Genomic DNA, 144,179 nt, shown 5'->3' on the forward strand with positions numbered 1-144,179 from the left:
ACACACACACACACACACACACACACACACACACACACACACACACACACTTTCCCATCTCTATCCAGGCCTGACCGGCCAGTCTCATCTCTGATCCCCCCTAGTGTCTTTATTGACTGACTGCCCAAGCCCCCAGATCATTGTTCCCTAGATAAACTGTAAGTCTAAATCTATCCCCTTGGAGCGTCTGATTAGTAGCACGTCACAGACCTGGAGGTTTAATCCAGATCTTGGACTAGAATAGAGCCAAGGGGAGGGAGGGGCCAGGGCTGGAGGCAGGTTGGATTTGAAGGCTGAGTGCCACCAGGCATGTACCCCAGGCTAATCCCGCCTTAAATAGCCCCAGGTAGGGATCTAGGGCAGCGCAGTTAACACCATGGGAGCGCTCTGAGCTGGCACACTGTCCAACACACTCCTGGACGTGCCACACACACAGGAGGAGCAGGGAGAGGACTTTTCGGAACTTATCTAGAGTGGATCCTTGGACTATAGCTGGTCCAGGATGAACTTTGCCGCCCAGTTCATCTACGCCAACTACGCCGGTGATGGATCGCCCAGGAGAGTGGGATTCAACGACAGTGAGAATGACCCCTTCTGGCAGAGGTGGGACACTACAGATTCATCCCCCACCCAGTTTACCCTACTAGACACAGAGGGATTCCCTACCTCAGCACCCCCCCCCCGCCCCCCCCTCACCCCGAGGAGCCCCCAAAGCCTCCAGCTGTAGTGACTCCTGTAGTGATTCCTGCTGTGACTCCTGTAGCGCCTCATTCCCCTTCATTCTTCCCCTGCACCGCCTCTTCTCTCTACCCAAGGTCAACCAAGCCCGCCAGTCACAACCTTAACCCTCCACCATCTTCCTTCTCCTTCTTTCCGTGCCTAAAACAAATCTACCAAGTCATCTACATCCACCAGTAAACCACTGCCTCATCATCCAGCATCTCCTGTCCCCAAATCTAAAGCCTCTAAAGCCCTCTCTGATCCCCATCCTTCTCCACTTGAACCAGCCTCTCCACCCCATCGAGCCTCCCCTGCTCCTGCTCCTGCTCTCCCCTGGTCCACAGTACCTGGCGCCACAATGGAAACTTAAAGTGTAGTTCAATTCTACCAGCTGGTTTGAATCATACCATGCAGTCTATCCATTTCAGCAGTGAATATTGTGAGCAAAATCTAGGTCTATTAGGTCTATTACCTAATGGTTAATGTCAGTCTCTCCTCAACATTATAAAGTAAATTATACTGTCAATTTTCTATGACTGCATGCATTAGGTGTTAAAAATGATTCCTACAGTTGTGTCAAGTTTGCTTGACACAACTGGGTGGTGGATCATTCTTGAAACACACAGGAAACGTATGAGTGTGAAAAACGCAGCAGCGTTGCAATTCTTGACACAAACCGGTGAGCCTGGCAGCTACTACCACACCCCGTTCAAAGGCACTTAAATCTTTTGTCTTGCCCATTCACCCTCTAAATGGCGCACCTACACAATACGTCTCAATTGTCTCAAGGCTTAAAAATCCTTCTTTAACCTGTCTCTTCCCCTTCATCTACACTACGCTATATTTTGATAACACTTTACAAGACACCCAGCGTAATAACACGGTCATAACCATGACATTATGTCACAACAGCTGACATTAGTTGTCATAACCTGTCATAATATGGTGATAACACTGTCATGACCCATATATTTAGACCTGTTGTGACATCTATCTACCACCATAGTTATTTTATGGCTGGTTATGACACCTACATAAGAGTGTAAAAACCCACAAAACCGACTACAAAACCGACTACAAGGCAAAACATTCCGAAACACCGTAACCTAAAGTACATGTCAACAGTATGTTTGTTAAGTGTGTGTGTATGTATATATATCTCTTAATTTATTTTTATTTTTATTGACCATATTAAATTAACATTTTAATTGTACACACGTTAATGTCAGACAAGCACCTTCCCTAATGCACTGTTGATGATGCAGGATGAATGCAGGATAAGATTTCAGGAGCAGGAACACCATCTTTGTACGTGATTGGCCTATCTGGCTTATATGATTATGATGGTCATAATGCTTCTTGACAGTGTCATAAAGTGACGTAGGCCTATCTGGCTTATGTGATTATGATGGTCATAATGCTTCTTGACAGTGTCATAAAGTGACGTAGGCCTATCTGGCTTATGTGATTATGATGGTCATAATGCTTCTTGACAGTGTTATAAAGTGACGTAGGCCTATCTGGCTTATGTGATTATGATGGTCATAATGCTTCTTGACAGTGTCATAAAGTGTATTTTCTTAGTCCAAGTAAAGTGACACAGGATGGTCATAATGCTTCTTGACTGTGTTATAAAGTGTGTTTTCTACAAGTTATTTAAAATAGGATGAGAAAAAACATGACTGTAAAGAATTGATTACAACAACAACAAAGGATTTAAGAAACAAACTTTCAAACGAAAATATACTTCTTGGCAGGGAAAAAGTCATTGGAATTAAATGTGAGTTTTGACACTTATGTAGGTGTCATAACCAACCATTCAACCAATCCTTCCAACCATTCCCTAACCTTAGAGCCGTGTGTGTGTGTGTGTGTGTGTGTGTGTGTGTGTGTGTGTGTGTGTGTATGTGTGTGTGTGTGTGTGTGTGTATGAGAGCGGGTGTGCGTGCTTGAATGTGTGTGGTTAATAGGCCAAAACTCTGGTAATCATAAGGGACACCCTGGTGTACCTGGACATTGAAGGATCTGTGTAGATGATCTTCTAGTGTACAAAGAACAAGGTCACTGCCATTCCTCCCAGATAATGTAAAGCAGTGGCTTATTCCCACGTGTTCTCACACACACGTACAAACCTTACTCCCAAAACCTCCCCCCAGTCTATCAGAAGGCAAGGTGAACCGATTACCATATTATTTCCTATTAAATTCTTTCAGAAACAGAAATGATAAGGGTTAGGGCTCAATTTGGAATTTCGAAATTCTCTCCTCCTGCTCACTCTCGTCACTCTACACTATTAGAAAAAAAGGTGCCATCTAGAACCTAAAAGGGTTCTTTGGCTGACCCCATAGTAGAAGAACCCATTTTGGTTCCAGGTAGAACACTTTTGGTTCCAGGTGGAACCCTTGTGGCTTCCATCTGGGACCTTTTCCACAGAGGGTTCTAGATGGAACCAAAAAATGGTCATACCTGGAACCAAAAAGGGTTATCCTACGGGGATAGCCGAAGAACCCTTTTGGAACCCTTTTTTTCTGAGAGATTGCAGCCCATTGCTAAGAGTGTTGACCTGAAATGCATGTGTATAACGGTAAGAGCTTTATCCAACACTACAGAAACCCAACCACTACTCTTCAAGCCCTGTTTCTCTCCCTCTCTCCACCAGCGAGGAGCAGCGTCTTGGGCCAACTAAACAGGGCTGCTCCACCTCCTCCAAGAGTACCTGCAACAAGGACGCCCCCGTCTGTAACGGGGTTGCGGGCTGGCGGCCCACCCTCATCCACCCAGAGCGCCTGAAGGACTTTGGTATTGAGGAGGAGGAGTGCCTCAATGGGGAAGTCAAAACGTTTGAGACCAAGGTGGTGGGCGCCCCTGAGATCCAGCTAATGGACCCACCCAAGACTAACAAGAAGAGAGGCAGCGAGCGCAAAGCAGTCCCACCACCCAAGCCTGAGTACCTCCGCTCCGAGGACATCAGTGCTGCAGCCTTCAAAATCCAGTCAGCGATGCAGAAGACCCCTTGTACGGTATGCCAACTCCAGTTCAGAGCCTTCTGTACACCCTTGGAAATAAGGTACTACCTATAACCATAAAGGGTTCTTTGGAAGTCCCCAGCCTGTAGGAGTCTAGGAGAACCAATTTGTATCCAGGTAAAACCTTTTTACCAAAGGGTTCTTAAAAATGGTTATTTTGTGGAGGGACGGTCAAAGAACCTTTTTATTCTAGGTAGTAGTTTGTTTTCTAAAAGTAAATACTTTAGATGATGGCTCCTGCTTCATGCAGAAGCTTATTCACATTCTGCTTCTTTACATTCTGCTTCTTTGTGTTCCCAGTACTCCAGACTGTCCAAACAGTATGGCATGGAGATCTTCCTAAAGAAGGAGCTCCTCCACTACACAGGCTCCGTAAAGGAGAGAGGCGTTTTATACCTACTCACCTCCCTCAACCAGGTATGAATCCCAATGCATTTCCCAAATCATCCCAGCTGGGGAACAGCTCATTTATCAAAACAAGTAACCGACAAGCTAACAAGTAGCTAACACATAGGGTTGCAAAATTCCTGGAACTTTCAATAAATTACCTGTTTTTCTCAAAATCCCAGTTGGACGAGTCCCGGAATCAGGAGGGAATAGGCAGGAAATCCGGAATTTTCCAAATCCCAATTTCGGAAAAACCGGGGAATTTATTGAAGGTTCCAGGAATTCTGCAACCCTGCTAACAAGAAGCCAACAAGAAGCTAACAAGCAAAATAAATAATAATCACTTGATCAGTTAGCTAACTCCTATCCCTCTCCACAGGAGCAGCAGAAGAAGGGGGTGATCGTAGCTAAAGACTGTAGCTTCTCCATGGCCGTGGCTCACCATGCGGTGGAGTTGAGGATCCCAGTGTTTGTCATCATGCCAGCCAGCTGTGCCCAGCCCCACCTCAGGGTGTACCGAGACTACGGCGCCATGGTCATCTCCTATGGTAGTACCGCCAGGGACTCCCTGAACCACGCCCGCCACCTGGCCAAGGAGAACGGATACCTCTGCCTGGAAGAGTACGTTACCTTGGAGATAGACTGCTTTGGTGGTTACCCCACATAGATGGGTGCCAGTCCCATAGCTCTCCTTTGTCTCAAAACATGTACTCTACAGTGGGGACAATGTGGCCCTGGTACATGGACACATGGTTATATTGTATCTCTCTCTGTCTTTCTATTTTCTCTCTTCCTCTTCTATCTCTCTCAGGGATGATAGTGCTGTGTACTTAGCAGGGCTGGGCACAGTAGGCATGGAGATCTATGAGCAGGTGCCCAAACTAGATGCAGTCATTGTGCCCACAGGTGGGCAGTGTAGTCTACTGGTCAGCACAGCAACAGCCATCAAACACCTCAACTCACGCATCACTGTCATAGTAAGTGTTTCCTCACTCTCAATATTTGTTTAGTGTACTATTGTCACAGTGAGTAAGATGTAGCCATGCTCTCCAAAATCTCCCAAAAGAATATTGGGATTCATGTACCATGTTCTCTTTGACAGGGAGTTGAACCAGAAGGATTCCCGCTGCTACTACAGTCCCTCAAAACAGGCAGCCCAGTGGCTAGTGAACTTTACAACTTCCCCAACAGGAAGCTTTATGGAGGTACTGTGCCCTTGTACCCCTGTAGGCTATCTGAAACCAAACCTACTCCCTGAGATATGGTCTTTCTTTTTCTTGAATAGATCTCAATTGTCATGGCACAACTCACTGAACGCAACTCACTAACGCCTACATCCTGCTCTCTATCCCCAGATCTATTTGAGCACTCACTGGGGACCCACACCTTCCAGCTGGCTAAGAAATATGTGGACAAAGTCGTTACTGTCAGGTACTACATCTCTATGGAAGCGGCGGGTATCTCTCGCCACACATTTGCCATAGTCATAGTTTTCTACATATATGGACATAGACGTACCTCAGTTCCCCAGGGTCGTGAGTGTTTCCAGGACTCTAAATTGGTAGCACTAATGCACCCAACTTTAAAAAGGTTAGAAGCACCAAAGTTTTTAGGAACACCAGAAAAGTGATTAGGCCCATATGAATCCTATCTTGGAGGAGCTATCAAAGATCCCCTTTCCTTTCTTTCAGGGCCATCTTACTGGGCAAGTTACCAGGTTGTTAGCCAGCTAGGTAACATGGGTTAGCGGCCCGCTTGACAGGGTTTATGAAATTATCAAATGTGACCTGAGAATCTGCAGTAGACAGGGAAAAAATGTAGCTCCTGTCATATGAGTTCTACATTTTGAACGGTTTGGGCCAGAGACGAGCAGCTCTATGCGTTGCAAAGGTTCTCACAGGTGGGGTTCTCACAGGTGGGGTTCTCACAGGTGGGGTGCAAAGGGAAGTGAACACTGCCGCTACCTCGCTCTCCAATCAAAGTGCTTGAACTGAGGTGCAAACAGTGTTGAAAAGCAAAAATGTGTCTCTGCCTTAGCCTTTTACAGATAGAAAAGAAGGAAGCTTTTGTATATTTCTACATGGTCTCTAATGGGTTCAGGGACTAATCTCAATGGGAATAAAATGCAAAATATGTGATTAGTCGCAATAATCCAACCAATAGCCGGTCATTTTTAAATATTTAAAAGTCTCCTTTATTTTTGTCTGTAAGACCTAGAAAATATATAAGGGCCGATGTTGGTTAAACGTCTAGTAATAAACAAGCACTTAAGAGTAGCTGAATTTCCTCTCACTCTCACAGATGAGGTGAAATAAAACAATCTATTGACTTTGCTCGCTGCAATATGATACAAATGTAACAACAGCCAGAGCGTAGTGGACAAGAAACACAAATGTAACAACTTAAAAAAAATATATATATATATATATATATATATATATATTTAACCTTTATTTAACTAGGCAAGTCAGTTAAGAACAAATTCTTATTTACAATGACGGCCTAACTTAGCTTGTTGCGCCTAACGACACAAATATAATTTTGCCATTCAATGTATTATCTGGGTAAATATGTTTCCAGACCCACTTCCAGCTCATACAGCTAAATATTTAGGAGCATGTGGGAGCAGGATGGTCTCAAATTAGAGCCCAGAGTGCAGTAGAGTGTTTTGATAATATTATTGTCCTTTAGCACTGTTGTTGTTCTCTCTCTCTCTCTCTCTGAGACTCCCTGACCTCTATCTCTTCTCCTCAGAGAAGAGGACTCTCTGGTAGCCATGCTGAGGTTTCAGGAGTTTGAACGCTCCACAGTGGACACAGAGGGAGCCATGGGACTAGCGGCCATCTTGGCTGGGCAACTACCAGAGCTAAAGGGCAAAAGGTGGGTTTACACACTGTCAGGGTGTTTTTACTGTACTAAACATAGGAGTGAATCCTAAGACTTTGCCTCCCATTGACATACTGTAAATGCATGACTTAATGAAAATTGGACTTAAGTGGAAACTAGGATTCACACCATAGTGTCCAAAATGTAACCTGTTGATATTCCGATGAACTGATTCTGCATCTATCTCCTTGTCTGCCCGCTGCAGGGTAGCTGTGGTGGTTAGCAGTGCTAACATGGAGTTGGACCTGATCAGACAGTGTGTTGACCGTGCCCTGGTTCTGGATGACCGCGTCAGCAAGTTTACAGTGCAGCTGGGGAACTTTCCGGGGGACATGGCCAAGCTACTGGACATGCTGGCAAGAGAGGACATCAAGTGAGCTAAACACTAACAAAATAACAGATAGTTATGACCTATACTGTACATTTGAATATAAATACCCTATTGTATAAGAGGTTGATTTACTCTCTATTTATCTGGAACACACACACACACGTCACACATATCAGTGTTTGGTCATACAGACTGACAATAACCCAGTACTGCCAGAGCTTATTGATCAACAAATTCCTGATATCTGTGCTACATATGGATGGAGATGAGTGTGTATAGTTAGATTACGGTGCGCATATTTAGACAACTCTCTCTTAGTGACCAATCTGTCCATGTGACCCTGTTCCCCCACATCCAATCACGTCAGAATAAGCCACAGGACAGGGGTAGGCTTTAACTGGCAGGATGATCAGTCTGGACATACAAATCCTCTAACACAAAGAACAATGTGAATTTAGTCTGCTCCTCTCTTCCTTCTCATCCACTGTTTCTTTCTCTTGTTGTTTTCATCCTCCATCTCACTATCTCTCTCTCTCTCAGGCTGTTGGATATTTGCCACCGGAGGCACAGTGACAAAGGCGATCTCTTCAAGGCCCAGGTACGACAGCATTAGCCTTCATCCCACCTCCCTCACCTCTTCCCCCCGACATCCACTCAACTGCTTCTCCAATTTTTTATTTATTTTTTATTTTACCTTTATTTAACCAGGTAGGCAAGTTGAGAACAAGTTCTCATTTACAATTGCGACCTGGCCGGGCAATGACTGTACATATGACTGTACATATTGCGACCTGACCTGGCAATGACTGTACATATGAAGCGTTTCTCACACTGCCGCTGCAAATGAAACCCTGGCTCGTTGCCGCTGTGTTGGCAGTGCAGGGTGGTGTGAGAAAAGAGGTGGATTCCGGGTACAGTGCTGCTAGACAATGTGTCAATATGTGATTGATTTGGAAGTGGTTTATGACTCAGAATTTCTGATTGAGACGTTGCCTACTAATGTCATGCCTAATATAAAGTTCTAGATGTGTGATGTCAACTGACTGTAAAGTTGGTAGCTGTAAAATAATTTATGTAAAGGTAAAGGTAGAATACTATGTTACCATAATGTAGCAGATTAAGGATAGTCATAGAATTCAGACAGACTGGAGTCAATTGGGATTTCAGGTGTGTTGGGAGCGTGTTGGGTTGCAGGTTGACATAAAGTCCAGTCAACTTTGTTCTAAGGGCAGAAAGAATCTGATAGGTTTAGGGCAGCACAAATCTATTTCTTGAACTATATTGTTGGTTAATGAGCATTTCACGGTAAGGTCTTCCCCTGTTTTATTCGGCGCATGTGACAAATAAAAATTGATTTGATTTATGTCATCAAAAAAAGCATAACCTTCATAATTTATAAAGGTCATGTTAACTGACTGATATTATCTCATAGAATTTATAAGATCTCCTAAGCCTGTTACCTCAGACCTTATTTTTGGCATTTATCCCAAAAACGCTATTCTTTCCCCATTTATTTTCCCTGTAGGAATGGTTGAAAGAACCATTCATTTTTTAGGACTACAAGCTGGTGGGCTCTAACATTTGATGGGGAATATTTAAACAATGCTATGTAACCTAATGTCTAGAAGTAAAACAATATTCAAAATTCTAAAGGTTGACCTAACTCTAAAGATATGGGTGGAGTTTAACAGATGCACAACTTTTGAAAACATGGCGCAGGTTAGAACTCAGAATCTTGTAAATAAAACTTTCATTTACATGTTGAATTGATTTGAAATCATTATTGTGCTACAGTAGTCAGACAAATGTGACAATATCTCTACGGTACAAATCAAATCAAATGTATTTATATAGCCCTTCGTACATCAGCTGATATCTCAAAGTGCTGTACAGAAACCCAGCCTAAAACCCCAAACAGCAAGCAATGCAGGTGTAGAAGCACGGTGGCTAGGAAAAACTCCCTAGAAAGGCCAAAACCTAGGAAGAAACCTAGAGAGGAACCAGGCTATGTGGGGTGGCCAGTCCTCTTCTGGCTGTGCCGGGTGGAGCTTATAACAGAACATGGTCAAGATGTTCAAATGTTCATAAATGACCAGCATGGTCAAATAATAATAATCACAGGCAGAACAGTTGAAACTGGAGCAGCAGCACGACCAGGTGGACTGGGGACAGCAAGGAGTCATCATGCCAGGTAGTCCTGAGGCATGGTCCTAGGGCTCAGGTCCTCTGAGAGAGAGAAAGAAAGAGAAAATTAGAGAGAGCATACTTAAATTCACACAGGACACCGGATAGGACAGGAGAACTACTCCAGATATAACAAACTGACCCTAGCCTGAAGTCTGTCCTTATGGCCTATAAGTAGTTTGACCCAAACTAACATTTCTGCCCCAATGGCAGCATAAACTGTAACTTGCTAGCTATTTCTATTTTATGATTCAACATTAGTAGGAGATAGCATTTTACGTTTCTGCCCCCAGGGAAGCATAACTGTCCATTCACATTTTTCAGTTTAAATGGCTTATTCAGTTAAATATTTTGATAAAGTGTGATCTGATTAACTAGTATATTTGAGACCTAGCTAGTTATATTATATGACTCAACATTAGTAAGAGATAGCTAGCCAACTAACACTGTTTAGCCTAGATATATTTACTCGGCTGCCCCCGGGGCAGCATCAAATCAAAACAAATTTTATTTGTCACATACACATGGTTAGCAGATGTTAATAATGCGAGTGTAGCGAAATGCTTGTGCTTCTAGTTCCAACAATGCAGTAATTTCCAACGAGTAATCTAGCTAACAATTCCAAAACTACTACCTTATACACACAAGTGTAAAGGGTTTTTTAAAGGTTATATAGCTTATTCAATAAAGCAAATGTTAGCTGACTTACTATATATATTAGCTAGCGCTATCTATTTAATCAGCATGAGTAGTTAAAAAGGTTAGCTAGCAAGCGTGCTCTGATTAGTTTAGCATGTTGCTGCTATCTTGCTACATTTGTGTTTGCCTCAAGTCAGGAGACAAGTTGAATTTTATAGATATTGTCACGTCTGACTACTGTAATACAATAATGATTTCAAAATGTTATTAAAGTTGCATTTACAAGATTCTGAGTTCTAACCTGCGCTATACGGGCACAAGGCGAGACCCAAATGCAGACACAGGAGGCAGATGGTAGAGCTTCGATATTTATTATAACAAAGGGAGTAGGCAAAGGCAGGTGGGGGACAGGCGAGAGTTCATATACCAGGTCAGGCAGGTGGGTTCAGAGTCAGGACAGGCAAAGGTCGAAACCAGGAGGACGAGAAACAAACTGACTGGGGAAAAATAGGAGCAAGGAAAAACGCTGGTTGACTTGGCAAACAAGACGAACTCGCGAGAGTTCAGGAAACAGGGATATATAATAAGCGACACTGGGAGGGGGTAGAGACAATCACAAGGACAGGTGAACCAGATCAGGGTGTGACACTAACCCATTGACCTTTTAGAAACCAATCAGATTATTTCTGCCCTTAGAAATAAATTGACTACATATTATGTCAATCTGCTGTTGGCAGGACAGATGCTACAACCACATAGCAATGGTACGTTCTAAACATGTATGAGAGGGTCAATGTATAATTAGTTTAGACACTCCATTGTTTGTATACAGTTGACGGAGAGTCTGTGTATGTAGCACTATCAGTGAAAGATTATTAGGATTAAATCTGTGTTGTGTGCCCACAGGTGGAGTGTGTAGTGGAGACCAGGGATAAGACACAGAGCACTCAGCTCCGCAGGATACTTTCTGAGCGCTACCCAACACTACACTGGCTGTACCGGTGATCAACACTTGTCATGGCTCTCAATCTGACCATCCACACACACACATGTACAGTACCAGACAAAAGTTTGGACACACCTACTCATTCAAGGGTTTTTATTTATTTGTACTATTTTCTACATTGTAGAATAATAGTGAATACATCAAAACTATGAAATAACACATGGAATCATGTAGTAACCAAAAAAGTGTTGTGTTGAATGCCAAGAGTGTGCAAAGCTGTCAAGGCAAAGGGTGTTTACTTAAATAAATCAAAATACATTTTAGATTTTTCAAACACTTTTTTGGTTACTACATGATTCCAAGTGTTATTTCATAGTTTTGATGTCTTCACTATTATTCTACAATGTAGAAAATAGTAAAAATAAAGAATAACCCTTGAATGAATAGGTGTGTCCAAACTTTTGACTGGTACTGTATGTACGCACATGCACGTCACACCCACACTGAAACAGAAACTTTGTGAATATGTATCCAAACTAACACATAATACATGCATTGAAATCTTTGCTGCAGAGAGGAGATAAAATTAAATATGGAAATACATGGCATTTACTGCATATTCTGTTATTAGGGAGCTCATGTGGTACTTTTAGGCCAGTATCACGGACACAGATTAAGCTCAGCTAGTCCTGGACTAAAAATCTATTTCAATGGAGATTCTCCATTGAGCATACTTTTTAGTCTGGAACTAGGCTTAATCTGTGCCTCAAACAGGCCCGTTGAGTGTGATAATGATTAACATTGACATTCCAGTGGGTCACGCCAGTGCATAAGCTACTGTCCGACAGTCTACTCATGGTTAGCCCCTAGTTAGGAGCTAGCGTTTTAATGTGGTTTCTCCTTACAAACCACTACTGTTCCATTGACAGAAATAATAACACATTAAGTATATAGTATTTTCAATACACATTGTTTTTGAATTGTTGTACATATCTATATAACAACAGGGGCAGTGTCAATCATCACAATTATGTTCTGGAAATAAAAGATGATGATAATGATGTATTCAACAATTTGTCTTCGTAATTTTAATATCCAGTAAAGATGAGATAGGATCAGGTAAGGTCAGCCAATAGGATCAACTGCACAACACGTTATTCATAGCTGTGTTAGAGCATCTGCTTACCATCTACCCATCAATGAATTAGATTGTGGGAACTAAAGAAAGTCGGCCAACGGTTCCTTGTATAGAATCAGACCTGATCCTCTTACTCCCACTCCCTGTTGAGAGAGAGGATGAGAGAGAGAGATCTTGAAATTAAAGTTACCTCATAGTTCAGAAGATGACATCTCGTTGATTTAATGATTGGAGACAGCGCCAGAGGAGAGATGGGACGATTAAGAAAGGCTAATTCCTAAATTCGTTAGCAGAGAACATTCTGACCCCGCCGTGCTACTTTGGCCTGGTCAGTACTAAGAAACTTTGGCCTGGTCAGTACTAAGAAACAGTTTTTCACACACGACAGTGTCCAGGGTTTATCTAGAAAGGTGCAACAAACAGAAAACATCCAGTAGTAGTGGCAGTCCTGTGGGCGAAAACAGCTCGTTGATGAGAGGTCGAAGGAGAATGGTAAGAATCGTGCTAGCTAACAGGCGGGCCACAAATAGGCAAATAACAGCGCATTACAACAGTGGTGTGCAGAACGACATCTCGGAATGCAGAACTCGTCAGTCCTTGTCACAGATGGGCTGTTGCAGCTGATGAACACACCGGGTTCCACTCCTATCGGCGGAAAAACAAGAAGCCGTCAGGGATTTTAGAACTACTTCAGATAAGGTCTGTGTTTTGTGTAGGCTTACCCTGGCATGACATTTTGATAACCGTGCAAATCTCTCTTGGACAAGGTAACTTTTATCAATATGAACAGGTTCTGTAATTATCCCCCCTAAAATGAAATGCTCATTAGCCACTAATGTGGCTATCATACAGAACTACACATCCTGTTGCAAGCTCTGATGTCATCCCTAAAGGTACATTTCTCCATGCAAACTCTTATTGGCAAGTAGCAAGTAAACTAGCAAGTAGATATTATAGCCTTTTTAGTTTCTCGTGTAAATAACTTCAATAGTGTACTTCTCATGTGTATTCATGTTTAGCATTTTTCAAATTACCTAGCTAGCTACCTTGGCATTTTTTTATTACTATAATTGTTTTAATTACCCTCTGGCCTTTGTAGTGAACTAGCTAACCTTAGGTATCTCCGATCACAAGCAAGGATGGTTCTGTGCTATGTACCAGATTGTAACCACTACTCCGATAAGCACACAAGTGCATTTTATTGTTTTCCGACCTCTGTAATCGAGAGGTGTCGCTGGAGCTGTGTGATAAGGTAAGCCCTGTTTACTAGCTGCTAACAAGCTATTATGGTTAGGTCAAATATCTGTGGGTAGCTAGGTACTTATCAAATCAAATTTAAATTAATCACATACACATGGTTAGCAGATGTTAATGCGAGAGTAACGAAATGCTTGTGCTTCTAGTTCCGATCATGCAGTAATATCTAACAAGTAATATAACCTAACAATTTTACAACTACCTTATACACACACAAGTGTAAAGGAATGAATACAAATATGTACATAAAAAATATATGAAGAAGTGATGCCCGAACGGCATAGGCAAGATGCAGTTGATGGTATAGAGTACAGTATATCCATATGTGATGAGTAATGTAGGGTATGAAAACATTATATATAAAGTGGCATTGTTTAAAGTGGCTAGTGACACATTTAATTACATCAAGATGGCAAGATGCAGTAGATGGTATAGCGTACAATATATACATATGATATGAGTAATGTAGGGTATGTAAACATGATATAAAGTGGATAGTGATAAATTGATTACATCAATTTTTCCATTATTAAAGTGGCTAGAGTTGAGTCAGTATGATGGCAGCAGCCACTCAATGTTAGTGATGGCTGTTTAACAGTCTGATGGCCTTGAGATAGAAGCTGTTTTTCAGTCTTTTGGTCCCCGCTTTGATGCCCCTGTACTGACCTCGCCTTCTGGATGATAGCAGGGTGAAGAGGTAGTGGCTCGGGTGGTTGTTGTCCTTGATGATCTTTTTGGCCTTCCTGTGACATCGGGTGGTGTAGGTGTCCTGGAGGGCAGGTAGTTTTCCCCCGGTGATGCGTTGTGCAGACCTCACTACCCTCTGGAGAGCCTTACGATTGTGGGCGGGTCAGTTGTCGTACCAGGCAGTGATACAGGATGCTCTCGATTGTGCATCTGTAAAAGTTTGAGAGTGTTTTTGGTGACAAGCCGAATTTCTTCAGTCTCCTGTACAACACATTACCTTCCTTACAAGTAAAAAGAAAAGCAGCATAGGACAGCATAATGACTGTTGGGACCTTTTTATTGACAAGTCTTTAGTGAGGTAGCCAGCTAGGTAACATTAGCTCCCGGTTTGTGTAGTCATACTTTTTCACGTGGTGGCATGCTAGATAGTGTTGGCCCACCAGGGAAGGGATATTTTGTAAATATTAGCTAGCTAACGTTACCTTTTGTGCACAGACTTGCTAGCTAACGTTAGGCCGGCACCATGGCAAGGATAGTTGTTAGATAGCATGTTACCACACACAAATTCTGACTACACGAACGGTGAGCTAATGTTAACTAGCTAAATACTGCCTGGTGGGCTAACTAGTTAAGCACCTTGGTTGGCTAGTTAGCTACATTAGCTCAAGTTGGCTAGCCATCTCACAAAGGACTTGTGGGCTCAATGTTTTCCCCACACAATGCATCTGTTGTACATGACTAATCAAATTACTTGTGAAGTCAGTTATACATGTCAGCAGGGATGGAAATTAAGCTAGCCCGAGACTAGTACTTTTCAGACTGGGCTAGTAGACAATGTGACAAACTAGCCTGACAGCAGTAAAAATAACCAGCATTTGGACAAGCCCTTTGTGAACAAGCCATCTAGTTAATGTTAGCTCACGGTTTGTGTAGTCATACTTTCTCACGTGGTGACATGCTAACTTACGTTAGCCCACCAGGGCAGGGATTTAGCTAGTTAAATCTTGCCTGGTGGGCTAACTAGTTAGGCACATTGGTTGGCTACATTAGCTAACGTTGCATAGTATCTCACCGTGGTGTAGTCTGACTTTCCCGAAAGGCCTAATGTGAGAATGTGCCTGTTGTTAAGGGTTACGTCAATCATATATGGTATCAGATTAAATATGACATTGAGTCACCGATTGTATACTATGTACTTTTTATTAGCTAAGCAATAAGTGGTAAATGCAATTTTCGTATATACGGGTTCGCTGTAACACCATGCAGGGTAGAACAGAGAACTGACTTGTTCCTGACAAAGTTATTATAATATATTCTGACAGAAGTAGTTCCTGCTTCTGAGCCGGTATGTCACAGAGTAGAGACTGGGCGGGGTTTAAACTCACTCAGCCTATCGTTGATTGTTGGCGCCAGAGCTGGTCCCAGCCCCCTAGGTGCTTCAGCGGTCAGTCGTTGTAGTTGTGTAGAATATCCATGCGCCCATGCTCGATACAGTTATCACACACCTGGCTCCTGTTATCTAACAAAAGACTGTTTGTTCTCGCAACACTACGTTCTGAATGTGCCCCCACAACTCATTGCACAGTTCCTGTCTTCATGTTATTCTGTATTTTTCCATCATGAGAAAGGCCCATGGCCCTGAAACTGTTAACAATGTCTCAAGTCAGCTATGTTGCATAACACATACACCCACACAAGCCAACAGTTTAAATTTTGCAGACGATCCCCCTTATCACTGTCGGACCTTCTCAGTGAACTCACGGCTGAGGGTTTTAACTTACCTCTTGAGAATTAAAATCACAAGTCCAGTAGTATAGCTAATCGCAATACATCCTCTTCTTGCAAATAGTATCCTAGACTATCCTAATCATCTAGTTGAGCATTCCAGATAATTCCTTCATCCCTGCCAAAATGTCCCATCCACATAGTAGGATTTTGGATGTGTAGATAGACCAAAGCCCAGTCTATTTTACCATTAATACAGTCAAGTCTATTAATTAATATTTAACCTTTATTTAACTATGGGTTGTGGTATTTTAATATACATTTTACCAATTTAGTAATCAATTTAACTTGCTAGTAAAAAAAAAAAAATGTGTCTTTCAGATGGGCGGACTGGAAAACCAGTGACAACTTTCGGCTCTGCAGCTACCATTTTCCGGTGGGAAAGAAAAATGTACCTGTATTTACAAGAAAAGCTATCTATCTCATCCACCATGGCAGAATAAGAAGTTCCAGACTGTTGATTGGGAAACAAGAACAAATTATGAGCCATGAGGATTGGGTGTTGAGCGACCACTTGTCACATTGTCCAAGGTGGATGGAAATGGACATCCTGTGCCAGTGTGATCTGAACGCAAGCGTCCTGGTGTCCCTTTTATTTGATTTATTTTATCTTTATTTAACTATTCAAGTCAGTTAAGAACAAATTCTTATTTACAATGTGGGCCTAACAAAAGGCATCCTGTGGGGACTGGGGCCTGGGATTAAATAAATATAACAAAAATATAATATTTTATAAACTTTTCACGAGGACAAGTTTGATAACTTGGGATTTTATCACTTGACATATTTTTATTTATTTTTTATTTCACCTTTATTTAACCAGGTAGGCAAGTTTACACATTTACAATTGCGACCTGGCCAAGATAAAGCAAAGCAGTTCGACACATACAACAACACAGAGTTACACATGGAGTAAAACAAACATACAGTCAATAATACAGTAGAAAAATAAGTCTATATACAATGTGAGAAAATGAGGTGAGATAAGGGAGGTAAAGGCAAAACAAAGGCCATGGTGGTGAAGTAAATACAATATAGCAAGTAAAACACTAGAATGGTAGATTTGCAGTGGAAGAATGTGCAAAGTAGAAATAAAAATACCTAGGTATTTGTAGTTGTCCATGTATTCTAAGTCAGAGCCGTCCAGAGTAGTGATGTTGGACAGGCGGGCAGGTGCAGGCAGCGATCGGTTGAAGAGCATGCATTTAGTTTTACTTGTATTTAAGAGCAATTGGAGACCACGGAAGGAGAGTTGTATGGCATTGAAGCTTGCCTGGAGGGTTGTTAACACAGTGTCCAAAGAAGGGCCAGAAGTATACAGAATGGTGTCGTCTGCATAGAGGTGGATCAGAGACTCACCAGCAGCAAGCGCGACATCATTGATGTATACAGAGAAGAGAGTCGGTGGCAACAATTTCGGCAGATCATTTTAGAAAGAAAGGGTCCATATTGTCTAGCCCGGCTGATTTGTAGGGGTCCAGATTTTGCAGCTCTTTCAGAACATCAGCTGACTGGATTTGGGAGAGGGAGAAATGGGGAAGGCTTGGGCGAGTTGCTGGGGGGGGCACTCCGAATAAATACTGTGCCTTTGAAGATCCGCCTCTGGTCATGAAACTACAGTACAGGCTGGATGTCTAAACAAAGTCAATTCTTAAGATCAATAGATTTTTAGATTCATTCTCATCAATGACAACATTCTAGAACTGAGTTATCACTCACCTAAGTCTGGTATCCAGGGTAATCTGGTTAATGATTATATAATTGATTAAGTGGCTCTTTCCTTGTAGAATGTTGACAGCCGTATAGAACATATTGTATTGCTAAGATGCTCAAACTTAACTTAATAGCTACTCACCGACACAGGATGACCTTTATCCCTTATACTGACCAAACCAGTAAGTTGCCCCTCGCTATTGCTGCACTTCTCATCATGGCCAGTCTTCGCCCCCTTTTATACTTATGCTCATCCTTGAAAAATGACATAAGGTCTGAAAGACACAAAAGTCGACATGCTGTACAAACAATTATCTAGGCTAATGATTTGTTGATCTACTGCTCTAACTAGCTAGCTAAGGTGTAGTCAGTGGCTAGCTAAGACCGAGATGGGACGGAAGAAGTTCAACACTATTCAATTAATTTCAATACAGCATATGGATTCATCATGGATTGGGGACAGGTCTCTGATCACGCTGGTGAACAGTAGCTGAAAGTGTCGGATAGAGATGATGTGCAGGAGCTTCCTGCAGGAATTTGTAGTCTTGCTAAGGTCTTCTCTGTTGCTAATTAGCATTTCATTTTTTTTTTGAGTACATATTGATAAAACTCACCTTGTCAGAGCGAATTACACGCTTTGTAAAAAACGTCAGGCCTAGGTAAGCCAACACCAAACAAATACTTAGTTTGAAGTGTTTATAAAATTCACGATGTGAAAAATGAATGGTGAAAAAACGACTGGAACAATTTCTGTGTTTGACCGCTAGGTTTTATGGGTATAATGGGTATAATGATGCGTCCACTGTGCCAGAGGGAAAGTGTTCAGACACATGCCACAGTTCTAGCTGGGCTACTAAAATGTTGCAGTGTGGGTTTCGTTTTTAAAGCTTGACAATGAATAACCATAAAACAAAACACCACGCAAAGGAGAAACATGTAGGTCTATTACAGCAACAATTGAGCAGTAGCCTAGGCTGGCTACTCAACTAGGCCTACAAGATATTTTATGTGCACCATACAGCGAAGCTGCATTCAACCGCACAGGTTACCCATGTAATGCAAAAAAAAAAAAAACATGTTTTAAGTGTAGGATAAATGTTACAACAGCCTAGCTACATTTTTGTTATTTGGAGTTATTAAATACTTGTTGAATTCGGGTCACAGCTTATTATGCACATCTGCAAGCACAGGGGCAAAGGCTGGACAAATATCATGTATCTCTCCTTTTGTTTTAATATGTAAAAAATGCTATATACAGCATCCTATGTTTTTAAGTGGACATTATAAAGTGCCATATTTTTTCTAATAAAACAATGGCCAGTTTGGGTTGCAGTTTGTCTGCATGTTTTTAGTTTAAACAAACTAATAAGCTATGTCTGGCCCTTGCGCTGATTGAGTTTGACACCTATAATCGTAACTAACATAATTCTGGAACGCATTAAAACCATCATCACATGTGCGCGTCATACGGTTTTATTTACAACCCATAAAATAGCACGAGTGGCGCAAGGCACTGCATTGCTGTGCCACTAGAGATTTGGGGTTCGAGTCCTAACTCTCGCAGGCGGCGCACAATTGGCACAGCTTTGTCAGGGTTAATGGAGGGCTTGGCCGGGATGGATATCCTTGTCCCATCGCGCACTAGCGACTCCTGTTGCGGACCGGGCGCAGTGCACGCTGACACGTTCCAGGTGTACGTTGTTTCCCCCTCCGGCTGGCTTCCGGGTTAAGTGGTCATCGTGTCAAGAAGAAGCAGCGCGGTTGTGGACTGTAACTACCAATTGGATGAAGGGGTTAAAAAAAAGAAGATCGTTACCAGCATCTTTCAGCCTTTTCATTCGTGTTGTGACTTTTAGCTAGCAAGCTAATTTACTTACCAGCATGCGCGAAAAAGCACACGGTGTTTTGACTGGATGCCATAGTGTTAATTTAACGGTACACTATTTTAGAAGAATGAACACATCCGACATCAGTGGCTGTTTTTTCTCTTCGGGTGGACAGGCTACACCGAAAATGAGGATTATGTATGTGAGTACTGTGCGCATTTCGAGCGAAATTCCTTTATCAATTGGGGAGAACATCCGATGGGTCTTGCCAGGAAGCTAATCCTGAAGACGGATGCAGTACCATCATTGACACTTCTCACCAGGATATGTGAAACAGTGCAAAGTACGATTGACTTAATATTGGTGTCTGATAAATAAAAAATATCGCAGAGTGTAGTAATAGTATATGGAATCAGTGATCATTTTATTACATTTTGCACAAGGATTTTTAAATATATATTTAAGTGTCACAAAACCGTTAGAATCAGAGGACTCAACAAATACTGTGTTGAAAAGTTTAGGGAGGAAGAGGGTAAAATTGACTGGTCACCTGTGCTAGATAGTGTAGCATTAGACAGTGCCTGAGAAGTCTTTTAAATGTAGATTTCTTGATGTGGTGAATGTGACGGCTTCTATTAGATGGGTCAGGATAAAGCAGAGATCTAGCCCTTGGTTTAATCATGAAATTCTAAAATCTATCCAAGCAAGGAATAAAGGCCTTTAAAAAATGTAAGAACTCTCAAGAGCAGCATGATTTTGTCCTATATAAAAGTCACAGAAATGAAGCACAGAGCAGGATGGATGAAGCTACGGGTGGTTTCTTTGCTGAGAAAATAATTGACAGCAAAAATGACCCTAAAAAGCTTTGGAAATCATTTAATGAAATAGGCTGTAGTAGTACTACCAAAAACAAACTAAACAGCATTGGATTGAACGTCAAGGGGGAGGTGGTATATGAAAAAGCAGAGGTTGCCAATGAAACTCTTCTATTTTTTTTAAATTACTTCTGTTGCCAGCAAGCTGGTTAGCAAGCTGCCCACAAGTTCTGGTTTGTATGGAAGCAACCAAGTGAAGAAGTATTATGTAAAGTTAGGGGTTCAGCCAAACACTTTTTCTTTTGCAAAGGTAGCAACAGCCAAAATAGTCCGTATGCTGGCAGAGCTTAAATGCTCCCAAACCACAGGCCTGGATAATATTACTGCAAGGTTTCTTATAGATTCTGCTGAGCAAATTGGCCCTCATATTACATATATCGTTAATCTCTCTTGAACAAGGCACCTTTCCCAGGGACATGAAACAAGCTAAAGTTATACCTCTGTATAAGTAGGGGATAAAGTCTGACCCATAGAATTATAGGCCTGTATCTATCCTCTGTGTAACATCAAAGATCCTGGAGAGAGTTGTACATGAGCAAATGTATGAATATGTTAACAAACAGGGTCTAATGTATGATTTTCAGTCGGGTTTTAGAAAAACATACTGATTGTCTACTTTACGTGACTGACTTCAGCATGAAAGAGATTGATGATGGAAATCTGTGGAATGGTACTGCATGACCTACAGCAGGCATTTGATACAGTTAACCACTGTCTCCTGATCTCCAAACTGGAAGCACTGGGGTTAAGCATTATCCCTCTAGGCTGGGTAAAGTCCTATTTATCAGGAAGGGAGCAAGTAATAGAGGTAATGGTTCACTGTTTCAGGCAAAACCAATGAGTTGTGGTGTTCCGGAGGGGAGCATGCTTGGGCCTTTGCTGTTTTTATTGTATATTAATGATATGAAAGATGCTTGTTCTTGCCGTATTTTTCTTTATGTGGCAGACTCTACACTTCTGGTGTCTCACAAAAGTAAAACTATGTTGGAGAGCCATGTCAAATGATGTATATCTAATAATAATAATAATATATAAGATATATTATCTTCAATAATGTTCCAACCGGAGAATTCAATGGAATGCAGGTCGCTCTCACGTGAACAAACATGGTTCTAAAGACTGTTGACATCTAGTGGAAGCATTAGGAAGTGCAACATGACCCCATAGACACTGTTTTCGATAGTGCAAGAGTCGAAAAACTACAAACCTCAGATTTCCCACTTCCTGGTTGGATTTTTTCAATCCAATGCTGCCCCCTACCCTAGAGAATTTAATACCAGGACTAAGTTTTTGGCTAGAAAGTCCAAGCTGCTTGATAAGGACTCCATGAGGACTCCATGAAAGTGATAGCTACTGCCCCCATTCAATGCCATTTGACTATACTAGTACTTCCTGAAGGGGAAGCTCCAGATAGCCCAGAATAAGCTGAACATGGTAGTATTGAAGGTGAGTCCATATACTCGTATAGGCAGGAGCTGCTTCCAGGAACTAAACTGGCTGCCTGTTGAGGCTAGGATGTCCCAGATTAGACTAGGTTTAGTATTTATGGTCCTGCGCCCAGATTTCTAAGTGATTACTTTCCCCGTGTTAGGGATGCACACAATCACTGCACCAGATCAGATCAAACAATGCCACTTAATATAATATTTACATACCCTACATTACTCATCTCATACGTATATGTATATACTGTACTCTATATCATCTACTGCATCTTGCCATCTTTATGTAATACATGTATCACTAGCCACTTTAAACTATGCCACTTTTATACACTGCTCAAAAAAATAAAGGGAACACTAAAATAACACATCCTAGATCTGAATGAATTAAATATTCTTATTAAATACTTTTTTCTTTACATAGTTGAATGTGCTGACAACAAAATCACACAAGTTATCAATAGAAATCAAATTTATCAACCCATGGAGGTCTGGATTTGGAGTCACACTCAAAATTAAAGTGGAAAACCACACTACAGGCTGATCCAACTTTGATGTAATGTCCTTAAAACAAGTCAAAATGAGGCTCAGTAGTGTGTGTGGCCTCCACGTGTCTGTATGATCTCCCTACAATGCCTAGGCATGCTCCTGATGAGGTGGCGGATGGTCTCCTTGAGGGATCTCCTCCCAGACCTGGACTAAAGCATCCGCCAACTCCTGGACAGTCTGTGGTGCAACGTGGCGTTGGTGGATGGAGCAAGACATGATGTCCCAGATGTGCTCAATTGGATTATGGTCTGGGGAACGGGTGGGCCAGTGCATAGCATCAATGCCTTCCTCTTGCAGGAACTGCTGACACACTCCAGCCACATGAGGTCTAGCATTCTCTTGCATTAGGATGAACCCAGGGCCAACCGCACCAGCATATGGTCTCACAAGGGGTCTGAGGATCTCATCTCGGTACCTAATGGCAGTCAGGCTACCTCTGGCGAGCACATGGAGGCCTGTGCGGCCCCCCAAAGAAATGCCACTCCACACCATGACTGACCCACCGCCAAACCGGTCATGCTGGAGGATGTTGCAGGCAGCAGAACCTTCTCCACGGCGTCTCCAGACTCTGTCACGTCTGTCACATGTGCTCAGTGTGAACCTGCTTTCATCTGTGAGGAGCACAGGGCGCCAGTGGCGAATTTGCCAATCTTGGTGTTCTCTGGCAAATGCCAAACGTCCTGCACGGTGTTGGGCTGTAAGCACAACCCCCACCTGTGGACGTCAGGCCCTCATACCACCCTCATGGAGTCTGTTTCTGACCGTTTGAGCAGACACATGCACATTTGTGGCCTGCTGGAGGTCATTTTGCAGGGCTCTGGCAGTGCTCCTCCTGCTCCTCCTTAGCGGTCCTGCTGCTGGGTTGTTGCCCTCCTACGGCCTCCTCCACGTCTCCTGATGTACTGGCCTGTCTCTTGGTAGCTCCTCCATGCTAAGGACACTAGGCTGACAGACACAGCAAACCTTCTTGCCACAGCTCGCATTGATGTGCCATCCTGGATGAGCTGCACTGCCTGAGCCACTTGTGTGGGTTGTAGACTCTGTCTCATGCTACGACTAGAATGAAAGCACCGCCAGCATTCAAAAGTGACCAAAACATCAGCCAGGAAGCATAGGAACAGAGAAGTGGTCTGTGGTCACCACCTGCAGAACCACTCCTTTATTGGGGTTGTCTTGCTAATTGCCTATAATTTCCACCTGTTGTCTATTCCATTTGCACAACAGCATGTGAAATTTATTGTCAATCAGTGTTGCTTCCTAAGTGGACAGTTTGATTTCACAGAAGTGTGATTGACTTGGAGTTACATTGTGTTGTTTAAGTGTTCCCTTTATTTTTTTGAGCAGTGTATTTACATACCCTACATTACTCATCTCATATGTATATACTGTACTCGATACCATTTACTGCATCTTGCCTATGCCGTTCTGTACCATCACTCATTCATATATCTTTATGTACATATTCTTTATCCCTTTACACTTGTGTGTGTGTATAAGGTAGTAGTTGTGGAATTGTTAGGTTAGATTACTCGTTGGTTATTACTGCATTGTCGGAACTAGAAGCACAAGCATTTCGCTACACTCGCATTAACATCTGCTAACCATGTGTATGTGACAAATAAAATTTGATTTGAGATCAGGTGTTGCTGATGTGTGCTTATACAGGTACAGGAGTAATGCAGAGAAAGATACTTTCTTGTATACTGGAGCCTCAGAATGGAATGAGTTGCCTCTGCCCATAAAAACAATGTTCCTATCTGGGCAGCTTTAAAAATAAAGAAAAAATATGTTTGTCTTCTGTACCCATATGAATAACCCCTATGATGTAACTGGAATGATGAGAGAGATGTTCTTCTGTTTTTGTTTTATTATTTCACTGCCATACTGTGTTCCATCTTGTCTAGCCATCTTGTCTCAAGAGGACCACAATGGAAATAAGTCCCAGACATGTGCATGTATGGCTTTTTCAAGTTTTATGTGTGCTTGTTTTTTTTAAATGGTTGAATTATTAAACTAAACTAAAAAAGTGGTTCTTGCAAGCGTTGATCATAATAAGTATCAGTTTGATGAGTCTGACACTGTGGCTGTTTTCACTTCTGAACGCTATATTTTCTGTAACACACCTGATAGTCATTATGTTTTTTGTTCATCCATCCCTAAAGGACTGCGTGGTCAAGCTGACGTCTGCATTGGCCATGCTGTATGTATCTTGATACGGACACTGCAGAAGTCACGGCATTTATAGTTTTTGCTCTTCGTGGAGCAGCGCAGAGCAGTTGTCAAGGAAGTGAGTTTGTTTGTACAGGACCTCCCACCCCCACCTATTGTCAACCAATCATGTCAATGCGGAGCTATACGGAGCCTTCCGCATTGTTACAACATTTGGGAGGCGCACAGCGCCCGCAAAAGGAGGTGCGGTGTGTATTGTACTTGTAATTTACCCCTGACAATCATATTCTGCCATTGTGTGGGATGTTGTCTTACAGTTGATTTATTTAGCTTGTGTCATTGGGGCTAATCATGATGATTTTGGGGAACCACGATGATTCATTTTGTCTTCCCACTATCATCAAGCTGTTTCGATAGACAATTTAGAAAATGTAACATCTACTCTGCACAGTTTCCCAGGCAACCACCGGCAGCAGAAATGCTGTGATACAAAATCAGCTTTCCCTTGGGGATATGCTGTGAAGCCTGTGAAGACAGACCAAAGGGGGATTTGCTGTGAAGACAGACACAACATACTGTAAGTCGTAGTTGTTCATTTCAAATCAATTGAGCATTTCAGGCACACAACTTCCAAATACAAACAATGACAATTTTCACAAAAATTGCACAACCAAATATTGCATATTTCAAATTGAGTACTTCAAAAATAGCTGAAAACTGTGCGTAGAATGAGTAGATCACTACATCAACGAATTGATAACATCATAACTCAGAACAGTAAATAAAAGGAAATTATATTCACTACCCATTTAACACACATTTCCCTTTTCAAAAACATTACAGGCAATGGGGATGACTGAAGCAAAAGTGGGTGACTGAAGCCTGCTGAAGCCTGCCTCCCCATCAATCTCTGTAGTTGGTTGCATTTCCTAAAGCTTAAGTAATTCATGTGATATGCCATTTTGTCACTTTTTATATATATTTTTGTATTTGGATGGGAAATTAGTTTGACAAATTGTATGCACAGTGTGGGCCAGGTGCCTATATTAGGCTTACTGCTCTAATATATATTTTTTATGTCATGTTTCACTGTTATTTCTCAATATTTTGACTATGCTGGCCTATTTTTAAATGATCAAATACATGTCTGATCAACACATACAATTCTGAACATAGTCATAATGCCAATGCAGAGTCACCAATCATGGGCCATGATGATGTTATATGTCCTCGTCAGAGCTGTCCAAGCACACACGAAGACAGCGTAACAAGACAGAGGTGGAAAAAAACTAAGTAGCTGCAAAGAGCCAAGTTTGTTCATCAATCACATTTTTATTTGTCACGTGTTATAAACGAGAACTTCACTCTTCAACTCTCATCTTATCCCTTATCTATATTAATAGACTCGATATGTGGATAAATCCCAAGCTTGTCCATGCTTAAAGGCAAATGTATTAATCTAATGTAATATAAGGCAAGTTAAGAAACATCTGTATGAAACATCTGTAGTCTTTTTTCATAAAACAAGCGTAATGTAAAGAGTGATTTAAAATGGGCGATCTGAACTTAAAATTGGAGAATGCTCTAGCCTTATGATTAGAAAACATTTTGTAGGAAAACTTCATGCTTTTCCATCATGATATAAAACAAGACAATATTTTGTCATTTTGAACGTTGTGATAATCTCTGTTTAAACAGTGCATTGCATTTTGTCCTAAAATATGTTCTGGGTCAAAGAAGATCATTTATTTTCTGTGGAATGTTAGGTGTGTGGTAGGAAGCTTAACAATAGTTATGTTATATGAAGAGTTTTGACGGCTTGAATTTTTTTTTTTGTCTATGATCCTCTCTGAGCGCTGTAAGCAAGCTGGAATCACTAATAACCATCTTAATAACCATCATTGATCCCAAACATATAAAACAGTTAGCAGATAAAAGTTCACAGCATGCCATGGCCACTCATTATTTGCTGAGGAAGTGGTGGTGTCGTCTATGAAGACTATAGACTCTGTTCTGCAGCAGGGTCTTCCTGTTCTGTGTTGTTTGGGCCTGTGGTCAGGTTTGTATTTGAGAAGCAGGCTGAGAGGCAAAGCCAAACAGCACTGTCTGAACAAAATAGAGGCAAACTAGTCCTTGTGCCGTCCACCCCTTTTGTCACTGTGAAGACACACACACACACAAGGCAGTTCAGTCTTCAGTGTCAATGACTACAGCATAATGGCCTTTAAGGTATTGAGTCGAGTCCAAATTGGCAAATATAAAGAGAGGTGACAGTAAGATCTTAAATGTAACTAGACTTGCAGTTATACAGTGCCCCCTTCTGGACAAAACAAAACATGATGAGGGATGGTGCACTAGAAGAATCACAATACTATTACATTTGGTAAAATCAACAGTATCTCTATTACTGCTTTCCTTTTCATAGGAGTTACGGTATTTAGCCTGTAATTTTTATGGGGCAATGTTTATATTACCCCCTTTCAAACAGACCCATTTTTACCACATTCTCATCTACATACACCTTTTATACCTCCCGTGCACATGCCGGGATGCCGGGGAGGAGTAGTAGTAGTGGTGGGCGTCTATTTTAATAAATCCATTGAGAATATACACAATTAAAAATACATCCATTATTATTAAAATCAACATAAGACTAACACAATTTGGAGTTTGCCAAAAGGCACCTAAAGGACTCTCAGACCTTGAGAAACAAGATTCTCTGGTCTGATGAAACCAAGATTGAACTCTTTGACCTGAATGCCAAGCATCACGTCTGGAGGCAATCTGGCACCATCCCTACGGTGAAGCATGGTGGTGGCAGCATCATGCTGTGGGAATGTTTTTCATAGGCAGGGACTGGAAGACTAGGCAGAATTGAGGGAAATATGAAAGGAGCAAAGTACAGAGAGATCCTTGATGAAAACCTGCTCAGGACCTCAGACTGGGACTAAGGTTCACATTCCACCAGGACAACGACCCTAAACACACACTGTCAAGACAATGCAGGAGTGGTTTCAGGGCAAGTCTGTTTCCATTGATCATTTTTGGAGAGACCTGAAAATAGCTGTGCAGTATCACTCCCCATCCAAGCTGACAGAGCTTGAGAGGATCTGCAGAAAAGAATGGGAGAAACTCCCCAAATACAGTTGTGCAAAGCTTGTAGCATCATACCCAATTAGACTTGAGGCTGTAATTGCTGCCAAAAGTGCATCAACAAAGTACTGAGTAAAGGGTCTGAATACTTATGTAAATGTAATAGTTTAAAATGTTGTATACATTTGCAAATATTTCTAAAAACCTTTACTTTATCATTTTTACTTTATCATTGTGTGGTATTGTGTGTAGATTGAGGATTATTTTTAATTTATTTTTAATCCATTTTAGAATAAGGCTGTAATGTTACGAAATGTGAAAAGTCAATGGGTCTGAATACTTTTCAAAGGCACTGTAGGCCTATATATCAATATTGAACAGGATGATCTATATTGGATGCAATTGGAATGGAATTGATGGAGAGAAAGACAGTGGTCACTTGTGCACTGATTTAAAGCAACGATATAGTGTTTTGATACTCAGCAGCTGTAATAAAAAATAAAAATCTTTACAATTAAAAAAAACAAGGTGATCCTCAAAAGCCTGGTGGAGATGTCTATATTAGACATGCATTGCAGCAAATGTAGGTCTACCTGTCACAATACCATGAGATGATAGGTCTACATACTGCGATGGGCTGTTGGTCCCCACCCTGGGCGTTGATGCTTCATCGTGCAGTGACCAGAAAGATGGCCGTAGAGAATCCAGATTTAGACATCGCAAATAATTTAATAGTTCAATTTCACATCATGCTGTTCATAAAAATAATTTCTTATAATGTACCAGTTTCTCGCAGTTATTTATCCTGGGAAAAGGGAGTGGTTTTGGGTGGTAAATCTTGGTAACCGGGGTCCTGCCATTCAACCCTCTACATTGTTTTTAAAAGGTATCTGTGACCAACAGATGCATATCTGTATTCCCAGTCATGTGAAATCCATAATTAGGGCCTAATTATAATTTTTTAATTGATTGATTTCCTTTAACTCAGTAAAATCTTTGAAATTGTTGCATGTTGCATTTATATTTGTGTTCAGTGTAGATGTGGTGTGGATATTAAAAGATAAAACCTACACTAGATAACCAGGCTACCAACATGCATATTGCATCCAAGTCACCCGTTCCACAGATTTTTGAAATGGACTTTGAACAAGATACTGCATTATCTATAGGGCTATCTTTGGCTGATTAATAGGCCTAGTAAGATAAATGTCAATGGCTACAAGAATATCATTACCTTTCCACTATGCAGTAGAACTCTAGTTACCCACTCAACCTGGACTCAGAGCATTTTGTATTATTCTGTACGTAAATCCGAGATCCTCCATTTAGTATGTTACATTTGGTATGGTTACATGAGACAGATGGTTAATTAAGGCAAAAATGAAAGTAGGTGGTTAGTCGGGGTGGATGGGGGTTGCGAATTCAAATCTCATCACAGACAACTTTAGCAACTTTTCAACTACTTGCTACTTTGCATGTTAGCTAACCCTTTTAAACCTAACTCCTAAACTTAACCCCTAGCCTAGCTAACGTTAGCAAGCTAGCTAGAATTCATAACATATAATACGTTTTGATCATTTGTAACGTATTGTACATTTAGCAAATTCATAACATATTGTACGTTTGGAAATTCGTACCATATTATACAAATTGTAATATCATACGAAATGTTTATTAATTTATTTTACCTTAATTTTACCAGATCCGTTGACTGAGAACACACTCATTTACAGCAACAACCTGGGGAATATTTACGGGGGGGTGAATGAGCCAATTGGAAGCTGGGGATGATTAGGTGGCCATAATTGTATGAGGACCAGATTAGGGATTTAGCCAGGACACCGAGGTTGACACCCCTACTCTTACGATAAGTGCCATAGGATCTTTGGTGACCACAGAGAGTCAGGACACGCTTTTAATGTCCCATCGAAAAGACGGTACCCAACACCAGGCAATGTCCCCAATGACTGCCCTGGGGCATTGGATGTACAGTGAATTCAGAAAGTATTCAGACCCCTTGACTTTTCCCACATTTTGTAAAGTTACAGCCTTATTCTAAAATGTATTAAATTGTTTTTTCCCTCATCAATCTAAGCACAATACCCAATCATGACAAAGCAAATATCCCTTTACATAAGTATTCAGACCCTTTACTCAGTACTTTGTTGGCAGCGATTACAGCCTCCAATCTTCTTGGGTATGACGCTACAAGCTTGGAACACCTGTATTTGGGGAGTTTCTCCCATTCATCTCTGCAGATCCTCTCAATCTCTGTCAGGTTGGATGGGGGAGCGTCGCTGCACAGCTATTTTCAGGTCTCTCCAGAGATGTTAGATCGGGTTCAAGACCTGGCTCTGGCTGATCCACTCAATGATATTCAGAGACTTGTCCTGAAGCAACTCATGCATTGTCTTGTCTGTGTGCTTAGGTTTGTTGTCCTGTTGGAAGGTGAACCGTAGTCACAGTCTGAGGTCCTGAGCTCTCTGAAGCAGGTTTTCACCAAGGATCTCTCTGTACTTTGCTCCGTTCATCTTTCCCTCAATACTGACTAATCTCTCATTCCCTGCCGCTGAAAGACATCCCCACAGGAAGATGCTGCCACCACCATGCTTCACCGTAGGGATGGTGCCAGGTTTCCTCCAGACGTGATGCTTGGCATTCAGGCCAAAGAGTTCAATTTTGGTTTCATCAGACCAGAGAATCTTGTTTCTTATGGACTAAGAGTCCTTTAGGTGCCTTTTTGCAAACTCCAAGCGGGCTGTGATGTGCCTTACTGAGGAGTGGCTTCTGTTTGGCCACTCTACCATAAATTCCTGATTGGTGGAGTGCTGCAGAGATGGTTGTCCTTCTGGAAGGGTCTCCCATCTCCACAGACGAACTCTGGAGCTGTGTCAGAGTGACCATCGGGTTCTTGGTCACCTCCCTGACCAAGGCCGTTCTACCCCAATTGCTCCGTTTGGCTGGGCGGCCAGCTCTAGGAAGAGTCTTGATGGTTCCAAATTCTTCCATTTAAGAATGATGGAGGCCACTGTGTTATTGGGGACCTTCAATGCTAGAGAAAAATGGTACCCTTTCCCAGATCTGTGCCTCGACACAATCCTGTCTCGGAGCTCTATGGACAATTCCATCGACATCATGGCTTGGTTTTTGCTCTAAAGTGCAGTGTCAACTGTGGGACTTTATATAGACAGGTGTGTGCCTTTCCAAATCATGTCCAATCAATTTAATTTACCACAGGTGAACTCCAATCAAGTTGTAGAAACATCTCAAGGATGATCAATGGAAACCGGATGCACCGGAGCTCAATTTCGAGTCTCATAGCAAAGGGTCTGAATACTAATGTAAATAAGGTTTCTTTTTTTACATTTGCAAAAATTTCTGCTTTGCTTTGTCATTATGGGGTATTGTGTGTAGATTGATCAGGAATACAATTAATTTAATCCATTTTAGAATAAGGCTGTAACATAACAAAATGTGGAAAAAGTCTAGTGATCTGAATACTTTCCGAATGCACTGTATCTATGTTTTTTAGACCAGAGTAAAAAGTCCATACTGCTGACCCTCCACCACTTCCCGCAGCATCTGGTCTCCCATCCAAGGACCAACCCTGCTTCGCTGCAGAGGCAAGCCAGCAGTGGGATATGGGGTGGTGAACTGCTGCCTAAAATAGAAAATGGGAGATACAAATTAATACATCCCATATGAAACGTAACATACCATACTAAATGGAGTGTATCGGATTTAAGTATAGAATAATACGAAATGCTCTGAGACCAGCTCGATACACTCTACACTCAGTAGGCCTAAACAGTTTTCCAGTTGTCCAACCATTTTATGCAAGTAAAGTACATGTCGGTTAAAAAAAAATGTCACGCCCGGCCTGATGGAAACGGAACATTTATCGGTAAACTTTCCAAATGTCGACAAAACAAGATACTCTAATCAAGGTGGGATATTTTTGTGTCGGTAAAATCAATTACGTGAGAAATGCCGGTGGTAATGGTATTAGGCCCAAATATTTATATATCATATCGAAGTAAACTTGGAGCCACGCGATGATGTGATGTGTTGTGTGGTCCTACGAGTCGGGAAAAAATGCAGTTTATTAGGATACATATTAATTTATGATTTTACAATATTCGTATTCCAATTGGATTGAAACCTAGCTAGTGATTGCAAAAATAGATACATGATTAGTCGGTCATTACAATGCCATTTATAAAATATGAAATGTTTAACTTTTTTTTAAATATTCAAATTAAGGTACATTTGCAGATAATTCATTCATATTTAACTCGCAAGGTTGATGACCTAGCTAAAAGTTAATTGAAAGCGCAACATCTAGGTTAACTTCAAAAGCAAAATAGCGTGCTACTACGCCATGGACTTCACGGGAATTGAATAATAAACAACAAAAATAAATGTCTGAATAAATTAGAGTTAGAGTTAGAGATCCATCCGGAGTACATTCGTGGTAACACCGTGGCTATGTCTACGATACGGTGGCAGTGGCACAGAGTGAACTTAAGTTTGCTTTATAAATGCTGTGGTATTTCTTCAAAACCATTCACGTTTTGTGGCACTCACTGTGAAACTAATTAAAATTATACCTTTTTGTAATGACCACCCAGAAACAGTGTTGCATATTTTTGGCATTGTTTTCATGTAAGGAATCTGGCAGACATCAGTAATTTATAATTGAACACATTTATGAAGATTGTACACTATTATGGAGATGTGCTGCTTGGATTCTTAACTTATGATAAAATTGTTTCAACTTATTTCTATGCAATTCATTTCATTATTCTTTTGGCCAAATTCCATATTCACAAATGTACATTTACAAACAAAACACCACATTTTATTACCTTAAATGATACTATATTTTAAGAAGCTTTTTAATAAATAAATAATTAATTTTAATAAAGCTGTTAGTATTATAACTGTGTGTATGCCTCTTAAGGTCCTTGTGTAATGTGATATTGTACCCCCTAGCCCAAATGTCCTTTGTATATTCTTGTGTTCCCCATGTACTTTTTGCATTGATTTGTCGTTAATAAAAATGTATAAAAATGAAATTAACATTTAAAAATAGAACAAACAACTAAAAATAATAACAAAAACGTAGTAGACTGCTGTCTGTTTGATGTTCAGTGCTATTCGGGATTCTAAACCCTAACCATAACCCTTTATCTTACCTTAACAGTTTAAATAGTTAACTTCAATGGGGTATAGCATGGACCCTGTCTGAATAGGGTTAGGCTGTTGTTGGGTAAATCTTTCTTTCAGTCATATGATATCATCCAAGGAATGATAGGAATTGCTTTGAATGTGTGCATGCATTTAAAAAAACAAAAACATTTGAACATTTATAATATATAGGCTATATATTTATTTTGCTGATGCTTTGTGGTTTTTTTTCTATTCTATTCAAAGTTATAAGATTAAAGTTAAGTCAAAGTGGGAGATTATCCAACTTGTTTATTGACGTAGCCAAGATCTAAGCTAATGGTTCTACAGTAAGCCGGTCATGGGACCATTAAGTGTTTACAATCTTGTTAATGTCTCACCATCTGAATGAAAATAATGAAACCATGAGGTCATTTCACCATTAGTCAAATGGCCCATTTGGTCAAACTGTTTATCATTACTCATTTACTCTCTGATCATTGCATGGTATGTGTCAGAAGTATTTAAATCTTGACAACAAACAAACTTAATTGACTCAAAGAATAGCCTACATGAGGCTGTTATGCAATAGAAACTATGTATATGTATGTGCTATGCATTGAACATTATATGATATATTCTGTTATGTGAAAATGCAAATGATATATATGTATTGAGGTGGACAATGCTGATTTTGCAAGGGGCTTGAAGGACAAAAATCCATGCATAATGTGTGATAGGATTAGGAGGACCCCCAGAATGAATTGCTGTCAGGTACTGTACATTGGCCGAAAGAATGGAACTCTTGTGAGCCGTCCCAAAACATGGAGACGCTGATCCTGATTGTCCAGATAAGGAATGAAAAGACACTGAATCTCACCGGACAATATGAAAAGTGAGATAATTGTTCTTTATTGTATCTGATTACTTATTATTATATACCGGTAAGAGATAAAATGCCAAAATATATATTACAGTATATTGTAATACTATTTACTGAATACTATTGTTTTTTTAACTACTTGTGTGTCAACTACCTGTGTGGGGTGTCCCTAAATTTCTTTCAGGGGTAATGGGTGCCATTGAGGTGAAACTGTCCTCTGGCTCAGTCTTTCCCATAGGCTATGAAGACTTGTCCAGACTTGCTGGTTTCTAACTCAGTGATGAGCTTGTTACCTACTATTAGTGGGTACAACCCCTGGCCTTTCCCTGTAATGGGCCTATACATCAATGATAGATGAGGCAGCATGTTGATAATGGTCCTATTAATTACCAAACAATTAAACATCCATGTTTTTTCTTATTTTGATAGCTTGTATTTGAAAAGAAAACAGCAGTTGTGAAAAAGTTGCCATTCATGAATGGCATTGTGCATTTCACAAAGAAGCCATGTGAGTTAATATTTCTTCATGCTAATTTTGTAAATGTTTGGGTAATTAAAATGCTCCATTGTGGTTATTGACATAGCCATTAGCAAAGGACTTTCAGCGACACCCCCGTAATCATTTTCAACATGCGCTGTTGAAATAATCCAAAATTGTTGTCTTGTTTTATAAGCCCTTCTGTAATTTATGACGCTTAATAATGGATATACATGCACATCTATCTATTCCTGTTCACATATTGATTTGTGGTAGTGCAACAAAAAAAATGCACTAAGCTCATACAAATTCCCTTCTCACTGCACACAAACCACTGGTTGATAAACACATACCAAAACACAAGTTATTGAATTGCTGGAAAAACAAATGTTAATGAATGCAAACAAACCATGAATTTGCACTGCAAAAAACAAAGCATTTATAATAGTTTGTTGACACAATGCCAAACACTAATGTTCATAAGGCACCTTGAAAATGCAGTAAATCAACTACACATTTGCTACACACAGGTAAGCATTTGTTACAGTTATACGGCACCTTGAGACAAAACGTTCAACTCGTCATAAATGTCCGATTACATTCAGTAATGTATTTTATGTCTGATTCTTGTGTGCCAATGACCTTGCATGTGATGTGGATGATGTCGCTAGGGGTGGATGGGAGGGGGCCATTAGTCCAAAGTCCATTCAGATGATCTTAACCTCAGCAAATCAAAGACCCCCCTCCCCCCAACACAAATTTACATCACCTCAAACTGTCACCAGAAAAATCACACTACATCATCAGCACTTTATTTGAGGCGGAGGGTAATAGTCATGTGATCTGTATAAAATGGGCAGTCAGTACATTTGGGAGACAGAGCTCTTTCAGTCACCTACAGATTCTTACACATCTTAAAAAGCGTCAGCCAAAAAGTATGTGGAAGAACCCCAGCCCTGGTAAGGAGAGGCCACTGGATGGCACAGAATATCGGTTGGATATCAGATCTGTATTTTTTTTAGCAAGCCAGGTGAATCATAGATGATAATTGTTGTCATTTTGGGGGGGAAATGGTACCAAGTGGCTTCATTTTTATTCTTTAAAGCTGAACATTTGCTTTTGTAAAACATTGGATTTTTGTGGGTGAAAAATCTAAGGAACTTTACAGATTTTTGTCTTAACACGTTTTTTTTTCTAAGTGTATCTAGAACCTAAAAGGGTTCTGCGGCTGTCCCATAGGAAAGCCCTTTAAAGAACCCTCCGGGTAGATTGGTTTTGGTTCCGCATAGAACCCTTTCTATAGAGGGTTCTACATGGAACCAAAAAGGGTTCTCCTATGGGGACAGCCGAAAAACTTAGAGTGTATGGGGTTTGTTTGCCACTTGTAAATGCTGCAAAGTGATAGGCAATAATGTGTGCAGTATGTGGCTCTCTTTGCTGGAGACAACCTCACTACATGATAAGACCCCCCCAGCCCCACCATCTCTGTCCTGCCATGGCTCCTGTCTCCCTCATGTCTGACCTGTTTTCTCCTCAGATGACCCTAGACAGGTGGCAGTCACTGGAGCCTTGTCCCGGAGTACCAACCGCAGAAAGAGGACCAGCTTCACCAAGGAGCACGTGGCACTTCTCCGTGTCACATTTGAGACAGATCCTTACCCTGGCATCAGCCTGAGAGAGAGCCTGTCTCAGAACACAGGCCTACCTGAATCCCGCATCCAGGTAAGCAGCTAAACACACACACACACACACACACAAGGCTGTAGAATAAGGCTGTAACGTAACAAAATGTTGAGAAAGTCAAGGAGTTTGAATACTTCCTGAATGCACTGTATGCAGCATGTACACACACACACACAAGTGTAATGGGGGTTGTTTACATTACAGGGTCTCTGTGTTAAAATGTGGCCAGCATAGGTGCTGCTGATACTAGTATCAGGGTTTCTGTTTATCTTTTAAATCACTAAGATGATGTAAGCGGTTTTTATCTGTGGTATTGTTTGGTCTGACTGATAGACTGTACTACACTTATTGTAAACAGAGCAGACAACAGCAAGATAAGCCCCAACACTCTCATAATATTCTACAGGTGTTTGTTGGTGGGCTTGGGAAATTATTAGCATGGGCACAAAGCAGATAATAATAATCTTAGTCATTAGAGTCAACTAACTGCAACACAGTATCTGTTTGCATCGGATGTACATTCTAACTGCCATGTAATAACACAATTGTTTTGTCATCTCTCTCCAGGTGTGGTTCCAGAACAGGAGGGCTCGGACTATGAAGTATAAGGGAGCTAAGGCCGTGTGGCAGTCTGACTCTGGCTTCCACTCCCCTGGTGGGTTCACCCCTGTCCAGGACACAGTTTCTCAGCACCGCACCATGGGGACAGGGGCTACCCAGCCTGACCTGGCCCCTCTGTCCACCTCCCCCTGCCTGTCCCCTGCCTACCCCATCCAGTTGAAGGAGGAGTTGGATGACTTTTTCTATGGATGCTGCCCTTCACCCTACACTGGAGTGGAGGAGACTGGCCACTACAACTCCCTGTTCGAACTGAAGCAAGCCAGGGTGCTGGGATACAGTGCCAGCCCACCACTGGATAGCCCCAGGCACCAGATGGTTCCAGGAGCCTGGCCCCAGGCGGGTGATCAGATGTCCCCAGTGCAGTCCACGTGGAGCCCCTTTCCTCTGGAGGTAAGGAAATGCAGCGCAGGCTCCAGTCAGGCCTTCCTTTACCATAGCTCAGCTGAGCAGCAGCCCCTCTACAGCAACCCCCAGGAAGCCTATGGAGGCCCCATTACCCAGACCCAGGCCCCAGTCACCCCGGATTCCGGCTGCTGGGAGGTTGGACAAGAGAACACCCCTACGATGAAAGGCCAAGGTTCACAGTTGTATGGCTCCTGGAGCATGGATATGTCTACCCCAGAATACCCAGAGCTCCCTGTCCTGTCCCTGCAGGATATCCTGAGGGAGCTGGACGAAGGGTGCTGGGAGGGAAATAGCCTGAACAGCTACCCCAATGAGGATAATCTGGTTAACTGTTGAAAACTTTTTTTGGTGGAAAAACAAGAGGGTTTTACTGTATATCCTGTGTTGCTGGAATGTCAACTATGGACTACATGTTGACAGAAATGTTCTCAGAGAGAGAGAGAGAGAGGGGATCATCTTTAGGAATTCTACAACAATCATATTCATTCTCCCTCATGAACTTCATCCCACTTCATTTTACATTATGTATCTATATATCTATTTATTCATCTTTTGTTCTCTGTACTTAAATTCTAAATAAAATTTTATTAAAACAGAGTTTACATTTGTTTGTTTTATTCTGAAGAACTTTTTCTGAAGAACTCATTGCGTTACAACAGCTTTGATCAGTGGAGAACTGAACTGACCTTTGATTTCAGAGGAAGTAATATAATATATTGCTGATTTATAAAGTATTATGCCATAATGAAGGGTATTTCAAACACGTCAAAGAGCCTAAGTAGGGCTTCAAGATGTTATGAGTAAGCCTTGAATTTACATTTCTTTACACTCATTTGCATTCGTCATGCATGTGATCAGTTGTCACTCATGCACAGCGTAAAGAAACACATCCACTAAGATGGTGGTTGTGAGTCACAGATTCATAGTATGCGAATCCGAGTAGCTGATCATTGTAGGCCTACTGTATCAGTTATAATGCTGTTTCTGACCATAACTCTTAAGTTGTCCATACAAGCCGCTTTGTGAAGTGCCACATTGTTCTTGTGTCAAGTGTCCCGAGTGGCACAGTGGTCTAAGTCACTGCATCTCAGTGCAAGAGGTGTCACTCCAGTACCTCGTTCGAATCCAGGCTGCATCCGGCCGTGATTGGGAGTCCCATAGGGCAACACACAATTGGCCCAGCGTCGTCCGGGTTTGGCCGGGGTAGGCCGTTATTGTAAATAAGAATTTGTTCTTCACTGACTTGCCTAGTTACATTTTTAAAAAGAGTCACTGGTGGTCAATGATACTGATCGTACCGTATTTTTACAGCAGTTATGCAATTATGCCACTTGAGGTCATTAGAGAACCGTTTATTTTGAATTTCATGGTTACGTCTCAACTCGTCCAGATGTATTCAGAGATCTACTTTTATCTATAGGTCTACTACATTAAGGTCTTGGTACATTTTACAACTAGCAACTTGAGACACAGGGAAAGTATCACTGTATGAGCTCAAGGACATGCTAGATGACCATAAATTACCAATTGAAATGATTATAAATCATAGGGTACATTTTATAGATTTTAGAAACTTGATTCTGATTCAATATTATCTATTTTCTCTATTTTGTTTGGTCTTTATTTTATTTCTTGGACCATGTACACTAATGCTTTCCTATGCTGAAATTTTCTCAGGTCGCTCGCTCGCAAAAATTCAACCCTCAAGAGACTTTCTTCCTACTAAAATAAAATATAAATACTTTGGAAAGAATGTATATTAGAAATGATTTAGCTAAAATCACAATTTAAAAAGATATATAAATAGGACAGTCTATGCCATCCATGGTTCTGTCACTCCTGGATATGTCTTAAGATACTGTATTTTTTATTTTATTTATTTTTTTATTTTACCTTTATTTAACCAGGTAGGCAAGTTGAGAACAAGTTCTCATTTACAATTGCGACCTGGCCAAGATAAAGCAAAGCAGTTCGACAGATAAAACGACACAGAGTTACACATGGAGTAAAAACAAACATACAGTCAATAATGCAGTATAAACAAGTCTATATACAATGTGAGCAAATGAGGTGAGAAGGGAGGTAAAGGCAAAAAAAGGCCATGATGGCAAAGTAAATACAATATAGCAAGTAAAATACTGGAATGGTAGTTTTGCAATGGAAGAATGTGCAAAGTAGAAATAAAAAAATAATGGGGTGCAAAGGAGCAAAATAAATAAATAAATAAAAATTAAATACAGTTGGGAAAGAGGTAGTTGTTTGGGCTAAATTTTAGGTGGGCTATGTACAGGTGCAGTAATCTGTGAGCTGCTCTGACAGTTGGTGCTTAAAGCTAGTGAGGGAGATAAGTGTTTCCAGTTTCAGAGATTTTTGTAGTTCGTTCCAGTCATTGGCAGCAGAGAACTGGAAGGAGAGGCGGCCAAAGAAAGAATTGGTCTTGGGGGTGACTAGAGAGATATACCTGCTGGAGCGTGTGCTACAGGTGGGAGATGCTATGGTGACCAGCGAGCTGAGATAAGGGGGGACTTTACCTAGCAGGGTCTTCTATATGATTTCTATAGACACCATTGAAGATCCCACCGGTCAACCCATGACCTCACTACACCTCCCATAATACAGTGGCATCTACCAGATCAGCAGAGTAGGGAGATACATATTTCTGTTGCTAGGACCCAACATTTTCCTGTGGCTGCTACCTCTGTAGTCACACCTATAACCCACAAGGGAAAATGAGCTGTGAGACACAATCGAAAGAGAGACGCTCTCTCACACAGCAACACCATTCATTCACAGTAACGTCCCTCATTACACAGGTCATGGGAGGAACATGGAGGAAAATGTTTTGTGTGCAAAGGTGAACATAACAAAAGGATTACTCACGTATAGTGATATTTTGTAGTAGTGTAGGTAATGAGCCTTGATACCTCCGAGAGCTCAAGAGGAGACAGAAATGCATGTACGTATGGACACATGCGTGCACACACACACGCACACACGGTTTTCCTATCCCCTTACGATCTGCATCAATCAATGGAAGTGAAGATGTGCAAAAAGACAGGAGAGAAATCCCAAAGCCGTGAGATGAGATCTTATATAAATAAGAACTTGTAGTGCAGGACCACACTGAGGGTTTGGTGAAATTACACAAGCCATATTCTTTAGTGAAGCCTGGGCTCATACCCTAGAACTGTGTGTGTGTGTGTGTGTGTGTGTGTGTGTGTGTGTGTGTGTGTGTGTGTGTGTGTGTGTGTGTGTGTGTGTACATGTTTGCATACAGTGCATTCAGGAAGTTTTCAAACCCTTGACTTTTTCCACATGTTGTGTTTTATTCCCTCATCAATCTACAAACAATACCCCATAATGACAAAGCAAAAACAAGTTTTCAGAAATGTTTGTGAACTGAAATAACATTTCCATAAGTATTCAGACCCTTTGCTATGAGATTTTAAATTGAGCTCAGATGCATCCTGTTTCCATTGATCATCCTTGAGATGTTTCTATAAAAACCAAGGCATGAGATTGAAGGAATTCTCCGTAGAGCTCCGAGACCCCAAGAACACAGTGGCCTCCATCATTCTTAAATGGAAGACGTTTGGAACCACCAAGACTCTTCTTGTAGCTGGCCTTCCGGCCAAACTGAGCAATTGGGGGAAAAGGGCCTTGGTCAGGGAGGTGACCATGAACCCGATGGTCACTCTGACAGAGCTCTAGTTTTCCTCCGTGGAGATGGGAGAACCTTACAGAAGGACAACCATCTCTGCAGCACTTCACCAATCAGGCCTTTATGGTAGAGTGGCCAGACGGAAGCCACTCCTTAGTAAAAGGCACATGACAGCCAGCTTGGAGTTTGCCAAAAGGCACCTAAAAACTCTCAGACCATGAGAAACAAGACTCTCTGGTAGGATGAAACCAAGATTAAACTCTTTGGCCGGAATGCCAAGCGTCACGTCTTGGGGAAACCTGGCACCATCCCTACGGTGAAGCATGGTGAGACAACAACCCTAAGCACACAGCCAAGACAATGCAGGAGTAGCTTCGCCGGATTTGAACCCGTTCAAACATCTCTGGAGAGACCTGAAAATAGCTGTGCAGCAACACTCTCCATCAAACCTGACAGAGATTGAGAGGATCTGCAGAGAAGAATACAGGTGCTCCATGTCATACACAAGAAGACTCATGGCTGTAACCTCAGCTTCAACAAAGTACTGAGTAAAGGGTCTGAATACTTAAGTAAAATGCGATATTTCAGTTAAAAAAAATTTATAAATACATTTTAGAATAAGGCTGTAATGTAGCAAAATGCTGAAAAAGTCAAAGGGTCTGAATATTTTTCCGAATGCACTGTATGTTTGTGTGTGTGCAAGTGTGTGTACATACATATGTATGTGCGTGCTAGCATGTGTGTGTCTGTGTGCACATGAAAAAGGTCTTATCTAGAAATATGAAGAGCAAACCAATCCAATGATGAATCCGCCAAGAAAGTGCTGCAGACTTATCTGTTACCGAAGATACTGAGACACTGGGTTTAGATTCATTTCAATGGACTTTTCATTTCATTCCAGTTTTCTCAACAAGACTGGTCAATCGAAACAGTCAAACTTTGACTGTCAAAGAGGGGCTACTGGGACAGCAGCCCTGTCTTTTATAGATACCTTGACCTTTAAACCTAGTCCGGTTACAAAGAGACAGTTGATATTGAAGTCATCCACTGGGAAATAAGGTCAGCAGCCCACTAATGAACTCATGTAGCATACCAACATCAAACTTACACCAGTAGCCTAGCTTAGGCCTACTAGTCATGCTCTGTAAAATGAAGCAAGGTTTATATACATATATACATATATAGCAAATTAATATATGCATTATATGTGTATTCATTAGACTACATAAAAACAATGCAGATAGTCTCATTTGGAATTTGACTAAATGCTGTTACTTATCTTCTCTGATTGGTTCATAACACCTACTATGCTACATGTTTTGAACAGCAAGTATGAGGTAATTGTTTGATCACGTGAAAGCTGCAGCAACTGGCTGGGTTCCTTTTGCATAGGCTGGTGCCCCGGGTGGACGGAGTTTACACATACCATTCCATTGGTTTTGACAAATTCTCCATTCACCCGGGGCACCGGGCCATCCAAAACGAACAGGCCCCTTGTCAAACGATATGGTAGCGCTACAGCGGAGGTTGAAAGCTACAGCTTCGTAGTTTAGGGGAGCCACGCCCCTTGATGCTGATTGTACAGTTGTACAATCTGGCTAGGGACTATCAACAAAGTGGATATGACGTATAGGGATGTTGTGTGGGAGAATGTATGCATTTGTGCACATGTGACATATGCTATCAAATGGAAGTAGGGTAGGAGAGAGAAGTCCAGGACATCATATGTGTTCTGGGACAAACATGTGTAACAATACAGCTGTTCCCACCACTATCAAACAGATGTGTGTGTATGTTCGCTTGCGTGCAAGTGTGTTTGTTTGCTTGTTCTTCCTCCTTGAAGATAATGGGTCTGGGTGCGCTAATTCAAGGAGACAACCCACACCTGTCCAAGTGCAACACAGAGGCCAAGTCTTCTCTTCCTGTATACTGTATTTGCACAGCATCCACTCCCTGTGGTTTCTCCATCTGCAAGATGATCACGCTACTCTCTCCCCTCCCTCTTCAGGTCATCATGACATTATTGTCATACTTTGTTTTGGCTAATGATTCTGGGCAATTATGCCAACATTTGGGATTCATTAGGACTAAAACCATAGAGAACGTATCTGGATTAAACACCATTATACGTAGGGTATAGGCTATGACTAAAATGTTGTGTTTGAAGATGCAAATCAAGTGTAATAACGATGAAACAAATGCTATTTGGAGACACTTCAACAATATAGCAAAGAAGTTAGCCTAATATCAATAAACTATCCACAATCTATGGATTTTTACCAAAACCCATTGGTCTCAGATATAGCCCCGCCTCTACAACAAGCGAACTCACCTTTTCTATAGTGCCAATGCAAACTAGGCGAGAGACCGAGAGTCAAGGGGCGAACTGGGGAACAGGCTAAGCGGGCTTCCAAGCGCGTCTCGCAAATACATCAACGATAGGGCGGGGGACTGGGGACTAGGGACTAGGGCGAACCCGTTTCGACTGCTGAGACTTTCTAGACTTTGCTGAACCGGTAAATAGCCACTCTGCACAGTGCCTGTGCTTTTTGTGTATGCAGTGTGGAAATAAAAACCCTTTAAGGCCACATTTGCGAACTGGACAGGAGGAAGGAGAAATGGAGTTTCCATTGGTTTCGGTGAGTCGCGCATTTGGTCTCCGTCTCTGGTAATGCCAGCGGTGTGGGGATCTCCGTGCAGCTCTGGAAAACAGGGCGTCGGAGGATGGTGGTAATGATAGGATCATCATGGCAAACGGAACTGGTACTCTTATGTTGAAATGCGTTGTGGTTGGAGACGGTGCTGTGGGCAAAACGTGTCTGTTGATGAGCTATGCCAACGACGCCTTTCCAGAGGAGTATGTGCCCACTGTGTTTGACCATTATGCAGGTAAAATGATTTTGGAACATGTCATGATCTTACATGAACATTTAGGCTGTGTGTGAGTGAGTGAGAGAGGGAGAGAGAGATCTCGAATTTAATCATTTCCAGTTACCTGATCCTTCCTAATAAAATCTGACACTCTGGTAATCTAGTTACTGTTGCATGAGTTTAATCTCTATGCCAATTTGTTTGAACAGTCCCTACATTCCAATGTTCAGGGGAAAGTGAAGTGTGTGTTTGAATGTAGTGCAATGCTTACCTTTTCTACTTTCTTTGTCTCAGATTGCATAGGAATACATCTGTTTCTATAAGCAAAACCACTTGGGATAAGAGATCCCTCTGTCTCTCTAAACAAGCCTTTTTCATTGCTTTGCAGTGAGTGTCAATGTTGGCGGAAAGCAGTACTTATTGGGACTGTATGACACAGCTGGTCAGGTACAGTGAGTTTATTTTTACTCTGGCCGGTTGCCAAGCATGCCACGTCCAAGGACACAACCTCTCCCGATGTGCCCCCCCCTCCCTCTAGACACACCCACAAGCTTGAAATTCTGATCACTCTAAACTGCAACAGGTGACGGTTTTCTCCACATTGCTCTAGTTTCCAGTCAGTCTGGTGTGTGATAGACCGTGGTTGTAGGCCTCGTTAAGCATTTCAATAGGTCTATTATGTAGAGAACAGGGGTCCTATGTCCAGTAGGGAGGTTGTCACTGTCTTGTTTATGGGTTGGTTCTTTACAATGTAGCATTCAAATCTGCAAGTGTATCACTCAACTCTCACTGTACACAGCAGCACGCAGTCAAATGTGCACAGCCATAACATTTTCACTCCCTGTCAGCAAGCTCTCCTGTAAACACACACTCACGTTCTCCTCTAAGACCTTTAGCCCTGTTTTTCCAAGCTGGGTCTGAAAGTTAAGGCATGTCACATGCAGCGACGAATTGCTAACACTCTTCCCCCCGAACCCAATATTTTTTAACTGTGTAAAGTCCAAATAGGTCCTGAACTGAAACATTATTCGTCTGGTGAATAGGTTTTGAGGTTGAGAAATAATACTATAAGGCCCATTTGTTTGTTCATTAATCAAATATAAGTACATGAATAGTTTAGCTATTGTCTCCAACAATCCCAAATAATTATTCCCACTCGAATCTGTGGCTACCATAACTCATTCTTTAGAGAAACTATATGATCTTAAAACTAAATTTCAGTAGTGTTTCACACAGCTTTTCGTTGCTCTTTGGTGTTTGATTGCAATTCCATATCTGGAGCCTTTTTTGTTTTCTAATTCAGACCGTCTGTGAAATTGAGAAGTTTCCCAGATGTCGACTGTGGGCGCAGAGGCCACAGAGAGTAGTTACTTCTCTTCAAACGCAGCCCCTCCACTCCTCCACCTCGGCTGATCTCTTTATGCTTTTGAGCACAAGGCCAGCTGGTAATGTTTATAACTTCAGCATCTGATCAAAGAAGGGAGTGCTAGAGGGAGGGAATAGAGACTGTGGGGCTGGCTGAGACAGGGGAAAAAACAGAGTGAGTGGGGAGCGAAAAACTGCATATCTGCTCTGGAACCCTGTAATGGAGCCCTATAGGAGGCTCGGGCCAGGGGTGTGGAAGAATGCAATGCTAAATACTATACCCCCTCTCTGTTGAGGAACCTCATCCAACCCAGCCACCCACCCGCTAATTCACACTCTCCTGCTACAGTCCCCACCTTCTGCTCTGCATCAGACATGTTTTATTGGCTCCAAAGACCTTTTAATACTTATGCCCCTGGCAGAGCTGAAGCTCCTGGAATCGTCAGCTGTTTCATAGGGGAAGATGATTAACCATTTGCTCAAAGAGAAGAGAAATGAGTCTCTCATTTTGTCTGTGTAACACTTATTCCACCATCCGTGTATTTCATACATCTATACGTAACACGTTCAGTCACATTTCTTAGCTCTTGAACATGTGGGCCAAGAACAGAATGGAATATACTTTATTGATTTGTTCATTCATCCTCTCCCTGGCTGATGCACTAATCATAGAAAGCTAGCCTTGCTGCTGTGGATAGGAGGGGGAAGCAGGAAGTGGATGTTAAGTGCTGTTGTACCCATGGCAACACTGGGCTCTCTCTACTCACTCTTCACTCGTTCCCTTTTTTTGCTGCTCAGTTTCTCATTTGCTCACTCCCTCCTGCACTCGCACTCCTCACACTCAGTTGCACATGTCTCCGTCACTGTTCTGTGATGCCCCCACCCCCACCCCCCCTTTTGTTTTGTATAGTGCCTCATTAGGTTTTGTGCCCTCCCTGAGATGTGACCCCTAGACATCCCAGCAGGGGGTAGAGTAAAGTGGGCTCTGCTCTGCTGCTGCCACGGGGCCTTGTTCCTCTCCACTCAGCTGAACACCAATGGCAGCACTAGACATGTCGTTCACATTTGAACACTACAGCTAGATGGAGGTTGCTGATGGATGTTTTAAACGGTTTCACCATTGACCACCATAGGTCTAAAGCTCTATTATTTGGCATGTGATGTAATCACCTTGAATGGGATACCTCAGTCTGAACTATCACTTTAGTCCCCATGTTGGTAAATGCTCAGACAGTTTTGGGGATGTACTGTAATATGTAATATGAAATGCAGTTACTAGCTGGCAATCAACTACCATTAAGTTACTGTACAATTCACAGTAACCCTTTTACAGTGCAGTGTTCAGACAGTTTTGAGGATGGGCCATGAAGCGTAGTGCCTGCGCTTGTTATTCTCCTTGTGGCTATGTTGGAACAGGCGTCTCTGACACAGCCGCCAGGCACGAGGAGGAGGGACTCGCTGATAACAGACTGTCATGTCAGTGACTCGACACACTCACAGCTGAGATCACATACCCAGCCAAGTAGAAATGCCATAGAAAGAAAGCCTCGCCCTGATCGAAATGTAAGAACCCGTATGGGGAGAGCGGTTGGAATATGCCCTGCTATGAGTACCTTTATTCGTTTCTTAACCCTTAGCCTACAATTTCTGCTCCCCTGTGGAAATCGAATTAACATAATAAAAACATATCCAGCCAAATCTGTTGGTTTTAACTAGAGATCTGTTTGTTTGCATGGACTGCGTCTAGGGTTGCACATTTTGGGGAATATTCAGATATGGGAATTAACAGGAATTAACGGGCATATAGAAATTAATGGAAATATATGCAAATTTATATTAATACCATTTAAATGTAATATTTTTTGCATGGGATATTTACTATATCATATGGAGACAAACATTTTTCCTTATTTTAAGTAGACATAATTGCAAATTATTACATCCTTCCAATAGAAAAATAATAAAATAATTTGTTACGAATTGAACTTTAATTAAATGAGTTGACTCTTCACATGGGATGATTTCACTGAGCAAAAGGGAATATTGAATGATCCCCAATGATCCATCGCATCTCCCAAAAACATTTTCAACATAAATCTGTAAAATGATAACTTAGAAACTAAAGCTTTGGTTGTCTCCCTCTCAGGCTTCCATGTAATCTCCCTGGACCTCCTCAATGTCCACCTCTTGAACATCAGACTCTGAGGCCTCATCTTCACTGTCACTTTCCAACCTTGTTGAGGATGGCTCGTTGTCAGGCTCAAAAAGCCTCAAATTTCCCAGATGACCACCAATTTTTCAACCCTTGTATGTTGAAGGCAACAGGGGAAAGAGCCTCAGATCGACATAGTCCCTTGCACCAGGTGGCTGATGAAATATGTTGGCACGTCTGCCATATTGCATCTCCATCCCAAAGCCCTTGCTTGGAAGTGTACTTTGCCAGACTGCCAAGAACCTTGCCCTCATCCAGGCCAAGGTGGTGAGACACAGTAGTGATGACACCATAGGCCTTGTTCATCTCTGCACCAGACAGGATGCTCTAGCCAGCATACTTGGGGTCCAACATATATGCTGGGGCGTGTATGGGCTTCAGACAGAAGTCTTCACGCTTTTTGATGTATTTCAGAACTGCAGTTTCCTCTGCTTGGAGCAACAATGAAATGGGCAGGGCAGTACAGATTTCTTCTCTTACATCTGCAAGCAGAGTCTGAACATCAGACAGGATGGCATTGTCTCACTCAATCTGTGCAATGGCTACTGCTATAGGTTTCAGGCTCCTTACCACTCTCTCCCAAAATAAGTTATCCAGGTGGATCCTCTTGATGGGACTGTCCATATCGGCAGACTGTGATATGGCCATTTCTTGGCGAAACATGATAACACCACCCCAATGGGTGTTGCTGGGCAGCTTCAATGGGGTGCTCCTATTCTTCTCACTGTGCTTGGAGAGGTAGATTGCTGCTATAACTTGATGACCCTTCACATACCTAACCATGGCTCTCTTGTAGAGTGTATCCATTGTTGTCAGAGCCATGATGTCCTTGAGGAGCAGATTCAATGCATGAGCAGCACAGCCAATGGGTGTGATGTGAGGGTAGGACTCTTCCACTTTAGACCAAGCAGCCTTCATGTTCGCAGCATTGTCTGTCACCAGTGCAAATACCTACTGTGGTCCAAGGTCATTGATGACTGCCTTCAGCTCATCTGCAATGTAGAGACCGGTGTGTCTGTTGTCCCTTGTGTCTGTGCTCTTGTAGAATACTGGCTGAGGGGTGGAGGTGATGTAGTTAATTATTCCTTGCCCAGGAACATTCGACCACCCATCAGAGATGACTACAATACAGTCTACTTTCTCTATGATTTGCTTGACCTTCACTTGAACATTGAACTCTGCACCCAGAAAATGAGTAGATAAAGCATGTCTGGTTGGTGGGGTGCATGCTGGGCAAAGAACATTCAGAAATCCCTTCCAATACACATTGCCTGTGTGCATCAGAGGTGAACCAGTTGCATACACAGCTTGAGCAAGACATTCATCAGCATTTCTCTGACTACATTCCTCCATTGAGTCAAAAAAACTTTGATTCCAGGAGGACCATGAGCTGTTGCTATCCATAAGGTGTCTGATTTACTTTTGTAAAGGGTTGCTTGTTGTAAAGAGGTTGCTTGTTATGAGCGCTGAGGGAACTTTATGCACTTGGCCAGATGATTCTGCATCTTTGTTGCATTCTTCACTTATGATTTGGCACAATATTTGCAAATGTACACAGCCTTTCCTTCTACATTAGCTGCAGTGAAATGTCTCCACATATCAGATAGTGCCCTTGGCATTTCCTGTAAAGATTAGAATAAAAATTAGTTAAAATTATTACAATTCCATGTACAGATAAACAGTTAGATTAAACAACTCCTTTGGGAGAAATGTTTTAAAATGAAACATCTATGGAAACGGGTGAATTAACACTCCTCGGTTATCAGGCTCAAGCAAGCTAAAACTCACATGGTATCAACAACTAAGTAGCAGGAATTGTTAACAAGTTAGAAATTATTTAAACACACTTTGCTGTAGGCTACTATTTACTAATTAACAAAAAATCATGTATGTCATCAAATATATTCACCCCACCCAGTATTGTAATCAAAACTTACCAGAAAGCATGTAGTCCTTGGCTCAGACAGTGTAGTAGTGTGGGCTCAATAGCATCTCATTAGTGTGCAAGATCTTGAGAATCAGCTGTACATGTGATGGAAGAATGCACTGTGAATGCAAAGGGTTGCAATTCCATTGAATTGGGGATAGTTTAACCAAAATTGCTTCAATTGAGAATTGCTTCATGTGTATCCCTCAAAAAAAGGTTCACTGTTATAAGCAAAGTTTTTTTCTTTTAATGAATTTAAGAAAAATTCCTCAAATTCCAGGGCTTACTTTCCTGAAAAATTCCAGAAATTTACTGGAAAGTGTCCGACCCTTTGCAACCCGAACTGGGTATTGAGGCAGGTAAACATACCAAAATGTACACAGAATGTAATTAACGTTTTCAAGATACAATATTGTAGTCAGGCAACATATAAGATGTGAATGGGCAGCATTTTTATATTTTTTCTTGCTTCAGCTCAAATAATGGAGGGTCTATCATGGTCCACACAGACCAACACAGTTGTGAAGAGGGCACAACAAAGCTTTCCCTCTCAGGAGTATGAAACGATTTGGCACTGGCCCCCGGATCCTCAAAGTTCTACAGCTCCACCATTAAGAGCAACTTGACTGGCTGCATCATATCTTGGTATGGCAACTGCTTAGCATCCGACCGCAAGGTGATACATAGGGTACTGCGTAGAAGTGCAAGAAGTTTGGAACCACCAAGACCCTTCCTAGTGCTGGCAGCCTGGCCAAACTGACCAATCGGTGGAGAAGGGCCTTGGTCAGGGAGGTGACCAAAAACCCTATGGTCACTCTGACTGAGCTCCAGAGTTCCTCTGTGGAGATGGTTGTCCTTTTGGAAGGTTCTCACATCTCTGCAGCACTCCAGTAATCAGGCCTTTATGGTAGAGTGGCCAGACGGAAGCCACTCCTCAGTAAGGCACATGTCAGCCTGCTTGGTATTTGCCAAAAGGCACTCAGACCATGAGAAACAAACAAGATTCTCTGGTCTGATGAAACCAAGATTGAATTCTTTGGCCTGAATGCCAAGCGTCACGTCTGGAGGAAACCTGGCACCATTGCTACGGTGAAGCATGGTGATGGCAGTATCATACAGGATTTGAGGGGAAGCTAAACGGGGAAAATACAGAGAGCTCCTTGATGAAAACCTGCTCCAGAGCAGGAGTGGCTTCGGGACAGGTCTCTGAATGTTCTTGAGTGGCCCAACCAGAACCCCGGACTTGAACCAGATCGAACATCTCTGGAGAGACCTGAAAATAGCTGTGCAGCGACGCTCCCCATCCAACCTGACAGAGCTTGAGGATCTGCAGAGAAGAATGGGAGAAACTCCCCAAATACAGGTGTGGCAAGCTTGTAGCATCATACCCAAGATGACCCGAGGCTGTAATCGCTGCCAAAGGTGCTTCAACAAAATACTGAGTAAAGGGCCTGAATACTTATGTAAATATCCGTATTTTTTTTAAAATTGAAAATGTGTAAAAATATCAACGTGTTTTTGCTTTGTCATTATGGGGCATTGTGTGTAGATTGAGGGGGGCGGCTGGAACGTAACAAAATGTCGAAAAGGTCAAGGGGTCTGAATACTTTGAGTTCTCGTTTCTCATTGTGTATTTATTATTACTTTTATTATTACATGTTAATACTTTTCTTTCTCTTCTTTCTCTCTGCATTGTTGGGAGGGGCCTCTAAGTAAGCATTTCACTGTTAGTCTACACCTGTTGTTTATGAAGCATGTGACAAATGCAATTAGATTTTTACATGCGTTTGAAATGGACTAGAAAGCAGAAGTATCCGCATATTTTCTGTAAGACATCAGCTAAGCTTCATGAAGGCTATTTCTATTTCCGTCAGTTCTTGAAACCACTGCTCTCACAATAACCTTTATTTATTTAACTAGGCAAATCATTTAAGAACAAATTCTTATTGACAATGACAACCCACTGTTCCACCGTAGGCCAACTGCCTTGTTCAGGGGCACGACGACAGATTTTTATCTTGTCAGCTCGGGGATTCGATCCAGCAACCTTTCGGTTACTCTAACCACTAAGTTACTTACCGCCCCCAAGTGGTAGTAACAGATGCTATCATGGCATCGCCACTAGGTCGTCCAAGACTTCTTAATTATCCAGTGCACAGAATTTAATTCACTTAGATTTTTCTGTTTTTTACCTGATCAATGTTAAGTTAGTTTGTTGAGCTAGTCAGACAGTCATATTAACGATGATTTACTTCCTTCAAGCTTGCCACCTTGTCCATCACCAGTCTTCATGTGTGCACTCTGCATGTATAAACTCGGGTCATTCAGAGTGTGCCGGTGATGTAGAAGGACATCCTCTCAGAATTGGGTATCAGGGAGCAATGAGGAAATGCTTGATCTCATTTACACAGACCGGACCATGTTGGATATGTGAATTAGCTATTGCCGCCACACAATAAACTGAGGCCTATCGGAGATGGCATTTTGTCTGATGCCTTCCGCACTGCTTCCTGTAAAGAACTAATGGGAAATGGGAAATAATGCCCAATAGCCACAGTCAGAGAGAGACGGAGAGAAAAGCTGCTATCTGATGAAGGTCATCTGTAGAAATTGGCACATCCCTCCATTTCAAAACTAAATTCTAATGGCTAAATGTTTATCACTCCCTTCATATAAAAGTGTTCATTGTTCTCATAAAACAGCCTGGTAGCTTGGCAGTGTACTGTGTTGTGTTGTGCATGGTGAAGTCCGGTAGATAAGCACAGAATAAGTTTGCTCTCCTCTCTGCCTCAGTGAGGAGGAGTAAAAAGATAGCTGCATTTGGAGCTCATTTTTCATACGGTTTAATAATTCATGAGTATTAACTCTGAGGATGTGGTAGTCTTTTGGTGGATATTATGTAAGGAAGGCTGTTGCTCTCTTTCGCCCCAGTGTCTTTGTTCCCCTCCCCTAACTTCTCCCTCTCCTGTGTCTCTTATTACCCGCCCTTACATTTCTCCAGGAGGACTATGACCGCTTGAGGCCTTTGTCGTACCCCATGACCGATGTCTTCCTCATCTGCTTTTCTGTGGTCAACCCGGCTAGTTTCCAGAATGTGAGGGAGGAGTGGGTCACCGAGCTGCAGGAGTATGCCCCAAGTGTCCCCTACCTCCTCATAGGCACTCAGGTGAGCCACCCCACCCATAGCCTGTCTCTATACTTTGTCCTGGCCATTTCACATGCTGAGTTTCACAGAGGGTATTGTATTCACCTGGCATGTGCTATCCTCATCCACCCTACTCATTCTCACACCCTACTTCACATTGACAGGGGAGGTGGATTATAAAACTGAGCCTCCACTTAAATGTACTATACACTGGTTTATTTAATTCTTATTAAGACCATTCACGAACATGCATAAAGAAATATAGGTATATAGTTCCGAATCATTAAAAAGTAGATGGAACTTAATAGTAAGAGTAAATTGAACTTTTTAGTAACTCTCAAATACTTTCCAGAAGATCAAACCACACTTATGGGTGTCCCTCCGCCAGCAATTCCCTGGCCACCAGAAATAGAAAATGTCCATATTGGTGGTGGTGAGTTTAGTAGAGTGGGCCTGTGATTTATCGTTCTTTCGGCTGATATTTACTTCTCTTGTCAGTCCCACCGTAACTCACATTCTCACACTGCATGCTGATGTGGGCCCAATCAATTCACATACTGATGTGGACCCAATCAATTCACAGATGACCAGAGCCACAAATCAAACACTACCACAGAAGTGTTAATGAATGTTTGTCTCAATAAAGAGTTTGTTACACGTATCAGTTGGGCATGTGTGGTAAAGTAGTGTCCCCCCCCCCTTAATCATATAACAATTAACTTTTACCAGTTGAATGTAGACACAAGACTTTTGTATAACCATTTTTCTGAAATAATTAATTAAAATGTGCAAATGAGTCAATATTTCATTAAATGCATTTTAATCACCATTTTATTTCAGCGGGCTCTCTCTTTAAAAGCAATTCTAAGACTATTCACAACGATATTGGACTGGGTCCTGGTCTGCTTAAGTGTGCAGTGCCCATCGTTGTTGGCTCAATAACCCAAATATTTTAGTTTTATTTAACATTGTTATCCGGAAATATTCCAAAAATATGGAAATCCGCTCTTGTGCTGCCACTCCATAAGGGTGGAGAAAGTAGAGCTCTTAACAATTATCGCCCCATTTTAAGGCTTTCGCGTCTAGCTAAGATTCTTGAATCCTTGGTCAAGTGCAGCTGCTGCTACTCTTAAAAGAAAGTTTGGATGCCATCTACCATAGTGCCCTTTTGTTTTGTTACAGGTGACAGTTTTGATTCACATCACTGAATCCTGTATCAAAAGGTTGGCTGGACTTCGCTAAAAACCTGTAGATCTCTACATTTGGCCCTACTTCATAAACTTCCATCTCATCTAACTGTGCTAAGTGTGCTAAGTAAATCTAACTGTGCTAACTAAGTATAGACACCTGAGTTGCCTTACCTGTTCCTAGGATTGGTTAACCCTTAAGGTTCGTAGGGTCTCCACTGAGCTAGGTAAATCTGATTTTTAGTTTAAATGTTTTCAAATTGTTAAAAAATAAGAAACAGATGCCTTATTTTCATAAGAATTCAGACCCTTTGCTATGAGACTCGTAATTGAGCTCAGGTGCATCCTGTTTCCATTGATCATCCTTGATGTTTCTACAACTTGATTGGAGTCCACCTACGGTAAATTCAGATTGGACTTAATTTGGAAAGGCACACACCTGTCTATATAAGGTCACACAGTTGACAGTGCATGTCCAAAAATAAAGCCATGAGGTCGAAGGAATTGTCCGTAGGGCTCCGAGGCAGGATTGTGTCAAGGCACGGATCTGGGGAAGGGTGCCCAAAAAATTCCTGCAGCATTAAACGTCCCCAATAACACAGTGGCCTCTATTATTCTTAAATGGAAGAAGTTTGGAACCCCAAGACTCTTCCTAGAGCTGGCCGTCTGGCCAAACTGAGCAATCGGGGGAGAAGGGCCTTGGTCAGGGAGGTGAGCAAAACTCTGACAGAGCTCCAGAGTTCCTGTGTGGAGATTGGAGAACCTTTCAAAAGTACAACTATCTCTGCAGCACTCCACCAATCAGGCCTTTATGGTAGAGTGGCCAGATGGAAGCCACTCCACAGTAAAAGGCACATGGCAGCCAAAGAACACTCTTTCTACAGTGAAGAGGCAACTCCGTGATGCCGGCCTTCTAGGCAGAGTTGCAAAGAGAAAGCCATATCTCAGACTAGCCAATAAAAATAAAAGATTAAGATGGGCAAAAGAACAGACACTGGACAGAGGGAACTCTGCCTAGGAGGCCAGCATCCCGGAGTCGTCACTACACTGTTGACTTTGAGACTGGTGTTTTGCGGTTACTATTTAATGAAGCTGCCAGTTGAGGACTTGTGAAGCATCTGTTTCTCAAACGAGTCACTCTAATGTACTTGTCCTCTTGCTCAGTTGTGCACCGGAGCCTCCCACTCGTTCTATTCTGGTTAGAGCTTGTTTGCGATGTTCTGTGAAGGGAGTAGTACACAGCGTTGTATGAGATCTTCAGTTTCTTGGCAATTTCTCGCATGGAATAGCCTTAATTTCTCAGAACAAGAATACTCTGACTGGTTTCAGAAGAAAGTGCTTTGTTTCTGGCCATTTTGAGCCTGTAATCGAACCTACAAATGCTGATGCTCCGGATACTCAACTAGTCTAAAGAAGGCCCAGTTTTATTGCTTCTTTAAATCAGGTCAACAGTTTTCAGCTGTGTTAACATAATTGCAAAAGGGTTTTCTAATGCTCAATTAGCCTTTTAAAATAATAAACTTTGATTAGCTAACAACGTGCCTTTGGGACACCGGAGTGATGGTTGCTGATAATGGATCTCTGTACGCCTATATAGATATACCATTAAAAATCAGCTGTTTTCAGCTATGATTGTTAATGTTGTAAATGACTGTCTACACTGTATTTCTGACCAATTTGGTATTTTAAAATGGGCAAAAAATGTGCTTTTCTTTCCCAAGCAAGGAAATTTCTAAGTGACCCTAAACTTTTGAACGGTAGTATATTATTTACAACATATCAAATTCTCTCTTGGCAAGTCTGGAGAATATATCTAAAGATAACCACACAAGTTGCTGAATGCAGATGCTTCTGAAGCTAAGAAATTAGTTGGCATGTTGGAAAAGTCTGACTTTCGGGAAATGGGAGTTAAGGACAAGTACCCTGAATTCAGACTACCAAACATTATCTCTTGAAAGTAAGTTACCAAATATAGTCCAGTTTGTAACATTCTCTATGAAATGGGCTTTTTAAATTCTGTCATTTAATATAGTGAGCTTTGAAATTGTTGATGAATGTCCATTTTAAAGTGGTTAAAATGTAGTGGAAAGTGGTATGACAAACTAAAGAAATACATATATTTTTTTAACTTGATAAATGTATATGTTTACTTTTTTAAAAATACTTATATTAATGGACCAAAATACCAACAAATCAAAACATTAAAAAGGCAGCCTGTGGTGCCTGGCCTCATATTGGGTGTTAGTAAGAGAGGAACAGCGTGTGTGTGTGTGTGTGTGTGTGTGTCAGTGTGTTCTGCACTGAAAAGAAAATGAAGGGACGAATGCCTCATGGTTGAAGTTGAATACATATGAAGGAATAATATAATAGAGAACCAGCAGGGTAGCCTAGTGGTTAGAGTGTAGGGGCGGTGGGTAGCCTAGTGGTTAGAATGTAGGGGCGGTGGGTAGCCTAGTGGTTAGAGCTTTGGACTAGTAACTGAAAGGTTACAAGATCGAATCCCCGAGCTGACAAGGTAAAACATCTGTCGTTCTGCCCCTGAACAAGGCTGTCATCGAAAATAAGAATTTGTTCTAAAGTGACTAGCCTAGTTAAATAAAGATAAAATGAAAACAAGGTTTGGATTGTGTTTGGAAATAGTGCAAAGGACTAATATGGCACATTTCTCAAGATGAACATTGTCTGTTTGAATACTACAGCGAAACTCCATAGAAGAATCGTGAAACAGGAAGAGCACCTCTTTGGTAATTGAAGTCAAATGTGGGGTGCTTTTTGAAAATGGGGAAGAAGATCCATTTGGTCTCCCATCTAGTCCTGCTCTGCTTAGCTTTGATATTTGCCACTGACTGTTACCACTCATGAGAGTGATTGAGAAATCTCCACTTAATAGATTCATTGTTGCTATTGAATTCATTCAAAAGGGTAGGTTTAAATTCAACTGAAAATAGACAATACAGGGTTTCAAGCTTTGGTTCATTTCAAATGGAATATAGAAGTTAATCCAAAATCCAATCAAACTGCATTTTAAGATGGTTCTGATTTAGTCCTATTTTTTCATTACATACATTTTTGGTTGAACTGGAGCTGTGAATTCAGGACATCAATTATTAATTTGTAGACAACTGGAATTAAAGCCAGACTCAGTGGCACAAATGGAATCTCCTTTAAATGTTTGCTTGTGTTGTTAACCAAACATTTTTGTAATCCAGTAAATAGCCTTCAATTTAAGGCTATTTTACAAACTAATGTAACAATATATATTTTTTTAACTTGTTAAATGAGTAAAACACTATGGACACATTGAGGTTAACTGCAACAAAGATATTCTTAATCATAGAAAGTGTGCATGTTCAAGATAGCATGCAAAAGTAGCAGGTCTGTGGAGATCTTCACAATTGCGATTGAATAAATCTGTGCAGAATCTCAAATGGCATTGATCAGTTGCATGACGTACTTGAATCATCTCAATTGCAGTCGAGGTCATTTGTTGTGCTAGATGGAGCACGGTGATAACGTTGTCGTGTAAATGAACTAAATATCTGACACTGTTCCCTTTGAACTTTTGGTTTTTAAATGGTTGAAAGTGCAGCAATAATGTGAGAGAATTAAACCAAAAATCTGACATTGAGAATTTGGTTGTTGTTTTTTGATGGTTGAAAAGATGGTCATAACACATTGTTAAATTCTCAAACTTTTGGCTGTCTTTTTAAGTGGGTGAAAATAGGTTGTATTCTCATTGATCAAACGTATTAACTAAATATTACCAAATGATTCGTATTGAAATTATGCGGTGTGCCCAGTGGGTAGTTGAATGAACAAGTTGTTGGTTAAGTGAATAAGTTGCTCAAGATTGGCTGTGCTGATTGGAAATGTTGTCTCTCCCTGTTTCAGATTGACCTGCGTGATGACCCCAAGACCATTGCCAAACTGAATGACATGAAGGAAAAACCCATCACCACAGAGCAGGGCCAGAAGCTAGCCAGGGAGGTACGTACCACTGTGGGGCCAGGAGGGAGGTTAGAAGGAACGTTTAGTGTGTAGGAGAGACAACTTTACACAGATGGTCTGTCCCTCATCAAACCAATTCTGTATTAAAATTATTATAAAGCTTGAAATATATTCAGTTTTGGGCATTTGTTGATTGAGTCTCACACACAAGGCTTCCTCCCCAAGCTAGCTTGGTGATGAGGTTTAATCCTATGTTGATAGTTTTGAGTGACAGCCTGTTCCTCTCCAGATTGGTGCGTGTGTCTACGTGGAATGCTCGGCTCTCACCCAGAAAGGACTGAAAACTGTGTTTGATGAGGCCATTATCGCTATCCTGAACCCCAAGAGGAAAAAGGGAGTCTTGAAGAGAAGACTGGGGCCACGCTATATCAACTGCTGCCTCATCACGTGAGAGATGCAAACATCCAAAAACACCTGGGTCGTATTTATTAGGGCATGCAATGGAAAATGTTTTTAAACATGTGAAAACGGAAACCAAAAACAAGCATTTCTTATTGGACAAGATCAGGAAGCCCCACCCTGTTTCAGGCTGTTTTCTTCCATTTGGTGCCTAATGAATACAAACCAGAACGAATGACAGAGACCGCGGAGAGGACATAAAAGGGGGGAGAGAGGCTGAAGGACCGACATGGACAAGGACCCTATTTTTAGTTCGGGGCTCTTGAGCGGTTTTGTGTCTCCTGCTGTCGACCAATGGAGTTAGGGGGCAGCTTTACTACCAAAGGAGCACAATACCCAAGTCAACAACGCCCTTCAGTAAGACTTTATTTGCCTTTATAAGTACTTTAAAAAAAACATGCTGTAAGCTGTCAGAAAACCCATATAGGTATCACGTGCCCATTTAACTCCTAATATGACATGTATTTTTAATAATATATGCTGTAATTAACGACTGGGTTGATTGCATTTATTGAAGGCGCTTTTCCATCAAGCCTCCAAGCGCTTTACATTGTGTGTTTGAGTAACTCACCTCAGCCACAACCAATGAAATACTTTGTTTAAAAGAACAGGCTATTCCCCTCAACTATGGGGAGTTGTCTTTTTTTTCTTCTACTAATCCCGTCTTTTATAACATTATCTGCTCTTCTTGCTCAGTTTGCGGTGCTTGCAGTATTATTACTAAACTTGGACTTGAATTAATCAGTAACCCAATGGTGGCCAAATAATTGAATGCACACAGCTGCGTGGGATACAGACTCTTTGGGGAGAGAGGCACACAACATGAAGCACACTCCACATACCTATCCTTGTCCAATAAAGCACAGTTAAAAGTCGAACCGCAAACCCCTACCATTAGCATTATCGTGCTGACCAGAACATACTGTGTGTTAATGGCTGCAGAACCGGTCCATCCCAATTCAGCTCATTTCGGCTTGGCTCAGTAGTGTGAAAATTTTGTCATTGAAGCACAGAACATACCATGGTTACAACATCCACCCCCAAAAGGCCAAGGGGGTGCATGCATGAGCACAATAAGCCTGCTCCAACCATATTCCAACCCCAGCCGTATTCCAACCCCCTCTTCAGACACATAAGCCTTCGCCAGCCGGAAGATATCTCTTATTTTTTGTTGTTGCAGTTTTCTATCCATTGGGAAGGTGCTTGCCGACTGCCTGATCTTAGGTTTTTTTTTAGGCCAGAGTTGGACTTGTTTTTTAAAGCTTTAATGTATATGGTGCTCCTCTCTTTCTCATTCTCTGTCCCAGCCTGCTGTGCTGTGTAGTGTTTTCCCTAGAAGAGCGGAGTGGATTATTGAGTGTTGACATTCTCTATTTACCAGGAAGTTGTGGCACATGCTGCTACTGAGGTAAACTGAATGGATCTATAGCGGTGCAGAAACAAGTGCAGCTTCTGGTTAATCCTTTTCTCTACTCAATAAATGTGTTTTACTATCTAAAGCCTTTCTTTGGGGTCTTCTTTGATGATGTGTTACAGAACATTATGATGTATAGATGTTGTTTTTATAAGTACAGTATTGGGCACACTTGCTTTGGAGCCGTTGCTAGCTAGGCCGTGGTGACCTCATACAGGAAGGAGTGTCTTCGAAGTGTGTCACACATGTGATTCCTCCCGAAACCCAGAACAACAAAGACCATGATTCACACAATGTAATCCATAGAACAGTAATTTGAGGAAGGATTGTTGAAATGACATTTTGTATCTAAAAGCATAATTGAGAAAGAATTGATCCAAGTTTAAGACTCTATGGTGTTTAATCTGGAGGTGCTACAAAGCAAACATTGGTGTCATGTGAAGCTTTACAGCTTGCTCAGTAATATGAGTAGTATTTTGTATTCTTTTTAAAATTTGGCTAATTGTTTAATATTTTCTAATGGCATCTCTGCTACTTTTAAAGTTAAGATCCAATTTCTAAGCATTTTCCAAGAGTGAATGTGAAAATGGTCACCCTCTGCTGGTAATTTGCAGTATGTGCAATGTTACAAGTATTGTAAAAGGAGGGCTGTTATTTGTTACATTGCCTACTATGCCAATTTATCTCTATAAAATGGGCCATAACTTTAAAACTAGCAGAGATCCCACCCTGGAACTTTGATATGCCGGTAGAGTATATTATGTTCAACATTTTTTTTTTTGAAATGTGCCTAATCAAATAGTTTTCAATATTCATGTTTATTTTTCAATATTCATAAATTATGTAAATGTTTTTTTTTATTGACATCAAAAAAATACTCATTACAGAGCAAGCGGTGAAGCTTCAAATTACCCAAATATTTGCTTTGTAGCATCTACATTTTCCAAGGTAATGTAATCGAACGACTGGATCGCATCTCTAGCAACTAAAATATGAGAAAGTATGATTTCGATTATATAACTGAAAATATGAACGGGGGAAAAGTGTTTCTACCGATACATGTCTGCTTTCATGTTTTTCTTTGGCAACTGTGGTATAAGTGGGAGAAACGCCTCCGTTCTGTACATTACCTTGGAAAAATTAACTCCGCAAAGGGACTGGGCTCCGCCTCATCCCGCTGTGTCATCCATTACTTCCAAGGTAATGTTGTCACGAGAATTATGTTCTCAGTGTTCATAAACCCAATTGAATTGATTACTCAGCCTGATACCTAGAATTTGTAGGAAACTGGCTGGAATGAATCAGACGGAGGCCCAGCTACAATTGTCAGGAATGTTTATTTAGAGAGCTCTCCTTATAATTTCCGGTACATTGGTCTATATACCTCACATTTCGTCAAATGTCCCTCCTCCTCTCAGATACAATGGCAACATAGTTCACAAGTCTTCTCCAACTCATACATTGCCTGTTAAACAATCTACTACAAGCCCAAGGTCTCTCCCCTCCCTGAGTGGGGACAGAATGTCCTGTAAGGAACACAGTAGTCCAGCCTGTTTGACGATAGCTCCATTTCACACTTGCACCCTGCTCACATACTAAAAAGGAACAGAAAGTCCTTGTTCTAATTCTTGACTAAAACTACATCAGATTTAGTTTTATGATTCCAATAAGTTTCATACAATCATACAGTGACAGGGTAGTATTCTGTTTAGTTATAGTTCTACGTTAAATGTATACATAATTTTAGTCATTATTCATACATTTCATAACAAATGTACAGAACGTCGGTGTTTATCCCTTACACTTTTAGATTAAAATGGTCAACAATCCTTCCTCCATAGGACTATTCTATGGATTAGTAAATGGTTCCGAAATGACCATCTTAATGCTTGAGGAAAAAATACCTCCAGACACAGATCTCGATGACCAGAATCATATATTATATGGTTTGGGTCAGGTCACATGCTCAGGAAAAACTCCTGGCCCTATATTTGTCATTAACTGCTTCAAAGTATGAATATACAGAATGACCAGACAAGATCACAGAAAGCTGAACCAGATTCATTCTTTAAGGGCAGCTTCAAAGCTAAATCAATCATTGAGAGCTTGAGACAAGATTCTATCTGCAAAAAGATTATTCTGAGATAATTGGCTTTATCATTCTGAACCCTCGTTGGTTTGTTTTATCTTGTATTCTCTTGAACTTAACATGAATTGGGGAAATTTAGAGTATTATATAGGTAGAGAACATTGAACAGAACAAGGCTACGTCAATAATAAAATGTTGACAAAAACGCAGATAGAACCTTACAATACCAAGCTCTCGTCATGTTGATTTGCAGAAATGTTCATCTCGGAACCCAGGACTAGATTTACGCACACACTGGCCAGCTGCTTGATCATGAGAGACTACAGAAAAAATCTACATTTTTAAGCTGAGGGAATAGATTCAAGAACAGTCCACAAAATCCAGATAAAGACATTAGGTTAGGCCCTAAGACCCAACCCAGATGAGTATTTGTGTGGTCTCAAGACCACAAGGTCAATTTAAGAACTCCATCTCAGGCAGAGGAACTGCTGTATGACGGTTGAAAGATACATTGAACCTTCCATCAAAAAGTTAGACTTCTCTTGCGCAACATCAGTTAAACTAACGGCAACACCCTGTGTCAGTGGAGTAAAGATATCTTAAACACTATTGTATAAATAGACCAGACAAATTCCTGTGGGGGGGGGGACTAATAAGATGACTCATGTAAAATATACTGTGTGTGTGAAATGTATATTGGTTCAGAGCTTTTGAGAGACTGCACAGTTAAGAATATATGGCAAATAGAAATCAAACTGGATGGTCTTCAGAAATAGATGGGAGGGGTTGAGGGTAGCTGAAGGATAGAAGTAAAAACAAATGAAAGATAACTATTGGAAAATAGATTGTGCATCATTTATATAGGCTTCTACTTCCAGATTATACATACTAAGTGTTGTTCATTAGTTTACTCCAGTTAGGTGAGGGGTATATTTTTTTTTTTAAATATGTGTGTGGTGTACAGTGCATTCGGAAAGTATTCAGACAAATCTACTTAAATCTATGGCAAAACCTGAAAATGGTTGTCTAGCAATGATCAACAACCAATTTCACAGAATTTTGAAAAGAATACTGGCCAAATGTCACACAATCCAGGTGTGAAAGACACAGCTGTAATCCCTGCCCAAAGTGCTTCTACACGGTATTGACTCGGGGTGTGAATACTTAAACAATTCAGCGACTGAAACGAATACATCAGATTACAAATATTTAAAGGAGAGCAAATCAATATACAATCCTGAAATCAGCTGTAGCTGTCAATAGTAAAACCATGTTAGTGAACCTGAATCTGGAAAATTGATAGACTCCTCCTCACCCTATTCACGTTGTGCAATGTTTATGTCCTGGTACTGGGTTACCTTCCAGCGACTCCTCAGACACTTGTGTGCATCGCAGAGCAAAAACAAGAATGCCAAATGTTTGTGAGAGTCTTATCTGTCGATGTTGGTGACGTGGCTCAAACGGTTCAGTCTGGACAGACGGTTTTGTGAGAAGACCTCTTCGAAATTTGGACGCGGGCGTCAAACGTCAGACGACTGCTGTAGAGTTTGTGGATGTCGTAGGGCAAAACAAGCGACACTGGTGGGGTCTCATGAGTTGCTAGCTCAAACATTTTGGGTTTTGCATACGATTTTGTGACAATTTCTTGCCTGGATTCCCATGTGTAGAAAAACGAGGCCCCGTGTTATGGAATAGACGCCAGCTTTATATCGGCAGAAAGAGGGGATGGAGCTAAAGCCACTGCAAGAAACGGTAAGTCTCTAGCATGTTCAAAATGGCGTCACGTGTGACGCGCGGGTACGTCAATCAACTCCTCTCCGCCGAAAAGAGTCTCCTCTCTGCTTGTTGAGGCGAAGGGTGGTGGTCGGGGGGGGCAAGTACAAATCTTTATCTATGCCGGGAACACAAGATGAAGTCTTCATCAAAGTCAAACAGTTACAGGGACACTTTTACATGTCATGATCACTTACTCTATTGATTTACTTATTTGTTAATGTTTTTTGCCCAGTTGTATCGGTTAGAGAACACATTCTCAGTTTGACTCATTTCTAAGAAGGTTCTTAAAAGCTCTTTTTCTCAATGCTTCATTGTGATAGCTGATGTGTGGTGAATTTTGTGGCACAAATGATGGCTGTGCTTTGTCGAGGTTATAATGTGAAGGGATTTGAGTGAAAATGCCATTGTGTCTATTTGTATTATTTTTATACCAAAAATCATTGTCATTATTATGGTTATCGTAAATTGTATTAGTACTGTATTTGTAGCAGTTGGAGGGGAAGTAAAAACAATTATTGTCAATTGTGACCAGTTTGAGATTATGTAGCTACAGTAAATAGAGAAACTCCAAACATGATGACTTTCCATGGTCATCTACTACCAGTGCTTGACTTAGGCCGGAGCTCACCGAAGCTGAGTACCGGCACCTCAAATTCTCTACTGCTTGAGCTCCTGTTCTTCTTATAAAATACTATTTCAGTCCAAGTCAAGTCTATTACTGTTAAATCAGATCAGATACCACTGTCTGCTGCCGGTCTCCCCTCCTACGGGACGAAATAGTTCCATCCCCAGCTTAAACCCAAAGTGTTACTGAAGATCCAGCCATATGTTTGGTACAGTATATGTATGGAATGGTCAAATCAGAGTTCAGCTCCTGCTCCTAGGAATCTCTGACTTGTACAGTTACTTGAAACATGAAGTGTGACGTACTTCATGTAAAGCCTAGGTTAAGTCAGATCAGTTGTGTCCTCTGGATACAATGTAAGACCAGACCCACACAAAAAGAGCTTATTGTGAAGTGAACAATAGCTCATACTGATGTGACGTAGTGGACAAATACATGAAACTTTGAGTTAACTTAACAGCCTTAGTGAGCATAACATGTTATTTTAAGATTATTTAAAAATATATATATCTAATCTATGATTCGCAACTCGTGATCTGTGCAGAGCAACTGTGGTATGCCATTTGATGAACATCCCATACATGAACTATTCAAGGATGGACAGTACATATTGGCAGTATTGACATTGGTTCTCAGACCTACGGCCAGTTATAAATGGGGTTGCTATCGTCTCTTTGACTGGCAAGCAGTCACATTATCTGTAAAAACCCAAGTGGATATTGCAGAGTGAAACAAGTAATATTAGCGATGAAATCCACAGAACAATCTCATCAAACCTTAAACTTTCTTCATAATGTTTGACTATGTGAATGACTTGCCGGAGGATCGTTAATGTCACATGCCAGCCTGATTGCCAGCGTGTTACACATGCACAACTAATGTTCACATGCACAACTAGTTTTCACATGCACAACTAATTTAGCATAGGTGAGTTCCAAAACTGTCTCTGCATGATCACATGTACTTGGTGTGCCTGCCATCCAGTGGCAAAAGGAAGTAATTTGGTTCCACTTTAAATGAATTACAACTTATAAAAGGCTTTATATAGCATACTTTGTCTTCATAAGCACAACATAAATGCTTCACAAATCATCTATAAGCTTAAGTCATGCTTTAATGGTGGTTAAACCTTTTCATTTAAAAGATGGAGGAAGACAAGTGTTTCCGATGAGGTCATCTGGTGTGTATCATGTGATTTTAACCAGCTATAATCAGGCGTGCCTACTCATAATTGGTTAAAATCATGGCTTCACTGTACAAATAAATACTTGGGGGAGTGTATGTTGATGTTGGGGTGGTGCTGGATGTCATGAATGTGAAGTAGATTTTTAAATCTAATTGAACCAGTTTCCTCCTATATGTACTTACATTTGTCCTGTCAAAAACAATCAAATATGTAAGCGGATCAGAACTCTGATCAATTTTATATATGCTAAGAGGAAGGTTAGAGGTACAGTAGGTGACTATTGGGATATACCTTTCTCATTTCGATCAAACAATACCATATCGAATTATATCTGCTGGTTCCTACCAATAGTTATTAGTGTGCTTGCTGAAGCTAACACAATATAATGTGGAAAAAGTCGAGGGGTGTTAATACTTTCCGAAGGCACTGTAAATGGGAAGGTGCACACAGCACAGAAGGAGCGAAGGAGACGAGACCAAAAATACAACATGAGAACAAGCAGACATAAACGCTCATGAAAACAAAGAAAAAAAAGATACAGGCATTTGGAATATCGTGCTAAAACATACATTAGAATAAATCAAATTAATTCGATATATCGCCCAGCCCTAGGAGAGGTGGGGTTCTAGTCAGGCTCAGGTGGAGAGCAAACCATCCACTTATTCTGAGTATATTACTCGCTAAAGTTCAGTCTCTGCACAATAAAGTAGATGAGCTCTGGGCGAGGATCTCCTTTCAGAGATACATAAGGGACTGTAACATACTCTGTTTTATGGAATCATGGCTCTCCGGATATATTGTCCCCGTCCATACAGTCAGCGGGATTCTCTGTTCATCGCAAGGACAGGAAGAAAGAACTCTCTGGGGGGGGGGGGGGCAGAGGGGTATGTCTCATGATAAACTACTCATGGTGGGATTGTGGTAACGTACAGGAACTCAAATCCTTTTGTTCTCCGGATCTGGAATACGGCACCATCAAATGCAGAATGCATTAGATCAAGATTATTTTCTTCGGTGATTGTCACTGCCGTGGATATTCCCTCCTAAGCCGACTTCACTGGACTTTGGAAACTGCATATCCTGAGGCCACATTTATTGTAGCTGGGGATTTTAATAAAGGAAATCTAAGGAAAACGCTCCAGAAATTCTACCAACACGTGCTATACGTGGAGAGAACAAGTTTGACCATTGTTACTATCCCCTCTGGGAAGGCTACAAGGTCCCCCCCCCCCTCCCTCCCTTCGGCAAATCAGATCACACCTCGATCCTGCTCCTCCCTGCCAATAGGCATAAACTTAAACAGGAAGCACCTGTGATAAGGATTGTTCAAGGTTGGTCTGACAAATCGGAATCTATGCTTCAAGACTGTTTGTTTTCATTACGCAGACTAGAAAATGTTCCGCATCGCCTCTGGGAATGGTATCGACGTATACACTGACTCTGTGACTGGGTTCATCAGGAAGCGCATAGAGAACGTTGTTCCTACTGTGATAATTCTAACTTTTCCAAATCAAAAAAACGTATTAAAGCAACACCGAAAGCGCGAACCACCACATTTAACCATGGCAAGGTGACTGGGAGCATGGATGTGTACAGACTAGCTATGACCTCTGTAAGGCATTCAAAGAGGCAAAACAACAGTACAGGGACAAAGTGGAGTCAACTAAACTGGGTCCTAGACTTCCTGACGGGCCGACCCCAGTTGGTGAAGGTAGTCAACAACACCTTCGCCATGCTGATCCTCAACACGGGGGCCCCACAGGGATGTGTGCTCAGCTCCCTCCTGTACTCCCAGTTAGCATCATATCCATGAAGACTGGAGGCTGTAATCATTGCCAAAATGCAATTGTGACATTTCAGTGTTTTTAAAAATAAATTGGCAAAAAATTCTAAAACAGTTTTTGCTTTGTCATTTAGGGGATATTGTGTGTAGATTGAGGGGGTGGGGGGAACTATTTCATACTTTTTAGAATAAGTCTGTAAAAATGTTGGGAAAAAGTCAAGGGTTCTGAATACTTTCCGAATGCACTGTAAACACTGCTCACTCTGATATTACTTAATTTTTTATGTGTGTATTGTTATTTTACTGCTATATATTTCTGCACTGTTTGCGCTAGAAACATAAGCATTTCGCTGCACCTGTGTAGGCGACCAATAAATGTTGATTTGATTTTGACAAATACACCTGCCCTGCGCCAGGCTAGAACTCTTTCACACTTTATAAAGCACAGCTTTTGGGGGGAAATTGACATAGGGGTTTATTTTACATTTGGAAAGCCTTTATACATTTGTTATAATTGGGGCCAATAAGGCAATCTACAGTAATAAGGTCGGTGGTGGGGAATGAACTATTGTTGATGGGATGAACAGAAAACACTTGACAATACACAGGAAGGAGAAAGGAGACTGGCGGCTAACCCGGTGAGCTCTAATGAAACAAGGTTAATTGCTTGAATGCACATCATATTATGATGCAGGTCTTGCATTGTATCGCACTATAGCTGGTTCATTGGTTCAGTAAACATGCCCACATATTTTATCAGTAATGGATGTGTATTCACATCTTCACAAATTACTCATTGCTGGTGATTTTGGCCTATATGACCCTTCTCACTATCTCTGTGATACTGTTGCAATATCGCTAATACACTTTCTGTCTTAACCCCTCTAGATGGCAACATTTCCTTTTTTCATTAGGACTAAAGAAGCACATAAAGGAGACCGATCTCACATATTCATGGCCAAACACAAACCCAGACCAAAACACAAGTATATAAAACCACGGTTATCTACGCAAATGAGTTTCATTGGTACTTAAAGAATATACCATGATTGCGTATAGACTAGTTTTGTGGTTGAAAGTCTTCCAACTCCCTTCTAATCAGAGCTGAAGAGTAATGACTCTTCATTGAATTCCCATCTAACTAAATCTGCTGAGCCAGAACTTTACAGAACTTTATTGTAGCCAAACAATGCTTTACACCATTCAAGATACTCATCCCTACATGTCCAGTGGCATGACACTGATAGTCAGAGGAGTTGGCTATAACACATGCAGAGCTGGGCCAGGCCAACATACTTGTCTGGTTACCCAGACTCCTGGGTAACCTGACTCCTACAGTCAAACGCTATGCCACACCCATGGACGTTAGTTTCTTCTCCGCAACGAGTCTGGATCTGAGTACCTCCCAGACCTGTCACAAAATGTGAACACATTCGGGGTCATCTGATTGGTCCGGAAACCGATGGGTTGGGCCATCTATATTAGCCAACAAACTTTAAAGCAAATCTGGCAATTACACAAAATGAATCATAAATTAATGGTGTAAAACAGATCTAAGAACCTTCTTGTTTGTGGAAAAAAAGTAACTAGGACCTCAAAGTTGAACTGCAATTTCTGTCAAACATGCCATGAAAACCTTTGAAAGTTCTGCATCAGCCTGCTTTGGAGAGGTTCAAATAATGTAATGTATGGTCTTCTAAATAGTCTCTCATTCGCACATCTATTACACCATCACATTGTCTTCTGTACCTCATTGCACAATAGATCAGTCTAGTGCAATTATCTGATTGTTTACATTAGGCCTACTAAGAATGCATAAGGCCCCAGAATGCTTTGCAAATCATTGAATGTTCTTCCTCATACAGTACCAGTCCAAAGTTTGGACACACCTACTCATTCAAGGGTTTTTGTTTTTACTATTTTCTACACTGTAGAATAATAGGGATGACATCAATACTATGAAATAACACATGAAATCATGTAGTAACCAAAAAAGTGATTGGCAAGCGTGTGCAAAGCTTCACCCAAATTATACAATTACATATTGGTTTCCTTACCCTGTAAGCAGTCTACGGACAAGGTAGGACAGCAATTCCTACCACATTACTCACAGCACTTCCTGTTGCTCACAGTGACTGTGTTCAAGAGCATCAAAACCCTCATGAGTAAATTGTGACTGACTTACAAGTAATATTGACTAGTTATTTATGATGCAAGGGGATTTGCAGATCAGTCAGCCTTGGCTCGCCTTTAAAGTCGGCTGCAATGACGAACATGCCAATTGTGTCCCATCACATGGTCATTAATACTCTTGACTCCAACAGATGACATCCCCTGAAGGTGGCTGGGTATGAATGCTCCTCTGAGACCATTGTGATCCGTTTTATTAGTGTGTACTGTGTAAGCTAGATTTAATTATACTATATGGCCATATGGGGATAGCTGGGGCTGTTCACTCTTACTTCATGTTTTCATCACACCCTCATCACACCCTACATTTTGCATCTTTCTCACAGAATGTCATTGTTAGTGGTTGTCAACATTGCACACAGAAAAAAAAATTGTCTATGGTTTCAAAATGAATGTATTATTGAAGGGTCTTCAAGTAGCGGTTCTCCAGTTGAGCTGGTCTGCGATTCACTTACACCTGTGACCCGCTAGTCTGTCGTCTCTCTGGCACCTTCGGGGGATGGGTGGAGTGAGATGGTAATGAGAGACTAGCGGGCCATAAACTTGCTCCTCAAACTAGCATGACCTCTCCAGGCCACTGATTGGTTGCTATTTGTCAGATTGGCAGTCCTTTTGCCTGCTCAGGTCAGTGCCTTGTTAGTCTCTCTCCAAGTGGACATGTGTGATGGAGTGCGTGGGCCCACCGGGACACACCATTAGCAGTGGGAATTCTCAACAAAGGTCTTATTGCGTCTCATTACAGCTTTACTACATCTCAATGCCAACAGTTAAACTGAAAAAACGAATTGATTGAGTGGACAATGTGATTTAATATTAGTAGGCTATTTAAATCAGCAGGCCCCCAGACTAACCAGTTCCCCTGTTGGCACTGATGCCACTAACTGTTTCAGTTGGTGGCACCAGCCCACGATTTGGTCACACCCCAAAATATTATGTGTATAAAGTCATTCCCAATGCTTAATAAGAAGTGTCATTTAGAATACTGAGATGGTATTCAATGAATAAGTTACGTCCAACATGTCCAAGCAGGATTGCAAGATATTGAGATATGCAACCTAATCATGTGACTGTCATGAATTTTGGGTTGACAATTAGGCTATTATTGTTATATTTTACCATCTAAAAAGGCCTCCAGATTTTTTGGGGTTCTTATAGAGATGAATTTAACTTAATCATTTTGTGCACTAATATGACATATAGGCCTGATTTCAATAATGCTAACTCACCACCTGAGAAATGGGAACTCTAGGGCCCTATCATTTCTATTTAGTTTATTTTCTCACACTTTCTTGGTAGAAAAACAACAACATTGGATGTTCTACATCCACAAAAATGCTTAAATCACATCAGGAGAAAATTTGCGAAAAGCTGAATAATTTTGAATTCAAGTGCACACCCATAGAATTAGATTAATAGGATCTCCATGTGCATACCTAGACGCTGTTGTTTTGTAGCGCACGTGATGGTAGATTGGAATGATGCAAATAATCAGGATATTGTTACGCTATGTATGCATACAGTTGAAGTCGGAAGTTTACATTCACTCGTTTTTCAACCACTCCACAAATTTCTTGTTAACAAAGTATAGTTTTGGCAAGTCGGTTAGGACATCTACTTTGTGCATGACACAAGTAATCTTTCCAACAATTGTTTACAGACAGATTATTTCACTTATAATTCACTGTATCACAATTCCAGTGGGTCAGAAGTTTACATACCCTAAGTTGTCTGTCTTTAAACAGCTTGGGAAATTCCAGAAAATGATGTCATGGCTTTAGAAGCTTCTGATAGGCTAATTGACATCCTTTGAGTCAATTGGAGGTGTACCTGTGGATGTATTTCAAGGCCTACCTTCAAACTCAGTGCCTCTTTGCTTGACATCATGGGAAAATCAAAAGAAATCAGCCAAGACCTCAGAAAAAAAAAATGGAGACCTCCACAAGTCTGGTACATCCTTGGGAGCAATTTCCAAATGCCTGAAGGTACCACATTCATCTGTACAAACAATAGTATGCAAGTATAAACACCATGGGACCATGCAGCCGTCATACCGCTCAGTAAGGACACGTGTTCTGTCTCCTAGAGATGAACGTACTTTGTTTTGTGAAAAGTGCAAATCAATACCAGAACAACAGCAAAGGACCTTGTGAAGATGCTGGAGGAAACAGGAACAAAAGTATCTATATCCACAGTAAAATTAGTCCTATATGGACATAACCTGAAAGGCCACTTTGCAAGAAAGAAGCCACTGCTCCAAAACCGCCATAAAAAAAAGCCAGACTACGGTTTGCAACTCCACATAGGTACAAAGATCGTACTTTTTGGAGAAATGTCCTCTGGTCTGATGAAACAAAAATAGAACTGTTTGGCCATAATGACCATTGTTATGTTTGGAGGGAAAAGGGGGATGCTTGCAAACCGAAGAACACCATCCCAACTGTGAAGCACGGGCGTGGCAGCATCATGTTGTGTTGTGCTTTGCTGCAAGAGGGACTGGTGCACTTCACAAAATAGATGGCATCATGAGGCAGGAAAACTATGTGGATATATTGAAGCAACATCTTAAGACATCAGTCAGGAAGTTAGAGCTTGGTCGCAAACCTTGACTTTGTTGTCCTGAAGCCATTTTGCCACAACTTTGGAAGTATGCTTGGGGTCATTGTCCATTTGGAAGACCCATTTGCGACCAAGCTTTAAAAAAAAATTCAAGCCTCCCTCTTTTTCCTCCAAACATAATGATGGTCATTATGGCCAAACAGTTATATTTTTGTTTCATCAGACCAGAGGACATTTCTCAAAAAAGTACAATCTTTGTACCCATGTGAAGTTGCAAACCGTAGTCTGGCCTTTCTATGGCGGTTTTGGAGCAGTGGCTTCTTCCTTGCTTAGCGGCCTTTCAGGTCATGTCGAAATAATGTGACATTTGTCATTCTTAAAAAAGTGGTTATCCTAACTGTCCGAATACAGGGAATTTTTTACTAGGATTAAACATCAGGAATTGTTGAAAAAGTGAGTTTTAAAAGTATTTGGTTAAGGTGTGTATGTAAACCTCCAACTTCAACTGTATTCAGAGCCATATCCCTGTAATGCTTAAATAATATCTTCTGTCAAGTGTTGTGGTTGCAGGTTCACATGGCACATCTAAAGCCTTTTCTTTTGGGGTGTTTCTATAGGCCACCAAGTGCTAACAGTCAGTATATAAATAATGTGTGTGAAATGCTTGATAGTGTATGTGATGTAAACAGAGTCTACTTTCATGGGGACCTGAATATTGACTGGTTTTCATCAAGCTGTCTGCTCAAGAGGAAGCTTCTTATTGTAACCAGTGCCTGTAATCTGGTTCAGGTTATTAATCAACCGAGCAGGGTGTTTACAAACACTACATGAACAAGGTCATCCACATGTATCAATCACATTTTTACTAATACTGTTGAACTTTGTTCTATTTTTATTTATTTAACCTTTTTTTAACCAGGAAAAGACCATTGACACCCAGTGTCTCTTTTTCAAGGGAGACCTGGCCAAGATGGCAGCAACAATCAATACATTACATAATTAAAACATACGACAATAAGATCCAGACTAAAAAAAGCATTCACACTCCCCTGTAACGGTCTCCCATCAATATTTTAAATTCATTCAGTGGCACTAACATATCTAGATGAAGCATGGATTGTAGACTATTCCATGCCTCTGGTGCACAAGAAGAGAAGGCAGTCTTGCCTAATACTGTGAATGTCCTGGGGACTTTAAGTAGCAACCACCTAGCAGACCGGGTATGGTAACTGCTGGTGGTGAAGGAGACCAGACTATAGAGGGAGTTTACCCAAAAGGGCTTTGTAGATGAACTCATAAAAATGTATATTTCTGTGCATATAAAGTGAGGTCCAACCTACCATTTGGTACAATGTGCAATGGTGGGTGAGGGACTTGGCATTTGAAATAAAGCACAAGGATGCATGATAAACAGAGTCCAGTCTCTGTAAGACGGAGGAGGTTGCATGCATATACAACAAGTCACCATAATCAATTACAGAGAGAAAAGTGGCCTGAACAAGCTTCTTTTTCGCTATAAGCGGGAAGCAAGCCTTATTAGAAAATAAAAACACAATTTCAATTTAAGCTTTGTCACAAGATTATCCACATGAACTTTAAAGGACAACTTGTCATCCAACCAAATACCTAGGTATTTGTAGGATGACACTTTTTCAATGGATAAGCCACCAGATGTGACAATGCTAACGTTCTCCGGCAGAGTTCTATGTCTGGTAAAGGTCATGAATTTAGTTTTTTTGTACATTCAAGACCATAAAGGGAGGCCTGCAGTGACTGAAAATCAGTCTGGAGCTCTTCAACAGCCTGAACCAGAGAAGGAGCACATGAACATGACTATTGTGTGCATATAGATGTAACATTGCTGGTTGCATCCCATTTCCCAAATCATTCATAAAAATTGAAAACACAGGACCTAAAAATGGAACCCGGGGGCACACCTCTATTAATATCAAGAAAGCTAGACATGTGATTGTCAGTATATACACACACACACTGTGTTCTGTCAGAAAGATAGTTCCTAAACCAATTTACTGCTCCTTCACTGTCACCAATGAGTCTAGCTAGCAACAATTCATGGTCAACTGAATCAAAGGCCTTTGATAAATCCACAAATAGAGCAGCACAATGTTGCTTTTTATCAAGTGCATTAATGATGTAATTTGCCACTGCCATAGCTGTGCCCCGATCTAAAGCCAGACTGAACCCCACTCAGTAGGTTATTTTTAAATAAGATGTTTTAACTGCGAGTTCACTAGGGGTTCATAGACTTTGGCAAGGATAGGGAGTTTAGAGATAGGACGATAGTTATTAGCATCTGAGGGGTCTCCACCCTTTAGCAGTGGGAGGACTGATTTCCAAATGCTGGGTATGGAATTGGTCAAGAGATTCAAGTTGAAAATGTGAGCCACAGGTTCAGTAATACCAGCTGCTATCTTTAAGAGGTAGGTGGTCCAGGTTGTCTGGACCTGAAGACTTTTTAGTGTCTGTAGCCTTTAGTGCTTTATAGACCTCAGTATAAGAAACAGGCTGAAAGTTCAAATGGTTCACATGAGAGCCTATATCATAGTTGACTGTAACAGAGCTTACATTAGAGATCTGGGCCCCACTATTATCAAAAACTTTAGAGACCTGGGCCCCACCATTATCAAAAACTGAACCAGCAGATATGAAGTGCTTGTTAAAAAAAAGTGTTTGTTGGGGCAGCAGGTAGCTTAGTGGTTAGAGCATTGGGCCAGTAACAGAAACGTTGCTAGATCGAATCCCTGAGCTGACAAGGCAAAAATCTGTCTTTCTGCCCCTGAACAAGGCAGTTAACCCACTGTTCCTAGGCTGTCATTCATTGTAAGTAATAATTTGTTCTTAACTGACTCATTAGAATCCATCATTAAATGGTCAGGAAGGCCAGAGGATAGATTAGAACCTGACACTGATTTGATTAGCTTCCAGAACTTGGTAGGGTTGTTTAGGTTCTCTGCGACTGCATTTGAATAGTCATCTGATTTGGACTTCCTCATCAATCCTGTGCATTTGTTTCTTAGCGCTCTAGCTTGAGGCCAAGATATATTTATCTTTCCAATATATTCTGCCGAGTATTCTGACAACCAGGGATTGTCCCTTCCACCGATTATAAATTTATTCAAAGTGCATGTTCAACATAAATCGACACATTTCATATAAAAATAGTCCCAGGCAGTGACAACATTGAGAATCAGACTTACTCTGTCAATATTATGGTACGGATCATGTAACTGTCTAAAATGTATTTTACAAATATAATTGGGTTTGGTCATTTTTGTATTTCTAACACAAGCAATTGCACAGTGATCACTGACATCATTACAGAACATCCCAGTCCATGTGTATTTGTGAGGGTTATTCGTTAGAATAATGTCCAATGGCGTTGATTTGTTAGGTGCTCTGGGATTCGGTCTTGTAAGGGCATTAATGAATTGAGCGAGATTCAGAGTCACACATTTCTTTAAAAGAGTCCGATACAGGATGTAAGCATGTCCCAGTTCAAATCTCCTAAAATAATGAATTTAGAGTAATTTAGCTTGTGCAGGAGTTAAGTGCGTCTCCCGAAGCCGAGGGCGCTCTGTATGTTGCAGCCGACTACAGTGATGTGGAAGTCCTTATATTGCGTTCACTTTAACCGCAAGCAATTCAAAATGTTTGGCTTTGGTAATCGAGAGAATTTCAGATGTGTTAAACTCGGATTTCACATGAAATGCAACCCCTCCTCCTTTACTCATCCGATCCGTTCTAAAAAACCGTGTACCCATCAATAGAAATCCAGTTATTTGACACGTAATGGTTTCTAATTTGTCTTTTTGGCCCATATTCTAATCATATCTATTTTTGTGAATAGACTTCGGACATTAACATGCAAGAGGCCAAAACCTGCTCTGTTTCTAAAATAATAGGGAGTCGGTAGAGATTGCATGGCATCTACCGGCCCAATATATCTAATTTGCACAATGCGTGAGGACTTGGTGGAGCCAGCACCATTGTCAATAAAACGAACTGAGTCTTTCGACACAGAAAAAAAGTCATTCAATAGTTTGAGATTTTGGAAGTATGCTATCAAGTGTAGTAGGTCCATTTGCGTTTGAGAGTGGTACAAATGTAATTGCATAGAGAGACCAAGTTCCTGATGGTATTGACATGATGGTCTCAGAGTGTTTGCAAATTGTATGGCATAAGACAAATAAAATTCACTCACCCATTGATCATTCAGCCTATTTAATAATGCAGGATGGCATTGAGTAAAGTGCAGGCACAGTAACAGATACATAACGGCGGTTTTTAGAGGTATTTCAGCACAGGTGTGCAATGACCAGTAAACGTTGTGTAGAACGTAGATTTTCCCACGGCCCATCAGGTTTTCCAATCCGATAACCGCTTCTCCGGTCCTAGCCTTCAGTGCGCATCTGCGCTCGTTTAGCAGGCCTTGCGCGCAGACAAGCGCTCCTAACTCGGAGAGCTCCAACTCCAGCAAGGTGTAGAAAAAAAATAAAGGCCTTCTCAATCGCCTTCTCAATCGGAAATCTTTGTACAAGTAAAATAGAGACTGAGATCTAAAAAATAATAGTAGTTATATACAGCATCCACCTTAACATAAAATATTTGCTTCTGTAAACAGGATCAGGGTCATTAAAAACTCTAATCTCAAGGATCACACATACAAACGGACAGACTGATTGGCTACCATCTTGGATTTGGGGACCTTCAAATGCTGCAGAAATGTACCCATTGGATGCAGTGATCACAATATAGTGGCTATATCCAGGAAAGCCAAAGTTCAAACAGCTGGGGCTAAAATAGTGTATTGGAGATCATACAAAAGATTTTGCTGTGACTTATGTGGCTGATGTATAAAAAAAACATGTGTTGGTCTGATGTGATTAATGAGGAGCATCCAGATGCTGCACTTGATGAATTTATGAAATTGCTTCATCAAATTATTGATAAACATACACCTGTTAAGAAACGGACTGTTGGAACTGTTAAGGCTCCATGAATTGATGAGGAATTGAAAAACTGTATGGTTGAAAGAGATGGGGCAAGCAGAGTGGCTAATAAGTCTGGCTGCACATCTTCCTGGCTGACTTACTGCAAATTGAGAAATGATGTGACTAAACTCAACAAAAAGAAGAAGAAACTGTATTATGAAGCCAAGATCAATGATGGAAAAAAAACTGTGTACTACTTTAAATTAAATGATGTGCAGAAAGACAAATTCAACTCCATCTTTCATCAAATCAGATGGCTTATTCATCACAAAACCATTTGATGTTGCCAATTATTTGAATGATTACTTAATTGGCAAAGTGGGCAAACTTAGGCAGGAAATGCCAACAAACAGTGAGCAATTGTATTCATGCATAAAAAAAACTATTAATGAAAGAAAAACATTGCAAGTTAGAATTTTGTAAAGATATTTTGGGAGAGGTGGGAAATTATTGTTATTGATCAATAATGACATTGACAACTTAGATGGAAAGCTACTGAGGATGGTAGCTAACTCTATAGCCACTCCTATCTGTCATATTTTGAATCTGAGCCAAGAGGAAAGTCTTTGTCCTCAAGTCTGATGGGAAGCAAAAGTAATGGTAAAGCGTGGTAAAGTGGTTTTTACTGGTTCTAACAGAGGAGCTATAAGCTTGCTGCCAGCTCTTAGCAAACTGTTGGAAAACAATTGTGTTTGACCAAATACAATGCTATTTCTCTATAAACAAATGAACAAAAGACTTTCAGCATGCTTATAGAGAAGGGCACTCAACATGTACTGCACGGACACAAATGACTGATGATTGGTTGAAAGAAATTGATAATAAGAAGATTGTGGGAGTGGTACTGTTAGATTTCAGTGCAGCCTTTGACATTATTAACCATAACCTGTTATTGAAAAAACGTATGTATTATGGTTTGTCAACCTCTACCATATCATGGATTCAGAGCTATCTATCTAATAGAACTCAAAGGGTTTTCTTTAATGGAAGCTTCTCTAATGTCAAACATGTAAAGTGTGGTGTACCGTAGGGCTGCTCTCTAGGCCCTCTACTCTTTCTATTTTTTACCAATGATCTGCCACTGGCATTAAACAAAGCATGTGTGTCCATGTATGCTGATGATTCAACCATATACACATCATTAACCACAGCTAATGAAGTCACTGAAACCCTTAAAGAGTAGCTGTCTGTTTTGGAATGGGTGGCCAGTAATAAACTGGTCCTGAACATCTCTAAAACTAAGAGCATTGTATTTGGTACAAATCATTCCTTAAGTTCTAGACCTCAGCTGAATCTGGTAATGAATGGTGTGGCTTTTGAACAAGTTGATAAGACTAAATTACTTCCCGTTACCTTACATTGCAAACTGTCATGGTCAAAACATATAGATTCAATGCTTGTAAAGATGGGGAGAGGTCTGTCCGTAATATGCTCTGCTTTTTTGACACCACACTCCAAAAAGCAAGTTCTGCAGGCTCTAGTTTTGCCTAATCTTGATTAGTGTCCAGTCATGTGTTCCAGTGCTGCAAGGAAACACCTAGTTAAGCTGAGGCTGGCCCAGAACAGAGGGGCATGTTTTTCTCCTCATTGTAATTAGAGGGCTGATAAATACTATACATGCCAGTCTCTCTTGGCTACAAGTTGAGGAGAGACTGACTGCATCACTTCTTCTTTTTCTAAGAAACATTGTGTTGGAAATCCCAAATTGTTTGCATAATCAATTTACACACAGCTCTGACACACATACTTACCCCACCAGACATGCCACCAGGGGTCTTTTCACAGCCCTAAATCCAGAACAAATTCAAGAAAGTGTACAGTATTATATAGATCCCTTATTGCATGGAACTTCCTTCCATCTCATATTGCTCAAATAAACAGCAAACCTGGTTTCAAAAAACAGATAAAGCAACACCTCACGGCACAACAACTCTCCCCTATTTGACCATGATAGTTTGTGTGTATGCATTGATATATAGGCTACGTGTGCCATTAATTTAAAAAAAATGTAGTTCTGTCCTTGAGCTGTTCTTGTCTATTGATGTTCTGTATTTTGTCATGTTTCATGTTTTGTGTGGACCCCAGGAAGAGTAGCTGCTGCTTTTGCAACAGATAATGGGAATCCTAATAATATACCAAATACATCCACAGTGCGATTTCAATTGATGTCATTTTTTGTCAAATTTAAGAATTATTGTCTTTTGTTGAATTTATCTAAAAACATTCCAAACAGGTTAAGCATTATCTAATCGAAATAGACCATGATTACACTATTTGTATCCGTTTGCATCAGTTTAAATGAAGGACTTTTATTTTGAAGTCGAACCGCAAATTCCACTATTGTGGCTAAACGTTATTGTGGCTAGCTTGACATAGGTTACTCTGGCAGTGCTGACCGCTGCTGGAAACAACGGCTCTCCAGATTACCTTGTTTTCCGTGTGGAGGCATGCATCGAAAACTTGGGTTAGCTGCTGCTACAAGGGACACATATAGGTGAATTCATATATTTGCAAGCTATTCATCTGACTGATAAAGAAAATGCCATTAACTTGCCAGCTATCTTGAAAATGCTGGGGTAAAAAAGCTAGCTAACTCCCACCATCAGAGTCACTTTAGCTGGCTGTGAAAAAAAATGAAAAAAGGTTAACTTTAGCTGGCTAAGTGGACTGTAGAAAAGAACTAGCTATATTTTAAAAAGATTAGCTAGTTACTGACCGTTCAACAGTTTTTGTCAAACTACTTAGTTCACCTGCCTGTTTGATGTATTGGTGACTGAAAGTTGTCAAGAAAAATGTCCCTCCTAATTTTACTGCAAATCGTCTGTTTTCATATAATTTGGCTCATTATGCTTGTGCACATTTACATGTTCCATTAGCTAGTTAGCTAAATTACTGACATGTTAGCTAATTCTTCATGTTTTTATTGCATTTCAGGTAGAGTGGCATTACTGACAAGCCAGAATGCTGACAGGCCATGGCCCATATTCACAAAGAATCTCAGGAGTACTGATTTAAGGATAAATTATGCCTTCAAAATCAAATCAAATTGTATTAGACACTGCGCAGAAAACAGGTGTAGTAGACCTTAGTGAAATGCTTACTTACGAGCCCCTAACCAACAGTGCAGTACAAATAAGAAATAAAAGTAACACGGTGGCTTTCACACAGAGTACAATTACATTGACAAGGGGGAGGTTATCCTAGATCACTATCCTTACTCTGAGACACTTTGTAAATATGGGCACTGGAAGAAAACTCTTGCCCAATACATCGCACAGCAGTCACTTTAACCCTGTTCTAAGGTCCTGTGGTGGACAACCCTGTTCCTGGAGTCCCGCAGGATTTTGACCCAACTAGGCTCTAAACCAGGGGGTGTTTTCAGTTTGCTTGAACGTTTGCTACGTTGCTGAACGGGTTTGTACAGAACGACATGTTTTCCCAAAACGACATGTTTTCCCTGTTTTTTTTGAACAGACAGATGTGTTTGCTCCGTTCAGTGGGTGTGCCGGGGTGTGGCTTGAAGCAACAAGTGGCGTATTTAAAGGGCAGCGGTGCATTTTAAACCCACAACCTAACCCTTACCAGTTTTTCAACTGGTTGTTTAGTACAGCACCACTTCCGTTCAATTTAAAGTTCTATCACATTTTTATGTACGGAACGCAGCCCTTACCAAAGCCTAAATTCAACACACCTGGTCTTCCAGGTCGGTTAAATCAAAAACACGTAGTGCCTGGGGCCCTCAAAGCCCAGGGATGCCTACCCCTGCCCTAGAGGTATTAGTCCATGCTTATGAACTAAATATTGTTTCTAAATTTCCATATATTGATGACACTAACAACAAAAAAAGTTGAATTGTTCAGCAACATGTGCAGTAAATGTTATCATGGCTTTGGTGATGAAAGGTACATAATACATTGTCATCTCATCTTCAAGTTGCCTGACTGAATACAGTGGCTTTCAGTGGTACTGGAAGCAAGGGCCTTACCTGGGAGTAGAGCAAGTCTCTTTCTCTCTCTCTTGCAGCAATTCTGTCAACATGTCTTGTATGTAACCATTCAAATTCATACAAACTGCTACTGATGCAATCAAATCAAATCAAATGTATTTATATAGCCCTTCGTACATCAGCTGATATCTCAAAGTGCTGTACAGAAACCCAGCCTATAAGCCCAAACAGCAAGCAATGCACGGTGGCTAGGAAAAACTCCCTAGAAAGGCCAAAACCTAGGAAGAAACCTAGAGAGGAACCAGGCTATGTGGGGTGGCCAGTCCTCTTCTGGCTGTGCTGGGTGGAGATTATAACAGAACATGGCCAAGATGTTCAAATGTTCATAATTGACCAGCATGGTCCAATAATAATAAGGCAGAACAGTTGAAACTGGAGCAGCAGCACGGCCAGGTGGACTGGGGACAGCAAGGAGTCATCATGTCAGGTAGTCCTGAGGCATGGTCCTAGGGCTCAGGTCCTCCGAGAGAGAGAAAGAAAGAGAGAATTAGAGAGAGCACACTTAAATTCACACAGGACACCAAATAGGACAGGAGAAGTACTCCAGATATAACAAACTGAACCTAGCCCCCTGACACAAACTACTGCAGCATAAATACTGGAGGCTGAGACAGGAGGGGTCAGGAGACACTGTGGCCCCATCCGAGGACACCCCCGGACAGGGCCGAACAGGAAGGATATAACCCCACCCACTTTGCCAAAGCACAGCTCCCACACCACTAGAGGGATATCTTCAACCACCAACTTACCATCCTGAGACAAGGCTTAGTATAGCCCACAAAGATCTCCGCCACGGCACACACCCCAAGGGGGGGCGCCAACCCAGACAGGATGATCACATCAGTGACTCAACCCACTCAGGTGACGCACCCCTCCCAGGGACGGTATGAGAGAGCCCCAGTAAGCCAGTGACTCAGCCCCTGTAATAGGGTTAGAGGCAGAGAATCCCAGTGGAAAGAGGGGAACCGGCCAGGCAGAGAGCAAGGGCGGTTCGTTGCTCCAGAGCCTTTCTGTTCACCTTCCCACTCCTGGGCCAGACTACACTCAATCATATGACCCACTGAAGAGATGAGTCTTCAGTAAAGACTTAAAGGTTGAGACCGAGTTTGCGTCTCTGACATGGGTAGGCAGACCGTTCCATAAAAATGGAGCTCTATAGGAGAAAACCCTGCCTCCAGCTGTTTGCTTAGAAATTCTAGGGACAATTAGGAGGCCTGCGTCTTGTGACCGTAGCGTACGTGTAGGTATGTACGGCAGGACCAAATCAGAGAGATAGGTAGGAGCAAGCCCATGTAATGCTTTGTAGGTTAGCAGTAAATGCTTGAAATCAGCCTTAGCTTTGACATTAAGCCAGTGTAGGGAGGCTAGCACTGGAGTAATATGATCAAATTTTTTGGTTCTAGTCAGGATTCTAGCAGCCGTATTTAGCACTAACTGAAGTTTATTTAGTGCTTTATCCGGGTAACCGGAAAGTAGAGCATTGCAGTAGTCTAACCTAGAAGTGACAAAAGCATGGATTAATTTTTCTGCATCATTTTTGGACAGAAAGTGTCTGATTTTTGCAATGTTACGTAGATGGAAAAAAGCTGTCCTTGAAATGGTCTTGATATGTTCTTCAAAAGAGAGATCAGGGTCCAGAGTAACGCCGAGGTCCTTCACAGTTTTCACTGACTTATATTAAATTTGTCTACTTGTCCCATTCTTAAATTTTGTCTAGGATATATTTTAGTTGACACATAACATGAATAAAAATGTATTCACGAAAGACACAAGACTTGCATTGACTTTAGACCTTTTTAATCATAAGTTAAGTGTTGTCTTTGTGTTTAAGTTACTGTAAAATTTAGTGTGAAGACCAATGTGAAACATGCTATGAAAGTAATTTTTTTGTAATTAACAAAATGAAAATGAGTTTATACAAAACTTTATTGCATTTGGTCATCCCCAAAGGGGTGCACAACTTAATATTAGCACGGTGTTAATGTTTTGTACACTGTATATTATGGCACCAGGTCTCATCTCGCTAACAATTGTTAAGGTGAAAAGAAAATCTCTATTGTGGCTAGCTTTACATAGGTGATTTACTCAATCATGACATCATGCTCCTCCTTTTTGACTGTATTTAGCTAGCTGCTAGCTTAGATGCCTGTGTTTGGTTGCAAAATAAGGTCTCAACAAACTGCTTCAAAGATGGATGTTGAGAATTAGTTTATTGACAATTCTATTCATTAAGTATCCAATGTATTGCTTAATAATAAGTTATCCAGCTAACATAAGATTGCTAACATGCATTGCTTCTGACACATGACGCGGTCCTGCTTGTTTTGCCAAAAACATAATTTACATGAGCCAAGTGATAACTGAGCAATAGCTTTCAACCAATGGAACTTTTAAAGATAATTAACAATATGTAAATAATTAAAACAAAAGCAAACAAAGTTCAGAACTATTGCCTTTTTGATTGAACTTTGTAGATGGCGGCCCTGTGGAAGTTCTTCATCCAAAGCTTGTAGAACGCATGCACTGAAACAATTAGAAAACAAAAACAAAATTAGGATACTGAAAACATTTAAATTTTGGCATTTAAAACAGTAAACTGGTCTTGGCTAATGGGTGGGTTTGGCTTTGGAAAAGTTGGGTCAGCTGTTTGAGTTTCCTTGATGTTGCTATGCTTCTCACTGAAACTGGCATTTTCTATATTTTTCAGCAAGGAAACAATGTTTCTGCCTTGAATTAATGCAATATAAACAAATGATGTAGCTAGCATAAACTGGGATTTAGGCCTACTAAATATACTTTTAAATGTGTGGCCAACCGTTCCTTGCGAGCCACAGCCTAGCCTCAACACAATTGATTCAAACTAATCAACTAATTATGACATTCAATCTAGACTTTGGACTTCATCATTAAGAGACAGACTTGGGACTTCATCATTAAGAGACAGTTGTATACTAGTTGTCTCTTCTTCCTAACTCGGGTGTATAAGGCGTGAATGGAAGAAAAACAAGATAATGTAACGAACCTGAGTTTATAAGCGCGGATATCGACTCTGCCGCATGAGCATGCTTTTGCGGCACAGTCGATAGCGCGCTGGACTTTGGGCTAGAAGGTCGAGGGTTCGAGTCCTACTCCCTGCTTGTTTCATTACAATAATATTGAGTTATGCCTAATATTGCAATTTATTTTTCAAAACCAATTATTGTTAATTTACATCTCAAAGCCATGTGACCACCATTTGCCTCATGCAGCGTGACACATCTCCTTCGCGTAGAGATGACCAGGGTGTTGATTGTGGCCTGTGTAATATTGTCCCACTCCTCTTCAATGGCTGTGTGCAGTTGCCGCTATAGTCAGTGTACATCGTTGTCACAATATTATCTAAAGTAAGGTCAGTCAGCATAGCTAACATAACTAACGCGTTAGTAAATCCGCTACAATCATGCAGTAATGTTAGTGTACAGTCAGTAAGCAGTTACACCAGTGGGTCCCTTGGAAGACTTCCATGTTGTGCTGGAAAGTCATAGCCAGCTAGCTAACATAACATCCCTCTGAGTAGGGTGTTTCAGTAGGCTAAACTAGAAAGCTGCATTGCAGTGACACTGAAAAAATGTCACTCTCTATTCTCTCATGCTTCTCCTTCATTTTGGAAGAAATTAATTTGTTCTAAACTGTTCAACTACTGTCTCTCTCTAAGTAAACAACTCACCACGTTTTATACACTGCAATGCTAGCTAGCTGTAGTTTATGCTTTCAGTACCACATTCATTATCTGATCCTTTGATTGGGTGGGCAAAATGTCAGTTCATGCTGCAAGAGCTCTGATAGGCTGGAGGACATCCTCTGGAAGTTGTCATAATTACTGTGTAAGTCTATGAAGTGGGTGAGAACCATGAGCATCCTATCTTCTGAAGCTATCTCTGAAATGACAGCTTATGGTAGAGAAATGAACATTCAATTCTCTGGCAACAGCTCTGGTAGACATCCCTCCAATCAACATGCCAAAATGCACGCTCCCTCAAAACTTGAAACATCTGTGGCATGTGTGTTCTGCACATTTTAGAGTGGCCTTTTATTGTCCCCAGCACAAGGTGCACCTGTGTAATTGTCATTCTGTTTAATCAGCTTCTTGACATGCCACACCTGTCAGGTGGCTGGATTAGCTTTGCAAAGGAGAAATGTAAACATGTGTGCACAACATTGTAGAGAAAAAAGCTTTTTGTGCATATAGAACATTTCTGGAATCTTTTATTTCAGCTCATGAAACGAACACTTTACATTGAATAATGTAAATATGTGAAGCTAGCCACAATACAGATTATCCACGATAGTGGAATTTGCTTGTCACTTTAGCATTTGTTAGTGAGATGAGACGTGATGTCATAATATACAGTGTACAAAACATTAAGAACACCTTGCGCTTATTTTTTGTTTAGTGTCATTTTAACAAACAATGAATGTATGGGCTACATTTATGAGAATAATACCTTATCAAGCTTGAAGATGATACACTCATTTATCACTCAAAATAAGCTTGGGGATTTGATCTTACAACCTTTCGGTTACTAGTCCAACACTCTAACCACTAGGCTACGCTGCCGCACCATTAAAAGACATCAACGCATTCACGTAAAAAATAGAAAGTGTTCAGGCAAATCATTAGTTAGATAGCTAGCTATCACATTAATTGTGCAAATATATGATAGCGCTAGCCAGTTTGTGGCATTGACCGATTTGAAACTGGTATCAACTAAATGTGTTTCACTCTATCCCATAAAACATGACATTGCTAACTAGGCATCAATTAGCAAACACACTTTTTTAGTTTATTAGGAAATGTAATGAATAAATTAGATCCCTGATAACTTTGGTAGGTAGCAAGCTAGTTAGCTTGGTTTCCATTTTCCAACAGATTTTTCTAATCCCCCTGATTGGTCGTCAACGGTTGCTGGTCTTGGAACTCATGTATTCACCAGAAACGGCTTCTGTTAAAATGTTTGCCACTAGTGGCAATAAATATTGTTGCCACAGATTCACCACTAGTGGCAAACATTTGCAATGTTCTGGCAACATTTTGTGGCACACTATTTAGTTTGCAGCTAATTTGCCATAAACTTGTGGGAAATTTGTGAAAACAAATAAATTTTTGTAAGGGTCAAGGTCTGGCTGTAAAACGTTTGACTTTATCAGTTGTAGCCAAGCTAGCTTGCTTGATACTCACTCAATAACTTTAGCATACCGTGATTTTCTGGGCAATCCCGGTCGATTTATAAAATAGAATCTACTATATATGGCTGTAGTCCTGTGTCTTATTGTCAAAAGGAACCCACTCATAACAGAGACAGGCATGGTTGTGTTCCAAAACTCTTCACCCGTTTCTACGTCAAACAAGGACAATGTTCCATTTGTTATTTTAGAGTGTTTTAATTGTGTGTGTGTGTGTGTGTGTGTGTGTGTGTGTGTGTGTGTGGCACAGCCGGATATATATGGATTTTTTATTTATTTCTAATAACGGCAGATTTGGTCCTCCATACGATACTTTCTAATTAATGAGAACGTTTCTGGGAAAACCTTTCTCCATTTACCAGAAGAACGTAATCATTAGCATCGCTAATGGCTACAGTGATAGACATACAGACACACACACACACACACACACAAAACGGGCATTACAGTGTCGTTGCCTCTTCAGAAACTTGCAGGAAAAACGAATCACTGACGCATTCTGTTCATGTCTTATTATGAATTTGGGCAAATGAATACAATTTCTAACGAGTTTAATACATTTAATTGATTTCCTACGAAGTTTAATAGGCTACTACTACCCAATGAGGCCTAGCACACTCGCCGATGTGCAGCTTCAAAGCCATATCAGATACACTATACAGTATATACAAAAGTATTGGGACACCCCTTCAAATTAGTGGATTCGGCTATCATCAGGAGCTTCATGAAATGGGTTTCCATGGCCGAGCAGCCACACACAAGCCTAAGATCACTATGCGCAATGCCAAGTGTCGTTTGGAGTGGTGTAAAGCTCGCTGCCATTGTACTCTGGGGCAGTGAAAACGCGTTGTCTGGAGTGATGAATCACGCTTCACCATCTGGCAGTACGACGGACGAATCTGGGTTTGGCAGATGCCAGGAGAACGCTACATGCCCCAATGTATAGTGCCAACTATAAAGTTTGGTGGAGGAGGAATAATGTCTGGGGCTGTTTTTCATGGTTCGGGTTAGGCCCCTTAGTTCCAGTGAAGGGAAATTCTAATGCTACAATGACATTCTAGACGATTCTGTGCTTCCAACGTTATGGCAACTGTTTGGTGAAGGCCCTTTCCTGTTTCAGCATGGCAATGCCCCCTGTGTACAAAGCAAGGTCCATACAGAAATGGTTTGTCGAGATCAGTGTGGAAGAACTTGATGGCGTGCACAGAGCTCTGACCTCAACCCCATCGAACACCTTTAGAACGAATTGGAACACCGACTGTAAGCCAGGCCTAATCGGCCAACATCAGTGCCTGACCTCCCTAATGCTCTTGTGGCTGAATGGAATCAAGTCCCTGCAACAATGTTGCAACATCTAGTGGAAAGCCTTTCCAGAAGAGTAGAGGCTGTTATAGCAGCAAAGGGGGACCAACTCAATATTAATGCCCATGATTTTGGAATGAGATGTTCGATGAGCAAGTGTCCACATACACTACATGACCAAAAGTTTTTTATTGTAAAACAGTGTGAAACAGGCAGTGGCTGGGCAGACACTTTCATTACAGGAATCATGAGGATAATGCACTTTACTGTTTGAACAAATAATGGTTTTATGTGCAGACCAAATAGGATTTGATTGAGGTGAGTAGGTATAATGTATAGATCGCAGCATTGTACAGCCAAGTGAAAAGGGTCAAAAAATGCGACTAGGATATTGTCGCAGACTGGAGCCCTGAATCAGTCAACCAAAGTCACCAGTAATATAGGATGTAAGAATATAGAATTTCTAGAGGCCTACATCAATCAAATCAAAGGTAAATAGCATAGCCCATTGTTGAATGCATTGGTACAAAGTAAATTAAATAATTCAGGATTTGTCAGGTGTAACTATCCCAACCTAATAACCTTTAAGTCAGAGAGCAGCCCAGTCTCTCATTAGCTGCTGAAATTATCACGAGGAACATCTTCGACCCAGGCCCCTCTAATATAACCTGCTGTTTGTCTCGAGCAAATTGACACGAATCAACAGAGACACCCGGCGCTCACAGCAGCCTCTCCACGTTTCCAAGTAAATGCCAACAGGCCACTACTTGATTTTCTACTCCGCTGTCATTGGCGAGATGCAGTGCCTGTCATGCTGGGCCACAGGCATGGACTTTCCCTGCAGTATCCACCATCAGAAGCTCGCTCTCGTCCTGCTTCCCCCATTGGAGTTCCATGTTGCCATTCTCTACCCGCCTGCAATCAACACTGAACGCCCCTTCTTTTCTCGGCTTTGCTTAGCGACGGTATTGGCTGTCAGGAACAGGAACGACCACCACGGCCGAAGAGAAGTGTCGTCCAAGAGACCGAACAGGGTTTCTGACTTTTATGTATCATTTTAAGAGTTTTTAATTAACATATACATTGTCTTATGTATTAGAAAGTCCATTCAGAATGACATTGAAAAGCGCCCGCGTACGTTTCTGTGTTTCGTTCGACACCGTGGAACTCAAGGGGGATATGTGCCTGACTTGTCTTGATAGCCATTTTTTGCAGACAAAGAGAACTGTTGAGTAGTGTTTATAAAAGACAAAAGGGTAAGTTGAGAATATTAATAACCATGATTATTTACGGAATAATTTATGTCGCTAAATAACTGTACTGTATACGTCTGTCTGTAATTTGGTAACATATTTGTTCATCCTAGCTAGCTAATTAGCTAGCAGACCAACTCGATGTTGAAGCTCACGTTAGCATCCAGCTAGTTGACGTTAGCTAGACACCGTTATTTGCGAAATGCAGCCATTTTTTTGGAGGAAGGTGGTGATCTGTCGGTGAAGTTTTTTTTGTTGCATAATGTTACCATTGATCTACCGAGGTATATTATCACAACTCCTACATCATGTCAAAAACATATCGCATTAGACAGATCCTTACTTACAGCCAGGTCATGATGTAATGGCAACTATTGTCAACGTCCAGTGATAGCAGTAGCTAACTAGCTACTGTAGATAGTTAAACAGTTAACCAGTGCTGTCTGACCGATGATAGGCCTACATCGGTTTAAATGGCCCTATCTCATCTATCTCGCATGCAATGCTAAACTATTAGTTTATGATTGCCTAAATATTAGCATGTCAAATACTAATCTCACAACCTAGAAAATATTAAACCATTATGATGTTGTAAATTAGGCTAACGTTAGGTTGTTACGCTATAGCCTACCTCACCAATGCAGAGAATGGTCCACATTATAATAGCGTTATAGCTGATGTCGTTCTGTGCAAGCACCATATCATAATTAATGCTATTATGAAGTGTTGCACTTCATGTTTATATCACAATAATGAATCCAAGAAAGTTGCCTACTGTAGTTGTGTCCATATCTGTGTCCCAGTTTGTCTTCCACCGTTGTCATTGTCATGCAGTAACCTGAAACGTCTGATTTATTGTAGGGCTAGCCTATCCCAAGGCTATGTAGGCATATTATTTAAGATAAGAGAACTTGATTGTCAGTTAAGTTTGCACAGAATGGAAATGTGTCTTAGAAGATCTGGCTTACATTAAAAGGGTAAAGGCAGACATTAAACATACACATTACACACAATGTCAGTCCATCAGTCTAATTTAGGATTGCCACTACATTTGGAAGGATGCGTGCAGTGGGTGGGTGTTGTCGAAGACCTGGAGGGCTTTCCTTGTGATGTTCTGTGTACACCTATTGGAGTTGTGGCTCTTTCCTGCCCACTTTTGCTGGCCTGATTGACAAATTGTGCTAGTTTATTCCTGTTCCTGATTGAGAAAGTCCAATACCAGGAAGAGATGTTGAAAATGAGAACACTATCATGTGTACACCATGATCAGTGTGTGTTTGCTTGCAATAACTTATTAGCTTCCTAAGTAGGAAGAGACACTGACTTGCTTTTTTGTTAATGAGGTAATTGTTTTCCTGGAAGATAGGTTTGTGGTGTTAAATTGTCCCCGAGTATTTCAAATGTGACTTGTTCCACGTCCCAGCCATTCATGGTGACGTGCTCAAAGAGGGACTTACGTTGTTCCCCAGCTTACCGTCCAAGCCACAGTTCTTTAGTCTTGGTGACATTGAGGTCAAAGAAGCTATTGTCAATCCCCTTCACAAGGCAGTCAATTAACTGGGAGTAGCTTGAGCTAGACTTGCCCTCCAAGCAAGCAACCAGAGCCATGTCGTCCGCATATTTGATGAGGTCGCTGTTGCATGCCATTTCATTAGTGTATATGGAGAACAGGAGAGGTGACATGACACAACCTTGTGGGATGCCTGTGTTCAGGACAAGGTGGTCCTGATAATTAAAGATAATTAAATAAAACACATTTTATTGTCACATCTTTAAAGATCAGCTGCCACTAAAAATCAAATTAGAAAACAGCCTATGTGGCACCCAGGGTGGGAAATTACCAGCCAAATGCTGGTAGATGTTGGCATTGGCTGTCAGAATGGCTATTCTTACCAGAGACATTGGCAGGTGGTCATCACAGAGCATTTGGGAGTAGTTTCCCCCCCCAAATGTGTTTGTGTCAGCTCTGGAAGAGAGAATCTCAATGCTACAGTGGTGAAAGTGGGGTGGGGTACAGCATAGGTTCAAACAAGAGAGAAAGATGTAGACCTTGCCAGCTGGAACAGGTATAGAACACACTGATATTCACTGTCTGTCCATGTTCTGTGTTGTTCTTTGAAATCACTTTCAATCAATTTCAAAACCATTCAATAAATGTCCTGTATGGTCCGATTCCCGGAGCCACCCATACGCAAAAATATATGCATGCATGACTGTAACTCGCTTTGGATAAAAGTATCTGCTAAATGGCATATATTATTGTTTTAACATTACAATGTGTGCATGTGTTTTCTGTCATTTTATCCTCATAGTCGTTTTTGTGAGGGGGCTGGTAAAACCATTTTAGTGGCTGGTAAAATTTGGGCATCCACCAGCAACTGTGTTAAGTTAATTTCCCACCTTGGTTGCGTCGATATGAGTCAAAAATATTTATTCTACTGTCAAAATTGACCACTAAGTGGATAGGATAATTTTGGTCATAGTCAATCTCATCCATAAGAGTTTTGTGATACTTGTGGTCGTGACTGCATCACAACTTAAATGAAGGTTAGGTTTGTTTCAATCCAGCCCACAACTGGCAGCACACACATATTTGTTACACGCTTCATAGACAACAGGTGTGTACTAACAGTGAAATGCTTACTTACGGGTCCTTTTCGAACAATGCAGAGTTAAAGATAAAACAAAAAAAGAATAGAAATAGTGACCCAGGGAATTAAGAGTCAAAAAAGCATGACTTTATATAGGGAGTAGAAAATATCATGGCTATATACAGGGAGTACCAGTACGAATCGATGTGCAGGGGTAGCTATGTACTGTACATATACAGTGCCTTTAGAAAGTATTCGTACCCCTTGACTTATTCCACATTGTTTTGTTACAGCCTGAATTCAAAATTGATTAAATTATTTTTTTTCTTACCCATCTACACACAATAGCCCATAATGACAAAGTGAAAACATTGTTTAAATTCACACTCCTGTGTCAATACTTTGTAGAATAATCTTTGGCGGCGATTGCGGCTGTGAGTCTTTTTGGGTAAGTCTGTTAATAGAGTCCAACACCTGGATTGTGCAATATTCTGCCAATTTTTATATACACAAAAACGTGTATGTAAATATGTCTGTCCTTGTTTGCCATCGGACGTCATTCAGCGATGTTCCTATTTGTGGATTCATTAGTAATTATACAAGCAGGTCACACATTTTTCCTGTCTATGAAAGACTACAACTTGTGTTGGTCGGTGCTTTGTACTCTGGCCCCCATCTCTCCCCCAAGGCAGACTTTAAAAAATATATATATATTTTACAAAGGAGGTGGAAACTAACAACAATACTTTAGGCAAAACTGAAAGAACTGACCAGATGTAATGGCTTCAAGTAATTCCTCTCATCAACTCGAATTTGATGATGGAGCTTCTATTCGCTTCATGGTGACATTCAACCATACATGTTTCAACCGGAATGTAGCAAAGAGGATTCAAAGCTAAATCCAACTCTTTGTTAATGTTTGAAGCTCCTCTACAGCCGATGCTAGCCCCAAGAAGGCAGATGACAAATGCGGTGCCCAGTTAATTTCCCTTTAGTTTATCTAGTTATTAAACTTTAGTTTATCTACTTAAATCCATGTTCTGTATTGCTGGCTAATATACTACTGTGTTACAGTGGGGAGGAAATACAATTATTTGCTAACTTGGCTGGCTATCTAGGTAGGTAGCTAGCTAAGTTAGCTTGCTTAACAACTACCGGTATCCATATCTATGACAAAAAAATGGAGGTTTTACAATCTGAGATCTTTTGTATCTCGATATGTAAAACCTCTTCTCCTTTAAGTCGTAGATATGGCTAGCTACATAAACAGCAAGCTATAACGTTACAACCAGCCACCTAAAGCTAGGTTTACCAGCAAACGTTAGCGCATGACTGGAGTTGACTGGCTAGTTAGCCACGCACCTGCTAACTTATTATGCGCAACGCCACCCATTTGTAACTTGTTAGCAAACGTGTAACATCAGCAACTGTAAAATAAATGACTAGCTAGTTGGCTTAACGTGATTGACGAGGGTTGACATTGGTTATGACCTTGGATGCATTTCAATCCCACAAAATGATAGGCGTGACGTAAGATAGCATTACAAACAGATGTAAGTATTGCATATATCATACATTTACTACCAAACAGTGAGGAGAAACAATAATACAACAATTTACTGTTGTAAATCTGTAAAACTGAAGCTTGTTTTACTATAAAGATATTTGTCTAAGCATGCCTGATGGACATGGCTGTAGGTAGATACTGTCTACCTACTTACCTACCTACCTAGGCTCATTTATACGCTCTGGTCACTGGGCAAAGTTTGAGGGTTATGCCATATTTCTATTAGGCTAGATATTGTTGTACATGTAATCTTTGTGCCTGTGCACATGTATGCATGTTCAACTAGTCTATCCTAATATTGATGTAATGCTGGCATGGTTCAACTGTTGTTCAAACTGTACAATAGAATATAATTGTTTTTGTTCTTTGTCCAACAGACAAAACAGTGTAGAGCCTGGGTTTCTTCCTGTAGTGGATTCCTTTGCCTGCGTGTGTCATTGTAGCAGAACTGTATCCCTGTTGAGGGATTAGACATGATGCTGGATTTCAAGCAGATGACTCATGAGGTGCTGAATGGCAATTTAATTATTACAACACTCCTCCCACAGCTTTACAAGTATTCCCTGAATTTACTGTATGTTTCTTTGGAATGGCAATTTCATTGTGGCAACCTCTCCCATCATCTGCTTAACACCAGTTCTCTTAGCTACAGATTGTTACATCAGATAATGTGATTTAACCAAATATATTTTTGGTATCCATTACTGGGAGTTACAGGATAGGTACTGTTTGGTGTAGCACAGTGAATTTTAGACCTACCTTAGCGATGCTGTCTTTGGCCTCGATTCGTGGAAACCGGAGTGTGGCAGGGACACCAGACAATAACGGATTACAAAGAGAAAACCAGCCACATCGCGGACACCGACGTCTTGCTTCCGGACAAGCTAAACACCTCCTTCACCGCTTTGAGGATAACACCGTGCCGAGGACAGTGGGCTCTCGTTCTCCGTGGCCAACATGAGTAAGACATTTAAGCGTGTTAACCCTTGCAAGGCAGCCGTGTCCTCAGAGCATGCACAGACCAGCTGGTTGGAGTGTTTACAGACATATTCAATCTCTCCCTATCCCAGTCTGCTGTCCCCACTTGCTTCAAGTTGTCCACCATTGTTCCTGTACCCAAGAAAGAAAAGGTAACTGAACTAAATGACTATCGCCCCATAGCACTCACTTTTGTAGTTAAGGATCGTACCACCGCCACCTTACCTGACACCCTAGACGCACTTCAATTTGGATACCGCCCCAATAGATCCACAAACGTTGAAATCGCCATCGCACTTCATACTGCCCTATCCCTTCTGGGCAAGAGGAATACCTTTGTAAGAATACTATTAATTGACTACAGCTCAGCCTTCAACACCATAGTACCCTCCAAGCTCGGGTCTGAACCCCGCACTGTGCAACTGGATCCTGGACTTCCTCTCCCTTAATGTCATCAAAACGAAGGAGCTGATCGTGGACTTCAGCAGACAGAGCACGCCTCTATCCACATTGACAGGGCCGCAGTGGAGGTGAAAAGCTCAGCGTACATATCACTGACAATCTGAAATGGTTCAACCAAACAGACAGTGTGGTGAAGGCGTTTTCAACCTCAGGAGGCTAGGAGACCTCAGGATCACTCTCCTTGGTCAAATAACCCTTACACAGCCTGGAGGGCTGTGTTGGGTCATTTGTCCTGTTGAAAAACAAACGATAGTCCCACTAAGCGCAAACCAGATGGGATGGCATATCGCTGCAGAATGCTGTGGTAGCCATGCTGGTTAAGTGTGCTTTGAATTCTAAATAAATCACTGACAGTGTCACCAGCACAGCACCAGCACACCTCCTCATTCATGCTTCACAGTGGGAACCACACATGCGGATATCACCCGTTCACCTACTCTGTGTCTCACAAAGACACGGACGACGGTTAGAACCAAATATCAATCATTTGGACTAATCACAGCAAAGGACAGAGTTCCACTGGTCTAATGTCCATTGCTTGTGTTTCTTGGTCCAATCAAGTCTCTTCTTATTAGAGTCCTTTTTAGTAGTGGTTTATTTGCAACAATTTGACCATGAAGGCCTGATTTCAGGGTAGTCTCCTCTGAACAGTTGATGTTGAGATGTGTCTGTTACTTGTACTCTAAAGCATTTATTTGGACTGTGATCTGAGGTGCAGTTAACTCAAATGAACTTATCCTCTGCAATTCTGGGTCTTCCTTTCCGGTGGCAATCCTCATGAGAGCCAGTTTCAATTTAGCTCTTGATGGTTTTTGCAACTGCACTTGAAGAAACTTTCAAAGTTCTTAATTTTCCGCATTGACTGACCTTCATGTTTTTGCCATAATATGGATTTGGTCTTTTACCAAATAGTGATATCTTCTGTATACCACCTCTATTTTGTCACAACACAACTGATTGGCTCAAATGCATTAAGAAGGAAAGAAATTCCACAAATTAACTTTCAACAAGGCACACCTGTTAATTGAAATGCATTCCAGTTGACTACCCCATGAAGCTGGTTGAGAGAATGCCAAGACTGTGCAAAGCTGTCATCATCCCAAAGGGTGGCTACTTTGAAGAATCTGAAATATAAAATAAATGTTGATTTTGTTTAACACTTTTGGTTACTACATGATTCAGTTGAAGGCATTGTTTATGTCTACACTATTAATCTAAAATGTAGAAAATTGTAAGAATTAAGAAAAACCCTTGAGTGAGTAGGTTTGTCCAAACCTTTGACTGGTACTGTGTATATATACACACACAGTGCATTCAGAAAGTATTCAGATCCCTTCACTTTTTCCACATTCTGTTACTCTACAGCCTTATTCTAAAACCGATTTTAAATATTTTTTTTGTGGAAAAAGGAAAGGGGCCTGAGTACTTTCCAAATGCACTGTAAGTCTGCAAATGTGAGGATGCATGGAATGCTTTATTAAAAAGGTTAATTTTCATGGTGCTTATGTTAACTGTCCACATTTACTTTTCCTCAGCCAACAAGAGGAGTAACGAGCAGCAAAATCACTAACCTATGTTAATCTACTGTCCCCCATAGTAGAAAAGTTGACCTATTCTATTGGTCAGTTTGTCGTTCTGTGCGCGAAGGAAGTAGCCACTTCCAAAAAGACTATGGGACTGTTGTGGGATGATAGGTCCCAGATTTATACAACCGATAGGCCTGGGCTACATCCAAAAGACATTACAGCAATAAGGATCATGCAATCGAATGTTAAATACAAAGCGTTGATAAACTATTTGTTCACATTTAGTGCAGCAATGCGCACAAGGTAGTAGGCTATGTGCGAATGTTCGTTCCATAAATCAATAAGTGGGAAATAAACATTGTGAGCGGTTTCATGTGACAGACATGAAAATATCTGTTAGAAATTTTAAAAGAGGGGAGATCAAATATGCAACAATTAGCACAATTAAGATTGTGCCTTTGGCTAATGGTCAATGAAATTAAGTTGATTTGAAAACTAATAGAACATGAGGGGAAAAGGCTACTGGTTTCAATGGTATACTGAAGTCTTTATAAAATAATTGCCTGCACGTTTGGTTGGATTTTGGCTAGGCTACTTTGAAGCAAGGTAATACATGCCTCATAATATGTAGTAAAATGTTCACGTTTCAAACCAGGAAGCATATCTTTTCAAAATGCATACGGCCTCCAGCTCATTGCAAAGTGGTGTGTGACGTGCTGAAGCTTGCCTAGTTGCCTACGCACTTGAATGGTGAATGGGAAGCTTGCTTTTTTTCCCCTCCCGGACAATTGGCCGGTGCCAATTTTATTTATCGGCATTTCATTTCTTTGATTGGCCATAATCTGGCTGTTACAAGCTAACGGAAACCCTGGTGTCAGTATGCGTGTGCAAAAAAAGGTAAATACAGGTACTCTAGGTAGCCATTTGATTAGCTGTTTAGAAGGCTTATGGCTTGTTGTTAGAAGCTGTTCAGGGTCCTGTTGGTTACAGAGTTGGTGCATTGGTAGCGCTTGCCGTGCAGTAGCAGAGAGAACAGTGTTTTGGGGGGGGCCTTCCCTAGTAGAGAGCTCGGCCCTAGTGATGTCCTGGGCCGTAGGTACAGTGGCTTGCAAAAGTATTCACCCCCTTCACATTTTTCCTATTTTGTTGCCTTATAACCTTTTTTTTGGGGGGGGGGGGGGGGGTTGTATAATTTGATTTACACAACATGCCTACCACTTTGAAGATGCTAAATATTTTTTATTGTGAAACAATAAATAAGACAAAAAACACAACTTGAGTGTGCATAATAACTATTCACCCCCCCAAAGCCAATACTTAGTAGACCCAGCTTTTGCAGTAATTACAGCTGCAAGTCTCTTGGGGTATGTCTCTATAAGCTTGGCATATCTAGCCACTGGGATTTTTGCCCATTCTTCAAGGCAAAACTGCTCCAGCTCCTTCAAGTTGGATGGGTTCCGCTGGTGTACAGCAATATTTAAGTCATACCACAGATTCTCAATCGGATTGAGGTCTGGGCTTTGACTAGGCCATTCCAAGACATTTAAATGTTTCCCCTTACATCACTCGAGTGTTGCTTTAGCAGTATGCTTAGGGTCATTGTCCTGCTGGACGGTGAATCTCCATCCCAGTCTCAAATCTCTGCAAGACTGAAACAGGTTTCCCTCAAGAATTTCCCTGTATATAGCGCCATCCATCATTCCTTCAATTCTGACCAGTTTCCCAGTCCCTGCCGATGGAAAAACATGGATGGGATGGTATTCTCGGGGTGATGAGAGGTGTTGGGTTTGTGCCAGACATAGCATTTTCCTTGATTGCCAAAAGCAAAAACTAATTATTTAAGCAATGGCTTTTTTGTGGCCACTCTTCCATAAAGCCCAGCTCTGTGGAGTGTACGGCGTAGTGGTCCTATGGACAGATACTCCAATCTCCACTGTGGAGCTTTATCTTTGGTCTCTCCTTGCCTGGTCTGAGTTTTGGTGGGTGGCCCTCTCTTGGCACGTTTGTTGTGGTTCTTTCCATTCTTTTAATAATGGATTTAATGGTGCTCCGTGGAAGTTTCAGATATTTTTTATAACCCAACCTTGATCTGTACTTCTCCACAACTTTGTCCCTGACCTGTTTGCAGAACTCCTTGGTCTTCATGGTGCCGCTTGCTTGGTAGTGCCCGTTGTTTAGTGGTGTTACACACCTGTTCTGAAAGGCCCCCAGAGTCTGTGTGTGTGTGTGTGTATGTACTGAGATCATGTGACAGATCATGTGACACTTAGATTGCACACAGGTGGACTTTATTTAACTATGTGACTTCTGAAGGTAATTGGTTGCACCAGATCTTATTTAGGGGCTTCATAGCAAAGGCGGTGAATATATATGCACGCACCACTTTTCCGTTTTATATTTTTTAGAACTTCACTTAACCAATTTGAACTACTTTGTGTATGTCCATTACATGAAATCCACATAAAATGCAATTTAAATTACAGATTGTATTGCAACAAAATATGAAAAATGCCAAGGGGGATGAATACCTTTGCAAGGCACTGTACTACCCTCTGTAGCGCCTTGCGGTCGGATGCCAAGTAGTTGCCATACCAAGAGGTGATGCAGCCAGTCAAGATGCTCTCTGATGTAGCTGTATAACTTTTTGAGGATCTGAGGGCCCATGCCAAATCTTTTTAGCCTCCTGAGGGGGAAGAGGCATTGTCATGCCCACTTCACTACTGTGTGGATGTGTTTGGACCATGATAGATCCTTAGTGATGTGAACACAGAGGAACTTGAAGCTCTCAAGCCACTCCACTACAGCCCCTCTGAGAATGGGGGCGCGCACGGCACTCCATTTCCTCTAGTCCACTATCAGCTCCTTTGTCTTACTGATGTTGAGGGAGAGGTTGTTGTTGTCCTGGCACCACACTTCTAAGTCTCGGACCTGCTCCCTATAGGCTGTCTCATCAATTTGGAGTGTAGCTGCACGTGACCCAATCGTAATGCCCGTAGTAAATGTGACTTGGGATATCCCTATGGGGCTAGGGTTGGGGACCCTCTGTACGTTACACAATGCACATGGGACAATATGTTAAAATTCCAATAGCTCCACATTTTAATGACTTAACCTCAAACCAACTATGAATGGTAGAAATTCATAGACAAATATTGAAATAATTTAATTAAATCTTAACCTTTCTAGCTAGCGGAACCCCTCAACAACATTCCGCATTGACAAGTCCAATACAGCAAATGAAAGATACACATCTAGTTAATCTACCCATCGTGTCTGATTTTTAAAATGTTTTACAGCGAAAACACAACATATTTGTTAGATCACCACCAAATCCAAAAAAACACACAGCCATTTTTCCCAGCCAAAGATAGTCACAAAAGCAGAATTAGAGATAAAATGAATCACTAACCTTTGATAATCTTCATCAGATGACACTCATATGACATCATGTTACACAATACATTTATGTTTTGTTCGATAATATGCATATTTGTATCCACAAATGTCGGTTTACATTGGCGCCATGTTCAGAAATGCCTCCAGAATATCCAGAGTAATTACAGAGAGCTACGTCAGATAACAACATTCTTAATGCAACCGCTGTGCCAGATTTATTTATTTTTATTACGAAAAAAGCATACCATGCAATAATCTGAGACGGTGCTCAGAAGTAAATATATTTCTCCGCCATGTTAGAGTCAACAGAAATATGAAATTACATCATAAATATTCCCTTACATTTGATGATCTTTCATAAGAATGCAGTGCAAGGAATTATAGTTCCGCAATAAATCGTTGTTTTGTTCGATAATGTCCATTACTAGTGTCCAATTAGCTACTTTTGCTAGCACGTTTAGCTCACATGTTCAAAAGCTGGCGCCGGTCCAGGCGAACTCACAAGAAAACTTCAAAAAGTTATATTCCAGGTCGAATAAACTGGTCAAACTAAGTAGAGAATCAATCTTCAGGATGTTATCATATATATCCAATAACGTTCCAACCGGAGCATTAGTTTTTGTCTATAGAGTAATGGAACGCAAGGCGATATAATACGTACTGTGTGTAACCAGGAACTGGCATTCTGCCAGACCAGTGACTCAAATAGCTGCCATCCGGTCCCACATCACACTAGAGGCTTCATTCCACGTTCTACTGACGGTTGACATCTAATGGCAGGCGTAGGAAGTGCGAACAGATCCATATCTTATTTGGATGTGAATAGGCGATGAGTTGAAAATCAACCAGCCCCAGAATTTCCACTTCCTGTTTGGAAGTTTGCCTGCCCTATGAGTTCTGTTATACTCACAGTCATAATTCAAACAGTTTTAGAAACGTCAGAGTGTTTTCTATCCAATAGTAATAATAATATGCATATATTAGCATCTGGGACAGAGTAGGAGGCAGTTCACCATGGGCATGCAATTAATCTAAAGTGAAAATGCTGCCCCCTATCCCTAAAAGGTTTAAAGCACAACATATTATGTTAGATCACCGCCAAGTCGGGGAAAAAAACAGCCATTTTTTCAGCCAATGATAGGAGTCACAAAAAGCAGAAATATAGATAAAATTCATCACTAACCTTTGATGATCTTCATCAGATGACACTCATAGGACATCATGTTACACAATACATGTATGTTTTGTTCGATAATGTGCATATTTATATCCAAAAATCTCAGTTTACATTGGCGCCTTACGTGCAGTAATGTTTTGATTCCAAAACATCTGGTGATTTTGCAGAAATACTCATAATAAACATTGATAAAAGATACTAGTGTTATTCACAGAATTAAAGATAGACTCCTTAATGCAACCGCTGTGTCAGATTTTTTAAAAACTTTACGGAAAAAGCATAATCTGAGAACGGCGCTCAGAACCCAAAACAGCCAGAGAAATATCTGCCATTTTGGAATCAACAAAGTCAGAAACAACACCATAAATATTCACTTACCTTTGATCTTCATCAGAAGGCACTCCCAGGAATCCCAGTTCGACAATAAATGACTGATTTGTTCCATAAAGTTCCATCATTTATGTCCAAATAGCCACTTGTTGTTAGCTTATTCAGCCCAGTAATCCATCTTCATGAGGCGCAGGCACTTCATCCAGACAAAACCCCGAAAGGTTCCGTTACAGTCCTTTCGAAACATGTCAAACGATGTATGGAATCAATCGTTAGGATGTTTTTAACATAAAACATCAATAATGTTCCAACCGGAGAATTCCTTTGTCTTCAGAAAAGCACTGGAACGAGAGGTAACTCTGTCGGGAGCGCACGTCATGAGACCAAGGCTCTCTGCCAGACCACTGACTCAAAGAGGTCTCCTGAGCCCCTCCTTTATAGTAGAATCCTCAAACCAGTTTCTAAAGATGGTTGACATCTAGTGGAACCCCTAGGAAGTGCAAACTCATCCATATCTCAATGTGTATTCGGTAGGCCAAGCTTTGAAAAACTACAGACCTCAGATGTCCCACTTCCTGGTTGGATTTGTCTCAGGTTTTCGCCTGCCATATGAGTTCTGTTATACTCACAGACATCATTCAAACAGTTTTAGAAAGTTCAGAGTGCTTTATATCCAATACTAGTAATAATAATATGCATATATTAGCATTTGGGACAGAGTAGGAAGCAGTTCACTCTGGCCACGCTATTCATCCAAAAGTGAAAATGCTGCCCCCTATCCCAAAAAGGTTAAAAGAAAACTTGAAAAAAAAACATGAAAACTAGCCCCGGAGATACGTTATCCAAAGTCAAACCATCTTTGCCACAGTCACACACCACTTGCTAGCTAATTTGTCCTGGGAAATTAACATTGAGTTGTTATTTTACCTGAAATGCATAAGGTCCTCTACTCCGACAATTAATCCACATATAAAACTGCCAACCAAATCGTTTCTAGTCATCTTTCCTCCTTCCAGGCTTTTTCATCTTTGAACTTATATGGAGATTGGCATCTACACTTTCATAGTATGAAACCGGCAAAACATTTAGTCTTTCAATCACCCATGTGGGTCTAACCAATGAGGTGATGACAAGTGGGTACCTGCTTCTATAAACCAATGAGGAGATGGGGGAGGCAGGACTTGCAGCGCGATCTGCAAAAGAAATAGGAATGACTTCTATTTTAGCCCTTGGCAATGCAGACACTTGGCGCGTGCGAGCAGTGCGGGTGCAATAATTGAATAACATGGATTTCTACATTTATTTTGCAACGCTCGCAAAGTGTCTGGTCTGGTCAGCATGTAACTCTTCCAACCTGCGAACACACTAGACACCCACATCAAACCATACCCCGAAACCAACTCATGTTTAAATTCAGTCATGGCCTCCAGTATTTCTTTATTAGCCAAATCTAAAACAAGGCCAAATCAGTTCATCAACAAACACATTTAGCATCTCCTGGTTTCTACGTACAGCCTACAAGCCACTGATGTTCCATTTTTAAAAGTCAAAATGATCCATGTAATATAGCCTACACCACAACATCACAATAGACCGGTCTCAGACTACATTTTCTTCATATCATGTTTCCTATTTCAGAAGAACAAAAAAGCATACTCCGAGTTGTCCTTATGTTAGGTCCTGATCTGGCTATGCCATATGGCTGTGGGCTACACTAGTTAATTTAGCAGACAAGATTTGCTTGGAATTACGTGGCATTATTTTATAGTTTGAAAAATACAATTGAACATGAATAAAATACACTGGATATTTTCTCCATACGATTTGAGGGAGTTCAAATCGGCTATACATGCGGCTATTCTGTGTTGAGCAGTTAAAAGAAACAGGTACAACTACAGTAACATGTTTAATTTAGAGTTATTTATGTAACTTTAGTTGTGATACAAATGTTGGGCTATATGTTGAGATTTTTAATACATTCTAAGGCGGCATGGTGCGACTAATGATGATTTGAAAAAAGTGGCATGAAAGGCATGAACTCTGCTTTGTTTTTTTGCGCAGGCTGTTAACACTTGATAATGCCACACATTTCCCTGCTGCATCACCTTTGTGTGGCCTTAATGGCCCTTAAAAAAATATTTTCCTTTTGTGGCCTGTAGCTGTTGTGCCCTTTGGGCTGAATATAATAATTATAATTCCCTTCTTCTGGTTGTGTGCTGAAGCACCTCTCACTCACATGGCTCTTTGTCACGTGATCGGATCTTTCTCACAGGCTACAAGTAAAGGGGGACGCAACTGCGCACACCCTTATTAGCCAATTCCGAGGTGCATATTGAAGACGTTGGAAGAGCTGTCCACATTTGCTTTTTGTCAGCCAACAAGATGAGTAGGCCTAACGAACTGCAAAAGCACTAGCCTATGTCAATCTACTATCCCCCATAGTACAAAAGTTTACCTATTCTGTGCATTAAATACATATTCCAAACATAGTATTGGACAGTTGTGGGATGTGATAGATCCCAAATTAATACAAGCATCAAAAAACCTGTTTTAAGCAATGAGCCTGATGCAAAAGCGGATTAATGTGCTTCATTTTAAGAAGTTATTTGGCAACTTTAGTTGTGATACAAACCTTATCAGAATATATAGGCCTATGGACTAGGCTACATGAGGTGTGCAACTATGATTTGAAAAAGTTGCAAAAAAAAGCATGCCCAGTTTAAGGCAAGAAACAGTGCATCATTCACAAGTGATAGGCTAATATTGTCACCCATCAGACTATTCTTGATTTAATCTGGTCTTTTTACATGTACTAAATAATTTGTGTGAAATTAGTTTTGATTTAGAATGGACCATTATCATGCACCTGTCACAACAGGGGCAGTGGGGAAAAAATGTCATCTATGCACTGGACTAATTACCATGACGATCACGTGCAATTTGACTGCCGGTTTGATGGTAATACAGTCACCATAACAGCCCTATGTGTGCCTACATTTTCCAACTTAGGTACACATGTGCTCCATGTAAAAAAAAAAAAGGTTAGCGTAGAGCCCTGGGTATAATTGTCAAATGCTTGCCTTCAGAATCTCTTTTGTGTTCACATAGCAAAGACCTTGAAGTCGTTAGCTACTCAGCCTTGTTAAAATACTCCAAGCCAAATGTTGGCAGTAGCGTTTGGGGATGTATGTCCTTGTGTGTTGCTTTATCAGGGTTGTACACAAACTTTTTCAGTTGGTGGCACCAGCACATGATTTGGTCACCAATATTGTGTGTGTGTATATATATTTATTATTTTATACATTTTCTTTCTTCTTCACATTTCCAAACAGTATATTTATATTTTCTAACGCGGCTATACATTTGGGTGAGTTTATTTTTCCTCGCCTGATTAGTCTCGTTTCGCTGCCAAAAATTAAATTAAACCATCTAGTGTTCAACAAAATAACAACACAATGTCATATACAGGTAGCCTAGTCAAATAATTAACATCCAATCACATTAATCATTACTCTCTCGCGGGAAACCATTACTCTTGCACAGACATTTAGAAACTAAACTTGACAATTCGAAAAATAAGCCACAGGAGTTTTTTGAGCGAGAATAAAGACAACTTTCAACTAGTAAGACATGTATAAAAGCAACAGATACCATTAATAAGAAGGGGCTAGAAGAGTCTTATGGTGAGCTACCGAGTGGCTAGGACAAGCAAGCCCCATACTATTGTGGAGGACTTAATTCTTCCTGCTGCCCCGGCTATGGCTGGGACAATGCTGGGGGGAAAAGAGCAAAGAATCTATACAAACAATGCCTTCATTAAACAGCACGGTTTCATGACAAATCTGTGACATGGCAGGAGATGAAATTGAAATAATTACTGCTTCGCATACAAGCCAGTGAATTATATGCATTACAGCTGGATGAGTCAACAGACGTGGCGGGCCTGGCACAGCTCCTGGTATATGTCTGTTACTTTTATGTGGGGTTAATTAAGGAAGACATCCTCTTCTGCAAACCACTGGAAACCAGGACAACATGAGAGGATATTTTTAAAGTATTGGACAGCTTTGTGACATCAAATGGACGTTGGTGGTCAAGATGTGTTGGGTAATGCACGTGCAAGCAGTTGCTCCCAACGCCACTTGGGTACACTGCAGCATCCACCGAGAGGCTCTTTCTGCCAAGGGAATGCCTGACGGCTTGAAAGACATTTTGGACACTACAGTGAAAAATGGACAACACACAGGTCTTTCCATCATTGTATGATTTTTCTTTTAGTGTGCAAATGAACTCAAGATTACGGACAATGTCAAATGTGATATAGTGAAGCACATGAGTGGGTGCACAATTACGCAGGTACTTTCCCAAAACGGACTAAACAAACAACTGAATTTGTTATCCCGTTCATGCCCTGCCTCCACTCCAGTCCACTTACCGATATCTAAACAAGAGAGCCTCATCGAAATTGCAACAAGCGGTTCTGTGAATATTTAATCAGAAGACAGTGCCAGATTTCTGGATTGGGCTGCACTCAGAGCACAAATCGCGCTGTTAAGACACTGTTTCCCTTTGCAAACACGTACCTATGTAAGAGTGGATTCTCAGCCCTCACTAGCATAAACTAAATACAGGAACAGACTGTGTGTGGGAAATGATTCTCTCCAATATAACCCAAAATTGCAGAATTATGTGCATCCTTTCAAGCACACCCTTCTCATTAACCTGTGAGTTATTAACTTTTTTTATGAACAAATAAGGTTTTATATGTAAGATGGGTAAATAAATAGCAAAATGATTGATTATTATTATTTGTGCCCTGGTCCTATAAGAGCTCTTTGTCACTTCCCACGAGCCGGTGTAACAACTCTCGTGGGTTGAAGTAGGAGACCAAGGTGCAGCGTGGTAGACGTTCATGATTTTTAATAAAACTGAAAACCGCAACAAAATAACAAAGTAGAAAAATTCAAGAGCACAGTTCTGTCAGGCAAACAAAACAGCTAAACAGAAAATAACTTGCCACAAAACCCAAATGGAAAATACAAACTTATATATGATCCCCAATCAGAGACCTGGATAGACAGCTGCCTCTGATTGGGAACCACACATGGCAAAAACAACAAAGAAATAGAAAACATAGAAACAGAAAATCTAGAATGCCCACCCAAATCACACCCTGACCTAACCAAAAACAGAGAAATAAAAGGCTCTCTAAGGTCATGGCGTGACAGCTGGGTTGTGACAAACTCACTCTCATTCTTGTTTATACTTGATACCATGGCAAAAAAAGTGATGAAGGATTGATTTCTCCCGGTTTCTGTTTTTCACTCTCAAAATCACACTTTTATTTTATGTAATAATTTGTTATAAAAATATATATATATATTAGATGTTTGAAGTCCACAACAATGTGTAAATCAGTTCAGGAGACCATTTTTGAGGTCCTGGCAAATATATTAGATGTTTTTAGTCCTGGCAAAATGTTTCATTTTTGTTTTTTTGTTTAGTTACTAGGGATGCACCGATATGACATTTTTGTCCGGTATTCGATATTTTCCTTGCCAAAAAACCTGATACCGATGTTTCACATTTTAGAGGCCTTTTAAGATTTCTAGTACAGTTTCATCAATGAAACAAACACACACACAGACACTGACCAAAACGTTATTTTGTTGGCATTTACGTACAGTGGGGCAAAAAAGTATTTAGTCAGCCACAATTGTGCAAGTTCTCCCACTTAAAAAGATGAGAGAGGCCTGTAATTTTCATCATAGGTACACTTCAACTATGACAGACAAAATGAGAAGAAAAAAAACAGAAAATCACATTGTAGGATTTTTTATGAATTTATTTGCAAATTATGGTGGAAAATAAGTATTTGGTCAATAACAAAAGTTAATCTCAATACTTTGTTATATACCCTTTGTTGGCAATGACAGAGGTCAAATGTTTTCTGTAAGTCTTCACAAGGTTTTCACACACTGTTGCTGGTATTTTGGCCCATTCCTCCATGCAGATCTCCTCTAGAACAGTGATGTTTTGGGGCTGTTGCTGGGCAACACAGACTTTCAACTCCCTCCAAAGATTTTCTATGGGGTTGAGATCTGGAGACTGGCTAGGCCACTCCAGGACCTTGAAATGCTTCTTACGAAGCCACTCCTTCGTTGCCCGGGCGGTGTGGTCGGGATCATTGTCATGCTGAAAGACCCAGCCACATTTCATCTTCAATGCCCTTGCTGATGGATGGAGGTTTTCACTCAAAATCTCACGATACATGGCCCCATTCATTCTTTCCTTTACACGGATCAGTCGTCCTGGTCCCTTTGCAGAAAAACAGCCCCAAAGCATGATGTTTCCACCCCAATGCTTCACAGTAGGTATGGTGTTCTTTGGATGCAACTCAGCATTCTTTGTCCTCCAAACATGACAAGTTGAGTTTTTACCAAAAGGTTATGTTTTGGTTTCATCTGACCATATGACATTCTCCCAATCTTCTTCTGGATCATCCAAATGCTCTCTAGCAAACTTCAGACGGGCCTGGACATGTACTGGTGGGGGACACGTCTGGCACTGCAGGATTTGAGTCCCTGGCGGCATAGTGTGTTACTGATGGTAGGCTTTGTTACTTTGGTCCCAGCTCTCTGCAGGTCATTCACTAGATCCCCCTGTGTGGTTCTGGGATTTTTGCTCACCGCTCTTGTGATCATTTTGACCCCACGGGGTGAAATCTTGCGTGGAGCCCCAGATTGAGGGAGATTATCAGTGTATGTCTTCCATTTCCTAATAATTGCTCCCACAGTTGATTTCTTCAAATCAAGCTGCTTACCTATTGCAGATTCAGTCTTCCCAGCCTGGTGCAGGTCTACAATTTGGTTTCTGGTGTCCTTTGACAGCTCTTTGGTCTTGGCCATAGTGCAGTTTGGAGTGTGACTGTTTGAGGTTGTGGACAGGTGTCTTTTATACTGATAACAAGTTCAAACAGGTGCCATTAATACAGGTAACGAGTGGAGGACAGAGGAGCCTCTTAAATAAGAAGTTACAGGTCTGTGAGAGCCAGAAATCTTGCTTGTTTGTAGGTCACCAAATACTTATTTTCCACCATAATTTGAAAATAAATAAATAAAAAATCCTACAATGTGATTTTATGGATTTTTTTCCCTCATTTTGTCTGTCATAGTTGAAGTGTACCTATGATGAAAATTACAGGCGTGGGAGACCTTGCACAATTGGTGGCTGACTAAATACTTTTTTGCCACACTGTATGTCCCCATTACCAGTAAAACATAATCAAAACCTATTTCTCTTACTTGCTGTGATGTTTCTCTGTTCAGTCACAACCAGGATTTTATCATACGTGTCAAGTAGTGAAGTTTCAGCTCTATCTGTCCGTGGTCTCTCTTCCTCGGTGCGCACTGTCACTGTGTCCGTCTCCATCTCGTCCAGCTGGGTCTGTAACATTTCACGTAAACCCTGTTTCTTGTCTGCATCGAAGTAGCGGTCCTTGTACCTAGCATCGAGCATAGTGGCGACACAGTAGAGGCTCAGAGAAAATGCCACCAAATCGCTTGTTCACAACCTCTAGTAGAGTACTTTTCCAAGTTAACCCGATGGTCTGTATTGGCATTTTTGTTGAGCAGGGTATCATGTCTGCTGCAGTTGAGCTTATTTTTCAAGTCAGTTGATCGAATGGAGCTAGGAGTGTTCATGTTTTAAACATGTTCTCAAATGCCATTGAAATGGCAGCAGCGGTATGAGAACCAGCACATTTTTGAGCATGCAATATGACTTTCCTCAGTACTAAATCCTTGCCGAATCACTGTGCTGTCAGACTCGGCATGCTCATGTGGCTGACATCGCTAGTCCAAATGTCAGTCGTGAAACTAATAGCAGTGACACCCATAGCAAGATGCTCATAGATGTATGTTTCAACAATACTGTGTTTCTCCGGTAGGGCAACATCTGAAAAATAGCGCCTACTTGGTAGTTTGCACGTGTAGTACTATATTTTTCGTGGAGTCATTACGTCATCTACCTACGTTATATATGCACGTCAGCTTTGACATCGGTTTTGCACATCAGCGTTAAACTAGACATCGGGCCGATGTTGGCATTTTTAGCTAATATCGTCTAATTCCAATATGCTTACTGATATATCGTGCATCCCTAGTAGTTACCGTTTAGGGTAACCATACCCATTAAGCCCACTTCCATCTTTGGATAATAAAAAACAAAACAATTCTGCTGTTTTAATGTTTCAACTAATTAATATGGTTGTTATATCCTTAACTTAATTATTCTAAGCCAATCGGATGTTTTATTAAGTTATTGACAATTATGTGTAACTTCCCATTAGTGGCCCATTTCAAAGCTGCAAAAAAAACTTGAGGTTACCTTAGATAAACATATTTGTCTGATATTCTTTGTACCTTCTGAGATAAGTGATCATACTTGATCTAAAATTAAGAGATACATGTGCTAATATGCACACAATGGCATATTTCATGAGCATTCATGACTATTTCTTGCCAATTGAAAAATGTGTTTTTCATTCTAGTAGTAGTGCCTGCATGTCAGTCTCACAGTAGCAGCATATCTTGGTGAACTACAACAATATAATAGATTTCAGGCATTCACAGCCTAATTCTTTTGTGGATTTTGTTTTATTTTACTGTTAAATTAACCCTGCATTGTTATACATAGATGCAATTTTTGTAAATGTAACATTTATCTCAGGTGGCCTTAAAGGGTACACCTAGCACAAAAAGCACTCCCTCTATACAGACTGTAAATGACAAAACAATATTGTTCAATATAACCAATACTAACTTTGCATAATATTGTAGTCTACAGTGTATATTTACCAAATATTTTCTGGGTAGACATGGCTATTCTGTCTTTTTTTTCTGTTCCTATTAAGACTGGTTTGCATTGAAGCACATGGGAATAGTATGTTGATATCCCAAATATTCAATGAATATGAGCATACATTTTTTTTGTTTGTGCAGATTTGAAGTTTGTTAAAACACAAACTACAGTTATGCATACTGTGCATATAGCCATGGCACCTTTACCAAGATTAGGAACAATTAGAAACCTCTGTACGTTTTGGAGTGGACAGGTAGGTGTTGATGCAGAGGGAGATCAGAGAGGTTGAGGGTATTCGGGGATAGAAGACGTACAAGTGGTGGATAATAATGCTAACAACTGAGGGGCAAGAAGATGACTATTGGCGACTACTCATGCACTTTTGGGTAGGGGTATTGTAATATTGTTGTCTTTCATTCATCCAGGTGATTCAGTTTTTTGGTCTAGCACCTGTACCTTTTTAATACACAGAGGGAGATTTGAAACTGTCTTCAGATAGGCGTTAGGAAGACGAGTTGAAGTAATAAGAGTAGAATTGCAGTACAGCAAATGTGAATCAGCATTGAATAATTAATTGGAAGTTGTGTGGGTACTGGTCTTTGTTGCATGGCTTCTTATCCACAGAGGGCCAGTGTGGGGGCATGTTTGTGTTCTAACCAAGCAATAAGAAACCTGATTCAACTAATCATGTCTTGATTGAATTAGTTGAATCAGGTGTGTACTGGTCAGCAAGAACAAAAGTCTTAAGTCCACATTGATCTCTGTGGATACGATTGGACACTCCCTTGTTACGAGTGCTACTTTCATGATGAATAGTAATGTTCCGTTTCTTTTAAAAAGAAGATTATATTAATCACAGTTTACATAACAAATGTGAGTTTGTACATTTCTAACATGTGGAACTGAATTAAGATGTATTATTTAAGAGGTGGGCTTATGTGGAAAACACCCTTGGGCTTAAAGGGTACACTCAGTACCCATTAAGCCCAGTCTGAACATTTCACATATTTTAATAAAACAAATATATTTGATAAAATGACTTTACTTATATATTTTAACTTCACATGAGATGTTCATCTTAAATTTTATATCCACTTTTCTTACAAAAGTTTGGGCGGTATATGTTAGAAATGTCTAAACTTAGATTTGGGTGGGCTTAATAGTTACACTTAACCTAATTCAGGTGCGCACCAGCCAGACAGTGGTTTGGCTAGTGCAGTTTCTATTGCGCACGTGATGTAGTTTTCGAAATGAATGGCAACTGGATTGACGCAGATAATCATGATTCTGTCAGGTAGGCAGGCATAGGCTACTTTGTTAACTTTTAATTGCCATTCCATATACCCCAAAACAGTTAGGCTGTCATTAGCATCACTAATGGCTACACAAAGTGGTAAAGAGAGAGGTCCTATGCTCACCGCACACAGCAGGAAACATTCAGGTAAATTTGCCAGTGGCACACCAGGCCAGTGCCAAATGAAAGCTACAGGCCCGAATGGGTGGGGTGGGGGGGATACTGCCCCGGGTCAAGATCTGACAGGAAAGCGAATGATGCGTGCATAATTTCAATAGCAGGAAATGTTGTCTTTCATTTGCAGGCTGAGCAAGTAGCTTATACAGGGTTCATACAAGTCAAATTTCAGGAGTTTAACAAGCACTTATAATTTTCAAGGGCCTACATTTTATATTGAATTGTTGTAATAGCCTATAGGAAAAAAATCGCCCCCAAATGTGTACTTTTCTGCATGCATTTATTACTTTACGAATAATGCATTCTTTTATAGGCCTATCCAATGGTATTATGCATTGACATTCACAATATTTTTACATTCTAAAATGTGTCCGAATAATGTGGGCATTGCTTGACTCAATGGACAGCATGTTCCTCACACAAACACACTGATGAAGTCTGTCCATGTGGTAGCTAGTAGGCTCGGGGGGTATCCAGATTTTCATTTCTGTCCTTCTATCATCTTGGGATTTACGGTTTTACCAGCATAGCACACAAGGAGTGCTAAAACGCAAGAAAAGACCATTGTGCCTCTGTTACTAAATTGTTACAAACAAATAGGGAACACATAGACGCTGTTAACGAGCGAGAGTGAACATAAATATTATTTATTATTATTAACCGTTATTTAACTAGGCAAGTCAGTTAAGAATAAATAATTTTTTACAATGACGCCCTAACCTGGATGACGCTGAGCCAATTGTGCGCCACCCTATAAGGGACTCCCAATCACGGCCGATTGTGATACAGACTGTAATTGAACCAGGGTCTGTAGTGACGCCTCTAGCACTGAAATGCAGTGCCTTAGACCGCTGCGCCACTTGGGAGCAAAGTCTGGCAAATCCAGCTCGTGAAGTTATACAAGCATAGCTAGTACCTAGCTAAAGTGAACGAGAGAAATTGTGATACATGCTTTTCTAAAGGAAGCGCAGCATTTGTACATGGAGCAGAGGTTAGAAGAACAGAGTTGGGAACCCTAGTAGTAAGCACAGGGGAAAAAACTGTACCGACATGAAAAGCTGAAGAACATACGCACATCCAGGTACTTTCCACAGATGTTAGAATTTTAGGCAAACTCATGGAAAACAGAAAGGAAAACGCTGCACACTGCCACTCATGCTCCCAGGTGATATTTATTTACAACGGTTCGACCATTAGCTCTTCATCAGGCATCCATATCCCAGGTGGGAGTGGAAGGTCCTATATATAGGGGCAGTACTCAGTGACATCACTTCCTGAAACGAGAGGTAAAAAATGTATAACATAGATTGAATGTTAATACTGTGAAACTATCAAAATATATGATCATACACAGAATGTGATCAGTATTTATAGTAATATACATACAATATTCAATTAGGATTAAAGAAAACACAATTCAGACTTTCAAGTCAAACTCCTCATTAAGGCCAAGAGGAGACTGTGGATTCCCTTTGAAGAAGTTTCCTCTCAATGTCCCCTCCCCTGCGTGACATCTTGACCATTTCTATTCCAATGTATCTCAGAGAACTATTAGGATGTCCAGCTTGTACAAAATGAGCAGCCACCAGATTTTTTAGTCTCATCTGTTTTGTATATTGCTGCGGTGCTCACTGATCTGTGTCTTAAGGCTTCTATGGGTTTTCCCTATGTAGGACAGACTACAGGAAATGTCATTTTCGAGGTAGGCTATTCCATGATGACTGAATTGTGCATGGCAAAATTCAACTAAGATTTTGAACTTTTTAAATACCTGGTTTGCATACCCATTCTTGCCTTAGCATTTACTGGTAGATATCATAACTTTGAAAATCTTTCATACCCCTACCGCTGTCAGTCTGCACTCCACCCACCAACCAGCTGTTTGAGAGCTGGCGCTCTCTCTGCCCGACAGATTATCTATAGGCTATGTGTGCAGCGTGCATGATAAATAATCAACATTATGAATTATGTCCATCTGTTTTTAATAAATTATTTAGCCTAGATTAAAAATAGCATTATTACAATATTCTTTTCATTGGCCCAAGCAGGCTACTGACGGGGACGATCGACTGGTCCAGATGTCGGGCCCGGATGTCGAGCCCTGACACACACACACACACGCAGAGGGGCAAATCCCGTACCGTTGTTGCCTCTTCAGAAAGTTGGTACATTTTTGGTCAATTACACATTGCTATTTGAATAATGGTGAATCAAAACCGCACTGCCAAGTCAAAGAGTCGCAAATGCGACTGTTTTGGTCACAGTATCGAACTCCGTTTATGTCTAGTCCCCTCAAACCTGGACCTCGAAGCCAATTCAACTGTTTTTCATTGTTCCTTACTATTCAGGGACTGATTTAGACTGGTGTAATTCATTATAAGGTAGAACAGAAAACCAGCAGGCTCCGGACCTTGTCGTGTAAGAGTAGAACAACATTGGAGGTGGCTTATGGTAGAGAAATTAACATTAACTTCTCTGGAAAAAACTATTTTCAACCTCTCCTTCGTATCATCTGAGATCCCCAAGGATTGGAAAGCTGCCGCGGTCAACCCCCTCTTCGAAGGGGGAGACACCCTGGACCCAAACTTTTATAGAACTATATCCATCCTGCCCTGCCTATCTAAGGTCTTCGAAAGCCAAGTCAACAAACAGATCACTGACTATCTCGAATCCCACCGTACCTTCTCCGAGCCGTTCACGGGTGTACCTCAGCCACGCTCAAGGTACTAAACGATATCATAACCGCCATCGATAAAAGACAGTACTGTGCAGCCGTCTTCATCGACCTGGCCAAGGCTTTCGACACTGTCAATCACTATATTCTTATCGGCAGACTCAGTAGCCTCAGTTTTTCTAATGACTGCCTTGCCTGGTTCACCAACTACTTTGCAGATAGAGTTCAGTGTGTCAAATCGGAGGGCCTGTTGTCCGGACCTCTGGCAGTCTCTATGGGGGTACCACAGGGTTTAACACTCCTTCCGTGGCCTCCACCTGCTCTTAAACGCTAGTAAAACCAAATGCATGCTTTTCAACCGTTCGCTGCCTGCACCCGCACACCCGACTAGCATCACCACCCTGGATGGTTCCGACCTAGAATATGTGGACATCTATAAGTACCTAGGTGTCTGGCTAGACTGCAAACTCTCCTTCCAGACTTATCAAACATCTCCAATCAAAAATCAAATCTAGAGTCGGCTTTCTATTTCGCAACAAAGCCTCCTTCACTCACGATGCCAAACTTACCCTAGGAAAACTGACTATGCTACCGATCCTCGACTTCGGCGATGTCATTTACAAAATAGCTTCCAATACTCTACTCAGCAAACTGGATGCAGTTTATCACAGTGCCATCCGTTTTGTTACTAAAGCACCTTATACCACCCACCACTGCGACCTGTATGCTCTAGTCGGCTGGCCCTCGCTACATGTTCGTCACCAGACCCACTGGCTCCAGGTCATCTACAAGTCTATGCTAGGTAAAGCTCCGCCTTATCTCAGTTCACTGGTCACGATGGCAACACCCACCCGTAGCACGCGCTCCAGCAGGTGTATCTCACTAATCATCCCTAAAGCCAAAACCTCATTTGGCCGCCTTTCCTTCCAGTTCTCTGCTGCCTGCGACTGGAACGAATTGCAAAAATCTCTGAAGTTGGAGACTTTCATCTCTCTCACCAACTTTAAACATCTGCTATCTGAGCAGCTTACCGATCGCTGCAGCTGTACATTGTCCATCGGTATATAGACCCACATCAAACATCTCCAATCCAAAATGAAATCTAGAATTGGCTTCCTATTTCACAACAAAGCATCCTTCACTCATGCTGCCAAACATACCCTTGTAAAGCTGACCATCCTACCAATCCTCGACTTCGGCGATGTCATTTACAAAGTGGCCTCCAATACCGTACTCAGCAAATTGGACGCAGTCTATCACAGTGCAATCCGTTTTGTCACCAAAGCCCCATATACTACCCACCATTGCGACCTGTACGCTCTCATTGGCTGGCCCTCGCTTCATACTTGTCACCAAACCCACAGGCTCCATGTCATCTGCAAGACCCTGCTAGGTAAAGTCCCCCCTTATCTCAGCTCGCTGGTCACCATAGCATCACCCACCTGTAGCACGCGCTCCAGCAGGTATATCTCTCTGGTCACCCCCAAAACCAATTCTTTCTTTGGTCGCCTCTCCTTCCAGTTCTCTGCTGCCAATGACTGGAACGAACTACAAAAATCTCTGAACCTGGAAACACTTATCTCCCTCACTAGCTTTAAGCACCAACTGTCAGAGCAGCTCATAGATTACTGCACCTGTACATAGCCCACCTATAATTTAGCCCAAACAACTACCTATTTCCCTACTGTATTTATTTTATTTATTTTGCTCCTTTGCACCCCATTATTTTTATTTCTACTTTGCACATTCTTCCACTGCAAATCTACCATTCCAGTGTTTTACTTGCTATATTGTATTTACTTTGCCACCGTGGCCTTTTTTTTGCCTTTACCTCCCTTATCTCACCTCATTTGCTCACATCGTATATAGACTTGTTTATACTGTATTATTGACTGTATGTTTGTTTTACTCCATGTGTAACTCTGTATGTGTCGAACTGCTTTGCTTTATCTTGGCCAGGTCGCAATTGTAAATGAGAACTTGTTCTCAACTTGCCTACCTGGTTAAATAAAGGTTAAATAAAAAATATAGCCCACCCAATTTACCTACCTCAGCCCCATACTGTTTACCTACCTCAGCCCCATACTTTTTATTTTTATTTACTTTTCTGCTCTTTTGCACGCCAGTATCTCTACCTGCACATGTTCATCTGATCATTTATTACTCCAGTGTTAATCTGCTAAATTGTAATTATTCACTCCTATGGCCTATTTATTGCCTACCTCCTCATGCATTTTGCACACAGTGTATATAGATGATTTTTTTCCCTACTATGTTATTGACTTGTTTATTGTTTACTCCATGTGTAACTCTGTGTTGTTGTCTGTTAACACTGCTATGCTTTATCTTGGCCAGGTCGCAGTTGCAAATGAGAACTTGTTCTCAACTAGCTTAACTGGTTAAATAAAGGTGAAATAAATACAAATTCCGGCAGTCAGCATGCCAATTGCATGATCTGCTCTTGAGACATCTGTGGCATGGTGTTGTGTGAAAAAAACGGCACATTTTTAGAGGTGCCTTTTATTGTCTCCCAGCACAAGGTGCACCTGTGTAATGGCCATGCTGTTTAATCAGCTGCTTTATATGCCACACTTGTCAGGTGGATGGATTATCTTGACAATGGAGAAATTCTCACGAAGAGGGATGTAAACACATTTGTGTACAACATTTTAGAGAAATAAGCTTTTTGTGCATATGGAAAATTTCTGGGATCTTTTATTTCAGCTCATGAAATATGGGACCAACACTTTAGATGTTGTTATATTTAATTCACTCTTAATAATCACATACAGCCCATAGATACATTTTTATCTAGCTGACTAACATTAGCTAAATGGTTAGCATGATTCGCTAGCTAGGTAAAGTAAAGACACTGCATTGACTCTCGACAGCCAGCTATAGGCAGCTGCTTCATGAAAACGGATCCATTGTGATTTAATAATTATGTTACTAGCTACATTGGCCAGATAGCTAGCTTGGTAAAGCATTTAGTGTTGTGTGCATTGCTGCACTTACAGCCCCATTAGTTTCATATGAAGTTTGACTGCCTTGCTCAGTTAGCAAGCAAGTAAATGTTAGCTAGTGTTTCAACTAGCTAGCTAGCAAGCTAAAATTACAAGTAGAAACGGCAGGCTTCTCCGTGTGCTCCAGGTACATATTTTTGTACTAACATGAGAATGAATGGCCAACTGTTGTGATAAGTGCTTATCTGCAGTCTATCCGCAGCCGGTGTGTTTCATGCTTTTAGATAAAAAATAAAATCAAGTAAATCAAATATATCTGGTATTAAGCCTTTCTCATAACTCTGGTTAAACAAGTAGGCCTAACTAACTTTATTATTTGCCCCTTGTCTGGTTAGATAGAAATGATGAAAAACCTAAAAGTCTTCTGTGAGTGCCTTGAACAGAACAGACCCGCCATGGCTTTTGGCCATCCCACAGGACTTTCTAAAAGCAACGCACCAAAAATATCTAATTTACTCTGGTCTGGGCAGAGAGAAGGCTTCCTCCCATAATCTTGTCCACTCTCGAACCCTCCCTGAGATCACTGGGATCCCCAGAGAATGGGTGTGTTAAGCAGAAGTAGCCCAGTTCTGTTTCATTGCAGCCAGGGTTTTCTATGGGTAAGAGTTGCACTTATTGTCAGTTTAGGCTAGTTGATTATACGTGTAGTGAATAGTAACCAGATAAGCAGATAAGTGCACCAGCATCTAGTAGGCCTCACTTGCTAGATGCACTTAGATGACTGTTTTTGATCATCTTCCAGATTTGTTTATTTATTCGATGGCATGCCTACACTAATTGTAGCAAGGTCAAGATGGGTCAGACATCACTAAAATATAGTTTTGGCACATTATTCATTGGGAAGTTCTGGTCCTGGCTGCTGTTTACTGCTGGTAATTTCTATGTGAAAGGACCCATGAGCACCAAAATGTTAAGTTCATAGGAGCATGTCAAATGAAAGCTAAGAGTCAATTTTTTACAGCCATTTTCCATCCTAAAAATTAGGAATAAGCAAAGGCTTTGATTTCTGGTCAAACAGATGGGTTTTTAGAAAACATCTACCAGAAAGTCTTTGAAGGTATTAGAAATACATCAAAACACAATGTTGAAGTAATATCAACACTTATATTTAGTTTTAGAGAAATTGTTCTGCCTTTTGTAAATTTAAACAACCACACCAGTAGAAATGTGGCTAGAGCTTACCCTTGATGTTGCACAATGATGTAAGTTAATAAGTCATCGTTTTAGTCAAAGTATGATGTATTTGGGCTTTAAGTGCCAAATCCAAATGTGTGACTTCGGATGTTTCCGTGAGTCTTTACGTGTCTTTTCCTATGAGATGACGTGCAAATTCTTTTCAGCCTACGTTTAGTTTCAGGGCAGGGTTTTATTTAACTCTGCCATGCTGGTGGATGGTAAATCTTTATTAATCAGAAACACCTGCTGTAAAGTTCTTCCTATTCGCGAGACGTCCGAGAACCAAACAACTTTTCTCTGTAGCCTGCACTTGGGCTTCCACCAGCCTAATGGGCTATATCGTACAAATTCATGAAAAAAACATTTGCTTTATGGCCTTAAATTAAGGTTCGGGTTAGGCTATGGTGCATTAATCTTAAAATGGCTAGGTGGGGGGGGGGTTGGGTTGGGTTTCAAGTGTCGGTTAAGTGTTTTTTAAATTGTTTTATGTCATTGTTATTTTTTATTTTTGTGTATTACATTTTTTGGTTGAGGGGGGGGGGTCGAGGTGAGGAGGAAGATTTTTTAAGATACTGTTTGAAGAGGTAGGGTTTCAGATGTTTTTGGAAGATGGGCAGGGACTCTGCTGTCCTAGCTTCAGGGGGAAGCTGGTTCCACCTTTGGGGTGTTAGGACAGAGAAGAGCTTGGACTTGGCTGAGCAGGAGCTGCCCTCCCGTAGGGGTGGGAGGGCCAAGAGACCTGAGGACTGCTCGTGTTGGGGTGTTAGGGTTTGAGCATAGCCTGAAGGTATTGACGCATCCGTGTTTATAATTGTTGTTATTTCCCTGCTACACGTGGAAATCACCACAACATTCCCACCCCCAATTCCTGTATGTATTAGCAGCCTGCGTCAGTCTTCGAGGTGGAACCTTAACAGGAATTTGTTATAGCTGACACCCCATTCTTTCAGCAGGCATCATAGAATCTTAATTCGGAGCAGTTATTTAGGAATTTTTGGAAAGTATGGACACAAAATACTGATGGAGATTTTACTGAAACTTTACCAAACTTTGCATCTGCACAGTTCTTCCCAGTAAATGTATTTTTGTACAATTTTCAGTGTAAATTGTTTAAAGTTGTCATTGTGCATAGAGTTGTATGGTTTGTTCAACTGAAATCAATCAGTTTGGCATACATGTTAAGTGAAGAATCGAGTCTCAGCACCATTCCGTTTATCGTGGAATTGCCCTGCACTATCTGAAGTAGCATGACCCATCCATAATGGTGCTCTGTGGGCTGTTATTGGTGTGTATTGTGTGAAATTGGATTGCTCAGTCATTTGGCAAAGCTGGAATTGCAGATGGCTGCAGTTTTAGTTGTGTTAAGAGGACGATTGTTGTGGCGTTGATTGTGTTTTGTCGTCACCTCTCTCGATAGGTTGCTCTCTGCAACCCTCTCTCCCCTTCTCTTCTCTCTCTTGCGCAACTTAGGCTTGTAATCTTGTTAGCTTTGCATTGATTTGCACTGAGATACGGCACAGGCACGGTACACAGGTAGGTGTGCATATAGGCCTACCACTAGGGATCTTTTTATACTAGCCACACACATGCTGTATTATTTTGGGTGCTGCATTTGGAATGCTCACCCGAGTCTCTTTGATGCCTAATCAGAATGGAGCCATGCTAATGAGGACACAGGATGGATGCAGATTAGCTAACTGACCCCATACCACACACTGGCAGCGCTCGTCATTTTTCCCTGGTCACTCGCTCCGTGTTAGCCTAACGACAGCAGCGTATAGGCTACCCTGTGTAGGAGCATTAAGCAGATAAAGGTCATACAACTCTTTAGGCCTGTAAAACTATTCTACCATATTACAGTATGTGTATGTAGCCGAGGCCTCATCCTATTTCCTAGTTCCCACCGCGGTCATATCGTTCTGAAACACTCCTCATTACATGTTACACCTCTGCTATGTTGGATGAATGGACAGGCTAATGTCCTTCTGATGTTTTGAAAAACTTTGCCTACATTTGATTGTGATTTAAAGGTTAAGTGCCGAGCAGTGCGTGCAGTTACCAAAAATCAGATTTGTCACCGGCCCAACATAACCACCGTTAAAGTTGCATAATCACAATATAAATTTCTGTGTAAAACACCACATGGGTTAGCTATTCTGGGGCACGATTTAAACAAATTAATAATAATAATAATGTTGGAATGTAAATCCTCAAATGACAAACTAACCTTTCTTTGTTTTTTCGTGGACGTGATTAGACTTCGTAAGGATAAAATCCCCCAACCCACATGGAAAAACATGTGGGTTGGGGGATCTTTTTTTATGTTGCTTCACGTTACCAACCAGTCCGTTTGGAGGGAAAGACAAAAGGAAAAGGAGGGTGTGCACCTTTCTCCTACTAAGTGCATTTGCTGAAAGCTGCATTGTCCAGTAGACTTTTACCATGACCTTGTTTGTTTGATTGGGAACAGTTAGGCCTTTCACAATCAGTCTGTATATGGAATTGAACTAGTCCCACACATGCAAACTCAGTACTCTGCACAGATTAGCTCACACAAAAGGTTTCACATACATGTATGTTCTTAGTTAGTCTTGCTTTTAGTGGGATGATTCTTACCTTTTGTAGATTGCTTTGTGTTGGACTGTTATAATGGCAGTAATATAGGCCATCTCTCTGACATTACTATGTGAGGGAATTGCTGTGCATATCTGAACCTAGCGTGTAAGTGAATGCTGTTTGAATCTTAGACTAAGTCCTTATATAAGTCTGTCAAAGCTGGATAGTTTTTTTTAATGAATTGTACACTATTTATAGGCTAGTGAGTTTATCAGTAAGTCTTGTGAGAACCGATGATGGATAGGTTACCTATCCAATTGCAAATGCCTGTTATCATAACTAAAGCTTTTGACCACTAAATGAACATGGTTGAGGGTGAATGGGGCCTCAAGGTCCATGTCTTGAAGGAGGGAAGGGAGGTACCGTATAAAGTCTGTAAGTTCTTGTGGAGAGAGGGGAAGTGGCACCACCCCTTGAGAGAATAGAGGGAACACCTCCAACCCAACACACAATACACCCCCTCGCACTCTTATCCACGACTTAGTCGGGGACGGGAGACTGACTGTAACACTAGGTCAATTACAATGAAAAAATGAGTGATGTCACACCCAGGCCCCCTGCTCCAATCTTGGCTGTGTACAGTTACAGTTTACGGATGAATGTCCTGTTTGAAACTCCCTCGTCCCTCCCTCCCCCTCACTATTTAGCCTGCCATGAGCAACCTTATGTGTTAGGCCTATGATCATTACACACTGTTCACTGTTGATTCTCTCCCCCCCACTTAGTGACTGGTGTGTATTTGTGTGATCATCATTAGTAGTAGGGATGGACATGAGTAATGGAGTACTCGAACGGACGTCAAAGCTCGATCTTTAACCAGAGATCACTTTTTTTTTTTTATACTGTGAAATTATTTGATGGAATGTGTTTTGTGGCTGCCGGCAAGTTACATTTTATCTTGAAGACTACTTTAATATGCTTTGACTCGATTGTTCCATTTCTACATGTGCATTTCCGGAGGACAACAGAAAATAAACCAAGCCAGGCATCACACTGTTCTATTCTCTAAGGTCCCTTTCCCCTCTGTCTCATTCACTTAATTGCGTTCCGACCGCTCCCTCCACACACATGTGCTGAGTGCACACAAAAGCACCCCTTAGGCCTACAGAAATAAATGCCTATAAAAATGTATCTAACTGGCCCTGCCGAGTGGCGCAGCGTTCTAAGGCAATGCATCGCATTGCTAGAGGTGTTGGTACAGAACCGGGTTCATTCCTGGGCTGGGCCACAACCTGCCGCGGCAGGGAGTCCCATAGGTGGTGCCAAATTTGCCCAGCGTTGTCTGGGTTAGGGCAGGGTGTGGCCGGTGGGGCTTTACTTGGCTCATTGCGCTCTAAAAACTCCTTGTGGCGTGCCGGGTGCCTGCAGGCTGACCTCGGTCGCCAGTTTTAACTGTGTTTCCTCCGACACATTGGTGCGGCTGGCTTCCGGATTAAGCTGTTGGTTGTTAAGGAGGCGGGTCATGTTTCGGAGGATGCATGAATCCACCTTTGCCTCTCCCGAGCCCGTTGGGGAGTTGCAGCAAAGAGACGATCGACTACAGTTTTATCACAAATGGACTGTTGATTGAAGTAGGAAAATGTGTTCTAACAACGAGCTGCAGTTTTGGAATAATTGCATCCCGTCTATTTCCCACTTAAGCTACTTTGCGAACTGCTAGTGCCATTTAGAATTGGTTAGGAGGACTGTCCCCGACCCCCAAAAGATATTGGTTGACCGAAAGTCGTCTGTTCTTTTGACCAATCAATTTGTCAATTTTAAATTGTGTATTTTTCCATATACAGTAAGTGTCAAAAGTTTGGACACCCCTACTCATTCAAGGGTTTTTCTTTATTTTTGACTATTTTCTGCATTGTAGAATAATAGTGAAGACATAACTATGAAATAACACACATGGAATCATGTAACCCAAAAAGTGTTAAACAAATCAAAATATATTTAAAGTAACCACCCTTTGTCTTGATGACAGCTTTGCACACTCTTAGCATTCTCTCAACCAGCATCATTAGGTAGTCACCTGGAATGCATTTCAATTAACAGATGTGCCTTATTAAAAGTTCATTTGTGGAATTTCTTTCCTCCTTAATGCGTTTGAAACAATCAGTTGTGTTGTGAGAAGGTAGGGGTGGCATACAGAAGATAGCCCTATTTGGTAAAATACCAAATTTATATTCTGGCAAGAACCGCTCAAATTCGCAAAGAAAAACAACATCATTACTTTAAGACATGAAGGTCAGAATCCGGAAAATTTCAAGAACTTTGAACCTTCAAGTGCAGTCGCAAAAACCGTCAAGCCCTATGATGAAACTGGCTCTCATGAGGACAGCCACAGGAAAGGAAGACCCAACCTTTTGCAGAGGATAAGTTCATTACCAGCCTCAGAAATTGCAGCCAAATAAATGCTTCACAGAGTTCAAGTGTGTTTTTAATAAAATCAACTATATGTATTGAGCTTGTCACATGTTTTAAGGACACTGCTTGATTAAATAAGACCCATGACTCGAAGGAGCCAGAGATCAAGATAACCAGAAGGAAAAAATGTAACCTGACCCGACCATCCTCCCACTCCTGCTAGCTTTTGCAGATTCTGTCGTTACTCCCCTGAAGTGTCCCGTAATAGGCTACATGAGGAGTCGGCAACCTTTCTCATGTGGAATGACAATTTATCTTACAATTTCTACCGCTCCGCGTGCCAGTTATGGTTTTCAAATACACTTTTTTGTGGAACATTTTAATTTAATTTATAATAACGTCTTCGTATCTCAATCATTGTCGTGGTTAAATCCAAATTCTATCCAAATCCTAATGAAATTATACAAACCTAAAAAGTAACTTCCATTGCCAACTATGTAAAAATAGCCTACATAAAGCCAACAAATAAAAACATTGCAGCCTGCAGGTAGAAAGTAGAAAAAAACAAATATCCTATAAATCACATTGGCTACGCATGGCCTATCTGCAACCAACTTGAAATATTGTATCAACTATTAACTTGGGTCTGAACTCCAAGTTTCCCAGGCCAGTGAGCTCTGGACAGAAACAGTTGTAGGTTATTTGTGCAAGGGATAAGAAGTAATCAGGCCTATTTTATGAAATTTCCACTGGATCAAAGCATGACATTTTTCCCTTTCATGCTGAGTGGTTATTGAAAAGGAGAGGGCTGTAAAGACATTTAGAATATATTGAGGAACTTTTGTCATGCTCTATGGATGTAAAAACAGACTTCCGTTGCTTGCTGTTTGAGGTGAAGAACACATTACTTTGAGAAGCTCCACAGCTCATTAGTGGTGGTGCGTTAAGCTAATCAGAAATACTATCAGCTCCCCAAATCGGCACATTTATATGCCTACATTTGCTCGCAGGTCAGGTAGCCTATAAGCCTACTTATATGCGTAATCAGGTGTGCGTCCTTACTCAAAATTTACAGGAGCGCTCTAAACAAAGACAATGACTAAATTGACAACTCGTAAATGGAATGAAATAAACCAAAACTTGTGCCTCACAAGTGTAGCATAGGTTGTGCGCTCTGCAAGCAACATGTCTACTCCAACAATGAGAATGGTAAAAGACTGGAATAATTATGCAGTATATTGAATGCATTAACAGAAATTACCATAACCAAACAAACATTGTAGATACAAAGTATAGGAATTGGGCCTCCCGAGTGGCGCAGTGGTCTAAGGCGTCACTACAGACCCGAGTTCGATCCCGGGCTGTATCACAATCGACCGTGATCGGGTGTCCCATAGGGCGGAGCACAATTTGACCCTGCGTCGTCCGGGTTTGGCCGTCCGGGTTTGATTGTGGCCTGTGGAATGTTGTCCCACTCCTCTTCAATGGCTGTGTGAAGTTACTGGATATTGGAGGGAACTGGAACGGGCTGTCTTCTACGTCGATCCAGAGCGTCCCAAACGTGCTCAATGGGTGACATGTCTGTTGAGTATGCAGACCATGGAAAAACTAGGGCATTTTCAGCTTCCAGGAATTGTATACAGGTCCTTGTGACATGGGTATCTCTGTGCATTCAAATTCCCAACAATAAAATGCAATTGTGTTCATTGTCTGTAGCTAATGCCTGCCCATATCATAACCCCACCGCCACCATGGGGCACTCTGTTCACAACATTGTCATCAGCAAACCGCTCGACCCACACGACGCCATACATAGTCTGCCATCTGCCCGGTACAGTTGAAAAGCACACTTCTCTAGTGTGCCAGTGGCCATCGAATGTGAGCATTTGCTCACTGAAGTCAGTCAGGTCTTGACCCTGGTGAGGACGATGAGCACACACACCGATGAACTTCCCTAAGACGGTTTCTGACAATTTGTGCAGAAATTCTTTGGGTGTGCAAATCCACAGTTTCATCAGCTATCCGGGTGGCTGGTCTCAGAAGCCGGATGTGGAGGTCCTAGGCTGGCGTGGTTACATGTGGTCTGCAATTGTGAGACTGGTTGGACTTACTGCCAAATTCTATAAAATTACATTAGATGCGGCTTATGGTAGAGAAATTAATTTTCACTGGTGGACATTCCTGTAGTCAGCATGCCAATTGCACACTCCCTCAAAACTTGAGACATCTGTGGCATTGTGTTTACATTTTAGAGTGGCCTTTTATTGTCCCTAGCATAAGGTGCACCTGTGTAATGATCATTGTTCTTCTTGATATGCCACACCTGTCAGGTGGATGGATTATCTTGGCAAAGGAGAAATTCTCCCTAACAGGGACGTAAACAAATTTGTGCACAACATTTTAGAGAAATAAGCTTTTTGTGCATATGGAACATTTCTGGGATATTTTATTTCAACTCATGAAACATATTTTTGTTAAGTATTGGTACACCACCCCATTCACGAAAATGGCTTGCTACTACAGACAGTGAGTCGCGTGGCTATGGCTTGCTATATAAAGCAGGCAGACAGGCGTCCCGTTACTTTTCGATTGAATGTTAGAATGGGCAAAATGAGTGACCTTGGAGCGAGAATGGTGCTACAAACAAAAAACATCCAGTCGGCAGTAGTCCTGTGGGTGAAAACAGCTTGTTGATGAGAGTTCGAAGGAGAATGGCAAGAATCATATAAGCTAACCGGCATGCCACAAACAGGCAAATAATGGGGCAGGACAACAGCGGTATGCAGAATGGCACAACTCGTCCTTTTTTCCAGTGCAGGCCTTGTTCTAAAAATGTGAACCGCCAACTCTTTTCAATCTAATGTTCCAAAATGTGAAATAGTTAGATTTTTTTTATTTTACATTGGCAACTGAAACCTGCTTCCATCAGAGTGAAAGCTCCTTGGCCACAACACCAGGCTCCAGACAATTGAAGCTGTAAAGGGGGAAAGCAGGCAAAAATAGACAAGACATTAAAGCCTTGCATACCTGCCATAACATTCATTGACCCCCAAGTTCAAGCAATAAGCTCAAAGTACAAAGACAAAATACCTGAATTGTTGCTTGTTCACCCTCGATCATCTCCTTGTACTGGTGGTGAACAGCTTTATCCTGAAAGACAAATTCCAGAAAAATATGTTAAGACATAAATGTATTAATATCCTATAGGTTATTGCCTATTGACTGTTACAGCTGTACTAAAATGCCCTGTACACACAACCTGCTTCCAGCCCAACAATGGCAATGCAGAAACTACAAGATAGCTAGCTAGGTTTAGCAAACATTTAGCCTCACAATTATCAGTTGGTTAGATGTAAACGGTATTCATCTAGCTAGTAAGCTAGTTGAACATGTAAAAAACCAATCTGTAATCCAATATCTAGATATTTAGCTGTCACTTCATTTAGCTGTCCCTTCCAATTTAGCATCTGTCCCTATCACTTAACATGGGGTTTAATTAGCTTTCTAATCGGATAGGATTTTCACCACAGTGGCAATTTTCTGTAGTTAGCTAGTTAAACATGACAAATTGGCATACATGAAAAGGAAAAAGATAGCACATCAGCAATCAGAATGCAACTGGCCAGCTCCGCTAGCTAGCTATAACGTTACCTGTATGCAACTGCTAGCTAGCTAACAATAGTTAGCAATGGAAACTGCTTTCCGATACAGTTGAGAGAATAACGAATGCACATGTAGCTATCTTGGCATTTTAACTGTAGACTCTTACCTGTGTATGGGCTCAGATGATTCACAGCAGACTGAAACACTTTCAAGATAATCCTTCCCACTCTGCTTCAACCAGTCCAGACTGCTTTTGCCACAGAAGACAGCTGTGTCGATACCAGCAGCTGTATTCAGGACAACTCTGGTATTGAAAGCTGTAGCTACACTTTGCATGTTGTCCATGATGTCAATATGAGTAAATCCAACGGATCTTTCAAATATCCATGGTAGCAGAGAGCAGGATGTGCCATTGGGGCGGCAGAGTAGCCTAGTGGTTAGAGCGTTGGACTAGTAACCAAAAGGTTAAGTTCAAATCCCGAGCTGACAAGGTACAAATCTGTCGTTCTGCCCCTGAACAGGCAGTTAACCCACCGTCATTGAAAATAAGAATTAGTTCTTAACTGACTTGCCTCGTTAAATAAAGGTTTGAATAAACATTTGAAAAATAAAAATTTACAGAAGCCTTGCATGACAGAATGGATGCTCTTTCTCGTGAATGTCCCGGCCCCTCATTATCTCAACCAATCGTGGTTGTGCAATATTCTGTATTTTCTCTGTTTCTAAACAGTTTTTTGATTTCACATTTTAGTTATATTTACAGATTACATACATGTTTGTTATTACGGAACATAAACTGTTTTTTAAAAACTTTCAAATGCCTCTCCTGTGAAGTAGTGACTTCTGTCATACACACAGCTTTCTGAAACGGGTCAATAATAAAATTGAAATATATGAGTACTTGAAAAAAATCTTCTGAGTACTCGGAACAGTCAAAAATGTCATGCCTATCCATAATTTGTAGGGGCCCTATAAAATCTGTTCTTTTCTGCTTCATTCTGTTTTTTCAAATGTCACCCTTTTTTTTATAGAAAACCACAAAGTGAAGTTCTAAGTCCACAACTGCTTAAATCACATCAGGAGACCACTTTTGTGGTATCAGAAAAAAGTGGGGTGTAGTTAGGCCTATCTTTTTAATGCAAGTGAGCACGAGCCAGAGACCGTTGTTTGGTTAGCGGTGTTTCTGGAGCACTCATGTGATTGCAGATTTTCGCAAAACGAATAGCCACTGGATTGATACAAATAATCATGATATAATTCTGCCAGACAGAATCAATGCATTTTTCAATACATTTTTGAATATCATTGAATGACGTTTAAATGTCTGGATTCCGTCCGTGTCTTCCGCAGCGCAGATTCTTATAGGGCCCTACATTAGGCCTACATCCATCTTATATCAATTTCTACCACAGTCTATGCAGGTCTGTAGCAGGTGACATTTCAAACTGTCTTGAATGTTTTGTTGAATGCAACAATTATTTTGGACAACATCGTGATGTATTATGGATACCAGTATTTGTACCCACTACTACTTCTATCAAATGCATATATCATGAGAGTTATGTTTGCGGCGTCTTCTACCAAACATGACATACTAGTCATATCTCGTGCCTTTTAGAATACATGACGCTATGCAGTCATTTTGTCTTCACCACCTCTGACCACCTGACTCGGGACAATTGGACACATCATTCCCTTAATTGTGCTCCATCTTTGTCCGGTCATTATTGTAAAAGAGCATCTGTTGTCAGTGATTTACCTGGTTAAATTAAGGCAACATTTGAAGAAAAAAGTCCTTGGTAAAAATACATTTAAAAGATGTTAATGTTAAGAGAAATCATCTGGTTTTAGCTTTGGATGTCATGAGTGGTATTAGCAATAGTCATAGGCTTTTCTAGGCCAGGGGGATAGGCCTTGGTAAATCAACATAATCAGTCATGTGCCGAGTCTGGGCCTGATTCCTCTGGCATCTTAACGCCGGTGCAGCTGACTGCAAAATCCCTGTATCTCTATTGAAACAGAGGTTTTACTCTGTCTGTGTTTCACTGTTGTAGGAAGCAGATTGTAGAGCCTGCTCTGCTTGGCTCATCTAGGCTAACTGGGGCAACTATGTTATGTAACTGAGGCAAAAATATATAATAATAATATATGCCATTTAGCAGACACTTTCATCCAAAGCGACTTAGTCATGCGTGCATACATTTTACATTTAGGTGGTTCCAGGAATCGAACCCACTACCCTGGCGTTACAAGCACTATGCTCTGCCAACAGAGCTACACAGGACAGAAATGGTATCTCTGCAAATGTGAGAGGGTGGGAAACTGAGAGTACACCATGGCAGTTTGGAGATCAGATGAGATCTCCCACAACTAGAGGTCTTTTTGTAGCTAAGTTAGTAGAGCATGACACTTGTAACGCCAGAGTAGTGGGTTCAATTCCCGCGACCACTCATACAAAAAATGTATGCACACTTGACTAAGTCGCTTAGGATAAAAGCGTCTGCTAAATGACATATATTACAGTATTATCAAATTGTATTTGTCAAATGCGCCGAATACAACAGGTGTAGACCTTACATTGAAATGCTTACTTACAAGCCCTTAACCAACAATGCAGTTTTAAGAAAATACACCCCCCAAAAAGTAAGAGAAAGAATAACAAATCATTAAAGAGCAGCAGTAAATATCAATAGTGGGGCTATATACAGGGAGTACCGGTACAGTCTGAATGTGCGAGGGCACCAATGACGAGGTAATTGAGGTAATGTGTACATGTAGGTAGAGTTATTAAAGTGACTATGCATAGATAATAACAGAGAGTAGCAGCAGCGTAGAAGAGGGGGGGGGGGCAATGCAAATAGTCTGGGTATCCATTTGATTAGGTGTTCAGGAGTTTTATGGCTTGGGGGTAGAAGCTGTTTAGAAGCTTCTTGGACCTAGACTTGGCGCTCCGGTATCGCTTGCCGTGCGGTAGCAGAGAGAACAGTCTATGACTAGGGTGGCTGGAGTCTTTGACAATTTTTAGGGCCTTCCTCTGACACCGCCTGGTATAGAGGTCCTGGATGGCAGGAAGCTTGGCCCCGGTGATGTACTGGGCCGTACGCACTACCCTCTGTAGTAGAGGTCGACCGATTTATGATTTTTCAACGGCAAAGAAAGACAACACCTATTAATCGGCCGATTCTTTTTTTATATATATATTTTTAATTATTTGTAATAATGACAATTACAACAATAATGAATGAACACTTATTTTAACTTAATGTAATACATCAATAAAATCAATTTAGCCTCAAATAAATAATGAAACATGTTCAATTTGGTTTAAATAATGCAAAAACAAAGTGTTGGAGAAGAAAGTAAATGTGAAAAAGTGTGCCATGTAAGAAAGCTAACATTTTAAGTTCCTTGCTCAGAACATGAGAACATATGAAAGCTGGTGGTTCCTTTTAACATTAGTCTTCAGTATTCCCAGGTATACCATTTGTATTTCATTAACCTTTGACTATTGGATGTTCTTATAGGCACTTTAGTATTGCCAGTGTAACAGTATAGCTTCCATCCCTCTCCTCGCTCCTCCCTGGGCTCGAACTAGCAACACAACGACAACAGCCACCATTCGAAGCAGCGTTACCCATACAGAGCAAGGTGAACAACCACTCCAAGTCTCAGAGCGAGTGACGTTTGAAACGCTATTAGCGCACCCCGCTAACTAGCTAGCCATTTCACATCGGTTACACCAGTCTAATCTCGAGTTTTGATTGGCTGGCAAACGCACGAAAGTGCTGTTTGAATGAATGCTTACAAGCCTGCTGCTGCCTACCATCGCTCAGTCAGACTGCTCTATCAAATCATAGACTTAGTTATAACATAATAACACACCGAAATATGAGCCTTATTTCATTAATATGGCTGAATCCGGAAACTATCATCTCGAAAACAAGACGTTTATTCTTTCAGTGAAATACGGAACCTTTACGTATTTTGTCTAACGGGTGGCATCCATAAGTCTGAAAGAATAAACGTCTTGTTCATATAGTATAAAACATTCTCACGACAGCTGTGACAGAAACATGAAGTTTCAGTGTAATTTTTTAAATACTGACAGTTTGTTTGTTCGACATGGTGGGATCTTTTTGTGTCTAAAATTAATTATGTGGGAAATTGAGGTAGAAACGCCTTTATGCTCAAATATTGATAGAATAACCATCGTATCGAAGTAAATTTGGAGTCATGTGGTGATATGGTGTTTGGACCTCCCACTACGACTCGGGAAAGCATGCACTTTATTAGGCTACATATGAAATAAGTTATGATGAACTTCACAGGGTGGTGAAAGTGCACATTGATGAGCTTGATGCTGCTTTCCAATAAATATCCAGGGCCTTATCCATTATCCATAATAATCTCATGTAAACTGGACAACCCACACAGCCTACCCGCACTGTATCTGTGAGCTGTTGGCTAGAGCGCAGGTACCAAGAGCAGAGTAGGATCATTTGCTATTTAATGCAACCGTTTTTGTGACAAAACTATTATTAGAGTTGAAAATGCGATGGAAACAGATTGAACTTTGTTTTTGTACATGGAAACTTAAGCAAAAAAATAAAATAAAAACGTGTGCACTACGTCATCACGCACTGATTCTTATCTGCAACATGTCCATTTGGTGAAAACATATCACTGGTATGAAAATGTGCATATTTTCTCAATGCGTATTCTAGAATATTCGCATGGAAATCTGTCGCCAATTGGGTGGAAACCTAGCTATTGTTTAGGCCTAACAAAAATGTTATGTTAAATTCTGCAATTGTATAGTAATGTAGGCCATGGATTGTGAGATTCCTGTACCCTACAACTGGTCTAATCTGATGTATCCATCTATCTGGCAGGTCTTGGTCTCCTATCCATGGAGAAAGTGGGCAAGATGTGGAGCAACCTGAGGAGCCGATGCCAGACCCTCTTCCACACCGACAGTGCGGGACCCAGTACAGAGAACAGCGTGGTGGAGGTGGACGGTATGCACTGTGTGGTGGACCTGGGACGGGGAGGCAATTCAGGCGAGGCCCAGGCTTCTCGGGCCTCTAGCCTGCCCCGAAGCCTCTTGCCGCTCCCCATGGTTACTGGGGGACGACGTCACAACTGTGTGTCGGACATCCCCCAGATAGTGGAGATCACCATAGACAGCAAAGACAGTGAGGATGCGAGGGGGGGTCGTGGAGGAGTCCCTGTGGCCCGGAGAGACTCGTACTCACGCCATGCACCTTGGGGGGGCAAGAAAAAACACTCATGTTCCACTAAGACTCAGAGCTCCATGGATACAGACAGGTGGTCAGGGCGCGCGCGCGGGGCCGCTGGCCGGAGGGACCGTCGCTACGGGGTCAGCTCTATCCAGGAAATGGGGGACTCAGGGGTCGGGGGGCGCAGTCTGAGCGCCCGTTCCCTGCGCCAGCGGCTTAGCGATACAATGGGCCTGTGTCTCCCCCTGCCCCCCCGCCGTCGCTCGCGCTCTTCCAAGACCCCCACCATCTCGAAGCGCAAGATCCACCTGACAGAGCTGATGCTGGAGACCTGTCCCTTCCCCCAGGGCTCGGACTTGGCCAACAAGTGGCACCTGATCAAGCAGCACACGGCGCCCGTCAGCCCGCATTCCTCCACGGCTCTGCTTGACGCCTTCGACACCGCCCACCCCTCCCCCGAGGACGAGGAGGAGCGTCTGCGCGAACGCCGCAGGCTCAGCATTGAAGAGGGAGTGGACCCCCCACCCAACGCCCAGATTCACACCCTGGAGGCCTTGGCGCAGGGCTCCTCTTTGTACAAACTGGGACCAAAGATGGCCCCCGGCATTGCAGAGGCCTCTGGGGAGGCCCGGGGCACCGCGGCCTGCTGCTCAGGAGTGGGGGTATCGGTGCAGGTGCTCGGGGGTGCTACAGCCCAGTTGGCTGACTGTGACTCGGAGGAGGACTCAACTACCCTATGCCTGCAGGCCCTGAGGCCCAAGCAGCGGCACGCATCCGGGGATGGCAATCTGAGCCGGAACCAGCCTGGGCCATGGAAGGTGCACACGCAGATTGACTACATCCATTGCCTGGTACCGGACCTGCTGCAGATCACTGCACTGCCCTGCTACTGGGGCGTGATGGACCGCTACGAGGCGGAGGCGCTGCTGGATGGACGGCCCGAGGGCACCTTCCTGCTACGAGACTCGGCCCAGGAGGACTACCTGTTCTCAGTCAGCTTTCGCCGCTACAACCGCTCGCTGCATGCCCGCATCGAGCAGTGGAACCACAACTTCAGCTTCGATGCCCACGACCCCTGCGTGTTCCACTCATCCACCGTCACAGGCCTACTGGAGCACTACAAGGACCCCAGCGCCTGCATGTTCTTTGAGCCGCTGCTCACGGCGCCACTCCACCGGGCCTTCCCTTTCGGCTTGCAGCACCTGGCACGCGCCGCCATCTGCCCCCGGACCACATACGACGGCATCGGCGGCCTGCCACTGCCCCCGGCCCTGCAGGACTTCCTCAAGGAGTATCACTACAAACAGAAAGTGCGTGTGCGCTGGCTGGAGAGGGAGCCGCCACTCAAGATCAAATAGTGGCGGGGCTCTGGCGGCCTGTGCGTGCCGCCGCGGGCTTAGTCAAAACAGGAAAAACTCCCAGCCAATCAGGAGGTAATACTGAACATGGCACTTTTCAGTCAGGCAGGGAGGGGTAACTGGAGGGAAGGAGTTAGGTAAAGTGATCTATCCAAGATTCATTCTAATTTCTTTGTTTTACTTATTACTACTTACATCACATGGAATACATATCTATTATATTCAGTATAATGCTGTCTGGCAAGCACATTTTTACTATTGAAAAGATTCTGAAAGGGAGAGCATAAGCCTTCATGCTTGGTCTCCCTCTCTCCTGTTTCATTCTGTCAAGTGTCTGCCTGATCCCACAGCATGAGCTGCCTGCATGGCCCCCCTCACCCCTCCCCCCAGTCTCTATCTAGGCCCACATGGTTAGCTAGCTATGTTGTACAGTTCACTCATACTTTCTATCCTTCCTTTTTTTTCCTGTTGCTTGATCAAGCGACTAGAAGAATGCCTGGCGGGCATCGTGAGGCTTGAGGTGTGGAGTTGACAGTGGCTTTACTGGAGAGAGGGGTGGGGGGGTTTGCTGCAACTAAAACTCCTACTGCAGTTCGCTAGGGCCCGCTTGGTGGACAGTGTCGTACAGACACACACCCAGCCATCATCAAATATCATTGAGTAGGCCTATGTCTGAAATAAGGTGCTGTTTAAGGGTGCTGTCCAGTAGTTCTTCGCCCCAAAGGCAATGTGGAACGCGGCCAGGTCCAAAGGTGCTGCTACAGCGTACACCTGTAGGGGGCGAGGCATACACAGCCGTGTGTGTGGTCACTGCGAGTCCTTGGCTTTTAGATATCCTCACTGTCGTTTCTCGAAGCATAATCGTTGTCTACCACCACCACTGTGTTGGCACAGGTGTACGGTTCTTCTAATGGAACAATAATAATGATATTTGTCCTGGTGGTTGTTTTCTCACACCTGTCTGCCGGTGGCTCAAACTGGCTACAGAACAGGCACTTTAACTGTGCGTGCAGTTTTTGAAGACACACACACTGGTTATTGTCTCAGGGTCTGGTTTGTTTCTGGACCTGTGTTCTGCCTTCATGGTGTCCCTTATCTTTATCTGTGGCATCCTCCATGCTGCTCAGGGTTCATATAATTCATGTCTGCACCCTCCACAGACCAATGACATTATACAGTTAACTTGACTCCGCTTTACACATTACAGCCACAATCCCGCTTTATAGTATTAGTACCCGAAGGAGCTACGTTTGATATGCGCATTGTCACTGCTGCTAGCCATGCCCGTAATAACCCAGCATATTGTGAGAGCTTGCATCAGGAAGACGAATACAACAAAGAGTAACCTATGTGCCTTTCATAGAGCCTCCTGATCTACTTTAAACTCTTGAGCCTGGTGCATAGAATACTCCAGCAGCACTTCCCACTCATGTAGCCCTTAAATGGAGGATGAGGAGGAGGAAAATGAATGATGTGGAGCAGGGGATGAAGAGCTCTGTTCATTGGTGCACATTCAATATTTTATATATATATATTTACATTTTTCACATTTCTATTTCATCGAGAAAATATTGTCAATGTTAGCTAGCTAGCTAGAAGTGAATACACTACTCCATTGTCTAGCTGTGGAGGCTGGTGGGAGGAGCTATAGGAGGATGGGTTCATTGTAATGGCTGGAATGGAATTAATGGAGTCAGACTTGGTTCCCGTATCTTTGAGGTGTTTGATACCGTTCCATTTATTCCATTCCAGCAATAACAATGAGCCCGTCCTCCAAAAGCTCCTCTCAACAGCCGCCACTGCTGTCTAGAATCATTTATTGGCTTCACTTCCAAAAGTCATTGGGTTTTATAGGTGGCTGGATAGGTTGGGCAAGGCAGCGTCAGGTCCTGGAGGGCTTCTACACTGGACATGTTTTAGAACGGCACACCTATAGCGACAAAAAAAAGATAAGAAATGAGGAGTACCTGTATATGGAAATACTATCTGCAAATGTATACAAATTTAATTCTTACAAATTATCGGTGTGATATCAGTGATTTTTATCCTGGTTGGATAGGTAACTTGAATCCAGTCTCTCTGAATGGCAGGGAATATGTTTATTTTAACTACCCAACACGCGTTGTGTGTGTGTGTGTGTGTGTGTGTGTGTGTGTGTGTGTTACCAGAGGGGGAGGATCATGAATGAAAATGCAATGAATGCATATTATTAGCTTATTCATGACCATTTCTGAGTGTCTGTGACCAAAGCTCTGTTATTCAACGGTGTTGCACACAAGCTGCATTGTTTTTAGTAGTATTGCTCGCCACTATGTCTCTAGGGCTCTTTAAAATTACCATTTTATTTCAACTGAACAAACATTTTAAGCCTACAGGGCAGGCGATGTTGCCAGGTAGAAACAGAGACGAGCCCCCATCACCTTACACCTCTGTCTTGCAACTGCTCTGGCCTCTGCCAAGCCCTTTTGTGCTACATTCACAGTGTACTAATGAAAGGTAATGTGATGTGTAGGTATGTGTTATGGTTTGGAGGCAGAAGTGCAGGAAAGGGTGTCATTGTCAATGGTATAATTGAGGCATGTGTGTGATAGTTAAATCAACTAGATGCTCTTTTTCATATCCAACCCTCCCTCCCTCCCTCTCTCTTCTGTGGCCTAAACCCAATCAGACAGAACTTACTTTGTTTTCAGAAAGCTTGGAGATTGCATGTGAAAATCACCCATTTGTATGCTCTATGAAGGGCTGTGGAGGACTGTTTGAAGGGGGAAAAAATAGGTTGACATATAAGTCACTTGCATGTGCACTTGTATGTTCTATATCCACATCCATGTCTGTCTATCACCCTGACATCTTGTATGGGATAGCTGTTAAACATTCACTCTCCTGCGCACACACACAGGCTCTTACCCACGCGCGCGCACACACCTACTCTTTGCCACCTGTCTATCATGCTACGGCGATGGCCTACTGGCACTAATCACTGGCTAAATGTACCTCGCCGGGATCTACATTTACTGTGCTGTGCGCATAAAGGGCCACTGTGTTTCCTAATGGGTGCCCCTCTCTTTCTCTGACCACATCCTCAACATGACCCTGCTGATGCTGCTGGGATATGTGGAGGGGACTTAGGGGCTCTTGTTTATGCTGGTGGCTGCTTTCCCCTCCACGTTCTGCGGCCGCCCCAGCCCTGTTTGGGAGCTAGGCTAAAGTTAGCATTAAAAGAGAGTAGCGCCTTAGTCACACAATGTACCATTGAAGGCCCGGTTTCCTGCTGTGGGAATGGGGGGCGAGGGGGGGTCTAGGGATTTGTTGAAGTTATGGCACTTTAATTGTCTGTGCGCGTGTTTGTGTTTTATTTGTTCAAGGTGGAGATGTGGGTGTGAGTGGAGTATTTCATTTGTGTTCATACATCACAAGCAATGTTGGAGGACAGATTTATGTTCTGTGGAGTTGCAGACTTGTGTGTGTGTGTGTGTGTGGACCACATAGAGGGGGTCTGGTGGAGGGGATGTGGAGTCTGCTGTGAGGGGTACCCCCCCTATGAACAATGCCTCTTGTCCACCTATTCTCAGGCAGGCCCAATGTTAGGCTAGTTCCAGGATCTCTTCTCAACTTACTTGTTATAAATCTGAGACAGGCAGGTCATATCACCAGCCAACCCTGTTTGACCACATCACGACCCCTGGCCTGGATCAAGGTTTCAGCTCTTAGAGGAAAAATACAAGTTTTATTCTCATCTTTCCCCTATTTTTTTTGGAAAGCTGGGTAAAAATGCTATATGCAAACGAGGGGGAAAAAATGAAAAGATGTATGACTAAAGAATTATTATTTTTCGTTATTCTTCTCCCTTATATGCAATGGAGTGTACTGTAACAATGGTCGCAATCCTCTTGTCACTTTAATGCTGTATGTGCACATCGGTTGCTATGTGGGTGCCGTGGCAACAGGACTTGACAATGATGGGGACTAATGGTTGTCATTCTACAGCACCATTGTGTTCCCAGACTGCCTTATTCATTCTGACCAATCACGAGCCCTTTCATATCTGGGGCCGCAGGCACTGCCACAGACTTTAAAAAAAAACTCTGGTCAGACGAATATCGCCGTTCCATTATTATAATGTTTTTGTTTTTTTACTGTTGTCAGGAAGGATTTGGAGAGTGCAAATGTTCACATTTCAGTGTCTTTGTTGTTCTGTGTATCTGCTTCACCATTCAGACAGTTGTTTCTTTCCATTATAACCTGTTCATTTTAAAGAGCCGTATGATGCGACACTTGTAGCTGTCACTCTTGGTGCTTGGCTTATGCTTCATTGTCTTAATATTCCAAATAAAACTGTTAAGCGTAATCTACATTGGGCCGTGTTTGATTTCAGATCTCTCATTCTTCTCTCTTTCTCACTGTGCCGCATTTTCTTACCTTTCATCGTTCTCTACCATAAATGAAAGGGATAATTCACAAAAATAACTAAATGTGTTTGTTTCCTAACTTTTGAAAAAGTGACCTGGGGACACTGTGATCAGTAGGAGTATCTGGAGCCAGCCCACTTACTTAATACTGTATGTATTGCCCACCTCTCTGCATTCTATCCTTGGTCCCACCCCTTCCTCCCAGCTCAGGCCTGGCTGCTGCTCTTGTCTGGTTCGGCCCACCTAGGGCAAGCCTCCCCACTCCTCATCCTCCCTTTCCCACCAGGGCCTACCAGTAGCTTACTGGAGACACGAGCACGACCCTAGAGTTTAGTATTTGCTCCTTGAAATGAAGTATAAATAGCATGTGGGTTATCGGTTTCAAGTTAGCTAGCCGAGACGTATAAATAATTGAAGCTCGTCCAGAGGGAGAGAGGGGGACAAGCAAGCACAGGATGTAGGCTTGCAGGGTTTGACTCAAAAGCTTGAACCTGTTGAAAAATCTCAACAGAGCTCAATACATAAATACCTGAACATGCATAAAGCTCACAATCCCTCTCAACACTCAGCATGTTTGAGAAGATAAGCCTGAGGAAGGTGCGACACAGATTTGCTCAACTTGATCACATAATGAGTGGTTATTTGGCATGTAAAGGTGAATTTTAGATCAGTGATTCTGAGCAGCACCTTTCTGCAAGCAGATCCCCAACAAATATGCTGCACTACCAATGCCAACACTACCAATGCCAACATCAAGTTCACTTGTAAACTCGCCTCAGGCGCTTAAAAGCTTCAGCCTTCAGCCACAAATACCCCAAGGTACTCAGGGAATGTCCAATAAGTTGTGGAATCCTGAGCTGGACCAAGACACCACTGAAATGAGGTGAGGATTCTAACAGTGAGCTGAGACACCTCATCAGTAGCGAGTCTTCGTGTTAGCCTCCACAATATACACACGTATCTCTCTTGAGTTTATTGAGCTGGAATAAGCAGTTATTGTTGGAAGCACCATCAACGAAAAGTTGCCTCGGTTCCAAAACACACGTTTTCTGGAGACTTGTGGGAGGAGTGCTGATGACGTCGCCCACTGTATGCGCTTTCGGTAGTCTGATTGTGTCCAGACTGAGGAGAAATCCGCACACAATGCATCCTTGACCACCACCTGAAGTGGTCAGACCGATCTGAACACAATCAGACCACAAAGCAACTTTTGTGCGTCTAGACCCGTCGAGCTTCGTACAGTGCATTCAGAAAGTATTTAGACCCCTTGACTTTTTCAAAATGTTACATTACAGCCTTTTTCTAAAATTGATTGAATTGTTTTATTCCCTCATCAATCTACACACATACCCCATAATGATAGAACAAAGGTTTTTTTTAAAACATTTTTGCAAATGTATAAAAATAACTATCACATTTACATAAGTATTCAGACACTCCTTTGGCAGCGATTACAGCCTCGAGTCTTGGGTATTACGCTACAAGCTTGGCACACCTGGATTTGGGGAGTTTCTCCCATTCTTCTCTGCAGATCCTCTTAAGCTCTGTCAGGTTGGATGGGGAGTGTCGTTGCACAGCTATCTTCAGGTCTCCAGAGATTTTCAGTCGTAAGAGACCTGACTAGTCTCCCAGTCCCTGCCGCTGAAAAACCCCCACAGCATGATGCTGCCACCACCATGCTTCACCAAAGAGCTGGTGCCAGGTTTCCTCCAGACGTGACACTTGGCATTCAGGCCAAAGAGTTCTATCTTGGTTTCATCAGACCAGAGAAACTTGTTTTTCATGGTCTGGGAGTCCTTTAGGTGCCTTTTGGCAAAGTCCAAGTGGCCTGTCGTGCCTTTTAATAAGGAGTGGCTTCCGTCTGACCACTCTACCATAAAGGCCTGATTGTTGGAGTGCTGCAGAGATGGTTGTCCTTCTGGAAGGTTCTCCCATCGCCACAGAGGAAGCTCTGTCAGAGTGCCCATCAGGTTCTTGGTCAACTCCCTGACCAAGGACCTTCTCCCCTAATTACTCAGTTTGGTCGGGGGGCCAGCTCTAGGATGAGTCTTTTTTTAAATGTATTTTTGTAGAGGGGGGGGGATCTGGTTTAATATTGCCGATAGATTGTTGCTTCCGTCCATGTAATTGTCTGCATCATTTCCAATCCCCCATATTTTTGGGGTAAATATATTAATACACATACCCACATATATACAGTTGAAGTTTACATGCACCTCAGCTAAATACATTTAATCTCAGTTTTTCACAATTCCTGACATTTAATCCTAGTAAAACTTCCCTGTCTTAGGTCAGTTAAGATATGATATGCACTTTTAGCACCAAAGTACGTTCATCTCTAGGATATAGAATGCATCTCCTTCCTGAGCGGTAATAAGGCTGCGTGGTCTCATGGTGTTTATACTTGCGTACTATTGTTTGTACAGATGAACGTGGTACCTTCAGGCGGTTTGAAATTTCTCCCAAGGATGAACCAATTGGAGACCATTTTTTCTTGGCTGATTTCTTTTGCTTTTCCCATGATGTCAAGCAAAGAAACACTGAGTTTGAATATAGGCCTTGAAACACATTCACAGGTATACCTCCAATTGACTCAAATTATGTCAATTAGCCTATCAGAAGCTTCGAAAGCCATGACATCATTTTCTGGAATTTTCCCAGCTGGAATTGTGATACAGTGAAATAATCTGTCTGTAAACAATTGTTGGAAAAATGACTTGTGTCATGCACAAAGTAGATGTTCTAACCGATTTGCCAAAACTCTAGTTTTAATGATTCCAACCTATGTATGTAAAGTATGTAAACTTCCGACTACAACTGTATATACATATATATACGTAGACTACCATTCAAAAGTTTGGGGTCACTTAGAAATGTCCTTGTTTTTTAAAGACAAGCACATTTTTTGTCAATTTAAAATAACATAACATTGTTCATGTTGTAAATGACTATTGTAGCTGGAAACGGCAGATTTTTAATGGAATGTGTACATAGGCGTACAGAGGCCCATTATCAGCAGCCATCACTCCTGTGTTCCAATGGCACGTTGTGTTAGCTAATCCAAGTTTAGCATTTTAAAAGGCGCTGTGTACTACTCCCTTCACAGAACAGTGCAAACTGGCACTAACCTGAATAGAAAGAAGAGTGGGAGGCCCCGGTGCACAACTGAGCAAGATAACGCTGTGTACTACTTCCTTCATAGACTGTGCAAGAGGACAAGTACATTAGAGTGTCTAATTTGAGAAACAGATGCCTCACAAGTCCTCAACTGGCAGCTTCATTAAATTGTACCCGCAAAACACCAGTCTCAACGTGAACAGTGAAGAGCCAACTCCGGAATGCTGGCCTTCTAGGCAGAGTTCCAAAGAAAAGGCGATATCTCAGACTGGCCAATAAAAATAAAATATTTAGATTGGGCAAAGAACACAGACACTGGACAGAGGAACTCTACCTAGAAGACCAGCATCCCGGTGTCGCCTCTTCACTGTTGACGTTGAGAGTGGTGTTTTGTGGATACTATTTAATGAAGCTGCCAGTTGAGGACTTTTGAGGTGTCTGTTTCTCAAATTAGACACTCTAATGTACTTGTCCTCTTGCTCAGTCTATGAAGGAAGTAGTACACAGCGTTGTGTACTACTCGTTGTACGAGATCTTCAGTTTCTTGGCAATTTCTCACATGAAATAACCTTAATTTCTCAGAACAAGAATAGACTGACGAGTTTCAGAATAAATTCTTTGTTTCTGGGCAATTTGTGCCTGTAATCGAACCCACAAATGCTGACGCTCCAGATACTCAACTAGTCTAAAGAATGCCAGTTTTATTGCTTCTTTAACCAGCACAACCGTTTTAAGATGTGCTAACATAATTGCAAATGGGTTTTATAATGATCAATTAGTATTTTAAAATGATCAACTTGGATTAGCTAACACAACATGACAACATGCCATTGGAACACAGGAGTGATGGTTGTGGATAATGGGCCTCTGTACACCTATTCCATAAAAAAATCTGCCGTTTCCAGCTACAATAGTCATTTACAAAATGAACAATGTCTACACTCTATTTCTGATCAATTTGATGTTATTTTAATCAACAAAAAATGTGTTTTTCTTTCAGAAACAAGGACATTTCTAAGTAACCCCAAACTTTTGAAAGGTAGTGTGTATATATAAACATTCATACATATAAACATACATATATACATACATATATACACATACACACTTTTTTTTTAGAATATACCTTCCTTTATTATTCCCTGCAAACCCTACCACCACTCCCAAAATTGGAGTAAACTAATAAACAATAACACTTAGGCTTCTACTTCCGGCTTATAAATATGTTGTGTCTTTGGCATCATTAAACTGAAGATTAATCTTTATCAAATAACTCTGTAATTATTATTACGCAATTAAACTGATTAATCATGTAACTGTAATTAACTAGGAAGTCGGGGCACCACGGAAAATATTCAGATTACAAAGTTATAATTTTCTTAATATAACTTTCAGATATTTTTTATATCTGATCCCTTAGTCTTCTGATTAATGACGTATTCTTTACCTCACGTTAGTCTCATTCCAAACGTTGTAAATTGTTGGTTATCTGCACGAACCCCGTCTTCACTATGAGTCATCCATACATCAATTGTCTTATGATAATTTATCTACTAACTAAGTAATTCACAGAAATGCATCACACAAACAATAGATAGTTACAAGGAAATGATAGCGGAGTTTCCCTAGTGGGATAAACCGGTATCGCGGCTTGGTGGACAAAAAGGGAAGTGGGGGTCAACTGAGATGAGACACTACAAAGTTGATAATTATAACATTTGAAATGATAATCCTTTGCACATGAACGCTCACTCATTCGGGAATAATTGCAATCAATATATATATTTACGCTCAGTGTCGTCGGGATCTCTGTTGAAAAGTTTGTTTCTGTTGGAGATTTTGTCTGCTCTCTCTCTCTCTGTCGTGGTTAGATGGATAGTTCAGAGTGACATTCATTCATGTCGATATAGAATAGACGTTTCGGCGGTTGTCGGTCTTCGCGTTCAATGATACCGAATTCCTAGCTGCAGACTAGTAATTAATATCAAAGACTTGTTGTCGGTATCGATAGTCTAAGAGTTTAACCACGTGGGATGGTTAAAAGATTCAGCAGTCTGGTCTCAAACCTTGGCCCTCTCGTTATCGAGGTAAGCTGGTCTGCAACCTTTGTCCTCTCGTAATTGTGAGAAACATGGTCTGGTGATAGAAAACCCAGGTGGGGGTTTTATTCGGAACATCAAAAAGGGCTGTCTCATGATGCCCGGTCCTGTCTGTGCCCCTGGGGGCGTGCCAATGACTTTTTAGGGTATTGGAGTGTCCTTCATTAAACAGTACAAAATCACATTACACAATTTCACAAACAGTTCCATCCTCACTCATTCATTTTATACAACAATTAGATGTAAGCCTCATTACTGAGACTATTTTATAAATAGTGTTATGGGAATGTGGCCATATTGTCTCTCATGAGTTTCACAAAATTGTACCAAACGGACCAGTTCATAGCTGGATTCTTCACCGATCTTTTATACCTTCTCCAGATCATAAATGTTGTTCGGTTCTCCAGTTCTGTTGAGGTGTAAGAAATTCCTTTGTTCTCTCTATGAAACTCTCTCTCTCTCTCTCTCTCTATACTGTGGCCATGAGGAGATAATCTCCTCCAGGAATTTACGACCTGAGGTCGCAGCAGCCGAGTGTAGGAGACAGAGAGAGGGGGATGGTGCTCGCTGTACCCAAAGAGGGCAACGTCATGACACATACTACACACATTTTAAAGACACAATCTATTTTACAGTAGTTATATTTTGTTTTTAGTGCTGGCCTTCCTCTATTTCTGATGTTCATCCAGTTTGATTTCTATTTGATATATATTTGTAACGGTTTTATTTCATAAATGTTCTGAACCTATATACATTTTACAGACCCCGTATGTTTTACATTGGTTATCTTGTTATTAGTCCCACCCTTCAGCTCCATTCAACCCCTCCCTCCCTCCCATCTATCTCTCTCCCATCTATCTACCCCGCATATAAGGCCCTGCCCCGCTCTCCTTTCGGAAAAGCTGACCACGACTCCATTTTGTTGATCCCTGCCTACAGACAGAAACTAAAACAAGAAGCTCCCGCCGCGCTGAGGCCTGTTCAACGCTGGTCCGACCAATCTGATTCCACACTCCAAGACTGCTTCCATCACGTGGACTGGGATATGTTTCGTATTGCGTCAGACAACAACATTGACGAATACGCTGAATACAAACAGTGTAACTATTTTCTCCGCAAGGCAATCAAACAAGCTAACCGTCAGTATAGTAGAATCTCAATTCAACGGCTCAGACACAAGAGGTATGTGGCAGGGTCTACAGTCAATCACGGAATACAAAAAGAAGACCAGCCCCGTCACGGACCAGGATGTCTTGCTCCCAGGCAGACTAAATAACTTTTTTGCCCGCTTTGAGGACAATACAGTGCCACTGACACGGCCTGCAACCAAAACATGCGGACTCTCCTTCACTGCAGCTGACGTGAGGAAAAAATTTAAACGTGTTAACCCTCGCAGGGCTGCAGGCCCAGACGGCATCCCCAGCCGCGCCCTCAGAGCATGCGCAGACCAGCTGGCTGGTGTGTTTACGGACATATTCAATCAATCCCTATCCCAGTCTGTTGTTCCCACATGCTTCAAGAGGGCCACCATTGTTCCTGTTCCCAAGAAAGGTAAGGTAACTGAGCTAAACGACTACCGCCCCGTAGCACTCACTTCCGTCATCATGAAGTGCTTTGAGAGACTAGTCAAGGACCATATCACCTCCACCCTACCTGACACCCTAGACCCACTCCAATTTGCTTAATGCCCAAATAGGTCCACAGACGATGCAATCTCAACCACACTGCCCTAACCCATCTGGACAAGAGGAATACCTATGTGAGAATGATGTTCATCAACTACAGCTCGGCATTTAACACCATAGTGCCCTCCAAGCTCGTCATCAAGCTCGAGACCCTGGGTCTCGACCCAGGCCTGTGCAACTGGGTACTGGACTTCCACCGCCCCCAGGTGGTGAGGGTAGGCAACAACATCTCCACCCCGCTGATCCTCAACACTGGGGCCCCACAAGGGTGCTTTCTGAGCCCTCTCCTGTACTCCATGTTCACCCACGACTGCGTGGCCACGCACGCCTCCAACTCAATCATCAAGTTTGCGGACGACACAACAGTGGTAGGCTTGATTACCAA

General features: G+C 41.5%; 4 protein-coding genes and 1 long non-coding RNA gene across 5 annotated transcripts; all 5 read left to right on the top strand.

Moving 5' to 3' along the window:
• Positions 1–357: 357 nt before the first annotated feature.
• On the top strand, positions 358–12,184 carry LOC116374017 (serine racemase-like). Its single transcript, XM_031823390.1, has 11 exons — positions 358–603; positions 3,380–3,740; positions 4,047–4,163; positions 4,513–4,754; positions 4,945–5,110; positions 5,236–5,338; positions 5,489–5,564; positions 6,888–7,013; positions 7,225–7,392; positions 7,891–7,948; positions 11,080–12,184. The coding sequence occupies exons 1-11, from the start codon at positions 503–505 to the stop codon at positions 11,176–11,178; spliced, it is 1,617 nt and encodes a 538-aa protein (XP_031679250.1). The 5' UTR covers positions 358–502; the 3' UTR covers positions 11,179–12,184.
• A 7,580-nt stretch (positions 12,185–19,764) lies between these two features.
• On the top strand, positions 19,765–26,282 carry LOC109889817 (uncharacterized). The gene is made up of 4 exons (XR_002255336.2): positions 19,765–19,868; positions 24,554–24,803; positions 25,012–25,137; positions 25,404–26,282. It is a non-coding gene; the product is annotated as an uncharacterized LOC109889817 (long non-coding RNA).
• Positions 26,283–35,120: 8,838 nt separating this feature from the next.
• mxtx1 (mix-type homeobox gene 1) lies at positions 35,121–37,447 on the top strand. The gene is made up of 3 exons (XM_031821762.1): positions 35,121–35,142; positions 35,721–35,905; positions 36,434–37,447. Exons 1-3 carry the CDS (start codon positions 35,121–35,123, stop codon positions 37,226–37,228), a joined length of 1,002 nt encoding a protein of 333 aa, XP_031677622.1. The 3' UTR covers positions 37,229–37,447.
• A 5,438-nt stretch (positions 37,448–42,885) lies between these two features.
• On the top strand, positions 42,886–59,166 carry LOC109889818 (rho-related GTP-binding protein RhoQ). The gene is made up of 5 exons (XM_020481551.2): positions 42,886–43,442; positions 43,813–43,871; positions 51,930–52,094; positions 57,152–57,247; positions 57,498–59,166. Exons 1-5 carry the CDS (start codon positions 43,301–43,303, stop codon positions 57,657–57,659), a joined length of 624 nt encoding a protein of 207 aa, XP_020337140.1. The 5' UTR covers positions 42,886–43,300; the 3' UTR covers positions 57,660–59,166.
• Positions 59,167–87,476: 28,310 nt separating this feature from the next.
• On the top strand, positions 87,477–136,836 carry LOC109889819 (suppressor of cytokine signaling 5). Its single transcript, XM_020481554.2, has 2 exons — positions 87,477–88,085; positions 130,779–136,836. The coding sequence occupies exon 2, from the start codon at positions 130,796–130,798 to the stop codon at positions 132,482–132,484; it is 1,689 nt and encodes a 562-aa protein (XP_020337143.1). The 5' UTR covers positions 87,477–88,085; positions 130,779–130,795; the 3' UTR covers positions 132,485–136,836.
• The last annotated feature ends 7,343 nt before the right edge of the window (positions 136,837–144,179 follow it).

This window comes from Oncorhynchus kisutch, linkage group LG4, assembly GCF_002021735.2.
Source record: "Oncorhynchus kisutch isolate 150728-3 linkage group LG4, Okis_V2, whole genome shotgun sequence".
Lineage (NCBI taxonomy): Eukaryota > Metazoa > Chordata > Actinopteri > Salmoniformes > Salmonidae > Oncorhynchus > Oncorhynchus kisutch.

What these genes read in the sequence shown, in the direction of transcription:
- LOC116374017 (XM_031823390.1), top strand. Translation starts at nt 503, where the DNA reads ATGAACTTTGCCGCCCAGTTCATCTACGCCAACTACGCCGGTGATGGA. An exon ending in GACAAAGTCGTTACTGTCAG is followed by an intron (nt 5,565 to 6,887) that starts GTACTACATCTC and finishes TCTTCTCCTCAG; the next exon opens with AGAAGAGGACTCTCTGGTAG. An exon ending in GCGATCTCTTCAAGGCCCAG is followed by an intron (nt 7,949 to 11,079) that starts GTACGACAGCAT and finishes GTGTGCCCACAG; the next exon opens with GTGGAGTGTGTAGTGGAGAC.
- mxtx1 (XM_031821762.1), top strand. Translation starts at nt 35,121, where the DNA reads ATGTGGAAGAACCCCAGCCCTG. An exon ending in GTGGAAGAACCCCAGCCCTG is followed by an intron (nt 35,143 to 35,720) that starts GTAAGGAGAGGC and finishes TTTTCTCCTCAG; the next exon opens with ATGACCCTAGACAGGTGGCA. An exon ending in TACCTGAATCCCGCATCCAG is followed by an intron (nt 35,906 to 36,433) that starts GTAAGCAGCTAA and finishes ATCTCTCTCCAG; the next exon opens with GTGTGGTTCCAGAACAGGAG.
- LOC109889818 (XM_020481551.2), top strand. Translation starts at nt 43,301, where the DNA reads ATGGCAAACGGAACTGGTACTCTTATGTTGAAATGCGTTGTGGTTGGA. An exon ending in TGTATGACACAGCTGGTCAG is followed by an intron (nt 43,872 to 51,929) that starts GTACAGTGAGTT and finishes ACATTTCTCCAG; the next exon opens with GAGGACTATGACCGCTTGAG. An exon ending in GCCAGAAGCTAGCCAGGGAG is followed by an intron (nt 57,248 to 57,497) that starts GTACGTACCACT and finishes GTTCCTCTCCAG; the next exon opens with ATTGGTGCGTGTGTCTACGT.
- LOC109889819 (XM_020481554.2), top strand. Translation starts at nt 130,796, where the DNA reads ATGGAGAAAGTGGGCAAGATGTGGAGCAACCTGAGGAGCCGATGCCAG.